Genomic DNA, 144179 nt, shown 5'->3' with positions numbered 1-144179 from the left:
GCAGCTGCTTTGGAGAATCAGATGAGGGATGTCAAAACCTATTTTTGGTGGAAACAAACCAAACTGATATTTCAATCATCTTGTTTGATCATACAATATGGGATATCTGAAGACTAAAGATGCATAAACAGCAGGCTCATCCTTTGACAGTAAATACTAGTGAAGTGTCATAACAACTGTCAGCATTTCATTTCTGGCTGACAAATACCTATCAGTCTTCAGTCCAAGGTTGAGCTGCTGAACAGTTTCATTACACTTTTTTTCAAATCATGTTACAAATACATTCTTTTCTTAATCTCTCATAGTATGAGGGCATCTCTGGAATGGCCAGCATTTGTTGCCATTATAAATGCCCTTGAGAAGGCAGTGGAAAATCACTTCCCTGAACATTTGCAATCCTTGTGGAATAGGGACACCATAGCGCTGTTGAGATGGGAGTTCCAGGATTTTGACCGGACTTCAATAAAATGAATATTGAAATATTTCCATATCAGGATAGTATGTGATTTGGAGTTGAGCCTGCAGTCAGTGGTATTCCCAAATGCCTTGCAATGTTTGTTATTGATTTTGAAAAGTAAGCGCATGCATAGAAAAAGACATAATAGTTTTTCACAACTGAAAACTAAAGATGAATCCCTCTTAAGAAAGATTTGAAAAAGGTGAGGAAAAGAGGCAACATACTCTGATCATCAAGAGGAACTTACTGAGTAGAGCAACTTGCAAAATACGTTTAAAAAGGAAGAAATGACCATTAATATTTTTTAAAGTTCCTTTATTTTTATAAAGCAGCTTCTAGGTAATTCAAAGCATAAACTTCCTTTTGGCCGATGCGAAGTATCCCTAACATGAAAAGTAGATTCTTATGTAGAATTGCTTTGTGCAATTATTGTTAGCTGTTTCTTTTCAAGTTGTAGGTTGAGAGGCAATTTTATATGTGTAATGCAATGACATGTATAAATATTGTAAAAACAAATTCAGCACAAAATTTCATCCAGAGTGCTAGCTGAGGCCAAAAGTGGAAAATCTACTGATCAGAAATCTGCTGACAACTTTTGGCACAGCCCCTTCATTATGGCACATTAGGAAGAGGAAGAACAATGAATGATTAACCCTGCAATAGTTTAGTGGTATTGTTGTTGGACCAATCAACCAAAGACCAGAGTAATGTTCCAGCAACCTGGGTTCAAATCTTACTATCGCAGATATTAAAATTTGAATTCAGGAAAATAAATTTGGAGTTAAGTCTAATGATGGCTATGAAATCAATTTTGTAAAAATCCATTTGGTATACGAATGCCCTTAAGGGAAGTCAAACAATGGTCTTTACCTAGTCAGACATAGAGCTACGTAGTTAACTCTTGAATGTCCTCTTAAATAGTCTAGTAAGTCATTGAGTTATGTGAACTGCTAAAATGTCTCAAATGGACCTGGCACTAACCTGGGCAGTGGAAATGACAATGGCAAAGGCAATCCTGTCAATCCTACAAGGTCCTCATTACAGTTCTGGAGTGTGTTACCAAAATTGGGGGAGTTATCTCACAGATTAGTTAAGCAATAGTCTGACATAATCACACTCATGGAATCATATCTTATGGATAATCACCATATATGATACATCACCATCACTGATTATGTCTTGTACGACTAGTAGGACAGAATGAACAGAGTTGGAATTGCACAGTCAGGAGGGGAATCCTCAACATTGATTCTGGACCCCATGAAGTCTCATGACACTAGGTCAAAATTGGGCAAAGAAGCTTCATACAGATTATCACACAGTGTTTCATTCCAAACCCCGCCTTGGGTGTTGGATCAGTATTCTTCCATATTGAACACCATTCTGAGTAAGCACTCAACATGGAAATGGTGGTAGAATTTACTGTGGGTGGGGAATAAGCTATTTCACAGACAATGAATTAGATCTAAGCTCTGCAGTCCTGCCATATCCAATTATGAATGGTGATAGCCAATTGGATAATGAACTGGAGAAGTCTCCACAAATAGCTCCATCCTTAATATTGAGGGAAGCTAGTACATTAGTGTAAAAGATAAGGGCAAAGAATTTGCAACCATGTTCAGCCAGAAGTAATGAGTGTATAATCCATCTCAGTTTCCTCCGGAGATCTCCAGCATCACAGTTACCATACCATACCAGCATCACAGTATGCCAATCAATTCAAATCACGCCACATGACATCAAGAAGCTGCTCAAGGCACTTATACTATAAAGGCTATGAGCCCTGACCACATTCTAGCAACAGTACTGAAGACTGGTAGTTAAGAACTTGCCACACGCTTAGCCAAACTGTTCAAGTACAGCTATAATGTTGGTATTTACCCAACAATGTTGAAAATGATTCAGGCTTGTCCTGTATACAAAAGAAAACTGAACCGGTCCAACCTAGGTGGCAGTTCTGAAGAGCTGTACAAGTTTTCAAGAATAGGGCCCTTCAGCTCCTGACCTCATTACAAAACTAATTCAAGCACAGATAAAAGACCTGAATTCCATGAATTCCAGACATGAAGTGAGGGCCACATTGGGGCCACATTTAACTGAGTGTGGTATCAATCAACAGGAAGCAGAAGGCAGCACAAAGGAAGGTGGCTCTAGTTGTTGGAAGGCAGTTGTCTCAGCTTCAGGACATCTCTAAAAGAGTTGCTTAGGGTATTGATCTAGATTCAGCCATCTTCAGCTGCTTCAACAATGATCTTTTCCCATCATAAGACCAATTGTACACATACACATATAGGGGTTGAATTAACATCCAAGTATGCTGGAAGTAAAACAGAATGCCTTCCTGAAATTTCAGTTGATGTACAATCATGCACAGATTATTATCTTGGTAGATGTCCACTATCCTAGCAGTGGACAGAATGCTTTCCCCTTGTTCCAGTCAGCTATTTCCATCCTTTAACACAATACTGAACAAAGGCAGTTGGTCAACGAGGGCTACTTGATTTCCTTCTGCTACCTGACCACATGTAGGCAATGAGAATCCTGCAATAAGAACTTCGCTGTTTCTTGGAATATCATGGAGCAGACCATTGGCACCTTCAGATAATGGTTCCACTGTTTGGATCATCCAGAGGAACTTTCAAACACGCAAAGCATTATTCTTAATTTGTTGAGGCTTGTTAAATCCTATTCTAATAATCACTGAAATCACAAGTGTACAGCCTTTTCCACCAAGCCTTGGGAAATCATTTCCAGAGCAGGAGGAAGAGGAGGCAGAGGATGAAGAGAGGAGGTATCCGAGACACTAAAGCACCAACTGCTGAAGACACTGGTCTTCCTGAAAGTATCCCTAGTTCAGTGCTATTCCACAATTCCCCACTTCATCACTGCTCTCTCAGGAAAAGATTTCAAAACACTAATGAACCTCTGGAAGAAGAAATTCCTCTTCCTCTCCATCTTAAATGGGAGATAGCTTATTTTTAAACTGTATCCCTTAGTTCTATATGTCCCATCTGGGGAAACATCCTCTCAGCATCTATTCGGACAAGCAACCTAAGAATCTTCAATAATATCATCTTTAATGTTTAATAAAAGCAAGATTCTAAAGTAAAGGCAGAGAAAAGACTCAAATGTACCTGTAACAGTTGGTCTGGAATTTTATCAATTCATTGGAGATGCAGTAGCAGGCAGAAACGGTGGTAAAAGGGCATTGGGAGAAAAGGTCGATATTCCCATTGTCAGAGGATATTCCTAGCAGTGGGAACAGCAGCAACCGAGCTGCCCACATACAAGAGTTATGTGGCCAATTAATTCCATTCACTGGCCTATGATTGGTCCTTTCACTGACCCTGGGTTTTTACATGCATCTGATTCATGTGGGAAGTTTGTCAGCTACATCAGGATAGCCTCAAAACAGTATGCCAGATTAGTAAATATTTCTTACAAAACATAGAACAATACAGCACAGAACAGGCCCTTCAGCCCACGATGTTGTGCTGAGCATTTTTTCTAGCTTAAGCACCTATCCATGTACCTTTTCAACTGCCGCTTAAAGGTCACCAAAGATTCTGACTCTGCCACTCCCACAGGCAGCGCATTCCATGCCCCCACCACTCTCTGGGTAAAGAACCTACCCCCGACTTCCCCCATATCTTCCACCCTTCACCTTAAATTTATGTCCCCTTGTAGCACTCTGTTGTACCCGGGGAAAATGTCTCTGACAGTCTACTCTATCTATTCCCCTGATCATCTTATAAACCTCTATCAAGTCACCCCTCATCCTTCGCCGTTCCAATGAGAAAAGGCCTAGCACTCTCAACCTATCCTCGTACGACCTATTCTCCATTCAGGCAACATCCTGGTAAATCTCCTCTGCACCCTCTCCAAAGCTTCCACATCTTTCCTAAAATGAGGCGACCAGAACTGCACACAGTACTCCAAATGTGGTCTTACCAAGGTCCTATACAGCTGCAAATTAACCTCACGACTCTTGAATTCAATCCCTCTGCTAATGAACGCTAATACACCATAGGCCTTCTTAGAAGCTCTATCCACCTAAGTGGCAACTTTCAAAGATCTATGAACATAGGCCCCAAAGATCCCTCTGCTCCTCCACCTTACTAAGAACCCTACCATTAACCCTGTATTCCGCATTCTTATTTGTCCTTCCAAAATGGACAACCTCACACTTGACAGGGTTGAACTCCATCTGCCACTCCTCAGCCCAGCTCTGCATCATATCTAAGTCCCTTTACAGCTGACAACAGCCCTCCTCACTATCCACAACTCCACCAATCTTCTTATCATCTGCAAATTTACTGACCCACCCTTCGACTCCCTCTTCCAAGTCATTAATAAAAATTACAAACAGCAGAGGATCCAGAACTGATCCCTGCGGAACTCCACTTGTAACTGGGCTCCAAGCTGAATATTTACCATCTACCACCACTCTCTGACTTCGACCAGTTAGCCAGTTCTCTATCCAACTGGCCAAACTTCCCTCTATCCCATGCCTCCTGATTTTTCACATAAGCCTACCATGGGGAACCTTATCAAATGCCTTACTAAAATCCATGTACACTACATCCACTGCTCTACCTTCATCCACATGCTTGGTCACCTCCTCAAAGAATTCAATAAGACTTGTAAGGCAAGACCTACCCCTCACAAATCCATGCTGGCTGTCCCTAATCAAGCAGTGTCTTTCCAGATACTCATAAATCCTATCCCTCAGTACCCTTTCCATTACTTTGCCTACCACCGAAGTAAGACTAACTGGCCTATAATTCCAGGGGTTATCCCTATTTCCTTTTTCGAACAGGGGCACAACATTCTCCACTCTCCAGTCCCCTCGTACCACCCCCATTGACAGTGAAGACGAAAAGATCATTGCCAACGGTTCTGCAATTTCCTCTCTTGCTTCCCACATAATCCTAGGATATATCCCACCAGGCCTGGGGGACTTGTCGATCCTCAAGTTTTTCAAAATGCCCAACACATCTTCCTTCCTAACAAGTATCTCCTCTAGCTTACCAGTCCGTTTCATACTCTCCTCTTCAACAATACGGTCCCTCTCATTTGTAAATACTGATGAAAAGTACTCATTCAAGACTTTCCTATCTCTTCCGACTCAATACACAGTCTCCCACTAATGTCCTTGACCGGACCTACCCTCGTTCTCGTCATTCTCATGTTTCTCACATACGCATAAAAGGTCTTGGGGTTATCCTTGATCCTACCCACCAAAGATTTTTCATGCCCTCTCTTAGCTCTCCTAATCCCTTTCTTCAGCTCTCTTCTGGCTATCCTGTATCCCTCCAACACTCTGTCTGAACCTTGTTTCCTCAACCTTATGTAAGCCTCCGTCTTCCTCCTTACAAGACATTCAACCTCCTTCGTCAACCAAGGTTCCCTGACACTACCATTTCTTTCCTGCCTGACAGATACATACATATCAAGGACACATCGTATCTGTTCCTTGAAAAAGTTCCACATTTCAACGACATCCTTCCCTGACAGCCTATGCTCCCAATTTATGCTCCTCAGATCCTGTCTTGCAGTATCGTATTTACCGTTCCCCCAATTGTAAAACCTGCCCTCTTGCACGCACCTATCTCTCTCCATAACCAAGGTGAAAGTCACAGAATTGTGGTCACCATCACCAAAATGCTCACCCACTAACAACCCCATCACTTGTCCCAGTTCGTTACCAAGTACCAAATCCAATATGGCCTCCCCTCTGGTCGGACAATCTACATACTGAGTTAGAAAAGCTTCCTGCATACACTGCACAAACACCGCCCCGTCCAATCTACTTGATCTAAAAAGCTTCCAATCGATATTTGGGAAGTTGAAATCGCCCATGACTACTACCCTGTGGCTTCTGCACCTTTCCAAAATCTGTTTCTCAATCTGTTTCTCCACATCTCTGCTGCTATTGGGGGGCCTATAGTAAACACCCAACAAGGTGACTGCTCCTTTCCTATTTCTGACTTCAGTCCATACTACCTCCAAAGGCAGATCCCCCTCGAACTGCCTTTCTGCAGCCGTTATACCATTTCTAATTAGCAACGCCACCCCCCCAATCTTACTGAAACATCTGTAACCAGGAACCTCCAACAACCATTCCTGTCCCTCTTCTATCCACGTTTCTGTGATGACCACAACATCGTAGTCCCAAGTACCGATCCATGCCTTAAGTTCACCCACCTTATTTCTGATACTCCTTGCGTTGAAGTATACACACTTGAACCCATCTCTGTGTCCGCAAGTATTCCCTATCAGTGCTACCTTCTCCACAGCCTCCCTACATTCTTGGACATCCTGAAAAACAGCTAACCTACTTGCTGGACTACAAGTCTGGATCCCATCCCCTGCCAAATTAGTTTAAACCCCCACAAAGAGTGCTAGCAAACCTACCTCCCAGGATATCGGTGCCCTTCTGGTTCAGGTGCAACCCGTCCTGCTTGTACAGGTCCCACCTTCCCCAGAATGCAGTCCAATTGTCCAAATACCTGAAGGCCTCCCTCCTACACCATCCTTGCAGCCACGTGTTCAACTGCACTGTCTCCCTATTCCTTGCCTCACTGTCACGTGGCACCGGCAACAACCCAGAGATGACGACTCTGTCCGTCCGAGCTTTTAGCTTCTTTTTGGACATGTTTTGCAACTTCTCAAGGGCAACTAAGGACAGGCAACAAAATGATAACCAGCCCTTGACGCCATATCCCACAAGACAATTTGGGAAAAAAGTGAACAAATGACTCTCTGTCCCCTTGAGAGGCCTCATGATATCAATGGCTATTGTGCAGGCCTGACATTGCTAGAAAGTCACTGTTTTGATAATTAGGGCCTTCAACCTGGATGGCCCTGGCACATCAACATTTCAATCTGGAGACACCCTCCTTTCCCCGTGTAGTCTTGGCAGTGGTTGCTTCTGGGCTCACTCAATGCTTCAGTAGTGCTGGTTCTCTGATGAGATGGCTCTTCCAAAGGTAAACTCTAGATTTGTTGCCACCAGTAAAATTGGTACCGCAGTTCCTTCATTTGCCTCATGGACTTGAAACACAGTCCCATTGCCGGAGACTATTGTGTACGAATAAATCCCGGCCTGTGTGTGTCCAATGAAAATGTGAAACTAGATTTAGAAAGACACATTAAGCTTGCATGGTAGTGTAATAATCAATGTGATACAATGTCTAGGTAGCTAAGAGTAACTAGTGAGCAGGAGTCTTAATATCTTAAAAACTATCTCCCTATTCTGAATTGATCATTTGGGAAAAAAAGGCAAGAGTTATTTTGCATCTGACCAATATAGTTTCTGACCTGTAGATGTTTTTAATCAACTTGTCACATACGTTATGACACAGCTTGCAGTAGGTGCGACTCGAACCCAGACACTACCAGTGCACCACAAGAGATTCCTCTCCAATCCAATTACTCACCAATATAACATTGATTGTCACCTTGAATCCTAATATTTGCTGGTTCTATTAATTGTTTCCCTTATGGGGGACTTAATTTCAAAATTTAGAGTACTTGACATGAAACGATCATGCTAAGGCCACCAAGTTTAAAAAGGAACATTTTACAACTTTCAGTAAGAGTGCAAAGTTAAAGGGGTACAAAGAGCTTTGGAATCAAATCGATCAAAGGGCAACACAGTGGTTCAATGGTTAGCACTGCTGCCTCACAGTGTCAGGGACCCTGGTTTGATTCTAGCTTTGGGTGATTGTGTGGGGTTTACACATTCTCCCCATGTCCCCCCACAGTCCAAAGATGTGCAGGTTAGATGGATTGGCCATGCTAAATTGGCCATAATGTACAGGAATGTGCAGAACAGATGGGTTGGCCATAGGAAATGTAGAACTACGGGGATTGAGTGGGATGCTCTTTGGAGGATTGATGGACTGAATGGCCTCTTTCCACACTTTTGGGATTCTATGAAAATAGTGAAAGTGCTAAAGAGTGCAAATTATGTCAAGAAAGGTTAAAGCTTTAATTGAATAAGAGTAAAGCTTTGCAATATGTATCACAATTTCTATTCTGGTCGTTAATCCTTCTGAGTAAAGAAAACTAATGGCAACAACAAATAAAAAAAACTTATCTGTGCAAGATTTGTTATCTAAAATGACAAGAAGCCAACTGAAATAATAAGTCTTTGAATGTATTGGGTATCTTGCTCCTGGCATCTCAGTGGTAAAGCTGAGCATTCAAGACGAAGTCAAAATCATCCAACGCTCCACCAGCCAATTTACTAGAAGGACAGAGTTATTTGTTTATGTTCAAATTTCTGAGAGATATTTGAATATTTAAATCCTGGAACTGAACAAAGAATGCTGCAGTGGCCTTCAGATGAGATCTTAACCAAAGGCCTTATCTTCTTGTTTGCTCGTTCTGGTTTATATCTGAAAGTGAGCAGTGTATTGTGGCCAGTATCCCTCCCTCAAAGAGCTACATGAATAATAGATTAACTAGTCATTCATTTCATTGTTATTTTTAAGATCCTGCTGTGGGAAAACAGTCACATATGCCTACATAACTACAAATCTGCTTCTATGTAATTATATTTATGAGATATTTCTGGAAATGTGATCAGCAATTTTCCTGCTACTCAGTGTATGTGCCTGGAAGCTACTGCAAAGGTCTTATTCTGTGTTAGGTGCCATGTTAAATATTGAAAGGGATTTTGCAGTGAGAAACTGGCCACTGACAATGATGAAGTTTTAAAGGCAACGTTGGTAATAAGATGATTTATCAAGTATAAACTTATATTTCTTAGGGGACTGATTTAACAAAAAAGTTTAATTCAACTCATCCCTCAGAAATCATCTGTATTTATTATTTTACACAGTTTTGCTTAAAACAATCTGAAAATTAGTGCATCACAATTACTGTTCTGTTAATTGTTGATGAAAAAGTGTACAGCAAATGAAAAACAAAAGCATTTAACATTACATTTAGGTATTAATCTGGATAACAAATACAAACACACAAGGATGAATCTCATGATATTTTGGCGGTGTATAATTTATGTCAAAGGTTTCATGGAAAATTTCTCTCCATGACGTTTTATGTGTTTTCTCATGCTATCATCCCAGACTCACCTCATTAAGTCATTCCTGATGAAGGGCTTTTCCTCAAAATGTTGATTTTCCTGCTCCTCGGATGCTGCCTGACCTGCTGCGTTCTAACCTTAATTCACCTCATTAAGTACTTACCACACTTTATGGCAGTCCTATCATCTGATGCTAGATAGATTTTGCCTCCCAGCAGAAGCGAATTAACTCACAATGACCAGGATATCCCAGAATAGATTAGCATCCCTCATGCCAATGCTATCTTGGAACCCCTGTTATGAACTGGCCAAAATTTGGCAGTCCGGAGTTGACCTTCACCATCAACATTGTAACCGAGCATTTCTCACAGCAAAGAGGCAGCAAGGCTGATGCTGCAAACACAACAGCACATTTTCACCCCAATTGCTGTTTAAGCACCAGTCCATACATCTACCCATTTTCTAGTCACATGCCATCTTAAAATCTTCTCTTAGTTGCTGGTACCCTGTCCCGAATGCCCATTGGAGCCTAGCATCTCATCTTTGTTCAATGTTAGACCATCACGCACAAGAAAGCCTCCAAACAATGTGTAGCATTAACTTGTTTTTACAGAAACCAAAGGCAAAGAAAAATCAGACAAAACAGAGGCTGCATTGCCCACTGGCATACAAACAGATTACTAACATTGTACAATCAATGAATTATCACTGAACCAAGCTCTCATCTACTAGAAGTGGTTATCAAATAAGTCCTGCCTGATTTGTTGTGCCTGCCATACCCTGCCAGACACGAGGTTATGTTTGTCCTACTCAACGTCTTTTCTTCCTCCTCAGTTCCCCCTTTCCCAATTCCTTAACATTCATTACATTGCATCATGATCTATTCCAGTTATGCAAAGGACAGCAAATGAGAATTATGTGGCACATTCTGTCCAGAGAGGACTGTTGGACGCCACCAGACTGATCAAGATAGAGCGTAGTTCAGTCACAGTGTCTTGGGGTATCTTCAACCTACACTGACACTGCACCTCATCCTGTGGAGGAAAGGTATTGAGGAGGAAGGACTGTGGCCCTCTATCTATAATGCACCTCAAGAAGCCTTTCAACTGCAATGTCTTCATGCGCTGGAGCTCCGTACCTTCTGCAGCAGATTGCTGCTGGTTCAGGGCTGGCTGATATATCCATTTCTCCTCCATCTTGTTCCATGGTGGCAACTATGATAACAGTACCCACTTTGGCTGGGCTTATTGGTCACACTGGCAATGATCATGTGTTGGGAATGTAAGGCACAGAAGAGGATCTTAGCAATGGGAATAGTCAACAGTCACATTCATTATAAATGATGGCTGAATGTTTTCCTCCAAAGAGTGAGACATATTGCATTCTGATAATGAGGGCCATGGAATAAGTCATTTTGCTACCTTGATATTGGACCTTATTTTAGTGAGTGGCCCACCGTTCATGGTGCAGAGTAAGACTAGCAGAGGGTAAGTGCTGCATAAGCACTAGTAACCTTTTACCCAAGTTCCCACATCACCACAAAAGGCATCACTGCACACAAGAAAGGCTTCCACTATTCTTACAGTTCAGTTGGAGAAGTTATCGGTTGTGTGGCCCTCTATACTCGAGGAAGCCTTGAATTAATGGTTTGTGATGTGGCCTGTTGGTGTCTTATTTAAGGTCACCTGTGATTACGTATATGTCACAGAACTTTCTGTCTGTATCTTGCAAGGAGCAATGACATGGACGACATTGCCTCTGATCAGCTTTTGAACCCATGAAGCCCACCCCTGGCACATTGCATTGAAGTGAAACCTGCATTTGTGGCCAAAGAAATGTCATGTACTCTGCCCAAGCATAGTCCGGCAGACTGTGGAAGGCAACACAGATTAAGTACCAGGACACCCTGAGTACCAGGCTTGATCTGGTCGTCAGATTTCCCCTTCCCACCAAACCTCCCCCACGTTCCTTTCTACCTCCTGTTCCCTGGACAGCATATCTTCACAGAACCCTGGACAAAAAAAAACTGTGAGAACTATGGATGCTGGAAATCTGAGATAATACCAGAAATTGCTTGAAAAGAGTCACTGGACATGAAATGTAAACTCAGATTTCTCTCCACAGTTACTGCCAGACTTGCTGAGATTTTCCAACGGTTTCTGATTTGTTTCACAGAACCACACATGTGCTCAGCCATCACATTGAATTGAATCGCCAAACATCCTTCTTACCTCCTGAAGTCTGTTACTACACCTTGGTGATGACACAGCAACCCCCACCCCCCCAGCTCCTCCCTTACATACTGAGGTCCTTTCCATTATTATCCTTGTGCCATTCACATCCCTGGCGAGAGCCTTCAACCTCTCTTACTCCAAAGACTGTGCTGAGATGGATTGCCTGATCATGACTGGCTCATGTGGATGTTTGGCTGAGGCTAAGCCCCTTTTCTGTGAGATTGCAGTTGACCGACTGCACTAGGTCACCTGAATGCTAGCAGCATCCTTTGACTCCACTAAGGACTATTCCCCTTCAAAGTTGAGACATGGTCATTTGGTTGAAGCAGATGCAGGATGTTGCCACACAGGAAGCTGGCACATTCTGCTGATGGGAGTTTGTTTTTGACTTGATTTATTGTTGTCACATGTCATACATATTCTCCCCTTGACTGCTGACAAGGATGACCAACTGCCTGGTTTAGTTTTAGCGATAAAGTACAAAACAAGGTACTGTGTGTCTTTACGTTGTTGTTCAGGGACAACGTGTTGAAAGACAAAGTAAGGTAAGGTGGGAAAGCTGTGAGCATCCAGGTAAGTGAGTTGCGAAGTGAGCGAGTGCTAAGAGATGATGTCAACAGCCTTGAGATGCAGCCTGGTCCAGTTTGTGAGCTGGGTGCCTGTTCCTGTGTGCAGTGTCCTGTCAACGACATTGCAATGACAGCTGCCAGTAAGTCCTAAAGTGAAGCATTACAGCACAGAGGCACACTGGAAGTAGACTGGAGAAAGACAATAGGACATGGAGAGGATGGCTGTCAGCATCTGTCGATGTGGGGTGGGAAAAGTCACTCCTCTGGGGGATGTCTGAGATGTCAATGCTGGGTGTCCAAGTTGGCTGTCTGGAGGAACAAATACAGTCATAATGTTGTACAGCACTGAAACAGACCCTTCGGTCTAACCCGTCCATCCCGACCAGATACCCTAAATTAATCCAGTCCCAATTGCCAGCATTTGGCTCATATCCCACGAAACCCTTCTTATTCACATACCCATCCAGATGCCTTTTAAATGTTGATATTGCACCAGCCTTCACCACTTCCTCTGGTAGCTCATTCCATATACACACCACCCTCTGCATGAAGAAGTTGCCCCTAAGATCCCTTTTAAATAGACAGACAATAGACAATAGACAATAGGTGCAGGAGTAGGCCATTCTGCCCTTCGAGCCTGCACCACCATTCAATATGATCATGGCTGATCATCCTTAATCAGTATCCTGTTCCTGCCTTATCTCCATAACCCTTGATTCCACCATCCTTGAGAGCTCTATCCAACTCTTTCTTAAATGAATCCAGAGAGTGGGCCTCCACTGCCCTCTGGGGCAGAGCATTCCACACAGCCACCACTTTCTGGGTGAAGAAGTTTCTCCTCATCTCTGTCCTAAATGGTCTACTGTGTATTTTTAAGCTGTGTCCTCTGGTTCAGCACTCACCCATCAGCGGAAACATGTTTCCTGCCTCCAGAGTGTCCAATCCTTTCATAATCTTATATGTCTCAATCAGATTCCCTCTCAGTCTTCTAAACTCAAGGGTATACAAGCCCAGTCGCTCCAGTCTTTCAGCGTAAGGTAGTCCCGCCATTCCAGGAATTGACCTCATGAACCTATGCTGCACTCCCTCAATAGCCAGAATGTCTTTCCTCAAATTTGGAGATCAGAACTGCACACAATACTCCAGGTGTGGTCTCACCAGGGCCCTGTACAGCTGCAGAAGAACCTCTTTGCTTCTATACTCAATCCCTCTCGTTATGAAGGCCAGCATGCTATTAGCCTTCTTCACTACCTGCTGTACCTGCATGCTTACCTTCATTGACTGGTGTACAAGAACACCCAGATCTCTCTGTACTGCCCCTTTACCTAAATTGATTCCATTTAGGTAGTAATCTGCCTTCCTGTTCTTGCCTCCAAAGTGGATAACCATTCATTTATCCACATTAAACTGTATCTGCTTGCATTTGACCACTCACCTAACTTGTCCAGGTCATCCTGTAATCTCCTAACATCCTCCTCACATTTCACCCTGCCACCCAGCTTAGTATCATCAGCAAATTTGCTAATGTTATTACTAATACCATCTTCTATATCATTAATATATATTGTAAAAAGCTGCGGTCCCAGCAATGATCCCTGCGGTACCCCACTGGTCACTGCCTGCCATTCCGAAATGGAGCCGTTTATCACTACTCTCTGTTTCCTGTCAGCCAACCAACTTTCAATCCAAGTTAATACTTTGCCCTCAATACCATGTGCCCTAATTTTGCTCACTAACCTCCTATGTGGGACTTTATCAAAAGCTTTCTGAAAGTCCAGGTACACTACATCTACTGGATCTCCCTTGTCCATCTTCAGTTACATCCTCAAAAAATTCCAGAAGGTTAGTCAAGCATGATTTCCCCTTCATAAATCCATGCTGACTCTGACCTATCCTGTTACTACTATCCAGATGTGTCGTAATTTCATCTTTTATAATAGTCTCCAGTATCTTCCCACCACTGAAGTCAGACTAACTGGTCTATAATTTCCTGCTTTCTCTCTCCCACCTTTCTTAAAAAGTGGTACAACATTAGCCACCCTCCAATCCGCAGGAACTGATCCCGAATCTATCGAACTCTGGAAAATAATCATCAATGCATCCACAATTTCTCAAGCCACCTCCTTCAGTACCCTGGGATGTAGACCATCAGGCCCCGGGGACTTATCAACCTTCAGACCTAACAGTCTCTCCAACACCAATTCCTGGCAAATATAAATTCCCTTAAGTTCAGGTCCTTCAGCCACTGTTACCTCAGGGAGATTGCTTGTGTCTTCCCCAGTGAACACAGATCTGAAGTACCAATTCAATTCTTCTGCCATTTCTTTGTTCCCCATTATATATTCCCCTGTTTCTGTCTTCAAGGGCCCAATTTTAGTCTTAACCATTTTTTTGCTTTTCACATACCTAAAAAAGCTTTTACTATCCTCCTTTATATTTTTGGCCAGTTTACCTTCATTCCTTCATTTTTTCTCTGCGTATATCCTTCTTAGTAATCCTCTGTTGTTCTTTAAAAGCTTCCCAGTCTTCCATTTTCCCACTTATCTTTGCTATGTTATACTTTTTCTCTTTTAACCATATATGTTTCTTGACTTCCGTTGTCAGCCACGGTCACCTATGCCTCCTCCTAGGATCTTTCTTCCTTTTTGGAATGAACTGATCCTGCATCTTCTGCATTATACACAGAAATATCTGCCATTGTTCCTCCACAGTCATCCCTGCTAAGGTATTGCACCATTGTACTTTGGCCAGCTCCTCCCTCATAGCTCCATAGTTCCCTTTATTCAACAGAAATATTGTCACTTCCGATTGTACCCTCTCCCTCACAAATTGCAGATTGAAGCTTATTGTATTATGGTCACTACTTCCCAATGGCTCCTTCACTTCGAGGTCTCTGATCAATTCTGGTTCGTTGCACAATACCAGATCCAGAATTGCCTTCTCTCTGGTAGGCTCCAGCACCAGCTGTTCTAAGAATCCATCTCGGAGGCACTCCACAAAGTCACTTTCTTAAGATCCAATACCATCCTGATTCTCCCAGTCTACCTGCATGTTGAAATCCCCCATAACAACTGTAGTAACATCTTTGCGACAGGCCAATTTCAGCTCCTGATTTAACTTACATCCGACATCCAGACTACTGTTTGGGGGCATGTAGATAATTCCTAAGAGGGTCTTTTTACCCTTAGAATTTCTCAGCTCTATCCATACTGACTCTACATCCCTGATTCTAGGTCTCCCCATGCAAGGGACTGAATATCATCCCTTACCAACATGGCCACCCTACCCCCTCTGCCCGTCAGTCTGTCCTTACGACAGCACATGTAGCCTTGAATATTCATTTCCCAGGCCCTGCCCACTTGAAGCCAAGTCTCAGTTATCCCCACAATATCGTATCTGCCAATTTCCAAAAGAGCCTCAAGCTCATCCATCTTATTTCTAATGCTTCGTGCATTCATATATAGTATTTTTAATTTGTTACTGCCCTCACCCTTCCCATCAACTCCTATTTCACTCAATCTTACAGCATGATCCTCTCTCACCTTAAACCTATGCCCTCTAGTTCTGGAGTCCTAAACCCCAGAGAAAAGACCGTGGCTATTCACCCTATCCATTCCCCTCATGATTTTGTAAACCTCCATAAGGTCATCACTCAGCCCCGATGCTCCAGGGAAAATAGCCCCAACCTATTCAACCTCTCCCTACAGCTCAAACCATCCAACCCTGGCAACATCCTTGTAAATCTTTTCTGAACACTTTCAAGTTTCACAACTTCCTTCCAATAGCAGGGAGAGCAGACTTGCACACAAGATTTCAAAAGTGGCCTAACTAATGTACTGTACAGCCGCAACATGACCTCCCAATCCCTAAATTCAATACTCTGACCAACCAAGCACACCAAGCCCCTTCTTCACTATCCTATCTACCTGAGACTCCACTTTCAAGATCTCTTTGTTCAGATACACTCCCAAGGACCTAACCAATAAGTGTATAAGTCCTATCCCGATTTGCTTTTCTAACATGCAGCACTTCACATTGATCTAAAACTCCATCTGCCACTCCTCGGCCTATTGGCCAATCTGATCAAGATCCCGTTGTACTCTGAGGTAACCTTCTTTGCTCTCCATAAAACATACAATTTTGGTGTCATCTGCAAACTTACTTAACCATACCTCCTATGTTCACATCCAAATCATTTATATAAATGACAAAACGCAGTGGACCCAGCACCGATCCTTGTGGTACACCACTGGTCACAGACCTCCAGTCTGAAAAGCAACCCTCCACCACCACCCTCTGTCTTCCACCTTTGAGCCAGAACTGTAATGAAATGGCTGATTCTCCCTGTATTTCATGAAATGGCAAATTGGATTCACAAGGTACACATTCTGACTTCCATTTTGTGAATTCCTGGCATCAAGAATTTCTATTGTATCTATCAGCTGCTTGGTAAAATAGGACTTTGCAAATTTGTGAGGTGAAATTCGGTGTCAATGAAGGTAATACCAAGCAATAAGCCCTATCAATAGATATCCCACTGCTACCTTACAAGAATATTGTCTCAATAGCTCTCTATTGGAACTCTGTTGGAAATGGGACTTGTTGCATCTGATATTGAGAAAGGCCTCATTGGACTTCTGACTTAATTTTCTCAAGTTTCTTGTTATGTCCCAAATTATTCAGAGTCCAATATGCTTCTGCCCACAATAAATGAACAAAATTGAGGCAGAAGCAGTTAATTATAAAAAACTGATATCGTTCATGTAATTTTTGAGATAGTCTTGAGATAGAAAGGAACTTCCCCACATTCATGTTAGTTATAAATACTGCAAATCCAGATCCCCATCAGTTAAACATCAGGAAACAGTTACTCGTACATACTTGACTTGCACTACTGGTGCACCACATTTTCTCATGCCATTCTGTGCCTGTGAAGTGCGTGCAGCTCCTTTGAATTTCTATGTTTCCGTCTTTAAGCATTGCAGAATTTAAACATTCATGTTTTGCTTTAAGGCTTGCTTGTTACATAATTAAGAATGAATTTAAGCAAAATATCTGCCATCCTTACTGGACTTGGCCTACATGTAATTCCAGAAACGTAGGTATGCTTTAATTGCTCTAGAGAGCCTCTTGATTCAAGGACAATTTGGGGTGGACAATCAATGCTAGCTTTGTCAGTGATGCCAATATCCCAAGATAACAAAAATAATTTAAAAAAACAAAAAAGACCAGCTTTCCTGCAAGTGAAAGTAATTTTGAAATTGGCTGAACATAGAAATGAAATTAAGGTTCATCTTATTTGTGCATTAAAGGTCAGTTATTTTCAATGTGTTGTAGTGCACAGTTAATTCTTGTTTATCATGGTTAAAATCTAAGGATGATTATTAGCTGCTTTTACTTATTTCAACATAAATTTATTCAGACTCTGCCAGAGTGACAGCAGTACTATTGTAAATGAATACTGTGTCATGAAAGGAAAAATGCTCTACTGAGAAATGTTCCTTGTATTATGTCAGCTTTATTAAAGCTGTTCAATTTGTGATGCATGCATGCTCTTCTGTTGCACAGTTGTGTGAACATACTCAGTTTTTTTTCTACTGGATGTGTCTATTTTTCTCCTCATTTTCACCCTTTGTTTGTACAACCATTGGCCATTATGGTTAGTAAGGTTTTCAACATTGTTTTGTTATCAAATGACAGAACTTAATGATCTCATATACTGATTCATCCCTCTTAAATCCTTGGTCTAATTCAGCACTTGACAGAAAGTGTTAGTTCAGAACTCTGAGCTTTCCTCACATTGAAGATGTGGACTGCTGTATGAAGGCTTGATATATCATTTGAATCATAGAATGACTACAGTGTGAAGGCCGGCCTTTGGGACCATCGAGTTCACACAACCACCTAGACCCATCCCTCTACCCTACACCTGTAATCCTGCATTTTCCATGGCTAATCAACTTAGCCTGTGCATCCCTGGGCAGTATGGCCAATTTAACACGGTTAATCCATTCAGGCTGCACTTCTTCAGATATGCCCCACAGCTACCTGATGAAGGAGCAGCGCTCCAAAAGCCAGTGCTTCCAAATAAACCTGTTGGAATATAACCTGGTGTTGTGTGATTTTTAACCATCACCAGGTGTGTTATATCACTTCACTGGCACCCAAACATCTGTACGCTTTATTGCTTGAATGGGTTAGTGTCAATATTTGCATGAAATGTGTGAGGTTACAATCCTTATTCACTGTTACTTGATGCTGCAGTTCCTCAACTTCTGGTTCTCCTTCAGTCCCATATTAATTATTTCTGGTACCTGATGTCAGAGAGGAGGTCAACTGCTGCGAAAATCAGTGTGGATTCTTGTGGTATACTAGCAGACCTGACTTCAGATTGCACAGTTTGTGGAAGTGGTCATATGGTTTTCTGCTGCTTTCTGCAGCTTTGACTGTGCTTGGGTGGGGTGTCCCTGGAGAGGAAGCATGATTTCTGCCCAGTGTGCCTATGCAGAACTGGGAATTGCAGGGTATTGTAAATTCAGATGTTGTAGTGTGGGTTTTTCTGAGGTTTTAGTGTCTCTTTTGGGGTGCGATTAATGTTAGAGACAATTTTAAAAATCACACAATACCAGGTTATAGTCCAACAGGTTTATTTGGAAGCACTATCTTTCAGAGCACTGCTCAGTCATCAGGCAGCTGTGGAGCAGTACCGTAAGTCACAGAATTGCTTGCAAAAGATTAATGTCATGCAACTGAAATGATATATTGAACAAACTTAGATTGCTGTTAAGTGTTTCATCTTTTAAAATGGGCTGCAGGTTTCGGTTCGTTAATATGTAAATCCCAGAACTTCTTTTAAGTCTCATTCTCAAGATAACAAGGTTTTATTAAAAAAAAGTGATATTTCAGCTCAGACAATGCATTAAAGTTATGAGGTTAGAGTCTCAAGATTGGGATACAGACTTGTGGTTTTGTGATTTTTAATGTTGTCCACCCCAGTCCAACACCGGCATCTCCACATCAATGTTAGAGATGGCCTCATTAGAGAATTAGAAAAGCAATATGTTTTGCAGTGTTTTCAAAAGCACTTTGTCCAATATTTGGAGAGATAGTAAAATATGCCATTATTAATTTGAGGTACTTTTTATTGCTTGAATGAGTTAGTGTTACTTTTTGCATGAAATGTATGAGGTTACAATCCTTGTCCACTGTTATTTGATGCTGTAGTTCCTCAACTTCTGGTTCTCCTTCAGTCACATATTCATTATTTCTGGTACCTGATGTCAGAGAGGAGGTCAACTGCAGGGAAAAGCAATGTGAATTCTTGTGGTCTGCTAGCAGACCTGACTTCAGATTGCAGTTTGTGGAATTGACCATATGGTTTTCTGCTGCTCCTCTGCAGCTTTGACTGTGCATGGGTGGGGTGTCCCCGGAAAGGAAACATGACTTCTGCCCAGTGTGACCTCTATAGGTATTTCAGGAATAAAAGAATGACTAGAGTAAGATTAGGGCCAATCAAAGATAGTACTGGAAAGTTGTGTGTGGAAACTGAAGATATTGGGGAATGAATACTTTTTGTCAGTATGCACATTGGAAAAGTGCAATGTTAGTGAGAATAAGGAGATACAGGCTACAAGATTAGATGGGATTGAGGTTGTCAAAGAGGAGGTTTTAACAATTTTGGAAGATCTGAAAATAGGTAAGACTCCTGGGCCGGATGGGATTTATTCTTGGATTCTCTGGCAAGCCAGGGAGGAGATTGCAGAGTCTTTGGCTTTGATCTTTATGACATCATTGTCGACAGGAGTACTGCCAAAAGACTGGCGGACAGCAAATGCTGTTCCCTTGTTTAAGAAGGGGAGTCAGGACAACCCTAGCAATGATAGGTCAGTGAGCCTTACTTCGGTTGTGGGTCAGGTGGTTGGGAAAGGTTATAAGAGATAGGATTTATAATCATCTGTAAAGGAATAATTTGATTAGGCAGTCAACACGGTATTGTGAAGTGTCGGTCGTGCCTCACTAACTTTATTGAGCTCTTTGAGAAGGTGACAAAATAGGTGAATGAAGGTAAAGTGGTTGATGTAGTGTGTATGAATTTCAGTAAGGCATTTGATAAGGTTCCACGTGGTAGGCTACTGCACAAAATATGGAGTTTCTGGATTGAAGGTGATTTAGCGGTTTGGATCAGAAATTGCCTAGCTGAAAGAAGATAGAAGGTGGTGGTTGTTGGGAAATGTTCATCCTAAAGCTCAGTTACCAGTGGTATGTTGCAAGGATCTGTTTTGGGGCCACTGCTGTTTGTCATTTTTCTAAATGATCTGGAGTTAGGCGTAGAAGGATGGGTTAGTAAATTTGCAGGTGACACTAAGGTAGGCAGAATTGTGGATAGTGCCAAAGGATGTTGTGGGTTACAAAGTGACATAGAGAAGATGCAGAGCTGGGATGAGAATTGGCAAATGGAGTTTAATGTGGAAAAGTGTGAAGTAGTTCACTTCGGACGAAGTAACAGGAATGCAGAGTGCTGGGCTAATAGTAAAATTCTCGGCAGTGTGGATGACCAGAGAGATCTCGGTGTCCAGGTGCCTAAATCCCTGAAAGTTGCCACCAAGATTGATAGGGTTGTTAAGAAGGCATATGATGTGTTGGCATTTATTGGGAGATGGATTGAGTTTCGGAGCCACGAGGTCATGCTTCAGCCGTACAAGCCACTGGTCAGGCCACACCTGGAGTATTGCTTACAGATCTGGTCACAGCATTATAGGAAGGATGTGGAAGCTTTGGAAAGGGTTCAGAGGAGATTTACTGGGATGTTGCCTGGTACGGAAGGAAGGTCTTATGAAGAAAGGCTGATGGAACTGAGACTATTTTCATTGGAGAGAAGGTTGAGAGGTGACTTAATCAATACGTATAAGATAATCAGAGGGTTAGATAGTGTGAGCCTTTTTCCTCAGACGGTGAAGGCTAACATGATGGGACAAAGCTTTAAATTGAGGGGTGATAGATTTAGAACAGGTATCGGGGTAGCTTCTTTACTCAGACAGTGGTAGGGACCTGGAATGGGCTGCCTACAATGGTAATAGACTCACTGATATTAAGGGCATTTAAATGGTCGTTGGACATACATATGGATAATAATGGAACAGTGTATGTTAGGTGGGCATCAGAGTAATTTCACAGGTTGGCACAACATTGAGGGCTGAAGGGCCTGTACTGCGCTGTAACATTCTATGTTCTATGTACCCATTCTTCTGTGACTAGAGGATGTATTGGGAACTGTACATTCAGATGTTGTAGTGTGGGTTTTGCTGAGGTTTTAGTGTCACTTTTGGGGTACAATTAATGTTAGAGATAGTTAAAAAAACACACACTAGGTTATAGTCCAAGATTCTGGATTAGTGGTGCTGGAAGAGCACCCTAGTTCAGGCAGCATCCAAGGAGCAGCGAAATCAGGATGAAGGGCTTTTGCCCAAAACGTCGATTTCGCTGCTCCTTAGATGCTGCCTGAACTGCTGTGCTCTTCCAGCACCACTAATCCAGAATTTGGTTTCCATCATCTGCAGGTCATTGTTTTTACCTTGTAGTCCAACATGTTTATTTGGAAGCACTTTCTTTCTGATCTTTGCTCTGTCATCAGGTAGCTGTTGAGCAGTACTGTAAGTCACAGAATTTCTTGCAAAAGATTAGTGTCATGCAACTGAACCAATATATTGAACAGGGTCCCAGGTTCAAATCCAGCCTCGAGCGACTGTCTGTATGGAGTTTGCACATTCTCCCTATGTCTGCGTGGGTTTCCTCCGGGTACTCCAGTTTCCTCCCACAGTCCAAAGATGTGCAGGTCAGGTGAATCAGCCATGCTAAATTGCCCACAGTGTTAGGTGCTTTAGTCAGAGGGAAATGGGTCTGGGTGTGTTACTCTTGAGGGTCGGTGTGGACTGGTTGGCCAGAAGGGCCTGTTTCCACACTGTAGGGAATCTAATCTAAAAAAAACCTAGATTGCTGTTAAGTCTTTCATCTTTTAGAATGGGTTGCAGGTTTTGGTTCATTAATGTGTAAATCCCAGAATATCTTTTAAATCATATTGTCAAGATAACTTAGACTCTAACCTCACAACTTTAATGCATTGTCTGAGCTGAAATGTCACTTTTTCTTATAAAACCTTAAGTCATCTCAAGAACGTGACGTAAAATAAGTTCTGGGATTTACATATTAATAAATCGAAACCTGCAACCCATTCTAAAAGATGAAAGACTGAACAGCAATCTAAGTTTGTTCAATATATTATTTCAGTTGCATGACACTGTAATCTTTTGCAATAAATTCTGCGTCTTATGGTCCTGCAATACAGCTACCTGATGAAGACCACGGCTCTGAAAATAAACCCGTTGGACTATAACCTTGTATCGTGTGATTTTTAATGTTCTCCACCCCCAATCCAACACCGGCACCTTCACATCAATGTTCGAGATGCCCTAATTAGAAACAATGTTATGAGAATTAGAAAAGCATTATATTTTGCAGCGTTCTTAAATACACTTTGTCGCTTATTTTGAGACTTAGTAAAACGTGCCATAATTAGACTGATGTGTGCAAACTCTGCTGCACTCCAGGATTGCACCAGCACGTGAAGGAAGGCAGCGCCGCACGCTCGAGGACGGAAGGTGGCGCCGCTCTTGGCCTGCCCAGTGGGAGGATCGAACTCGTTGGCGTTGGCTGACTGAAGCAATGTCGCCGAGGTGAAGGCACCGAGCTGTCGTCGGGAGTGCGCGGCGGCTCCGGGAGCTCCGCTTTGGGAGGCTTTATGGAGAAACCGGCACCGAGAGGACGGGGCAAGCCCGTGATAATATCCTTTCAACTTGGGGCGGATGTGGAGATTGAGATTTAGGGGCGGGCTGTAACACAGGGCCGGGATCCTGGCAACCGAGAAACATGACAGAAACAAGCTGCGGCTCGGGCTCGGGCTCGGGCTCGGGCTCGGGCCGGATCAAAGAGCTGGCCCAGTCCTGGGCCCGGCCAGAATCCTCCGAGCAGCGGCCACACTCCGGCCCAATACACTCCTTCCATCGCTGCGCCCTGCCCGTGATATGTTAGCCCTGTGGTTGCTGATCAGTGAAGCTTTGGTGTGTTTTTCTTTAATTTGTTTTGGAGAATTTATCCTGAACGCTTTGTTAGTTGCTAGAAAAGCTTTACTTGCAGAGTTTGCGGGAAAGGTTTGTTTTGTTGCTGAGTTGGTGCTCTGCAGTCCGCCCTTTATATGGCTTTGCCCCGCAATACTGATGCGTGAGATCATTAGTTTGGGATAAAGATACTTCGTTGTCGTTTGTAAACTTGTATATTAAACAGAATTGGCTAATTCAAAGTTCTCCAGTTTTGTATTGATGTAGTATTGACATATGCATAGATCAGTTAATCGATGTATGGTGTTAGCCCCCCGCAAAGTTTTGGACGAATCCGATGGCAAGCCCCTAAGAGGATCAAGCTGAATGGTGATGGATCATTGTACTGTGAGGCGCATCGCAACTGAACCTCATCCCACCTCCAACTGATGCCAGCGTATTTGGTTGGAATCGTAACATACCAAACGAGAGTAGGATTCCTGTTGTTTCCCTTCTCAGTTGTTTTATTCATTCGCGTTGTGAACGTTGCTGCAGCAATAATTGCCCAGAGGGCAATTAAAATTCCCTCCTGTAGCTGTGGCTCTGGAGGCACATGTAGGCCAGACTATGTAAACATAGAGTTTCCTTCCCTTGTGGACATTAATGAAGCATATAGGTTTTTCCAGCAATCATCAATGGTTTTGTGGTCATCATTAGACTCTTAATTCCAGGTTTTTATTGAATTCCAGGTCCCCAGAACATTACTTGTGTCTCTGGATTAATGCCCTGGCAATAATACCACAAGGCATTCACCTCCCTTAAGTAGAATTGTTTAAAATGTTTGTCAGTTTCAAGGTGTTGAAGTCAGTTGTACTTTTAATTACTACTCAGGTTAGATCATCTAACTAAGCATGCACAGACCTTCTCCTTTATAGCGTAACATAATCTCCCATTGTGCATTTGATCGCTTATTACAAAAATAGGTGGTGATAATGTTCTGATGCAAATACCAAATTGGACTATGAATTTATGCATTTGTTTGCATAAGTTCAGACAGAGTGTTCAAGATTAAAGTTTCCAACATTGTTATTCCAATATTATGATTGCTATATTTACCATATTCAAAGCAGGCCATTTGAAAGAAAGAACTTTGTTTGTGGTTCTCCATATCTCAGGTAAGGCAAGGAATTATGGAAAGCCCTTCATAGTAACCTCAGTTGGTGCAAGAATTGAACCCATGTTTTTAGTGTTCTGTTTTGCAAATCAGTTGTCCAGTCAACTGGGCTAACTAAGTTGAGTAGGTTTTTTAAAAAGACCCCAGTGGTTCAGTTTCTCATCAGGCATAAGTCGTCTTTATGCAACATGATTGATTTAGAAAACCACATCAATAAGCCTTCTGTTTGTACATCATTGATTCTGAAATCTTTCAGATGTTCTCTATTTTGACATGGTGGAAGTATAGTAAAGGCTATCCAAACTGATCTCTTGGATCGGAAGTGTAAACTGCAACAATAGAGCAAGGAAATTGAAGGAAAGAATTTTTGGAATATGTTCCTGAGTTATTCAGATTGCTAAAGGATACATGGCCAGGTAAGGTGGATTGTTAATGATTTTGAAGTCATAAATTTGACTGTTTGGTTCAGTTTTCACTTTGGAAGAGAATTTAGAACAGTTTACATTTAGGTGTGTTTTGTATGATTTGATGAATATCTGGAATGTGTCACCTGTGGAAAATGCAAAGGAACAAGAAATTTAGGATAGTAGATGTGGAGAAAGAGGGTTAGGAACATCTATGTGGTCTTTTGAGCCTTGGTTTACTCAGATGGTCTCCAATTTTTTTTCCCAGATCTTGTTTGTAACAGTTTTATTTTTCTATACAATTCCATATGTCCTTCATAACATGCTGTAATCACTGCCAGGCATCTATTCAATTTCTTTTTAATTTCCATAATGTTTATTCATATTTCTACATAAGTCAAACCATTTTTGATTAAAATTCACTGCACTTAATACTTGGTAAATCTTCTGCTTCTAACAGTAGCGTTAATATTTTGCAAGTAGAGTGGGTGTTAGAGTTGAGGTATCTTCTTTGTAATGTAAATAAACATAGAACTTTACAGTGAAATACAGGCCCTTTGGCCCTTGATGTTGCGCTGCCCTGTGAAACCAATCTCAAGCCCATCTAACCTACACTATTCCATTCTCATCCATATGCCTATCCAACAACCATTTAAATGCCCTTAATACCAGTGGGTCTACTACAGTTGCAGGCAGTGCGTTCCACGCCCCTACTACTCTCTGAGTAAAGAAACCACCTCTGACATCTGTCCTATATCTATCACCCCTCCATTTAAAGCTATGTCCCCTCGTGCTAGCCATCACCATTCAAGGAAAAAGGCTCTCGCTGTTCACCCAATCTAACTTTCTGATTATCTTTTATTTCTCAATTAAGTCACCTCTCAACCTTCTCTCATGTAACAAAAACAGCCTCAAGTCCCTCAATCTTTCCTTGCAAGACCTTCCCTCCATACCAGGCAACCTTCTAGTCTGAACCCTTTCCAACACTTCCACATCCTTCTTATAATGCAGTGACCAGAACTGAATGCAATACTCCAAGTGCAGTCACACCAGCGTTTTGTACAGCTGCAGCATGACCTCATGGTTCTGAAACTTGATCCCTCTACTAATAAAAGCTAACACACTGTATGCCTTCTTAACAGCCTTATCAACCTGGAGAAAGTGAGGACTGCAGATGCTGGAGATCAGAGTCGAGAGTGTGGTGCTGGAAAAGCACAGCCGATCAGGCAGCATCTGAGGAGCAGGAGAATCGACATTTCTGGCATAAGCCCTTCATCAGGAATGAGGCTTGTTAGTTGGAGCAGGGTCCCAATATATCACCACCAGAGATTTATTTCCCTCCCACCCCTTTCAGCATTCTGAAAAGATCATTCCCTCCATGACTCCCTCGTCAGGTCCACACACCCCACCGACCCACACCCCACTCGTGGCACCTTTCCCTGCCTCTGCAGAAAGTACAAAACCTGTGCCCACACCACTCCCCTCAGCTCCCTCCAAGGCCCCAAGGGATCCTTCCACATCCATCAGAAATTCACTTGCACCTCTCCCAATATCATCTACTGCATCCGTTGCACCAGGTGGGTCTCCTCTACATCGGGGAGACAGGACGCCTTCTTGCGGATCGTTTCAGAGAACATCTCTGGGACACCCGCACCCACCAACCCCACCACCCTGTGGCTGAACACTTCAACGCCCCTTCCCCCTCCCACTCCATCATGGGCATGCAGATCCTGGGCCTCCTTCACTGTCAAACCATTACCACCCAACGCCTGGAGGAGGAACGCCTCATATTCAGCCTTGGGACCCTGCAACCACACGGGATAAATGTGGGTTTCAACAGCTCCCCCCCCCCCCCCTTACATTATCCCAGTCCCGAGCCTCCAACTTGGCACCGTCCTCCGAACCCATCCATCACTGCCCCCTCTGACCTATCACCTTCTCCCTCACCTCCATACCTATCACTTTCCAGCTACCTCCCCCTCACCCCAACCCCCTCCCATTTATCTCTCAGCTCTGACACACAAGCCTCATTCCTGATGAAGGGCTTATGCCCAAAATATCAATTCTCCTGCTTCACTGATGCTGCCTGACCGACTGTGCTTTTCCAGCACCACACTCTCGAGCCCTATCAACCTGCGTGACAACTTGAGTGATCTATGTACATGGACACTGAGATCTGACTATCATCTACGCTACCAAGACTCTTACCATTCGCCCAGTACTTTGCATTCCTGTTACTCCTTCCAAAGTGAATCACCTCACACTTTTCTGCATTAAACTCCATTTACCTCCTCTCAGCCCAGCTCTGCAGCTTATCTATGTCCCTCTGTATCCTACAACATTCTTCGTAACTATCCACAACTCTACCGACCTTAGAGTCATCCACAAGTTTACTAACCCATCCTTCTATGCCCTCATCAAGGTCGTTTATAAAAATGACAAATAGCAGTGGACCCAAAACTGATCTTTGCAGTACACCACTAGTAACTGAACTCCAGGATGAACATTTCCCATCAACCACCACCCTCTGTCTTTTCAGCTAACCAATTTCTGATCCAAACTACTATATAGCCCTCAATCCCATGTCTATGTATTCTGTGCAGTAGCCTCCCATGGGGAGCCTTGTCAAACGCCTTACTGAAATCTACATACACCACGCCAACTGTTTTACCCTCATCACCTGATTGGTCACCTTCTCAAAGAACTCAATAAAGTTTGAGAGACACGACCTACCCTTCACAAAACCATGTTGACTATCCCTAATCAACTTATCCTTATCAAGATAATTATAAATCCTATATCTTATAATCTTTTCCAACACTTTACCCACAACTAAAGTAAGGCTCACTAGTCTATAATTACCAGGGTTGTCTCTACTCCCCTTCTTGAACAAGGGAAAAACATTTGCTATCCTCCAGTCTTCTGGTACTATTCCTGTAGACAATGACAACATAAAGATCAAAGCCAAATGCTCAGCAATCTCCTCCCTGGCTTCCCAGAAAATCCTAGGATAAATCCCATCCAGCCAAAGAGATTTATCTATTTTCACACTTCTCATAATTTCTAACACCTCCTCCTTGTGAACCTCAATTCCACCTAGTCTAGTAACCTGTTTCTCAGTATTGTCCTCAACAGCATTGTCTTTTTCCAGTGTGAATACTGACGCAAAATATTCATTTAGTGCTTCCCCTATCTCCTCTGATTCCACACACAACTTTTCACTAATGTCCTTGATTGGTCCTAATCTTACTTTGGTCATTCTTTTATCCCCTATATACCTATAGAAATCTTTAGGGTTTTCCTTGATCCTATCTGGGGAATGTCCCTTCCTGGGCTTGTCTTAGCTCTCTCTTTAGTTCTTTCCTGGTTACCTTGTAACTCTCAATCGCCCCAACTGAGCCTTCACATCTCATCCTAACGTAAGTCACCACCTTTCTCTTGCAGAGTGATTCAACTTCCTTAGTAAACCACGGCTACTGCACTCAACAACTTCTTCCCTGTCTGACAAGTCCATATTTATCAAGGATGCACAGTAACTGTTCCTTGCAAAAACTCCAAATTTCAATTGCACCCATGCTCTGCAGTTTCCTTCCCCATTCTATGCATCCTAAACCTTGTCTAATCACATTGTAATTACCTTTCCCCCAGCTGTAGCTCTTGCCCTCCAGTGTATATCTATCCCTTTCTACCATGAAAGTAACCATAACTGAATTATGATCACTATCACTAAAGTGCTCACCTACCTCCAAATCTAACACCTGGCTGGGTTCATTACCCAGTACCAAATTTAATGTGGCCTTGCCCCTTGTTGGCCTGTCTACATACTGTGTCAGAAAACCCTCCCGCACACAGTGGACAAAAACTGATTCATTTAAAGTACTTGAACTATAGTATTCCCAGTCAATATTTGGGAAGTTGAAGTCCCCCATAACTATCCTGTCACCCTCGCTCCTATCAAGAATCATCTTTGCTATCTATTCCTCTACATCTCTGGAACTATTTGGTACATTTGAACACATACATCATGTTCTGTAATATATTGAGTTAAAATCAGGGAACTCCTTTCCGATCAGCACTGTAGATGTTTCTTTGAGTGGTCCAAGAAGGCAGCTCAGTACTACATTAAGGGCAATAAGGGATAGGCAATAAATGTGAGCCTAGTCAGTGATGTCTGTATCCCACAAATGTATTATAAAAGGCCATTGTGCAATGATATAAATTGTGACCCTGTTTACTGGCCTGTGCAGATGTGGTTCAGTGATTATGCTTTCCCATCTTAAGTGAGAATGACCCACGTTGAAACCTCAATGCTGTGCATACTCTTAAGTTGGCAATACTGTATAATACTCAGCGAATACTGTATTCTTAAGTTTTTGTCTTTCTGGTGCAATATTAAACTGAAGCTCGTTTTGCCTCAATTGAGCAAAACAATCTCTTGGCATAATTCAGAAGAAATTGCTGATGTTGGCCTGAGCATTATTCATCCCCACACTAGTTTCACCAAAAATTGAGTAGTTGATCATTTATTCAATTACTGTTTGTGCAATTGAGAGAGAGGAACAGATTTAAAAGTACAAAAATATCTCATTGGTTGAACTTTTATTCCCTTCAAAATATTCAGTGAAGAAAGATATTACATGCCTTTCATTTGTTTGTCGCAATATTGTAATTTTGTAAAATTAGATTTTGGAATTTTACAGGCAATTTTATAATACTCCATATTCATCATTATGCTTGTGGACAACCTAACTAAATGATACTTGCCACCTGTAACATTCTCGGCTGATAGTTGGGGAATTGTGCTGTGATTATTATATTTACCAGTGGGAGAAGCAACTGGCACAAATTGAAGAAAGCATGGTGAAAAATATTTAAATATGTATTTAAATACATATGTATATGTATTTTGACAAATAGAAATGCATACGTTTTATTCAGTATGAATTGTAATCAGATTGCTTTAAAAATCTTGAATTTGTATTAAAAGCAAATGGTATCTTTGGTTAATAATCTTTTCATTGAAAACAAAATTCATGGCATTACAGTTTGTAAGTTTAATATTGCGTTCTTCAGTACAGTGAAGGACTTGTTAATACTTAATTGTGCATCTTTTCTGAGACATAGTTTTGAGCTTTGCTATCATTACAGAATGAAGGGCAACATCAAGTTATTTCAACATCAAGATAGGTAATAATGCATTTTGCAAATGTTCCGTAAACTGTTTGCATCTAGCTTACACATATCCAGTTGACGCAACCACTAATAGTTTTCTGGAAAAAACAAGTAAAATCCAGGGTTTTAATTCAGGTTGAGGTGGTGAAAATGTTTTAGTCAAGATAATAAAAGACTAATTAATTATGATAGATAAAATTGAGTGACTTTTCTTAGTTATTCATGGAATAATGCATGATGCATTTGATACTATCATACTCCTTACTACATTACCTTAAACAATAACATTAATATATTTTACTACATTAAAAAAAACAGCTCGTATCCTCTAATTCAAAATTTATCAGTGATTCTAAGTGACATTAGATATCAGTTTAAATTTATGCACTCTAGAATTTGTCTTTATAACTAAAACATTAATCATATGCAATGCTTTTGTTTTATTTCAGTTTGTTATATTCAGATTTTCAGTTCAAAAGTGAGAATCAAGTTAGAAACTGGCCTCAATTTTTGCCTTTTATTTAAATTTGTTTCATTTGGAATTTTAGGTGTCACTTTAGATTTTGATTGGTATTAGACTTGTTTTGTCACTATTTTGTATTTTTGAAATTTAAGTGAGCGAAAGGGAATTTTCAATGCAGGACCAATGAAGGCTATAACCAAATTGCTATATCCCTTGATTCAATTGGTGTCTTTAGTTTCCTCACTTTTTTTCTTTCTCTGCTGCATCCAACTTCAAATCTAATTTTTGTACATCTGTATTTGCTGAAAGGTGAAATTTGGATGTAGATATTCCTAAAGAATGACGATAATTACTACTTTGATTACATGTTTACTTGTGTCCTCGTTGAACTGAAATATATGGTTCCTTAATAATTTGAAAAGCTGTCAATGGTTCTGAGCTGAAAGATGGGCTGAAAGTACCTAGAGTTTTGTATCTCATTGAAAACAAAGGTGAATATGAGTAAGTATGTACATGTTTTTATTTGGCTTTGTATTTGTTGTGATTTATTCAAGTTGATCTGCTATTCGATAGAATATGTCAGAAGTTTACCTCTTGTTTAGATATGACTGTCTAAATGCACATACATGAGTCTTTTTGATATGCTTGTGTGATCTATCGATTAGAAGCCTGGATTTGAATCTCTTTACCACCAAACAGTCCTATGTGTAAGAAACATCTGACAGCAAGAGACTGGGTATAAGTGAACGCCATTTCCTTGCTCCTTTTCAGATAAATCAGAGTCTACTTGTTTTGACATTGCCAAGATGTTTGTAAGGTGCTGTGCAAGTGAATGTCCTTGCTTTGCAGTCAATGCACACCAACTTAAGAAAAGATGTTGAAGTTATGGAATTGTCTACCCCCAGAGTACCAGGCATGTTTGATCAATGGATAAATTGCTGAATTGTTAGACAGCAAGGGAATTGAGTTACATGGGTATAGGGTGCAGTAGTGGACATCATTAGCTTAAACAAATACAGCATTGGTTTAAAAATATAAATGGAAATTATTGAATGATAGATCAGACAACAGAGACAATTATGACCTTCTCCTGCTCTAATTTGTGTTATGTTATCAAATTCATGTTTTCTGAGATGTGTATCTCTAGAAATTCCATGTTTTTTTTTGTGTTGCTGCCTCTAAACAACTTTATTCCGTATACTGAACCCTGCTATATGCTGTCTGCAAGCTTATTGTTCCCCTGCACACTCTATAACTCTTCTATCACCTAGTCCCCACCCCAGCACCCCTCCCCAACCTATTGCCACATTCAGAATGCATTTTGGCAGGTTTTTATTTTCCTCCAGACTGAGTCTCTGCCAGTTATGTTGTAATCGGAAACTGAAGGCAGCTTCTGCTTTTGTTTTTTTTAAATGCAAAATGTTGCAAATATTAGGCAAAATACATGAGAGCCACTTCTGACTGTTAGAAATAGTAAAATCCTCTACTGCCAGTCTTTCTTTTATCTCGCCATAATAGAGGATAATAGTTTTTGGATTATTGCAACTTAATTCTCTAATGTTTGTTATAGGTTTGGTGAAGAGAAAGATGATCAGCCAGTGTTGTTAGTTGTGAGATTTGTTATTTTGAGGATCATAGTTTGAAATCTATTTCCATTTATATTTTTAGACCTGTGCTTTTTTAAAAACTCTAAATGAGCTTTGTGATTCCAGGGTATATTTCCCCTTTGATTTTGTGCAATGTTCAACTTTATTAATGTTATTTTTATCCAGAAGCAAAAATCTGTCCCTGCCCATCTAACCTGTATGTAATTCCAGTTCCACCCCATAATAGGTAGTGTTTAAATCTCAAGTCCACAAGTGGTCTAACCACTCAGTTGTATGAGTCAAATACCAGTATGATAATAAGATGACAAATCACCACCTCTTTTGTAACCATGGGCAAGGACTAAATGTCAGATCTGAAAGTGGCACTCAAATCCAAGAAGGAATTAAATGTAATCTTGTGTTAAACTGGTCCTGACTACATCCTTTCTTGATAGTAAAACAATGCATTCGCACGAAATCTACCAACTTGCATGACTAGCATTGCACATTGTATACTGTCTTTTTACTGGCTGTAATGAAATTGTTACTGTTTATCTTTTAAATGATGAAAAGGCAATTGTAGTCAGTTGCAATATTATGTGCATCATTTTTAGATTGCAAACTATTGGAATGATTTTTGTTAATATTGTCAGAGTATTTAGACTACAATTATTCTGTGGACTGAGAATGCCACTCTTCCTGCTGACTGCATCAGACTCTTGTGATATGTGCTGAAATGCGGATAAGGAGGAAGACAAGATTGCTTGCTATATAATAGTGAAAATATGTTTCATTTATTGAATTCCATTAACGGTAATTTATATAGAAACTTTCATGAAACAATATGTTCCAAACCTTGGATAAAGGAGTTCTTGGAAATGTTGAGACAGTGGTAGAGAAGTTAAGGGAGGTGACCGAAGTAAACTTAAAGAATTACATTTTGAAGAATTTGGATGAAGAGGAGAGAGATACGGTGATGAGATCCAAAAAGAGAGTTCTGGAATATAAAGATTTTGCATCTGAAGAATCTTAGACATTGGCCAAAAAAAACACAACAAATGAGGCACGAAAGGATGCATACATGGGGTTGGGAAGCCCATTCCTGACTTTCATCTATTAAAGGCCTGTGATTGTATTTGAGTGATCGGGCTTTAGGTTAGAAATCCATGGGGTCTCACAACAAAGGTTCAAATCCTGCTGACTACACTTCTCACCCACTACAAAGAGGAAGCGGTGGTGTAGTGATAATGTCACTGGGCTAGTAATCCAGAGACCCAGATCAATGGGTTCACATCCCATCACTTTACCCAACTTGAATGTTACATAGTATTGAGAAAGTTGATGAAGTGATCTCTTCATTTTAGATATGAATTGTGTACAGTTAATATTTTTGTGTTCTGTTGATAAGTTCTGATGTGAACACAGTGGTCAGGAGAACACTGGAACAGTAGGCTATTTGGAACTTTGGGCCTGCTCTGCCATTCAGTTAAATCGTATCTTATTTGTACCCGTGCTGTTTAGCGTGCTTTTGTTCTCTGTCCCTTGATTCCCTTGCCCAACAAAAGTCTGTTAATAATCTTAAATCTCAATTGCCCTACATCCATAGTTTTTTTGAAAGAGCAAGTTCAAAATTCCATTGTGCTCTCTATCCCAGTTCCTCCTACCAGAGGGAATAGCTTATCCCAACCATATCGAGTCAAATCATCATTTTAAACACCTCAACATTTCTATCATCTAAACCCCAAGAAATATAAAACATGTTTATGAAACCTGTTCTTTAAATTCTTTACTCTGATTTCTATCTACATTAGAAGTTATTATGCCAAAAACTGAACATATAAACCAGGTGGGGTCTCCTGAAGACTAAACACAACTGAAACATCATTTCTGTACTTCTGAATTAGTGTTTCCCATCCTGAATATGAGTATGATTGGAATACCATGTCTCTGAACTAGTAGCTTAGCAGCCTCAACTAATGATCCAAATATGTGATCCTGTCACAGTAGCTGGGGGATTCAGTCAATTAAGTAAAATCTAAAATAAGAGATTAGATTCAGTAATGTTCACCATGATTGCTGGGATATCTTCGAAATCTATCTGTTCACTAATGTTTGTTAAGAAAGGAACTCTGTCATCTTTGTTAGGTAGGAAAACCAGATGTCCCATTCAGCAACCACCTAGGTTTGGAATACAGGTTGTCCTAGTATATCACGCGTTTCATTAACGCACATTCGCGATGATGCGATTGACAAGTTGGCGACACTGCTTCTAAAGTGCAAATTTTTAAAATGTATATTTGCTGTAATGCGGTTATATTGTCAATACTTAAAACACCGTATTTAAAGCGCGATTTTTCTATGATGCGGGGTTGCACAAGAACACAACCGTCACGTTATAGAAGAATTACTTGTATTAAAAAACCATTTCCAGGTCATTTGTTCCTTATAATTCCAAGAACTTCTAGAGACTTGTACCAAAATTGGAATTGGAGAAAAAGCCTGATACTATCATACCTGTTCCAGTGCCCTCACCAGATGGCCTGGCCTGAAGGTGGTAACGCACTCATATTTATAGTCAGTCATGTAGTGGTCCTGGTATTTAACTTGCAAGTAGTGACTCCAGAAACCAATTGGTTTCATGGCATCAGGTCAAACATAGGTAAAGAAGTCGCCTCCTCATTACAACCTGGTATGCTTCCTTTGCTGGTGAATTAATGCTTCTCTGTATTTAATACCTTTGAAGCAACATATAACAAGGGCTCAGAATGAATTCTGGATAAGGACTTCAAGCTTATCACCAAGAGTAGCTGAATAGCATTACTGATTTAAATATATAAAAGTATATAAATGTTCTGCCATATTCTGTCATGAATGGCGGTGAGCAGTTAAACAACTAATGGAAAGCAGCAATGTAACTAAATAAAAAAATCCTTGATACCACCTATAAGGAAGCGAGTGCAAAAGATTGAAACATATGCAACTAGTTTCTCCTAAAAATGTGGAGGTTATGTGTTACTGCCTCCTCTTGAGCTCCCACAATCACAGAATCTAGTAGTCAAACTATTTTGATTCTCTCCATGCAATATCAGAAACAGCTGGATACATGAAAGGCAAATGGGGTCCTGACAACAGTCTGGCTACAGTGCTGAACACCTGTGCTGCAGAGCTAGCTGCACCTGTAACCAAGCTATTCCAGTACAATTACCAAAGCATCGACCAAAGAAGTGGAAGTTTTTTCCCAGGTATTCCCTGTCTTCTTAAGGCAAGGCAAATAAAATCCAGTCAATTTGCACACCATCAGTTCATTTCAATTGTCAGCGAAATTTAAGGTGTTATTGGTAACAGTACCAAGTATTTGCTCATTAATCTGACAATCAGTGCTTAGTTTGTTCTTACAGCCTTTAAACAAATATGGATTAAAGAGCTGATTTGTGGAAGTAACTGCCCTTGACATCAAGACAGCATGTGACTGACTGTGCCATCAAAGGGCACGTGTAAAATTTAGTTCATTAAGAAAACTATTCTTTAGTTGCCATCATACTTGACTCAAAGAAGGATGGCAGTGGTTTATGGAGGACAATTATTTGCACACCAAGACATTACTGAAGGAATTCCTGCAGGGACTTTCCTCAGTCCAACCATTCTCATCTGCCTCGAGGTTTGAAGTGAGAATGTTCACCATTGAATATAATGTTTTCCTACTTCCCTTTGTGATGAGAATATTGTTGGCTAGGCCAGTATTATTGCCCATCCTTAAATGCACTTGAGCAGATGTCAGTGAGTTGCTTTCTGTAAAGTCTAGAAAAAGAGGCTAGATTCAGTCATGTTGACCACAGTCGCTGGGTTGTCTTAGAAATCTGCCTCATTTTCTATATGCTAGCTATAAGGTTATAGCACGTTCAGCTGACTTTCGTGTAGTTACTTGATTTTCTTGACACTGCAATGTACATCAAAAATATCTGCTTTAAGTGTTGCGTAAAAGATCAAAAAGCTGTGTGAGATTTGGAATTGGTTGAGTGTTTGTTGACTTATTGAGTTACGAAGTACCACATTGTGCATTTGTTGAGGTGGAGAACAGTTTAGGTAAACTGTATAGTCTACATAAATTAGCATATTATTTACTAAATGTTCCAGCTAAGCTGCGACAAGTTGAAATACACCACACATTACGAACAATGTTCAGAACTTCGAGTCTCTGGACTCTATTAATGCTGTTTTCTCTTCACAGATGATTGTCAGACCTATTGAGCTTCTCCAGCAAGTTCTGCTTTTTTTGTTATCTATTTTTGCTTAATCTGTTTCCTGTTAACAAGATAATATTCATTTATACCAACAGATTACTTTCTGTAGCATGAGCTTTTATTTTACACAGTAATGTTTGTTGTGGCATCTTTATCAAATGCCTTCTGGAAATCTAAGCATAGTACATCCAGTGGTTCCCTTTCTCTTTCACAAAAGCATGTTCAGTTTGTCTGCCATTTTCTTATTTTTTCCTTAGAATGAGTGTCTGGGAATTAATATAGGACAGGCAGTCATTTTTAAAATTTTTAGATTTTAATATGAACAGGTGACAAGATTTTCTATGTTTCTAGCATAATAGGAGTGTAGTTTTTCCCCATTTTTATTTTTCTCAATTTTGTTTTTAGTTGTTTATGTTCTGTCCAATCTTTTGACCTGCAGTCTGTGTTTTCACAATTATTTGCAATTTAATTATCAATGGATATTGGGTCTGCTGCTTAAACTTTTCCTTTCTCTTTGAAATGTAATTGTTCTGTGTATTCTGAAATATCCTTTGAAATATCTGCCACTGCATCTCTATTATCTTATTCCTTAACTACATACAATTATATATGAAATAAGAGTAGAAACACATCTTTTAATCCTTCAAGCCTTTTCTATCATTCAGTAAGATCATGGTTGATCTGTTTGTGTTTTCACTTCCACCTTCCTCTCTTCACCCTCCATTTATTTCTCTAAATGTTATATAAAGGAAATCAGGTGAAAGTGGAAAAAGTGTCAAAAACACAAAATTAATGGTGTTTTATTTCAATATGTGCAGCATTCAGAACAACAATGAAGTCATGGCACAAATTGAGGTCTGATCTTGTGTCCAGACACAGTTACAAGGAGATCAAAGCTTAGGGGTATGTGACTGTTGGAAAGAACAGGAAGGATGGTGGGGGTAACTTTTTCATTTAAGGATTGGAATAAGCATGATGGGGCAAAATTACCTTGGATTGTGAGATGTAGAATCAGCATAGATGGAGGTAAGAAATAACGAGGGGAAGAAGATAATGGTTGGAGTCGTCTATTGGGCCTCTAACAGTAGCTACATTGTAGAACAGAGAATAAATCAGGAGATAATGAAGCAAGTAGAAAAGGCAGTTCATTAATCGTGGGTGACTTAGACTTTGTAAATTGGGAAAATCAAATTGCCAGCCGTAGCCACAAGGGAGAATTCATAATATATTCAGGGCAGTTTCCAAGAACGTTTTGTAAATCCTACCAGATACTAGGCTATTTTGGACCTGGTGATGTGCAATGAGGTTTAATAAATTAGCTGAGCAAAATATTCCTTTGATAACAGTGTCCATTATATGGTGGTAGTAAGCATTCAGTTTGGGAGTGAAATACATGCTTCAGGGAAAAAGAACAGTTCGCTTAACATAAGGGTAATTGCAAAGGAATTGGGGCAGAGTTGGCTGAGCTGAGCTGGACTAGGAAAGGGGTCTAGCTGAGCAACAGTGGAGGAACAATGACTATTTAAGAAAATAGTTCATCATGCACAGCAAAAATATAAAAATAACAGTGCCATAATTCTACTGTTTAATGGAGAGAGGTGACTGGTGATGGTTTATCCTGAGAGTCCCATTGTCAAGCGAGGGGATAGGTTGTGAAGAGCGTTCTTCATGGCAACCGTAGCTGGTACAGGAATTGAACCACACTGTTGATGTCACTCTGAATTGTAAACCAGCCATCCAGTCAACTGAACTAATTCACCTCCTGACAAGAATAGATATATTTCAGCGAGGAAGAAGGATTCTAAAAAGAGGATAAACCATGGTTAACCAAGAAAGTTAAGGATACCATCAAATTGATAGAATTAGCCTACCAATGTAACATCCTTATTCAAAAAGGGAGAGAGGCAATGAACATAACCATAAGCTAGTTTTTTAAAACATGTCATTGGGAAAATGTTATAGTCTATTATAAAGATGTCGCAGAAGGGAATTTAGAAAAGACAGTACAGTAATCATGGGAGAAACTTGGGTCAGATACAATTGTACTAAATTTAAATATGGGGATTTACAAAGGAATAAGGGCAGAGTTGACTGAACTGGGAGGGCTTTGCCTGTAATGTCAACTCTCCTGCTCCTTGGATGCTGCCTGACCTGCTGTGCTTATCGCCACACTTATCGAATCTGACTCTACAGCATCTGCAGTCCTCACTTTCTCCTGGACTGGGAAAAAAGTTTAGCAGCCAAGATGGTTGAGGAACAGTAGCAGATATTTAAGGAAATGGTTCATGGCCCACAATGAAAATAGATCCCAATGAGAAAATAAAATGAGGGATAAGCCTACTGAGGTTAACCAGGGAATATAGGGATAACATCATATTGAAAGAAAAATAAACCCAGTGTGCCAAAAGGTGATCTCAAGAAAAAGTAGGAGAATATGAACTTTGAGAGTTAACTTGCAAATAATGTCACGATGGATAGCAAATGATTCTTTAGAAAGGGAGCAAGAGTCTGGATAGAGTTATGTTACAAAGGAAATTTTCAAGATGGAAACCTGTAACCTGTGGAGTACCACAAGTATCTGTGCTGAGTCCACAATTATTTATAATGTGTGTTAATGACTTGCGTGAGGAAAGTGAGTGTACTATAATTTGCAGATGAGACAAAAACAAGTGGTGAGGCTGACACGTTAAGCTAGTGGTCAAAACATGGCAAATGGAATTTAATTTGGGGAAATCTGAGGATGCACTTTGGTAGGAAGAATAGAAGAACTGAATCTTATATAACTGGAGAGGAAGACTGAGAAAGCTACAGCGCAGGGATTTGAGAGTGCAAAATTCTCAAAAAGCTAGCACAAGTTCAGGGAATGGGGAAGGCAAGTGGAATGTTTAATTTCAAAGGGAATGGAATATAAAGATTTAAAGTTGCCAGGGCTGGAGAGTTTGAGCTATAGGGAGAGGCTGAGTAGACTGGGACTATTTTCCCTGGATCATGAGAGACTGAGGGGTGACCTTATAGAGGTCTGTAAAACATGAGGGGCATAGGTAGGATAAATAGACAAGGACTTTTCCCTGGGGTGGAGGAGTCCAAAACAAGAGGGTATAGGTTTAAGGTGAGAAGGGAAAGATTTAAAAGGGGACCTAAGGGACAACATTTTCATGCAGAGGATGGTGCATATATTGAATGAGCTGCCAGAGGAAATGGTGAAGGTTAGTACAATTACAACATTCAAAAGATATTTGGATGGGTATATGAATAGGAAGAGTTTAAAGGGATAGGGACCAAATGCTGTCAAATAGGACTAGATTTATCTAGGATATTTGGTTGGTGTGGACGAGTTGAACCGAAGGATCTGTGCTGTACATCCCTATGACACTATAAAAATAGGAAAGTCTATCTTAAACTGAGTCAGACCACAGCTGGAAATTGTGAAAAGTTTTGGTCCCTTTGTAATGCCAGTATCTTTCTTTGATAGGCAGTCCAAAGAAGATTCATTAGGTTGACCCTGAGAATGGAGGAATTTTCTGATGAGGAAAGGTTAGTTAGGTTGTCTTGTACTCATTTCAGTATAGAAGCATGAGATGCAATCTTATTGAAAGATAAGATTCTTTAGGGGCTTGGCAGTAGAGCCAGAGAGGTTATTTACCCTTTTGAAAGAGTCTGGGACTTGCGGTGTGGGGGGGGGGGGGGGGGGTGAGAGGAGCTGGACATTAATCTGAGTAATAGAGGATGTGTTGGTTGTCATCTTGCAAAATTCTGTAGCTTCTTAAACAGTTCTGGCAGATTGGGGGGTAATACACGTATCCTCACTGTTTCAAATAAGAAGGAAGAAAACCAGGAATTACAGTCTGGTTAGCTAACAGAGCCTAGAGATGTACTCCACTCCTAGCTGGGAGTCTAGGTATTTTCTAATCAAACTATTCAGAGATATTATTACACACCTCTGCAGTGGAACTTGAACCCAGGCCTCCTGGTTCAGAAGTACAGCCATGGAATGTTTAATAAAGAATGTGACATCAGCACACATTGAAACTGCCAATGGCATCGCACACAGCATGGATTAGGTAAAAAAGGAAATTGTTTGACAAACCTGTTGGAGTTTTTTTGAGGAAATAACTAGTAGAATGGATGAAGAAATACCAGTGGATCTGGTGTATTTTGACTTGTGATAAAGTCCCACATTAGACGTTATTGTGTAAAATCAAAGCATATGAGATTGGTGGTAATAAACAAATGGATTAAGAATTTGTTAGCAGACATGAAACAGTAAGAATAATGGGTTATCTTTGAAGTTGGAGCTTAAAAATGTGTTGCTGGAAAAGCGCAGCAGGTCAGGCAGCATCAAAGGAGGAGGAGAATCGACGTTTCGGGCATAAGCCCTTCTTCAGGACTTCTCCTTCTCCTTGGATGCTGCCTGACCTGCTGCGCTTTTCCAGCAACACATTTTTAAGCTCTGATCTCCAGCAGTTCTCACTTTCTCCTACTATCTTTTGAAGTTGAAAGTGTTGACAAGTGGAGTACTGCAGAGATCAGCATTTGTGTCCAGCTATTGAGAATACCTATCAATGAGTTGGATGGTGGAATTGAGTAATATTTCAAAGTTTGCTGACAACACCAAACCTAAGTAGCAATGACAGTCGTGAGGAGGACATAACGACTTCAGGATAATTTTAGACAAGTCAAATGAGTGGGCAAAAAAATTGTAGATGCAATAACGACATGGATAAATATGCATTCTTTACATTGAAGGAAAAAACCAGAATGGCAAAATATTATTTAGATAGTGGGAAATTGGAAAATGTTGATCTACAAATGAATTTTGTTGTCCCTGTGCATCAGTTGTCAGAAGCAAGCATGCAGGTACAGCAACCATGGCATGTTGGCCTTCAGAATTTGTACAGTGCTTTGGTCAGATCACACCTGAAGCAATTACTTGCAGTTTTGGCCACTTTGCCTTGTTAACAATATATTTGCTTATGAATGTTCACAAAATTAATTCCTCCAATTATGGGTTGGTTGTACAATGAGAAAGTGGGTAGGCTAGTCCTGTATTTATTGTATTTTAGAAGCATGAGAGAATCTCTCAAAATTCTGACAGGCTGGTCAGACTGGATGGACGGACGATGTTTCTCTGGCTAGGGGATCTAGAACAAGGGATCGTGGTCTCCGGATTGGATTGAGATAAGGCATTTCTTCATTTAGGATGGTGAACCCGTGGGGTTTTCTTCCAATAAACTTTGGAAGCAAAATCACTGACAATTTTAGATTAGATTCCCTACAGTGTGGAAACAGGCCCTTCGGCCCAACAAGTCCACACCGGCCCTCCAAAGAGTAACCCACCCAGACTCATTTCCCTACATTTACCCCTGACTAATGCACCTAACACTGTGGGCAATTTAGCATGGCCAGTTCTCCTGGCTTGCACATCTTTTGGAATGTGGGAGGAAACCGGATCATCCGGAGGTAACGCACGCAGACACAGGGAGAATGTGCAAACTCCACACATTTACCCAATGGCCAGAATCAAACCTGGATCCCTGGCTCTGTAAAGCAGCAGTGCTAACCACTGAGCCACTGTGCCGCCCGAAAGAAATAGATATCCAGAAGTTAAATGCCTCACTGATAATGAGGAGGGTGCAGGACTATGATGTTAAGTTTGAGAATCAGCCATGACATTGTTGAATGGCAGAGTGGAATCGATGGTCTGAATTGGCGATTCCTGATCCTATTTTCTATGTACAATACAAAGGATAGCAACTCATTAGCCACTTTTTGTGCTGTAACTGCGTACTAATGTTTTGGGATTCCCGTACTAGTATACCTAGATCTTTGTACATGTTCAGATTTCTGCAGTCGTTTTAGAGACATGGAGATGTACAGCATGGAAACAGACCGTTCGGGCCAACCTGCCCATACCGACCAGATATCCCAACCCAATCTACTCCCAGCTGCCAGCACCCGGTCCACATCCCTCCATTTATGACTGAGATGGAAAAGAGTATCTTGTTTCTCAAGATAAATTATTTGCGTTCCTTCCCTGAAACTGATTTATTTGCGTTTTAGAAGTTATTTTGATGTATTACAGCAGATTTTTTGATATTTTGTTGCAAATAGCCTTGTTCTTCCTTGTATACAGCCTTTCTTCTGTCTTAAGTTTAGATAGTAAAGGAATTTTCTAACCTTTCCCACAAAAAAATCCTGAAGAAAATGATTTTAAATGTAGCACTGGCACTACCCCCCACCTTTTCTTCCGCTACGTTGATGACTGTATCGGCGTTGCCTTGTACTCCCACGAGGAGGTTGAACAGTTCATCCACTTTACCAACACTTTCCACCCCAATCTCAAATTTACCTGGACCTTCTCAGACTCCTCCCTCCCCCTCCTAGACCTTTCCATTTCTATCTCGGGCCACCGAATCAACACGAACATTTACTATAAACCGACCGACTCCCACAGCTACCTAGACTACACCTCCTCCCACCCTGCCCCCTGTAAAAACGCCATCCCATATTCCCAATTCCTTTGTCTCCGCTGCATCTGCTCCCAGGAGGACCAGTTCCAATACCGTACAACCCAGATGGCCTCCTTCTTCAAAGACCGCAATTTCCCCCCAGACGTGATCGACGATGCCCTCCACCGCATCTCCTCCACTTCCCGCTCCTCTGCCCTTGAGCCCCGCCCCTCCAATTGCCACCAGGACAGAACCCCACTGGACCTCACCTACCATCCCACCAACCTCCATATACATCGTATCATCTCGTCATTACCGCCACCTCCAAACGGACCCCACCACCGGGGACATATTTTCCTCCCCTCCCCTATCAGCGTTCCGAAAAGACTGCTTCCTCCGTGACTCCCTCATCAGGTCCACACACCCTACCAACCCAACCTCCACTCCCAGCACCTTCCCCTGCAACCGCAAGAATTGCAAAACTTGCGCCCACACCTCCCCCCTTACTTCCCTCCAAGGCCCCAAGGGATCCTTCCATATCCGCCACAAATTCACCTGCACCTCCACACATCATTTACTGCATCCGCTACCTCCTCTATATTGGGGAGACAGGCCGCCTACTTGCGGAAGGTTTCAGAGAACATCTCTGGGACACCCGGACCAACCACCCCGTGGCTCAACACTTCAACTCCCCCTCCCACTCCACCAAGGACATGCAGGTCCTTGGACTCCTCCATCGCCAGACCATAGGAACACGACGGCTGGAGGAAGAGCGCCTCATCTTCTGCCTCGGAACCCTCCAACCACAAGGGATGAACTCAGATTTCTCCAGTTTCCTCATTTCCCCTCCCCCCACCTTGTCTCAGTCCCAACCCTCGAACTTAGCACCGCCTTCCTAACCTGCAATCTTCTTCCTGACCTCTCCGCCCCCACCCCCACTCCGGCCTATCCCCCTCATCTTGACCTCCTTCCACCTATCGCATTTCCAACGCCCCTCCCCCAAGTCCCTCCTCCCTACTTTTTATCTTAGCCTGCTGGACACACTTTCCTTATTCCTGAAGAAGGGCTCATGCCCAAACCGTCGATTCTCCTGCTCCTTGGGTGCTGCCTGACCTGCTGTGCTTTTCCAGCAACACATTTTCAGCTAGCAATATCTTTGGTCAATATAAGCTCTAAAGTCCTCAGTATCCAGAGCACAAAATGACCTCCTTCAGTATGAAAAAATAAAATTCATCTCAAGTAACGTTATTCATTCAATTGTTACTTATTCTATTTTACGTTGACGATAATAATTTTCTTACAATTTTTAATGGCTGATATTTTGTAAACTTTTTTTTTGTAAACTCTACAATGCTTCACATTTATGCTTGAATATTGTAGTTCGGTAGCAGGACCAGGTAAATGACAAATCGTTTCTTTTTCTCTCTCTCTCTGTCTCTCTCTCTCTCTCTCTCTCCCATCGTTTCCTCTCTCTTTTGTATGTTTCTTTCTCCACAGGACCTTGAACTTTATGGTCCCGTAATCTAATGTCATTTGATATGGGTTTCCTGCTGTGCTTGGCACACTATAGTTCCAGAGTAGGAGGGGACAAAACAATTCTCTTGTTATAGCGCACTTCAGTGTATTACCAGATGAAATTTACATTTCGGGCTCCCTTTTGAGGGAGACCTGCTGCAAACATTCCCAACAGTAATCAACTAATGTCCTGTTAGTGTTTTTTTTTCTAGTCACAGATTTTACTTTTGAGTTCTGTATTATAAGTTTAACAAAGTACAAAAATTGAGGAATTTCTTAGTTCTGTCATCTTTGTCCTTTAATGTTCATATTGAAAATGTGTGCACATCTATTTCTGCTTAATTGTTCATCATTAGACATTACTAGTTGAAAAAATTCTCTTTAGAGTTATTCCAACTTAACTTAACCAATTTGTCACTCTGTCAAAGGGCAGACTTACTTGAAAATTACTGATACTGTACACAACTGATCCCTTGAAATTTTAATTTTTTTGGATGCAATGTACCTCGCAAAAATTAGTTGCAAGCCTTTTTATTATGTGGTCAGATTGAAAATGGTGAACAGTTGTTAAAATTCTTAATTGTTCAAATATATTTGTGCAGTATGAAAAGAGGGGTGCACATTGAATGTCAGAGAGATGCAGCATGAATTCCTAACTGTCCGCCTCAGCTTAATAAACTTCAGCCGTACCATGCTGTTTAAATTTGTTTTCTTTTTTGTTGAGTTTGGTTTCTTGCATCCCTTTCCAGATAAATGAAGACATAAACTTTGACTTCAGAGTTCAGGAAGTCAGTGTTATATATAATCAAAGGAATCTTATTTTGGATGGGTGGCAGATTCCAACCGTTAACTGAGATCTGACGTGAAATAAATGTGAGGTTCAAAGTTTGTGCGAAGATTTGTAGCTCGGGTGCTCATTGTTGTGGTTCTGTTCGCCGAGCTGGAAGTTTTTGTTGCAAACGTTTCGTCCCTGGCTAGGCGACATCATCAGTGCTTGGGAGCCTCCTGCGAAGCGCTTCTTTGATGTTTCCTCCCGTGTTTATAGTGGTCTGTCCCTGCCGCTTCTGGTTGTCAGTTTCAGCTGTCCGCTGTAGTGGTTGGTATATTGGGTCCAGGTCGATGTGTTTGTTGATGGAGTTTGTGGATGAATGCCATGCCTCTAGGAATTCCCTGGCTGTTCTTTGTCTGGCTTGCCCTATAATGGTAGTGTTGTCCCAGTTGAATTCATGTTGCTTGTTGTCTGCGTGTGTGGCTACTAAGGATAGCTGGTCGTGTCGTTTCGTGGCTAGTTGATGTTCATGTATGCGGATTGTTAGCTGTCTTCCTGTTTGTCCTATATAGTGTTTAGTGCAGTTCTTGCATGGTATTTTGTACACTACATTTGTCTTGCTCATGTTGGGTATCGGGTCCTTCGTTCTGGTGAGTTGTTGTCTGAGCGTGGCTGTTGGTTTGTGTGCCGTTATGAGTCCTAGGGGTCGCAGTAGTCTGGCAGTCAGTTCCGAGATGCTCCTGATGTATGGTAGTGTGGCTAGTGCTTTTGGTTGTGGTATGTCCTCGTTCCGTGGTCTTTCTCTTAGGCATCTGTTGATGAAGTTGCGCGGGTATCCGTTTTTGGCGAATACCTTGTATAGGTGTTCCTCCTCTTCTTTTGGCAGTCCTGGTGTACTGCAGTGTGTTGTGGCCCTTTTGAATAGTGTCCTGATGCAGCTTCGTTTGTGTGTGTTGGGGTGGTTACTTTCATAGTTTAGGACTTGGTCTGTGTGTGTGGCTTTCCTGTATACCCTTGTAGTGAATTACGTTTGTAATCATTAAAAACACGGAAATAGAAAAAACACACCGGATCATCAACGCCACACTCCCAGGAATCCGATTCACGAGAGAAGAAGAAAAGGATAGCCAACTCCCATTCCTAGACGTGATGGTACAGAGAACACCAGACGGAGAATTCAGGCCTGTAGCAAAGATGGGTCTGTGAGTCATTATTGATTTGATAGACAGCTCTGTAACTTTGTTATGGGTTAACATTTGGCCTGCATTTAACAACTTTTAAGATAAATGTGTGGTTTTAACATTGAATAGATTCATAAGAAATAAAGCAATAATACTGGAGAAACCCAGCAGGTTTGATACCATCATCAGAGAAAGGAGTCATATTGGAAAAACAGTAACTGTTTCTTACTCTCCACAGATGTTGGCAGACTTGTTGAGTTTCTCTAGCCCTTCATTTTCAAACCTCCAGCAAGCACGATATTTTGGTTTTATTATGAACAAGTAAAGGAGCCAGGTTATAAGGAATTGTTTTATGTTTGATGGTGAGGAATACTATTTTTTAGGGTGGCATGATGGCTCAGTGGTGAACACTGACATCTCTCAGTAACAGGGACCCAGGTTTGATTCTAGCATTGGGCGACTGTCAGTGTGGAGTTTGCACGTTCTCTCCATGTCCACGTTTACTGTGGGTGCTCTAATTTCCTCCCACAGTCCAAAGATGTGTAGGTTAGGTGGATTGGCCATGCTAAATTGTCCTGTAGTGTCCAGGGATGTGCAGGCTAGATGGATTAGCCATGGAGAATGCAGGATTAACGGGATAGGGTAGGAGGATGGGTTTTGAGGGTTAATGTAGAATCTGTGCTTCCACATTGTGGGGAATCTGTGAAATCTGTGGAGAGCCAATAACTAATCTAGTTGCATGCTTTTCGCCTGTTGTGATGTATCACATTAGTTTTGTATCCCTTTGTGCCTCTGCCTGTTCAATGATGCTCCATGCACCTCTATTCCACTGCTTCCAGCATTGTCTAATTATCTGTAAATAATAGGTGTCACACTAGAGTCAGTGGTAGCACTTTAACCTCTTATTTCCAGCCATGAACTAGAAACCTGATTGCATAATCTAGATTGGCTCTGCATTTTATTAATGAGAATTGCCTTATTGGAGGTGCTTTCTTTTGAATAATATCTTAAACTGAAAGCCAATGTGCTGTTTCTGGGTAAGTAAAATATTCATTTATTAGTAATGCCAAAGGATTGAACAAAACTTCCAGATCCATTTACAAAACCACCTCTCCATGGTCAGAAAACTTGTCCATGGCTGGGCCATTACTAAAGTTCATTTGAATTCCTTAATTGTACTGAAATTAATTTCATCATTTAAGCTTTTTGTTTGTAAAGTTAGCAATGTGGAGTCCACTGTATAAAATACCATATGACTGATTCTATGATACCAATTTGTTTTTTGATAACCGGATATAGGAAGTAAATACTCATTTAAAACTATATGGTTATTGAAAAGCATAAAATGGCTGGACATTAAGAAACTGCTGGTAATGATAGTTGGCCACTAATGGTAGTTGACTATGGAATCGGTCACCTAAGGCAAATTGTTGAAGGCCTGGAAGGTAAATAATTTCAAATTATACATGTAATGGGTAGAGTCAAAAGATGCCTATGAATGTTTTACAGAAGTTACATCAACGAATGTGTTTCTTGAGTTCCTTCTCATTCATTGTGAGCATTTCAAAATGCTCCATGTGGAATTAATTACTTCACTTTGTAGTCATCAAACCTTTGTAACAAGAATACGTGTGCCAGGTTTCATGATTTTTTTCTCTTCATGTGACTCAGTTTGCTAATCCTGGATCTGCATACCTTTGGCACAGAGGGCAGGAATTGCCCTGAAGAATAAATAAAATTTACAGCCCAGGAACAGGCCCTTTGGCCCTCCAATCCTGAGCTGATCCAAATCTACTGTCTAAACCTGTCGCCCAATTCCTAATCATTTGTATCCCTTTGCTCCCCACCTACTCATGCATCTGCCCAGCCCCCTATGCTTTCTGCTACTCCACCAATCTTCATGTCATCTGAAAACTTACTGATCAAACCAACAATGCCCTCTTCTAGTTGATTTATGTATATGACAAACAACAGTGGCCCCAGCACAGATCCCTGTGGAACACCACTGGTCACTTTTCTCCATTTCGAGAAACTCCCGTCAACTACTACTCTCTGTCTCCTGTTGCTCAACCAGTTCTTTATCCACCTAGCTAGAACACCCTGCACACCATGTGACTTCATTTTCTCCATTAGTTTACCATGGGGAACCTTATCAAACGCCTTACTAAAGTCCATGTATATGGCATCTACAGTCCTTCCTTCATCTATCAACTTGGTCACTTCCTCGAAGAACTCTTATAAAGTTGGTAAGGCACGATCTACCCCGCACAAAACCATGTTGCCTATCACTGATCAGCCCATTCTTTTCCAAATGTAAATAGATTTTATCCCTCAGTACCTTCTCTAGCAATTTTCCCACCACTGATGTCAGGCTCACTAGTCTGTAGTTACCTGGAATATCCCTACTACCATTCTTGTGGAGGGGAACAACATGAGCAATCCTCCAGTCCTTCGGCACCTCACCTGTGTTTAAGGGTGCTACAAAGATATCTGTCAAGGCCCCAGCTCTTTCCTCTCTCGCCTCCCTCAGCAACCTGGGATAGATCCCATCCGATCCTGGGGATTTGTCCACCTTAATAACCTCTAGCCTACCCATCACATCTTCTCTAGTAATGTCAACAAGAAGGTGGTATGATATTTCAAGCTTATCTGCGCTGTCATTCCTTTTGTTTTTATTGCTTCGCTACTGCATTTTTAAAAAATGCGGTCACTTTCTGCCTGCTTTGCAGCTTTTGAGTCTCCACATTATCCTTAAAGTATTTTCTCTGTCCTTGTTGAGATTGAGCTCCACCCTTAAATTGTGAAAACTTGATCTGCTTTGGATTTGCTTTGAGTATTTTAACATGCAAAGTACAATGTCAGTACAGAGAGATAAGCTGTCCACTATTTCAGATAACAAATTAATGATTGCTTAATCAGATTCTTGTGTTCAGCTTGAGTCCACAGATTAAGGGAAATACTAATTGTATAATAGCAAATACATGGTTCACTAGTGGAAGCTAAAGTTTACACACTTTTCAAGAGGTTGCACTACTTGCATGTTTTATTGAAGTCTCTAGTTCCATAAAGCTGTGCCATGGATTCATACCTCACTTCTACCAAAAAAAGCCCAAGGTGCGTTTTGTTAGGGGGACATCTTCCCCTTATATCCCTACAAAAGCAGTCTTCTATGGATTTTGGAGATCAGAAGTAATAACCAATAAAATGTTGGAAATAAACAGCAGGTCTGACAGTATTCCTGCAGAGAGAAACAGAGGATGGAATTTAATGGTCTTGGAACATGTTGCAGGTATTTTAATCCAACTAGCTACCTGAGGTTCTGGTCAGTATTTAAAGCAGCTTTGGTTATACCAGTGGGGAGACTGACTCAACTGAAAAACCTGAAGACATTTCTGACAAAACAAAGTACTTATGTACATTTTAGCCAACTTGAGCCCATTCTGTTGTATGCTAACTACATCACATACACCGGATATTTATTCATTTGCCAATTTAAAATGCGTAGCCATGTTCTTGACCAATCTCAACTTGTGCACGTTTGCATGTCAGTGTCATGTCAGTGGAATGCAGGTAGCATCTGTTATCTCGAGGTTACAGCATGTTTTCTTCTTGAGCTTTGACCTTCCCCAACACCCTTATCTTATGCCAAAGTCCTTTTCAGTCATAATATTCTCATTTTGTCCTTTGTCCTTGTTTAACTGTCTGGTACTTTTCCACTATTTCATTGTTAATCCTTTAACACTACATATATACTGGTCTTATTCCCTCTTCAGAACTGGCTGATCCACTGACTGCAAAGATGGTGGCAACTCTATCACAACCATCCCAGGATTCCCCCAGATCTGATTTTAATGTAATCACACACCTATCTGGTTGGCAATCGGATCTGTGATGTCTTCTGAGCAGATCTAGTCTTTGAGAGCTACAATCTAAATCAGAGTTGGCAGCTCTCCAGTAAAGGCAGCTAAGTGGAGTCCTGTAGGAAAAGTAGGTGAGGTAGGATCACTGGGGTCAAGAAAGGAGATTAAAAAGTGTGCAGATGCTCTTCCCATGTGAGGAAACCCACATTACTGGTGGGGTCTTGATGCCTTTTGGAATTTAACTGCCTGCATTCCCCCTTGACATGAACCATCCCCTACTTCTACTCAAGTACATCAATGATGGGGTGAGGTTCTTTTTTCAGAGTCACTTAAAAGCCTCAATTGGCCTTCAGGCAGGAAGTCCATTCTCAACCCTGTTAATTGGGCTAGTCGGGAAGGCAGCAAGTCCTCCTTGTGAGTCCTGACCCATTATGATGTCCCCACCCTCTACCTATCCTTCTCAGACCACCTTGCAGGAATTTTGCATTATCCCCAGAATTATGTTTTGTTAAGTGAAGCAAATGTCACAGGCCTGAAACATTAGCTTTCTTTGACTCTCCACATGTTGTTTTAAAAAATTCTCAAGGTCAGGTTCGTAGGAGAGTAGTCTGACACAGAACAAACGACCAAGAGGCGAGTCTGCTAGAATATGAGCATTTTATTCCCCGCAGCGTCGCCACAACCAGGTCTCATACTTACAACGGGTCTGGCTTATACTCACTCTACATGTTACCGGAACTGGGAGCCGTCAGTTCTCGTAGAGCGGTTGCCAACAACCCACGCTCGGCGGTTAAACGTAACCCCGGAGCAGACTCACCGAACTGGAGACTTTTCCAGCTGATATACTCTTTTCCAGATATAAACATTCATGTGAACAGCAGAGCAAGGCTAAAAAACACATTCCATTCTGGTTACATACAGATAAGAAGATTCACACGGGGAGGTGTGTAATAAGATTCACACGGGACTAAGCAACACCTCCATTCCGGTTAGATTCACACATGTATTGGGACATAATTTTTAACCGTTTCACCACACATGTGTTGCTAGACCTGCTGAGTTTCTGTATCATAGAATCCCTGCAGTGAGAAAGCAGGCCATTCGGGGGTCCATCAAATCCACACCGACTCTCCAAAGAGCATCTCGCCCAGACCTGCCCTATCCCTGTAACCCTGCATTTCCCATTGCTAACCCACCTAGCTTGGACACTGTATCCTTTGTTGATATTTATAACAGTTTCCTGTTTTGCACTTCAGTATTGAAACTTTGACAAACTTGTTGCAGTTATTCAGCAATAAAGTTGATAGAGGTGGTTTGTTTTCTTATTTCAGATTGTTCATCTCTGCAACTTCAGAAGCTAATGTTGGAACTATCGCATGTCAAACAGTGATCCCCATTAATAACCAGTTTCACATTATACAAGGTACAAGGAGCAGCAGCTCCAACAACTTTGAATCTGGGATAATGCCCGACTTTAATAGTTATAATGGGAAATGGGTGTGCATTTTTAATCACTTTAATCTTAATCTTCTTTCTATAACTATTTTCTTATCCAGTAATACAATTGTTTTCTAATAAAACCAGTTTGAATGTGAGTTAATTAAATAGTTTAATGATTTGATGTTAGTATTGTGATGAGGTGTACTGCAGTATGATGTATTTTAGGATCTGCAGTTCTTGTATGGTTTGAGCTATAGATTGGAACAAATGCTGAGCATAAGTTAATTCTTCAATACAAGAAAAAGGGAGGAAAATACAAAGATAAAACTCTCAGGCTCAATTGCATTTTGAGCATCAATGGCATGATTCTGGCAGTAGCCCAAGTGAAGTTTACTTTTGTGTATGCGGCAGAATTGTGCATGGGTTGATGGAATCCTTACCCAATCTTGGCTAATCATTAAAGGGTTAGTGGTAAGGTACTGGCATGCACAGAGGATTGGCTGACTGGTAGAAGGCAAAGTGTAGGGATAAAGGAGTCTTTTTCAAGATGGTTGCCAGTGGCTACTGAAGTCCTGTTAAGACCAAAACTATTTATGTTATACTTTAACGATCTGGACGAAGTAACTGAGCACCCTCATTGCTAAGATTGCAGATGACATAATGTTGAGGGAGCATAGAGGCTGCAGAATGACTTAAGCTAGGAGAGTGGGCAAAGTGATGATAGACGGAATACAATATGGGAAAGAGTGTGAGGTTATGCAATTTGGGAGGAAAATTAGAAGTGTAGAATGTTTTCTAAACTGGGTGAGGCTTCAGAAATCTCAAGCACAAAAGGGATTTGGAGTCCTAGTTCAGGTTCCTCTTAAGGTTAACATGAGGTTTAGTTGGCAGTTATGAAGGTAAATGCAATGTTAGTAGTCGTTTCAAAATGGCTAGAAGACATGAGCAAAGATTTACTGCTGAGGCTGTATGAGGCACTGGTTAGACTATGTTTAGAATATTTCGGGTCCACTGTCTAAGGACTGCTGGCATTGGAGGAGATTCTGTTTTGGGCCCCGTATCTGAGGAAAGATCTGTTGGTCCAGGCGAGGTTTACACGAATGATCCTGGCGGTGAAGGGGCTGATAGATAAATGGGAGGGGGTGGGCTTGGGGGAAAGGTAGCTGAGAATGTGATAGGTAGATGGAGGTGAGGGAGGAGGATAGAGCGGATAGATGGGAGAGCTGATGGACAGATCAGGAGGGTGGTGCTGAGTTGGAGGCGTGGGACTGGCATAATGTGGGGAGAGGGGAAATGAGGAAACTGTTGAAATCCACTTTTATCCCGTGGGGTCCCAAGTTGAAATATGAGAAGTACTTCCTCCAGGTGTTGGGTGGTAAGGGTTTGGCGATGGAGCCTCATGAGGGAGTCAAGGAGGGAATAGTCTCTCTCTGGAATGTTGATAGGGATGGGGACAAAAATATATCTCTGGTGGTGGGGTGCATTTGTAGGTGGCGGGGGATGATGCAATGTATGTGGGAGGTTGGTGGGGTGGAAAGTGAGGACTGGGGTGAGGGGGGTGGATTCTGTCCTTGTTGCGTTGGGTGGGGGCGGGTTCAAGGACTGTGGTGCGGCAAGTGGAAGAGATGTACTAGAGGGCATCGCCAACCACGTGCGAAGGAAAATTGCGATCTTGTGAGAGGCCATTTACTCTGCCACTCCCTTGTCGGGTCCACGCCTTTCCCCCACCAGCCCACACTTCTCTCCCAGCCATCGCTGGAAGCGCAAAACCTGCGTCCACACCACTCCCCTCAACTCCGTCCAAGGCTCTAAAGGATCCTTCCACGTCCGACTGAAATTTTCCTTTACCTCCAATGTCATCTACTGTATCCGTTGCACCCAATGTGGTCCCCTCTACATCGGGGAGACAGGACGCCACCTTGTAGACTGCTACACCTGCACCAACCAACCCCACCACCCTGTGGCTGAACACTTCAACTCCCCTTCCCGCTCTGTCAAGGACATGCAGGTCCTGGACCTCCTCCATCGCCAAAACCTTACCACCCGACACCTTTTCCAGCACCACACTCTCGACCCTGAATTTTGTTTTCAGGTTGGACTTTACTGAAGGAGATTTTGGATAACTGGCTCATTTCCACTCAACTTGGAGGGGGTGGGGTGGTTTCTAAGGACTGTGGATTTAAGAACTTTACTGGTGAACTTTTTTTTCCACGTGAGAGGATGCTGCAGCTTCTATCTGCTGCATGGACTAGTAATTTTTGTTGTTATAATCATTGTTTGTCATGTATCAATAACTTGCTTAAGTACTGGCTGTATGATTCTTATGAATGAATTGGTAGTGCCTTCCTCATCCCCCATCTAGGTCATTATCGTGGAATGATAAAAGGAGGGAATGTGATTTTTAAAGAATTAATTTGCTCCGCTGACCTGCAAGAAATTGAATGCCCTGGGGTTAGAGCGGTGTGTCTTTGTCTTATAGGTGGAATGTGGGAGGTTTATGTGGCCATTCAGGGATGATTGGCAAGAAATCAATAAGAATGTTACAGTTGGAATTTGACGACTCCCCTATAGTTAGAAAAAAACGATTTGCAAAGATTTGACCATTAAGGGATGATTTGCATTGCATTGTCTCTGGAGGTGCAGTGGTCACTGCAGTGTATCTTGAGTGGCATGTGACTGGGGGGGGAATGGCTGGGGGTTATCTTATAGACATTACTAATTGTGATGTAAAGATTTTATATAAAGAAAGGACTGTTTCCTTTGTTCAGGGAGATTTTTTTGCCCTTACCCCGTAACTCTGTGATGTGTGTGTTATAGGTTGCTCCAAAGAGAGACCCCTGGACACGACTCCCAAGCTTGGTGAAGAGTGTTCAGGGTTTCTCCAAAGCTTGTATTGTACTGTGCTTAATAAAATTTGATGGTTGTTCACAGAAGTTGGCATTTGCAGTTGTATCAAGTGTGTGAGGACCTCGAGGAAAAAAATAATTCAACAGAGGAGGGTCTCATTGAAACTTACAGAATACTGAAAGGCCTAGTTGGAGTGGATGTGGATAAGATGCTTTTATTAGTAAGAGAGATGGAGGTCGGAAAGCACCACCTTGGATTGAAGAGAGAACCTTTTTAGAACTGAGGTGTGGAAGAATTTATTCAGCCACAGGGTGTTTAGTCTGTGGAACTCACTGCCACTGAGACTGTGAAGGCCAAGTTATTGAGTGTGTTTAAGGCATGTTCCAGTTAAAGCCAAGTTTGCTTTAATTGCAAACCTGGAATTCAAAGCAAAGTTTTTGGTACCCAATAGAAAAGTTGAAGCCAGTCATCCATCCAAGCATACAAAGTCATGGCATCCTCTTCATCCCAAAGTTCAAATCTAATGCTATCTACTTTCAGCACCACTGACTTTCACCTGTATTGCTGCTACCTCACCTTTTTTATTATTGGCATCCTTTGCATCGGTTTCTCCAAACAGCATATGAGTAGACCAATGTCTTCTGAATAGAAATCCCTGTCCCACCTTGGCCATGCACACCAATGTACGCCGTCGCCTTCAGGATTTTGAAAGTTTGTTTAACTTCCTCTTAACAATCCACCTATCAACAACAATAGTTATTAACATCTATTGATTTCTAATTCTCCCTCCAACACAATGAAAGCAAGACCTGATTTTAAACTCCACAATCTCTCCATGTGAATCCCTCCCGTACTAATCTTGCCACCTTCTCCAATCTTTCTTTCTTTTCCACACTTCAATCCTGCAATTCTGATCTTTAATGTATCACCCTCACTACACCATGCCACGGTAGTGAAAGCATGATCAGCCTTGGTCCCACTCTCTGGAAATCTCTTCTGAAACACGTTAAGATATTAACATTCTATATTTGAATGATGAGTGAACTTTCGGCCATGTCTTATTCAATTTACTGTCAGATACTTTACAATAATGTAAGAATTGTTTGCTTACTTTCAGAGGCTGAGGAAGCTCTTTTAATTGATGACCCTTTTACACGTGAGTACTTCCATTATTTTAATGTAAAGGTGGAGCAATGAAGTTCTGTTTGTCTGCAATGGCCAATCAGTTTTTTTCTAACAAATATGCTTTCTAAATAGAGCTGTTCATCCTAGTGTACACCAGTTTGTTCAATCTTGATTCTGGCAAATACCATTTTTTTTTTGCAGTCTATCTCTAATCAGGTCAGTTAAACCTTCCCATCCCCAAGAAAGACACTGCATGTGATTTCCTGTTTCTCTTGGGGGGAGAACTACTAAGGACAGCAGTATGCAGAATAGCTTGGTTATTTTGTTTCCACTGCAGGTTTTGTTTTAGGTTTTTAGCATCCTATTTGTTTAAATCTAATCCATCACATTAGAATATTCTCTCCTATTGTTGGACTTTGAAGTATTGATTTTAAATATGAGAAATAGTGCAAAGAAGATGATCTATCATATGTTTCCAGCTCTCACTTTAAATGCTAAATTCTTGTCCAAGTCAAACTTGGCAACCTTGAATTATTAGTGAAAACAAAGTGAAATAAACCACACTGCTGAAATAAATTTAAATTATCAGAACAAGCCTACCATCCTTCTATCTTTCTTGAAACTCTAGTGTTGATTGTTCCTCTTTAATTTTTGGAGAAGGAGTAGAACTTCAGTTTAGGAAAAATTGCTTATTCGTACTCTGTTTAGCTTCTGCTTTAGTCAAGCTTATCTCTTCAGTCAGCTTTGCTCCATTGAAAACGATGAACATAGCATTATTTAGATTTCAGCTTCTGGTGTGATGCTTCTCAACTGCACAGGTGAATTTATCTGCAGTCTTAATAACTTCCTTTTAGACCAGCCAAAGGATGTTCTTCTGAGTTCTTTCTATCCGTCTAGGTAGCAATTTTCAAAAAAAAAGCTCCTCCAAGTAAGCAGATGTCCTAATGATTAATTTAGCTTCCTTGTATTTTAAACTTTTAAGGGACAATACACCACCTACTGCAGTCCTTTCTCTACAAGTGCTGATGGTATCTAATGATACTTATCCCCTGGATATTTTTAATGATAGGCTGTGCTCAACTAAATAATGGAATTTTCTCCCTTAGTCAGCATGGCATTGGGCGGCACGGTGGCACAGGGGTTAGCACTGCTGCCTCACAGCGCCAGAGACCCGGGTTCAATTCCCCCCTCAGGCGACTGACTGTGTGGAGTTTGCATGTTCTCCCCGTGTCTGCGTGGGTTTCCTCCGGGTGCTCCGGTTTCCTCCCACCATCCAAAGATGTGCAGGGTCAGGTGAATTGGCCATACTAAATTGCCCGTAGTGTTAGGTTAGGGTAAATGTAGGGGTATGGGTGGGTTGCGCTTCGGTGGGTCGGTGTGGACTTGTTGGGCCGAAGGGCCTGTTTCCACACTGTAATCTAATCTAATCTAATTTAGTTGATATGGTTGTATCCACTAATCCACTGTTGGGATGTTTTTACTGCCGCCTTGTCTTCGAAAACAATTTTCTGCCCAGCTGGTTGATATATTGCTAGTGTCAGCTTGGCTCACTTTCAAATTTGAATGTTACGAGAAGCTGAGCACCAATCTAAAATGACATTTCAAGTGCTGTGTTGTTAGAAGTGCTATTGTTCAGATGAGTCTTTTCAACCAAGATCTTCATCTACCTATACAGCTAATTCATAGGACAAATTGTAAAGGGAAATTCCTCTGCCTCCCCCACCCTCCTGAATAACATCTTTCCCTCATTAACATTGAAGAGAAAAGATTTACTGATCATTTGCCTTATTACTGCCGGCAAAGTAGGTGGTGTGTTTGTCTACAGCAAAATGTCTGCACTTGGTATTGAGCAATTTGAGAAGCTTTTAGAGGGGCAATGTTGGAAAGGTGGTGGGGAGAGAGATTTAAAAACTGACTCTTTCATCCTGCTTCTAGCCGTCGGAGCCACATTGTGATGTCTTCTCAAAATGGATAATTATCTCTCTGCCCTTTTTGATTGGCCAATTGAATTAAAGCAGGAGATGTTATTACAGCTAAAGAGTACACTAAGGAAATGAACTTTTAATTAATTTAGATAGTAAATATTTTTAATACAATGGGAAAAGCTGGCCAGGTCGTGTGTTGCTACTAATATGTGGGAGTAGATGGATGCAGTTGCAAGCTACAGTGAACAACAATGGTGACTGCTGAAGCAAATTCAGCTCAGAGTTGATGAGCGGGAGTCCAAACTGTGGGCATTGCCACACCTCATGGAGAGGGTGGGGGAAACTAACTGAATATCCTGTTTCAGGAGACAGTCACTCACCTTGAATTAATTTGGCGTATAGTTAGGATCAGGAAAGTGTGTGACTAATTGTGGTAAACATTGGAATCCTGAATTTAGTTTTGGAAGTGCCTCAGCTAGTGCCCTTGTCCAGTAGGTACAAGGTTCTTTCACCTGGTGTGGCGCATGGTAGAATTTCAAATTCGGTTTGAGGGAGAGCAGCTTGGGTTTCAAATGAGTGTCCTCAACTTAAATAAGAGTAGTTCCAGAGGTATGAAAACAAAGTTGCCTAAAGAGGCTAAGGAAATAGACTAAGGGGAAGCTCCATAGATGATTAGTGGCTGACATTTAAGTAATGTTTCATAACATTCAGTAAAAATGTATTCCAATCAAAAGGAAAGACTCATTGAGCAAGATGAGTTACAAAGGTGGTGAAGTAGAATATCCAATCATAAGCTAGCACACAATGGTAAAAGCTAGTGGTAGGCCAGGAAATTGGGACTTATTTCACAAACCAGTGGCAGAAACTGCTTGAAAAGCTAATAAAAAGGGAGAAAATTGATTATGATTGATTGTAAACAAACTGAGGCAAGTGTGAGGCCATTTGAGGATTTGACCTGGAATTGAAAGTGGGAGAAATGACATAGTATCAACCAATATTTTGCATCAGCCTTCATGGTGTAGGAGACTGTAAACCTCCAAAAGACATCGGATAAACAATTTGCAAATTGGAGGTCTTGAAACGCTCTTGTCATGAGGAACAAAGTATTTGACAAATTATCAGACTGAAAGCAGATAATCTGGCAAGACCAGGTGGCCTGCATCCAGACACTTTGACGAAGGTGGCTGCATGATAGTGAAACAACTGTTATTGAAGGAAAAAGTAATAGTCCCATTTAATAAAGAAGAAATGCCAGGGCACATAGGAAATCTAAACACAAAAGGGAAATCATGTTCGACACATTTGCTGGAGTTCTTTTGAGGATATAAGGAGTAAAATTGATAAAGAGAAACAAGTTGGTATTACTTACTTTGATTGCCAAGTGGCAGTAAATAGGGGGGCACATAAAAGGGTGTTGCGCAAGATCTGAGCTTACATTGGGGTTAATGTATTAGCATTGAATGGGGATTGATTAACATCCAGAATCTGGTATAATGGGTCTTTTTCAGGTTGGAAAGACCTAGCAAATGGAGTGCTGTAAGAATCAAGCCTAGATCTTTAATTATTTAACATCTATATTAATGACTTGGCTGAGGAGGCAGAGTGTAATGTATTCACATTTACTAATGATACAAAAATAGATGGGAGAGCATATTGTGCTGCAACACAACTACAAGAAGATTTGGTTGGTTGAGTGCATGAATAAATAAAAACATGATGGATGGAATTTAATGGAGGGAAGAGTGTGGTCATGAGTGTTGGTAGGAAAAATCAAAAGGTAACAGTTATTTAAATGGTGAGACTACAAAAAAAAGTGCATTGCAGCAGAAATGAATGTTCCTGTGCAGATTGCAGCATGTAATTAAAAAGGCAAATGGAATTTTGGCTTTTATTGCTAGGGGGTTGGGGTTCAAAAGCAAGGTGGTCTTACAACTGTTTAGGGTATTGGTGAGGCCCACACCTGTGGGCCCGTGTTTCAGAAAGAATGTCAGGGCATTGGAGGCAGTTCAAAAGAGATTTATTAAGCTGATTCCTAGGATGAAGGGGTTGTCTTATCGAAAATGGCTAAACAGGCTAGATCTATATTCATTCGAGTTCAGAAGAATGAGGAGTGATTATATTTAAACATACACGATATTTAGAGAGTTTGACAGGGATTGAAATTATTTCTACTAGTGGGAGAATCTTGAACTGGGGCCACAGTTATAAAATAAGGGGACATTCATTTAAAACTATGATGCAACGGTTTTTTTTCTCTCTGAGGGCAGTTGAAGTCTGGAATTTTCTACCCAAGAGAGTTGTGGAGGCTGAATCATTGAAAGTATTTAAAGAGAAGGCAATGTCAGAAGTCAGGTGACACCAGGCTATAGTCCAACAGATTTATTTGAAATTGCAAACTTTAGGAGCTTTGCTCCTTGGTGTGGAAGTGGTGAAGGGGCAATGTTCAAAAAGCTTGTGATTTCAAATAAACCTGTTGGACTATAATCTGGTGTCATCTAACTTCTGATCTTGCCTGCCAGAGTCCAGCACAGTCCATGTCATGGCTACTAAAGCTAGATTTGAAATATCTGTCAGTTGAGGGCTATAAGGAGCCAGCATGAAAGGAGTTCAGGCCTGGGGCAGATCATCCATGATCTTAAAGAATGTGGGGCAGGCTTGAAGGGAAAATGCCCAACTCCTCCTGTTTCTTATTTTCTAAGGATTTGGAAGGTGTTAAATAAATGTAAATGCATCTTTTTGGTCTCACTACTGGGGAAAGTCAATTCAACTGCTTTTTTTCAAGCTACATCAGGCGGGATTAAAGTAACCAGCTATATTGTGCTTTGCTATGCCCAAAACCTCTGCTGCTCTTTTACTGCCAGTGCTGTCAAAATATAGTTTGTTACCTTTTGAGCTCAGTTTCTCAGATACTGTCCTTACTGGCCTTTCAAAGTGTTCTCCTTACTAAAGGACTAATAGTCAGTGACAGCACTTCCTGTGATTCATTGTTTGTGTCTTTTTTAGGCTTATGTAGGATCCGTATACAAGGGGGCCAAACAAATTACCTCTTTGAGCTGCCAGATGATGAATACTGTCTCACTTTCCTCACTGAAGTGAAAAGGATCCAACAAGGTAAACAAGCTGCTTGAAATGTAAAATTGAACAGGGGTTGACTCCTGTAGGGCAAACATGAAACCTAACTTGTTTTCTCCATTCAATGAATGACTTGAAAAATGACGTTAGTTGAAGAGATTATTCAAAAATTTGCCATAGATTCAACTTCACAATCATTTGAGCACCTTCGTGATACTTACAACTGATTTTTGTCCAAGTTTTAAGACGGTAACAAAATATACGATGATATCTTTCTGTAATAGTTACATCACAAGATATCGCCAAAGTCATGGTATAATGTACTTAGTTGAGACACTGAATGGGTTTAAATTGATAAAGAGAAAATATGAGGGGGGGTGGTTTAGGCATACGTCAAGTTGATAAATCACCAAAAACCCAGATGAAATGTATTTCAGGTGATTGTGGGGAAGTAAGCAACAAAATTGTTTTGGCTTTGGCCACACTCTTTCAGTTGTCCTCAGATGCATCATGTTTCCATAGGACTGGAGAATTGTAAGTGTTACACCCTTGCTCAAAAAAAAATGCGAAAAACAGCCCTGTAACTACAGGTCATTTATTTTAACTATAGTAATGGGAAAGCTTTCAGTAATGATAATTCAAGACAAATATGAATTAACTAAGGGAAGACTGCACAAATTCGTTGAAAACAAATTGTGCTTACTCAGTTGAATTATTTTATTGATGCAGCAGCAGAATGATTTGATGAGGGTAATGTGATTGATGTGGTGTACCCAGACCTCTGAAAGGCTGTTGATAAAGAGGTCCATAATAGGCTTGCAAGTGAAGTTCATGCTCGTGGAATAAAGGGAAATTTGGCAGCATTGGTTAAAAATTGGCTGAGTGATAAGAAACTGAAAAAAAATGAATGGTTATTTTTCACTCGAGTGGAAGGTACATAGTGGGGTTCCTCAGGAATCCATATTTAGGATTAGTGCTTTTCTTTTTGTATATTAATATCCTGGACTTGAGTCTCCAAAGCACAATTTCAAAATTTGCAGATGAGGCAAAGCATGGTAGTATTGTGAATTGTGAAGATAGTGATAGACATCAAAGGACAGAGGAAAATTTGTTGGAATATGTAGACGTATGGCAGAGGAAAGTTAATGCAGAGAAATGTGGAGTGACTCGTTTTGGTACAAAGGTTGAAGAAAGACCAGAGAAAAGGTAAAATCCTAAGGGGTAGGTAGGAACAGAGCGATCTGGAAGTATATATGCACAAATTTAAGAGACCAGGGCAGATTGAGAAAGTTGTTATCAAGGCATGCCACCACTTTGACTTTATTAATGGAGACACAGAACACAAAAAACAAGAAAATTACTGTTTTTTTAACCAAATATAAGTTTGGCTTCAACTGGAATGTTGTGTCCAGTTCTCGGCACATGCTTTAAGAAGATTGTGAAGGCTTTAGAGAGCATGCATGAAGTATTTACAACAATGATTTCAGGGCTGAAAGACTTCAGCCACATGACTGGATTGAAGAAGCTGGGTGTGATCTCCTTTAGAGAAGATTTAATCAAAGTGTTCAAAACCAAGGTGGGTGCAGTCAGAGTTGGTAGAAAGTATTCACTTTGGCAGAAGAATTGAGAACCAGAGAACTCCAATGTTGGTTGAGGAGAAACTTTTATACAGCAAATGGTTAGGATTTGGAATGTGCTGTCTGAGTGTGTGTTGGAGGAAGATTCAATCATGGAGTTCACAAGGAAATTGAACAAGCTTTCAAAAGTGTTGTGGTTTGCAAGGCTATGGAGAAGGGCAAGAAAGTGGTCCTAGCTTAATTGTTCTTGCCAAGAGTTAGCATTACAGTGATAGGTTGGATGACTGCCTTCTTTGCTGCAACTATTCTGATTCTGAGTTGGTAATTTTCAGGTTTGTAAAACTGTTGCGACTCCTTTAAAATACATTTCTTTTCTCATGACTGAATCTTGATCTCAAAACTCAAATTGTGAAAAATTGTTTGCTGCAGAAAAGCATTATTTAAGCCATACTGTAAATATTTAGAGTTTCTGTAATCTTTGTAAAATCAAATAGCTCACAATTTGCCTATTAAGGTAAAGAATTTTATTTTTAAGTAATATATAGTCTTCATCTCAAGAAATCACACTAGGACGTTTCCTCAGTTGTTTCACAGGATATCAGCAGCTGTTGGTCATGTTATTTCTAATTGTAGAAATTGCATAACTGTTTTTTTCTTCCTTTTCAACAAGCTTTAACTAAAAGCATTGGAGCTGAGAAGGTAATAAAGGATCCATTTGGATTGGAATCAGCAAGTTGGCCCCAAAAGTTGGATCCATTGCATGGCAAACCAAGTGGAGCGGTTAACTCAGGTAATTGGTCGAAGTTATCACTCAGCAAACGTTTTGAGAATTAATTGGCAGAAGTTGGATTTGCTTATGATTGGAGCCTGAATTTATTTACTCAAATAAATAACAATAACTTTAAAAGTTGTAATATTTCTGAATAGTTGTATGATTTTAGTTGACCATGATTTGCTGTAGCTATGCTACAAAGACGAGAATTAACAGAAAACAGAATTTCGTGCTTCAGAGAAATGTGCATGTATGCATTGTTTTTCAACAATTTTTAAAGTATAAGTTTTGAAAACTGAACAATAGTGAATGTGTACAACAAATGCGTGTGTTTCATTCCTGAAGCATGTGATCAATCTGATGGAGTTATACTTGAATAGAGTACATTATAAACAGAGCACTTGTCAGAAGGCAAGGAAAATCATATTTTCATATGACAACATTCACAGGCTCAAAAGGAATGAGTAACCTTGGCTTGAATTGATCAGAGCAATAGTAGGTGAGAAAGAGTTGTTTTTAAAAACGACCATTTAAGAACCATTATGGAAGCCTTAGAATATATCTGACTTTAAACTCAGATTGAAATGGACTCAATTTTAATTCTAAGCTTGAGTGAGTTAAAACTTTGTCTCGTGTTTCTCATCCTGGCCCAAATTGATCCATCATTTTCGCTGATCTTTTACATTAAAGGTGCAGTTTGTCCCACTATCTTGGAATATATTTCTCTAGTCGTCGTCTTTGAGTTCAAACCGTTAAATCCTTAAAAATTCTAGTGAGATGGTTGCATATGACCTGTGTTATGATTGCAACCTATGTTATTACTCAACAAACTGGATTTCTAACTGAAATGTGACTTGGTAGGTTTTTTTTATTTTACAAAATAGTCTTTCACTGAAACATAAACATATATTGCTGCAAGACAGTTTTTAACAATAAAACAATTGGCCTAACAGCAAGGAACAACAAAATATTTTCAAGTCAGGATAGCAGTGATGTTCCCATGTATATCATGCTTTCAGTTCCAGTTTTTGAGAATTTAGTGACCTCTTCCTTGATTAGTCACACAACTGAGCTTAGACTTTCTTAGCTTTAAGCTAAAATACTTGCACTGCTCAGGTAGCCTATTTCCTACTTTTTCTGAACAGATTTTTAAAAAAGACATCCAGCACCAATATTTAATGGAAGCATATAATCTTCCCATAGCATTTACTACAAATTTCTAATTTGACACCACAAACAGATTGGGTCATTGTCACAGTTCTGTTTGTGAAATCTTGTTGTGTACCAATTTGTTGCTACATTTCCTACATTATAACACTGACTACAGTCAAAAATATTTCATCAACTCAGTGCATTGGGATCATTTTTCTTTTGCAAGTATTAGCATAACTTCTTGTTCTAGAAGAAAGTGTTTGACATAAATAACTTCGACCAGGATCCCTATGAACTGAAATACAAAAGCTTTCCAAGCTATGACTTTTGCCCTAAACAATAAAAAATAGATAATTTCTTGTCCTTCTAAACAGAAAGCAAGCTAGTGTGCTGCTCAGTCTTTACGTTGTTGGCTTGTAAAACAAATGCAAATGCAAAGTAAAACAAATGCAAATGAATTCCTGGGACTCTCCTTGTTTTTATCATTTTTTTTTTTGTTTTCTCCTCCATCCTGATTGTAAAAAAGCAGTCATGACTCCAGAAATACTAAATGACACACAGACCAAAACCTGCATGCCACTATTCAAAATAAAACCTGTAAATTATATTAAAATATATACAAATTACATAGCTTACATCAGGCTTGCCTCTCAGTGAAACAGATATTAACTTGAACTTACTGGCTGTTTTTATCACAGTATGCTTCTGATTTAACTTCTACAGTGAAAGAAATGCATCAGATCAACCACACTGAACCAGTCCATCACATTGCCAACTTGTTGCTGATGTGTATCATGAAATTTGGAAAGTAGTACACAAAATATGCAAACAAATAAAGCATGAAGTATTTCAGTATCGAGGAAGAGTTGGAGAGGCTTGTGTGTAGGACATGGTATGAGATAAATCACACTGAGCATGTTCTTATACTATCAAAGGCATTGCTTTCTAATTACAAAATAATTGCTCTTTGTAATTTTTATCCTGAAGTGCATAAAATTATATGGCTAGATATTCGATTTGGGTGTTACAATTAAAGTGAGTTTTATAGAGATTCAAATTAGAATGTGCTGTTTATGTGTAGCCTTTCAAGCTTAATGTACTGTGTATATTTGGAGCACACTTGTGACAGTAATATGTATTTGTGAAATTTGAAGAGATGGAAATAGTCAAAAGAAGGTAGTCAGTGTCATAATGTAGGAAATGTAGCTATAAATTGGTATACAACAAGGTTTCACAAACCGAATTATGACACTGACCCACTCTCTGTTTGTGGTATTCAATCCGAAATATGTACAATAAATGTTATGGGATAAATGATATGCTTCCATCACACATTGGTGCTGGATGTTTTTTTAAATCAATGTACCAAGAACTATGGAGTACATTCCACATTATAATGCAAGTTAATGAAGTTAGCAACTAATATATTTTAAATGTGCACTCCAACCAACTGCAATGCATTCATTTGCTGTATGGTGAGGAATAATTAAGTATTCAAATGACATTCCTGGTCATCAAAAGAATTTATTGTATTTAGTCAGCTTGCTATAGAGCAGTACTAACTTTAATTTTGAGGCAGTATACAAAATTTAAATCAAAGAAAATGGAGAGGAGGGAGGGGGATATTTATGCTATTTGAAAGAGCTAATTACAACATGTAATCCATGCTTGAAAGGCAGGGAAACTGTTAAGATTGCAGTATTTTTAATTAGTCATTGTTTAAATAACATACCCCGGACACCCATCTAATGAGTCTAATTTTTAAAAAAATTTATACAAGATTTCAGAACATCCTGGGAATGATTCTAGGATTATAAAATCCTGGAGAATTACAGGTCAGAAAGACACCCTTTGGTCCATCATGTCTGCACCGGTTGCCATACATCCACCTACTCTAATCTGATTTCCTAGCACTTGGCCTGTGGCTTTGTATGCTATGTCATTTCAGGCAATCATCTAAGTATTATAAAGTGATACAAATAGTTTCTGACTTCTTACAAAGTAAGTTCCAGATATCCACCACTCTTTAAGTCAAAAAAATGTCCTAAATTCCCCCCTCAACCTCCTGCCCCTTTACCTGAATGACAATTGTCATTCACAATTTTGTACATGTAAACCAAGGTCCCCCCTCAGCCTTCTCTATTCTTAAAGAAAACACACTAGATCATCTAGTCCCTCTTCCAAGCTGAAGTGATGACCCCATGCAATCGTGCTACAGTTCAGACCTCACTCAAGTCTTACACAGCTCCACCATAACCTGGCTACTCTTGTATTCAGTGCCTTGACTAATAAAAGCAAGAATCCCATACACTGCCTTCACCACCTTATCTCCTTTCACTGTTCCATTCAGGGATTTATAGGTGTGTAGACCATAATCCCATGGATTCTCAGTACTAGGCACCTACCATTCATTCTTTACTCCCTTGCATTGTTTGTCCTGTGAAGGTGCATCACCTCATGTTTATCGAGATTAAGTTCCATGTGTCAATTTTCTACACATCTTTTCAGCCCGTCTATATCATCCTGTAGTCTAAGGCTGTCCTTGCTACTTACCACACACCAATTTTTGTCCATCCGTGAACTTACTGATCATAATTCTTACATTTATGGCAAGGTCATAAATATACACTACAAACAGTAAATAACCCAGTGCCAAGCCCTGCAGTATGCCACTGGACACAGGCTTCCAGTCACTAAAACAAGTTTCAGTTGGTGCATTCTGCCTCTTGCCACTAATTTATTTTTGGATCCAAGTTGCCCTGGATTCTTTGGGCTTTTAACTTTGTTACCGGTCTCTCATGTGCCACCTTATCAGAAACCTCACTGAATCCATGTAGACTACAAGCACTGCAGTACTTTGATCCACATATCTCATCAGCACCTCAAAAAAAATCTAAGTTTATTCAACATCATCTCCCCTGACAAACCATGCTGACTATCTTTGTTTAATCCTTGTCTCTCCAAGTAGAGATTAATTTCCATTCCTCAGAATTTTTCCAATAGTTTCCCTACCACTGATTTTATGTTCACAGCCTGTAGTACCCTTTATTCTTAACTACCCTTCTTGAAAATGAGTACCATATTAACTGCCTTCCTTACCTCTGATACTACTTCCGTGGCCAAAGGTGATTTGACAATTAATGTCAGAGTCCCCACAATCGCCTCGGAGGTATGGACAGCGTGAGGAAAAGTTGATCTGGAGTATTATGCAGTTTTGATCTACCTAACTTAGAAAGTATATACTTGTTATGAAAGGAATGCAACAATTATTCACCAGCCTGATTCCTGCAATGCTGGGATCGTCTGAGGAGAGATTTAGAAGGATGGGCCTCTATTCTTTAACCATCAGAAGGATGATTGGAAGTTGAGAAATGCAAAATTATTGCAGGGCTTGATGGAGTAGGTGCAAGAAGAATGCTTCCCCTGGCAGAAGATGGAACTTGGAACCAGGAGATAAAGTCTGAGAATAGGGAGGGCTGGGATGTTTGGAATTTGAGATAAAGAGGAATTTCTTCACTTAGAGGTTAGTGAATTATTGGAATCTTCCACCCCAGAGGGCTGAAGAGGCTGTCGTTTTTGTTGATTAAATTTGTAAATATTAAAGCTATCGAGGGATATGAGATAGTACAGGAAGAGGATATAGAGGTAGGTGATCAGCCGTTGCTACTGTATTTGAGTGGCAGGGCTGGTTTGAAGGGCCGAATAGCATACTCATAGAGTCAGAGTCATACAGCATAGAAACAGACACTTCAATCTACCTCGACCATTCCAATCTGACCTAATCCCATTTGATAGCATTTGGCCCATATCCCTCTAAACCCTTCCTTTTCATACATCCACCCAGATGCCTTTTAAATATTGTAATTGTACCTACCTCCACCACTTCATCTGGCAGCTCATTTCATATATGCACTACCTTTGCATGAAAAGGTTTCCCCTCAGATCCTTTTTAAATCTTTCTTCTCTCGCCTTAAACCTATGCCCTCTAGTTTTAGAATGCCCCAACCTAGAAAAAAGACCTTGGTTATTCACCCTGTGCTCCTAGTTCCTATATTCCTATCCAAAAGTGAAAACGTTGGCTTATCACTCATCATTTTTTATTTACCCATGGATTGAGTGTGTAGCTGGCTGGGCCAGCATTTATTGCCCATTCCTAGTTGCCCTTGAAGGTAGCAATGAACTACCGTCATGAACCACTGCAGTCTATATGCTGTAGATGAACCCACAATGACATTCACCAGGGAACTGCAGGATTTTGATCCCATGGCAATGTATTTCCAAGTCAGAGTGATGAGTGTCTTGGAGGGGACTTTACAGGTGATGGTGTAACTACTGCCCTGTCCTTCTAAATGGAAATAGTCATGGATTTGGAAGGTGCTGTCTAAGGAACTTTGGTGAATTTCTGTAATGCATCTTGTTGATGTTATACACTTTGGTATTGAGTGTTGATGGTGAAGGGGGTAGATGCTTGTGGATGTTATACCAGTCAAATGGATGCTTTGTCCTGGATGGTGCTAAGTTTCTAGAGTATTGTTGGGGCTACATCTAGGAAGTAGGGTATAACCCATTATACTCTTGACTGTGTATTGTAGGTAGTGGAGAGGCTTTGAAGCTTCAACGAGTTCAGTTACTTACTGCAGGATTCTTAGTCTCTGACCTCTTGAAGCTACTATATTATAAATGGCTAGTCCAGTTGAGTTTTGGTCAGGATACTGAGGATAACTTGCATGCCCTTCAAAATTATACCATGAGCTCTTTCAAGTCCACTCAGTAGGTCACCAAGGTATCAATATAATAGCCAATTGAAAGATAGCACTGTCTCAGTGCTGCACTGGAGTGTCAGCCTTGATGTTTGTGCTTGATCCTTAGAAGGGCTTTTGAACCCATAGTCTCTTGCCTTGAGAGTACTACCAATGGAACCAGTGCAATCCCAATGTGAGGATTCTTGGTTTCAGGCAAAAGTTAAATCAAAAGCTCAAGGTTGAGTCTGCACCCTCAAGATGATGTCTACCCCTGTACAGTTTTAACAGCTGAATTGAAAGATGTGATGTTTGAGGTGGCTGTGAAGAAAGCATTCCATGGTGCGACCTCCATATGTCAGAATTGTAGCTTTCTGGAAAGATGTTGAGGTATGTTAGAGGTTTTGATACAGTTTGTCATGAGCCTGATACCAGAAAGAGTATAGTCTTTTGCAATACAATGAAAGTATGTTATGCTGCATGCATTCCCTTTGTTTCACTTGGAGTCTATTAACTTTCCTACTCTGTTTTGACCACCACCTTGCATCCACTTCCTGCGAACATCAGACAGGATTAAATTAACAACCTGCATCTGACCGGCCTGTCAATCTGGCTGGCTTCTGTGGAGGAATATAAAGCAAAGCAAAATTATAATGAGGTCCGGCACTGGTTTAGTAGAGCTCTATATTTCCAGATTGCACTGCTTCAGTATTGTTGTATCTGATTGTGCAATTCAGGTTGGATTATATATTTTTAAAAATCTTTAAAGTTGGTTAACTTAGCAGTTTGCTTCTCTGTTAGAATTTAGGTTTGATGATGATTTCAGTGATATTCTAAATCTGGAGAAGAAAAACCAACAGAACCAAACTGGAAGCAATTTTACAGCTGTGGCAGTGCCTCCTCGGATAGAGTGAGTAACAGATTTAACTATACTGATCCACTGTGTTGAGTTAGCTGGGACTACAGCTGGCTACTAAAATTTGCCTCAATGCCCATGGATGAGGGTGGACAAAGAACATGAGCCAGGATTTGTAACATCACATCACTTTTCAGTGTTCCCAGGAATGATGAGAAAACATGTGCAAGTTTAAATGTAAAAATTTATTTTCCTTTGAGTAGGAAAATCAAGCAGGATTTCCTTCCTTCTTTCCTCCCTAATTTGTTGACTACTTGCTGAGGTACAGTTCCACCAGTGCTGATTTCCTGCATGTACCTTGATTTGGTGACTGGTATTCATGTAAGACTTGACAATGAATATCAGCACACCTTTTAGCAGCAAGGATCAAACAACACATTAAGTATGTATGTTTTAGAACATAGAACAATACAGCGCAGAACAGGCCTTTCAGCCGACCTGTGAACTAATCTAAGCCCATCCCCCTACTCTACCCCATCATCATCCATGTGCTTATCCAAGGATTGTTTAAATCTCCCTAATGTGGCTGAGTTAACTACATTGGCAGGCAGTGCATTGTACCTCTTTACCACTCTCTGAGTAAAGAACCTGCCTCTGATATTTGTCTTAAATCTATCACCCCTCAATTTGTAGCTATGCCCCCTTGTACAAGCTGACCTCATCATCCTGGAAAAAGATTTTCACTGTCTACCTATCTAATTCTCTGATCATCTTGTATGTCTCTATCAAATCCCCTCTTCGCCGCCTTCTTTCCAATGAGAACAGACCCAAGTCTCTCAGCCTTTCCTCATAAGACCTTCCCTCCAGACCAGACAACATCCTGGTAAATCTCCTCTGCACCTTTTCCAATGCTTCCACATCCTTCCTGTAATGGGGTAATCAGAACTATACTGAAAATGTGTTGCTGGAAAAGCGCAGCAGGTCAGGCAGCATCAAAGGAGCAGGAGAATCGACATTTCAGGCATGAGCCCTTCTTCAGGAACCTAACCAGAACTGTACACAGTATTCCAAGTGCGGCTGCACTAGTGTTTTGTATTGTTGCAGCATGACATTATGGCTCCAGAACGCTATCCCTCTACCAATAAAACCTAACACACTGTATGCCTTCTTAACAGCACTATCAACCTGGATGGCAACTTTCAGAGATCTATGTACATGGACTCCAAGATCCCTCTGCATATCCACACTACCAAGAATCTTTCCATTAACCCAGTATTCTGCCTTCCTGTTATTCTTCCCAAAGTGAATCACCTCACATTTAGCTGCATTGAACTCCATTTGCCACTTCTCAGCCCAATTCTGCAGTTTATCCAAGTGCCCCTGCAACCTGCAACATTCTTCCGCACTGTCCACTACTCCACTGACTTTAGTGTCATCTGTAAATTTACTAACCCATCCACCTATGCCTGCGTCTAAGTAATTTATAAAAATGACAAACAGCAGTGGTCCCAAAGCTGATCCTTGTGACACACCACTAGTAACCAGACTCCAGGTTGAATATTTTCCATCAACCACCACTCACTGCCTTCTTACAGAAAGCCAGTTTCTAATCCAAACTGCTAAATCACCCTCAAACCCACGCCTCTATTTTCTTCAAAGCCTACCATGTCAAAGGCCTTACTGAAGACCATATACACCACATCAACTGCCATACCCTTATTCACATGCTTGGTCACCTCCTCAAAAAACTCTGAGGTTTGTGAGACATGACCTGCCCTTGATGAAACCATGTTAACTATATGCAATCAAATTATGGCTTGCTCGATGATTATAAATCCTATCTCTCATAATCCTTTCCAAAACTTTCCTGCAAACTTTCACGGGTCTATAATTACCTGAGTCATCTCTATTGCCCTTCTTGAACAAGGGCACAACATTTGCAATCCTCCAGTCCTTGGTACTAAACCTGTAGACATTGATGACTCGAAGATCATTTCTGGAATGGATGTTTCAGGTTCCAGGGTTTAGATTTTTCATTAAGAACAGGAAAGGCAGTAAAAGAGGGGGAGGTGTAGCCTTATTAGTCAAGGACAGTAAAATGGTGGCTGAAAGAATGTTTGACGAGGACTCGTCTACTGAGGTAGTGTGGGCTGAGGTTAGAAACAGGAGAGGAGAGGTCACACTGCTGGGAGTTTTGTAGGCTCCGCAGAGTTCCAGGGATGTGGAGGAAAGCATCGGAAAACTATTCTGGGTAGGAGTGAAAGGAACAGGGTGGTCATTATTGGGGACTTTAACTTCCCCAACCTTGACTGGAGATATTATAACTCTAGTACGTAGTGTGGATCAGTTTTTGCCCAATGTGTGCAGGAGGGCTTCCTGATATAGTATGTCGAAGGGCTGATGAGAGGGGAGGCACACTGGATCTGATGCTTGGGAATGAACTATGCCAGGTGTTTGATTTTGTGGTAGGTGAGCACTTTGGAGAGAGTGACCATTCGGTTACGTTTAATTTAGCGATGGAAAGGGATAGGTAACTTGCCACAGGCTAAAAGTTATCGATGGGGGAAGGGCAATTATAATGCAATTAGGCAAGACTTAGGATGCATAGAATAGAGTAGCGAAATGCAGGGGATGAGCACAGTCGAAATGTGGAGCTGGTTTAAAGAACAGATATTGTGTGTCCTTGATAGGTATGTCCCTGTCAGGCAGGGAGGAAGTGATAAGGTAAGGGAACTGTGGTTTGCTACAGTAATTGCATCTCTTGTTAAGCGGAAGAAGGACGCTTATGTGACGTTGAGATGAGATGGTTCAGATGACGCGATGGAGAGTTACAGATTAGCTAGGAAGTATTTAAAGAGAGAGTTAAGAGGAGCAAAGAGAGGACATGAGCAGTCTTTAGCAGGTAGAATAAAGGAGAACCATAAAGCTTTCTATAAGTGTGTGAGGAATAAAAGGTTGACTAGGATAGGAATAGAGCCAGTCAAAGTCAGAAGTAGGAAGTTGTGTGTGGACCCTGTGGAGATCGGAGAGGTCCTAAATATTTCTCCTCAGTTTTCACTCTGGAAAAGGAGAATATTGTAGAGGAGAAGAATGAAATACGAGATGTTAAACTAGAAAGGATCGAGGTTAGTAATGAAGAGGTGTTATCGATTCTAGAAGGAGTGAAAGCAAACAAGTTCCCTGGGCTGGATGGGATTTATCCGAGAATTCTTTGGAAAGCTAGGGAAGAGGTGTTGGAGACTTTGGCTTTGATCTTTAAGTCCTTTTTCCAGAAGGGATTACCAGATAACCAGGATTGGAAATCTGGATAGTTTTCCTACTTCCTATAACAGGACACCATAGCAAATTGTAGGATGTTCTCTGCCAGCTGGATAGATCTGGTCAAATGCGGATTTGCTTTATTTTGTAAGACTTCACCTTGTATTGTGAACCATTGATGAGCCATAATCTGCCATTTTTGATTGGATAGTGAAAAGTAAGTGATTCCTAAAAGCAATTGGTTATCTTTTATGCATTGCTTCAATCATGAATCTAAAGCAAAGTGCTGCGAACCTGCTCTCATAATTCAAGAATTTAAAAAAATGAGATTTGCAACTTTTGGAGTGACGAGCTTTGATGCAACAATGGCAGTGTGGAGCTAGCATTTGAGTTTTGACCGCTATGAGACCCCTTTTAAATGTTTTGTTTTTTTCCTTTGGTAGGCATAGCTTAATCATCTGCTCTCTGGGACCCAATTGCTGCTACAAGCACAGCCTTTTAAGAGGTGGGTCTTAGCTTTTTTCAGGGTAAACCCAGCAGTGTAAACTATCCTGCTGAGCAGCCCTCTCAACCACCTTGCCACCAGTCTTGATTCTGGAGTCACTCAAAGTCTGAGGTCTTAGCATGGGGGCTTGTTGTGAAAGGTTACGGAAGCACTGTTACAATTAACTGTTTTTCATGTCCAGGTAAAAGCTAAAGACATCGGCAACTGAGAAACTTTTTAATCTGTGTGCACTGGTTTTAAATCTTGAGTAGAATGACCACACAGATTGGTATTCCATTATTGTTTTTGCTGTTTACCTGTACTTGGCACTAGCTGTTCCTCACAGAGCAAGCTCTTTTAAGGGTTTGTATTCCTCTCTTTCTAATTCCTTTTCACATTCACTTTATAGCAACAATTGGAAACTTAATTATGTATGTATGTGCTTTATAGGCCAACTACTGAGAAGGATATACCACGGAATGGGCAACCAAGAGTATCCAATACCATGAGAAAGCTGTTTCAGCCAAGTAATCAGTCTGTTGCCAGAGAAGGCCTGATTAAGCATTACCTTGCACGGCGGGAGAGAGAGTATGTCAACATTCAGAATTTTAGGTCAGTATTTTCTTCCATCTCAATATGTTATAATAATATCTAATATAGATTGATTATTCATTTAATCTTTATAACATTTAGCATAGAGGATTCTTTTTTTCTCTATTTCTGGGGATGTTTTATTCTGAGAGCTTAATCACGCTTGTTTCATAGATGGAGAAGGGCAAAATCATAATCAAGTCTGAAGTTCAACTATCTAACAAATCTGAAGGGCTATCTCCATCCTGACAAGCTTCTCAGAAAGATTTTTTTTGCCTCTTTTCATCCATCTCTTCACAGTTTTCATTTCATAAAGTTACTGTTTGGTTGCAAATGATTCAAACGCCACCTTTTGGTGGCACAAAGAAAATGGCCATGTAAAGAAGGAGCTGATGTCATTCAGAAGTGACAAACCATTTTATAAAAAAGCTGAGAGAATGTTTTTTCAAATCACATTGGAAGCTGACCATTTTTACTGACCCAAGGATATTTTTACCAATTTATATGGGTAGCATTAAGGCAATTAAATCCTGAAAACGCTAGGATGTTTTATAGCACCAAAGTTCAGTAGCAAAGCAACAGACATTTAATAAGGTGATTATTGAATTAGATAATTAAATTTAAACACTCAGCAAAGAAGAAAAATAATCTGACATCAAAAGGGAGCAAAGTAGATGGCTGAGGGACCCCCCTCTCCCTCCACAGTGCTGCCTCCCGTGGTTTGGACTGAATGTGAAGAGCTAGAGGGAGCAGGAAAGAAAGTAGTCAAGCAGCAAGGCGATTGGAAAGGTGTGGTAATAAATGCGCTGACATCACTGTGTGGAATGTGGTGACATAACAGCATATGTGCAGCCACATTTTGAATCCTGCTGTGGCAACTGACATAACCAGTACTCTCTGCAAATAAGAAGGGGGCAGGCAACAGTTTTATCAGCTAGATAGGCATTCGACTATTTAGTCCATTTTCTTTTCAGTTTCCAGACTTTGTCCTTCGAGAATTGTGTGGAGTAATGGAAAATTTCCAGGCCATTTAACACTTTCTAATATTCCTTTTTGAATGTTATAGTTTTAAAAAGTTCATAGATTTTGCGACACGAAAACTTTGTGACTAGATTCCATATTTTAACCAAATATAATCTGTTACTATTGGTGTCATTCCAATAAGTTTTCTGTATCATTTCCCAAAATGGATACTCTGAACTGAATATATTATCTCCAACTACAAACTCATCATACAAAGTAATCCCCTGTGGATATTAGATGTCTGAAATAAAAATAGAAAATGCTGGAATTACTCAGGTTAGGCAGCATCCATAGAAAGAAAAATCTATTTAACATTTGAGGTCAATAACCTTTCATCGGAACTAGAGCAAGTTAGAAATATAATGCGTATTAGCGAGTAAAGGTTGGGTAGATTTAAAGAAAAGAGAAACGGGGAGACCATGGGTAGTGTTGTCACTGGACCAGCAACCCACCGACGTTCTGGGCTTCAGGTTTGAATCCCCTCATGGTGGATGATGGCATTTGGATTAAAAATAAATTTAAAAATCATCTGGAATTACAAACTAACAATGTCCTTTTAGGCAAGGAACACTGCTTGTCATTACTTGGTTTAGCCTACATGTGACTTCTGATCCAAAGCAATAAAGTTGACACTAATTTGTCCTGAGAAATGGCCACAGCAAGCCATTCAGTTTTATCAAACTGACTGAAAGTCTCAAAAGAAGAATGAAACTGTATAGACCATTTAACAGTGACCTACGGATAGGAAATGCCACTGGCAAACACAGCCCTGTTGACCTTGTAAAGTCTTCCTTACTGATTTCTAAAGTCTTGTGCCAAAATTGAGAATATTAGTCAGACTAGTCAAACAGCGTCATGTAATCATACTTAAGATAACATACCTTATAGACAACATTCCAGACAATATCAACACCATCTCTGTGTATGTCCTTTCCTGTCAGTGCTTGACAGTCAGCAGAGAATTGCCTTCGGAGTCCTCACTGTTTTCTATGGATCTCGTGATGTTTCATGGTATCAGATCAAATGTGAAAAATCACACAACACCAGGTTATAGTCCAACAGGTTTAATTGGAAGCACTAGCTTTCGGAGTGCCACTCCTTCATCAGGTGGTTGTGGAGGACACAATTGTTTAAATTGTTAAAAACCCACATGCACACATATACGTTTGTGGGGTGAATTTGTACTTGCAGAGTTACATTGTACTTTGCTCAAAAACTGCATGAATCAATGTAAGACTCTGTTAACACTTTTTAGATTAGAATCAGTCTAAACATTATGGCACGGGCAACACAGGGGGGTGGGGGGGGCGAAGATGGGAGGCAGTTTAAAAGAGATGTACGTGGCAAGTTTTGTGATGGTGAGTGCTTGGAACGCACTGCCAAAGGATGTGGTGGACGCAGATACAATAGCAGCATTCAAGAAACAACTGGATGAATACATGAATAGGAAGGGAATACTGGGATATGGATCTTCCTAAGTGAAGACACATTTTGCCCTTCCATACTAAAGTTATCGGAGCAGATTTGGAGGACCAAAGGGCCTATTCCTTTGCTGTGCTGTTCTTTGTTCTTAACCTCCTTACTAATGCTCAGTTTGGGTTCTGCCAAGGATCCTTTACCTCATCTCAACCTTTGTTCAAGCATGGACACGAACTGAACCTCAGAAGTGAGTGCCCTTCATATGAAAGCCACGTTTGACTGAGTGTAGCATTAAAGATTCCTTACAAAACTGGAGTTAGTTTTTCCCAGCAGGGAGTACCACTGAATAAATGTAATAATGAGCACACAGGGAGATGGTTGTGGTTGTGATCTCTGCTCCGGGACATCTCTGCATGAATTCCTTAGACTAGTCTCACAGGCACAACCATCTTTTACTGGTTCATCGATAAACCTTCCTCCCTCGTAAGGTCAGAACTTGGACAACTTGAATTTGAACATTTTGGATTTTGTGTCAAAATTGGGAAATTTGTCCCACAGACTAGTTAAGGAATAGCTTGTCAGTTGCATTCTTGGAATTATGCCTTAGCAGGCAATGTCACAGACACCACTGTCACCATTTGTTGCTGAGAAATCAGAAGACTGTGTTCATTGGGTATCCATTCTTTTTGAATACATTGTATAGGTGATTTTCTTCTGCACTGTGTAGAGCAGTGTATTCAAAAAGAATGGGTACCCAATGAACATAGTCCGCCGATTTCTCAGCAACAAACCCAAACAAGCAGACAAAACACGTCCAGAAACCCTAGCCACTCTTCCCTACATCAAAGACATCTCGGAAATGACTGCCTGACTACTCAGACCCCTTGGCATCATGATAGCCCACAAACCCACCAACACACTAAAACAGCAGGTAATGAACTTGAAAGACCCTATGCAAACAACAAGTAAAACCAATATCAACTATGAAATACCTTGTAAGAACTGTAACAAACCCTAGATTGGACAGACTGGCAGAAAACTAGCCACCAGGATACATGAACATCAACTAGCCACAAAAAGACATGACCCACTCGCACTAGTATCCTTACATACGGATGAGGAAGGACACCACTTCAACTGGGACAACACATCCATTCTAGGAAAAGCCAAACCGAGACATGCACGAGAATTCCTAGAAGCATGGCATTCTAACTGGAACTCTATCAACAGACACATTGACTTGGATCCCATTTACCACCCCCTGAGAAAAGGAACAGGAAATGACACCACCTGGAAACCCAAGGAAACCCAAACATATAAATAGAAAGCGGGCTACACCACCAGTGCTTCATTCGGGCACTCGCTGAAGATGTTACCTAGTATGGTGACAAAACATCTGAAAACGGACCTTCCAGCTCAGCAAGCAAACCTACATCCAGAACCTCAGCCCTGAGCTACAAATCTTCTCAAAACTCGCTAATGTCTATTTTATCTTCATGGTTACATCATATGATTAGAATTGGTATACTTTTTTAAAATCAAATATTCATTTTGCCTTTGTAAAGGTCAATCTTAAATTACAAATGAGAATTCCATTTATGATTCTGTCTCCAGGTTTTTTATTGGCACCTGGAATGTGAATGGACAATCTCCTGACACTAGTTTGGATCCATGGCTTCGTGCTGACCCTCACCCACCTGATGTGTACTGTCTAGGGTAAGAGGCATTATTAAATTGACATAAATAGTTTGTTTTATTGTTTCATGGGATCTGACCATCTTTGCACATCCTTAATAATTCTGCAGAATGAGCTGCCATCTTAATCTGCTGTGGTCAAGTGGCACTACTAGAAAGGATTTTTGGATTTTGGTGTAGCAAGTGGAGGAAAGGCGATGTAGGTCAAGTCAAGATGGTGTGAGACTTGCAGGTGGTAGTGTATAATTTCTTTTAATTCATTCACAGGTGGGAGCGGACAGTTTTGGGGGTGGACGGGAGGGTTAGGGTGGGAGCGGGCAGGGTTGGCAGGGGGCGGATGGGAGGGCGGGGTGGGAACGGACAGGTTTGGGGGTGAACAGGGGTGAAATGAGAGTGGGCAGGTTTGGGGTTGGACGGGAGGGCAGGGTGGGAGCGGGCAGGGTTGGCAGACGGGAGTGAAATGGGGGAGGGTGGGGTTAAGGGGGATGGGAGGGCGGGGTTGGGGTAGACGGGATTGGGGGCGAACGTGGGGGCAGGGTGGGAGTATATGGGAGTCGGGTTCTCGCATGCAGTGTGCTTTTGCCTAAACAGGGAGCAGACTCTGAGCCCCAGAGGAAATCAATTAACCGAATAATCAATTATTTGAACAAAATAGTGCCCATCCATCTCATTTGGATAATCGAGATTACTCTGGGTATATATATTGCATGCTGCTTCTGCTGTTTTGCATGCATGCAGCAAAGAAAATGGGATTAGAATAGAATGATGCTTGATTACTGGTGTAGATATGATGGACTGAAGGCACCCTTTCATGTTGTAAAGCTTGGAGTCCGATTATGGTGGTAATGCAGGAGAGAGCATCCTAAATGTGAAGTTTAGTCTTGGTCTTCATGAGGCCTGTGCAATGGTCATTCTTCCCAATACTGTTGTGAAAAGATGCAACTACGGAGGATGAGGTCAAGTAGAGCACCAATTTATTTTTATAATTCTTGAGTTACTTGTATATGTTGAAAATCATTTGAGCTGTATGCTACCTTACCTTTCAGGGTTCATTTTGCTCTTAGATGCAATCTTGCTCGAAATGTTAACTTCAATCACGAATTCTTTTACTTGATTTAAGTTTTCAGGAGTTGGATCTGAGTACCGAAGCTTTCTTTTACTTTGAATCTTCCAAGGAACAAGAATGGCTGAGTGCTGTAGAAAGAGGTTTGCACCACAAATCCAAATATTACAAAGTAAGTTAGTGTCTGCAAATTGCACAAAATTAGTTGAGTGTCTAAATAGTTGAGATTGATTCAAACAAACTGTTTCTTTTAAAGGACTTTCTTTTAATATGGCCTACCTTTTCTGTAGTTCTGTTACAAAGATCAGGCTGCGGGGGTGGGGTTGTGGTGGGGGAGATATCACCTTCCCATATTGGTGTCATTTTCCGTTGACAGTTTTTCATTAGCATATTTCTTGATATGCCAAAATTATCTTGGAACACTCGGTGTTGTGGGGAGAGGTCAATGGTATGCACAGGTAAATCTTTTTAACGGAAGAATGTTGTCTGAAGACAGAACTCACAGAAAGCTGAAATATAGAAAATACATGTGTCCAGTTGAGTAGAATGCCATTACTGTATCACAGAGGGAGTGTTAAATCATCTGGTAGATGTGATGCTAAATAAGGCTCTGTTTACATCAGAAATTCACTGAGTGGACGGAGTTAAAGTTCAAAGAAATTTGTTCTTTAATTTTCCAGGCAAGTGCCACCAGGTGCATGAGGTTTGAAAGCAGAGGATTTGCTAATTCTCACAGTTTTGGTGTTAATGACAATGGTGGACATAAGAAAAGGATAATTTTTAAAAAAAATGTGGCTCCAATTTCCCACTTCCAGAACTGAGACTGCAAGATGTACTGTTTCTCCATTTGTGTACATTTCCTGTCATTCATAACATTTTGTATCTCACTTATTTTTCCCCTTTACCATGTTTTAGATTAAATTGATTCGTTTAGTTGGAATGATGATGATCATATTTGTTAAAAAGGAGCATGAAAAGTACATAAGAGATGTGGAAGCAGAGACAGTAGGGACAGGAATCATGGGAAAGATGGTAAGAACAAAATTATTGAGCTCGCTGAAGAATATTATTTTTCATTTTACAGATACTGAATTTACAGTTTTTTGTTTACTACAATTCAGTGGTTGCTGGAAATATTTACCACCTTTCATATTAGTATAAAGCATGAGACAAAATAATTTTACATCATCATTTTAAGGTGTTTAATTATAAAAGAAAACCATATGTTTAAGATTGTTGGGACACTGCCATTAATAAATGATGAATCCAAAGGTTTTCTGACAAATCTAGACCTAGGAAAGAATTATACCTAACTTTGGCTTATGACAAATTGCATCAATTATAATTGATCTAGTGTTTACTGTTGTGCGATCAGAATATTCATAATACTTCAAATTATTTTTGTGCTACCTGTCTGTTTTTAAAAAAAAACTACCAAGTGCTTATGTTAAAATATAACATGAGATCTACCTTCTCGATAAAATATACAGATTTCTGTCAGAAATGAACCAGAATTCCAAAAGACTAAGTAACGTGCATGTGTTCCTGTTCTCAGGGTAATAAAGGTGGAGTGGCAGTGCGGTTTGTCTTTCACAACACAAGTTTCTGCATAGTGAACTCTCACCTAGCTGCTCATGTGGAAGACTTTGAGAGACGAAATCAGGATTACAAAGATATCTGTGCACGCATGATTTTCCAAGTAGCTCAGCAGAATCAACCATCTATAAGCATTAGTAAACATGAGTGAGTATGAAAACGTGCTTAAGAAATAACTGCTCATGGGGTCAGAGTTGAACAACTGATCCTCAGCCCCATGTTTGTGTAAGCACGGTCATTATTTTGAGAGTGTACATATATTGAGCTTAACAAAGTGAGGATGTTTGCACTGGGTAGTAAGATTCTATTGCAGTTAGAGCACCAGTTTCTGAACCTAGTATTCAGAGTCCAGAATAATACAAGAATATGTTTGAATGCAGTACATGGATGACAGGTAAAGTTGTGAGACTAGCGAAGAGGAAAAAGGATGCGTACATAAGGTCGAGGCGACTGAAGTCAGACAAAGCTTTGGAAGAATATTGGGACTGTACGACCAATCTGAAATGAGGAATTAAGAGGTCTAAAAGGAGGAATTTGTTATCCTGAGTGAGCAGGGTTAAGGAAAACCCCAAAGCCTTTTAAATAATGAGCAAGAGGGTAACTAGGGAAAGGGTTGACCCACTCAAACCCAAAGGAGGAAAGATATGCGTGGAGTCAGAAAATGGGTGAGATTCTTAATGAGTACTTTGCATCGATATTCACCGAGGAGAGGGACAAGGTGCATGTTGAGGTTAGGGATAGATGTTTGATTTCTCAAGGTCAATGAGACTGGTACACTTGAGAACAGAAGCGAGTCAAACAGTCAGGGCAAGCAGGGACAAGGTAGGACTAATAAATTAAACTGCATTTATTTCAATGTAAGGTGCCTAACAGGGAAGGCAGATAAACTCAGGGCATGGCCAGGAACATGGGACTAGGATATCATAGCAATTACAGAAACATGGCTCAGGGATGGACAGGACTGGCAGCTTAATGTTCCAGGATACAAATGCTACTGGAAGGATAGAAAGGGAGGCAAGAGAGGAGGGGGAGTGGCATTTTTTATAAGGGATAGCATTACAGCTGTGCTGAGGGTAGATATTCCTGGAAATACATTCAGGGAAGTTATTTGGGTGGAACTGAGAAATAAGAAAGGGATGATAACCTTATTGGGATTGTATTATAAACCCCCCAATAGTCAGAGGGAAATTGAGAAACAAACTTGGAAGGAGATCTCAGCTATCTATAAGAAAAATAGGGTGGTTATGGTCGGGGATTTTAACTTTCCAAACATAGACTGGGACTGTCATAATGTTAAGGGTTTAGATGGAGAGGAATTTGTTAAGTGTGTACAAGACAATTTTCTGGTTCAGTATGTGGATGTACCTACTAGAGAAGGTGCAAAACCTGACCTCCTCTTGGGAAATAAGGCAGGGAAATAAGGCAGGGCAGGTGACTGAGGTGTCAGCAGGGGAGCATTTTGGGGCCTGCGACCATAATTCTATTAGATTTAAAATAATGATGGAAAAGGATAGACCAGATCTAAAAGTTGAAGTTCTAAATTGGAGAAAGGCCAGTTTTGACGGTATTAGGCAAGAACTTTCGAAAGCTGACTGGGGGCAGATGTTCGCAGGTAAAGGGATGGCTGGAAAATGGGAAGCCTTCAGAAATGGGATAACGAGAATCCGGAGAACATATATTCCTGTGAGAGTGAAGGATAGGCTGGTAGGTATAGGGAATGCTTGGTGACTAAAGAAATTGAGGGTTTGGTTAAGAAAAAGAAGGAATCATATGTAAGGTATGGACCGGATAGATCGAGTGAATCTTTAGAAGAGTATACTTAAGAGGGAAATCAGGAGGGCAAAAGGGGACATGAGTTTTTTTGAGGAAGTAACAAAGAGGATTGATGAGGGTAGAGTGGTGGATGTGATCTATATGGACTTCAGTAAGGCGTTCGACAAGGTTCCCCATGGGAGACTGATTAGCAAGGTTAGATCTCATTGAATACAGGGAGAACTAGCCATTTGGATACAGAACTGGCTCAAAGGTAGAAGACAGAGGGTGGTGGTGGAGGGTTGTTTTTCAGACTGGAGGCCTCTGACTAGTGGAGTGCCACAAGGATCAGTGCTGGGTCCGCTCATTTACATAAATGATTTGGATGAGAGCATAAGAGGTACAGTTAGTAAGTTTGCAGATGACGCCAAAATTGGAGGTGTAGTGGGCAGCGAAGAGGGTTACCTCAGATTACAACAGGATCTTGACCAGATGGGCCAATGGGCTGAGAAGTGGCAGATGGAATTTAATTCAGATACATGCAAGATGCTGCATTTTGGGAAAGCGAATCTTAGCAGGAATTATACACTTAATGGAAAGGTCCTCGGGAGTGTTGCTGAACCAAGAGATCTTGGAGTGCAGGTTCATAGCTCATTGAAAGTGGAGTCGCAGGTAGATAGGATAGTGAAGAAGGCGTTTGGTATGCTTTCCTTTATTGGTCAGAGTATTGAGTACAGGAGTTGGGAGGTCATGTTCTGGCTGTACAGGACATTGGTTAGGCCACTGTTGGAATATTGTGTGCAGTTCTGATCTCCTTCCTATCGGAAAGATGCTGTGAAAGTTGAAAGGGTTCAGAAAACATTTACAAGGATGTTGCGAGGGTTGGAAGATTTGAGCTCTAGGGAGAGGCTGAACAGGCTGGGGCTGTTTTCTCTGGAATGTCGGAGCCTGAGGGGTGACCTTTTTGTGGTTTACAAAATTGAGGTGTATGGTTAGGGTAAATACGCAAAGTCTTTTCCCTGGGATCGGGGAGTCCAGAACTACAGGTCATAAGTTTAGGGTGAGAGGGGAAAGATATAAAAGAGATCTACAGGGCAACATTTTCACACAGAGGGTGGTACGTGTGTGGAATGAGCTGCCAGAGGATGTGGTGGAGGCTGGTATAATTGCAACATTTATGAGGCATTTGGATAAGTATATGAATAGGAAAGGTTTGGAGGGATATGGGCCTGGTGCTGACAGGTGGGAGTAGACTGGGTTGGGATATCTGGTCGGCATGGACAGGTTGGACTGAAGGGTCTGTTTCCACGCTGTACATCTCTATGACTATGGGTAAGGTACCAGGGAACTGGAAAATTGCTAATGTCCCCTTTTTTTAAAAAGATAGCAGGTATAATCTATGGTAATTACAGCCCTGTGAGCCTGACGTCATTGCTAGGAAGGCTACTGGAGAAGATACTGAGGGATAGGGCATATACCCATTTGGAAGACAATGGGCATATCTGTGATAGGCAGCATGGTTTTATGCAGGGAAAGTCATGTCTTACAATCTTAATAGAATTCTTTGAAGAGGTGACAAAGTTGATTTATTGAGGGAAGGAATGTAGATGACATATACGTGGAATTCAGTAAGGCAACCTTGGTAGTCTGATGAGGAAGCTGAAGTCGCATGGAGTCCAGGGTGTTCTAGCCAGATGGATAGAGAACTGGTTGGGCAACAGGAGACAGAGTAGTAGTGGAAGGGAGCTTCTCAAAATGGAGATCTATTATCTGTGGTGTTCCACAGGGATCTGTGCTGGGACCACTGTTGTTTGTGATAAATGATTTGGATGCAGGTGTGGGTTGCCTCATTAGCAAGTTTGCAGATAACACTAAGATTGGTGGAGTAGCAGATAGTGAAGGAGACTATCAGAGAATACAGTAGAACATAGATAGATTGGAGAGTTGGGCGAAAAAATAGCAGATGGAGTTCAATCCAGACAAATGCAAGGTGATGTATTTTGGAAGATCCATTTCAAGACCGAACTGTACAGTAGATGGAAAAGTCCTAGGGAACATTGATGTACAGAGAGATCTGGGTGTTCAGGTCCATTGTTCCCTGGAGGTGGCAACGCAGGTCAGTAGTGTGGTCAAGAAAGCATACAGCATGCTTTCCTTCGTCAGATGGGTATTGAGTACAAAAGTTGGCAGGTCATGTTACAGTTGTATAAGACTTTGGTTCAGCCACATTTGGAATACTGTGTACAATTCTGGTCACCACATTACCAAAAGGATGTGGATGCTTTGGAGAGGGTGCAGAGGAGGTTCACCAGGATGTTGCCTGGTGTGGAGGGTGCTCACTATGAGGAGAGGTTGAGTAGATTATTTTCTTTGGAAAGAAGAAGGTTGGGGGGGTAGCTGATTGAGGCCGACAAAATCATGAGAGGTGTAGACCGGGTGGATAGCAAGAACCTTTTTTCCAGAGTGGAGGATTCAATTACTCAGGGTCATGAGTTCAGAGTGAGAGGGGAAACGTTTAAGGGACACGTGTGGAAGGTTCTTCACGCACAGGGTCATGGGTGCCTGGAATGCATTGCCAGCGGAGGTGGTAGGAACAGGAACGATAGTGTCATTTAAGATGTAACTAGACAGATACATGAATGGGCAGGGAGCAAAGGGATACAGATCCTTAGAAAATAGGCGGCAGATTTACATGCAGGCTCTGGATGACCACAGGCTTGGAGGGCCAAAGAGCCTGTTGCTGTGCTCTAATGTTCTTGTTCTTTGTACAGCTCTTCCTTTCTCCCAACATTGTGTGTCATTAAACAAAAAGTTTTCTCTTGGCTCACTGTATGTCTTGCACTAGTCTCTCTGATTTTGCTGAATAGTACAATATTTCCTGCTGTAGTTCATCTTGGTTTACTGGAATAAGAATGTCAAAACAAATTATATTTAGGACTCTTATGAATAGAATACAAGGGATTTTACTTTTATCATTTTAAATTTGAACCCAAACTGCAAAGGTGAAATTCGCTAAAACATCTGTGCCCTCTAATCTTTTATTTGAAACTAGGCAATTTGGCAGGCATTTGGAAAAGTGATACTGCATCACAATTCTGGCAACTTGCAGTATAGTTTTTATTTGCGCTTAATCCAACAAGCCAACTTCCATAAGTAAATTTGGACTTACTGTGAACTTACTGGATTTAACAAATCATCTGGCAAATGAACAATAAACACTTAGTATTTAGGTGTGCACTTCTGATAATATACAATATATAATCAAAAAATATAACTCTGCAATTTCTGTTGTAAAATAGTGCAAATTATTTTTCGTGCATTTTCTAAAATCATGACAGTAGAGGTCGATTGAAAGCAGGTAGTTAGGTCCTCAGCCATTTGGCCAAGTACTTAATGCAGAAAAAATGTGAAGAAATACTCCAAACGTTAGAAATGTAGAACTGTTTGTTGTAATAGTCATTGGCTAGTGTGAACTGCAAATGTAAACCAAGTAATTCGAGTTCCATAGGTCAAGTTGAAAAGCAGCAATATTTTGCTATCTGGAAAAATTGCGCTCTTAGCTATTTCTCATAACTTACTTTGCACTGTATTGTACAGTTTCTATATAACCACTGTTCCTTTGAAGACAGGTATAAAATTACTTTGTGCAGTTAAACAAAAATTTTACATATCCCTCCACTAACATCATTTAGATACCTTCTATCAAAGTGCCCAAAGATTAAGGTCTAACAAGTTTTATATACTCCTCAATTTATTATACTATTCCACTAGTTTAAAAAGAAATTTCAAAGATGTTTTAATTGAATTTAACACGTGCTGTGCAGTAGATGTCAAAAGTTTCAATGTATCCAATTGATTTCTATCCTAATATATGTTTGCTCTTTGCAATTTCATAATTTGCAAGGTTCTCCAGGAATATATCCCCAACAAAAAGCTGGACTTTGCTGTAATGCATTTCCTCCACTTTTTTCAAATTTTCTAACCTTTCTCATTATGTCTGTTTCTTGTCACAGTGTTGTTATTTGGCTCGGGGATCTGAATTACAGACTCTGTCTCCCAGATGCCAGTGAAGTGAAGGCATTGATAGAAAAGCAAGATTTGAAGAAACTTTTGGAATATGACCAAGTAGGGAAAGTTAAAACTTGCTGATTCTATACTATCTTTGCTCAGCTCCTGAGAATTGTGAAAATAGTGCCATAAATAGCTTCTGTATAATCACTAGAACTGTAATTATAAGTATTTTAAAATGTGCCAATTTTGTTTCGTACTGCTAACTTGTTTATATTGTTTTACTTAAATGCCACACATGTTTTGCGACTAATAATTAATATAATAGACTGGCTTGACTATATCCAAGCTATACCTGCAACTTGTTTTTATTTTTAAACTCCACTTGTGGAGTATAGGGATGCGGGTGTCGCTGGCTAGGCCAACTTTACTGACCATCCTTAATTGCCTTTGAGAAGATGGTGGTCAGTAATTAGGGATGGCTAATAAAGGCTGGCCGGTGAGGACCCTTCTTATAAAAGAACAGATATGCAGAATTTTGAAAGATGAACAGCTATTGTTTTGTGTGATCAGCATGGGAAAAATGTGTGAATGTGCCTCGTAACTTATATTGTTTTATGTGAAAAATACCTAATGTTAAATTTTTGTTTATTGTTATGCTACTTGAGTTTTTAGTACATGTGCTTAATTTTATTGTGCATTTAGTTATGAGAACAATTATGAGCTGGTCTATTTTAAGTCAAATTATAGAATGTGATTTAGGAAAAACTTTGAAGTGTTGGGGAGCATTAAGTTTGCCAGTGTACTATCAGTATTTTGTAGAGGACATTGCTTGTTGATATTGACCAATTGTATATTTTTGTAAATTGTGATTTTACTTGTTCCCTTGAATATCTAAAAAGCTATAGCAGTTCTTAAAGTATGTCCTGTTAGTAATATGCATCAGGTTAGTGTATCTTTACTGCTTTGTAGTTTGTAGTACTGTTGATGTGCGTTTGTATGTTTTTACATAAAAATCATTGGCAGTTTGATATCCAATTCCATCAGTGTACCTGCACTTTAACTTGGATTAAGAGCATAATTTGATTAAATTTATTTAATAATTACTTATGACACTTTTTGTATTTTTTAGTTAAATATCCAACGCAAAACTAAGAAAGCATTTGCAGACTTCAATGAGGGAGAAATTCATTTCAGACCAACTTATAAGTATGACACCAAATCTGATCGTTGGGACTCCAGGTAAGTAGTCATGACAGATTTGTTCAAGTTGTTAACAATGGTATCTTAGGAAATATCTTGTGAACAGGTTGTTTAAGTTTTTGTCATCATTTGTAGATTTTATGATGGAACCGATGAAACATTGTAACAAACTGTTTCTATTTTGGGTACAGTTCAGGAAATTGTATACAATATCAGTTTGAATTGTCTTGCTCGAGCCTCCTTTTAATTTTATTTGCGGATTGCAGAAAAAAAAGAAAATCTTCTGGGAAGCAGTATAACCTTGCAGTATTTTAGAGTACCCACTTAAATTTTTAGTTGAACTTTCCTTGAAATACTTCAGTAGTAGTCTAATCCACTGACAGAGTAATCCAATTTTAATTAACTGGAAGATGAAATTAAAATAGTTACAAAGCCTTTTACTGGATGTAGGTTTGCTGGCTGAGCTGGAAGGTTAGTTTTCAGATGTTTAGTCACCATACTACGTAACATCATCAGTGAGCCTCCAGATGAAGCACTGGTGGCATGGCCCATTTTCTATTGATGTGTTTAGGTTTCCTTGGGTTGGTGACATCATTTCCTGTGGTGATGTCATTCCCTGTTATTTTCCTCAGGGGTGGGTGGTAAATGGGATCCAAGTCAGTGTTTGTTGATAGATTTCATTTTATGATCCTGGCTTAGCATCACCTCATTGCTGTTATCTGATTTTATTTTAGCTTTTCTACTTTTCAACCTTGACTGTATTGTGAACCCTGAATGTTTTCCATTCACTTGCCTCAATTGGGGGGGAAAAAAGAACATTTTAAGATAAAAGCAAAAGATTGCAGATACTGAAAATCTGAAATCAAATCCAAAATTGCTGAAAATAATTGATTTTGTAACACCTGTATGGTAAGAGAGAAACAGTTGGGTCAATGGGCTGAGAAGTGGCAGATGGAGTTTAATTTGGATAAATGCAAGGTTTGAATTCTAAGACAAACCAGGACGGGACTTAAACAATTAATGGTAGGGCTCTGGCGCGTATTGATGAACAGAGAGAGGTGTAGGGGTACAGGTACACAGTTCCTTGAAAGTGCTGTCACAGGTGGACAAGGTGGTGAAGAAGGCATTTGGCATGCTTGTCTTCATTGGTCAGAGCTTTGAGTATTGGAGTTGAGACGTCATGTTGAGGTTTCACAGGATGTTGGTGAGGCCACTTTTTGGAGTACTGCTTACAGTTCTGGTCACTCTGCTTTAAGAATTATACTATTAAATTGGAATGGGTGGAGAAAAGGCTTAAAAGAATGTTACCAGGACTGGAGGGTTTGAGTAATAGGGAGAGGTGGGAAAAGCTGTTTTTTTTTCATGGAGCATAGGAGATTGAGAGGTGACCTCCTAAAGGTTTTACAAAGTCGTAAGGGGAATAGCAAACGCCTTTTCCCTAGGGTAGGGAAATTCAAAACTAGAGGGCATAGGTTTAAGGTCAGAGGGAAAGATCCTGAGGCAAAGCTTTTTCACACAGAGGGTGTATATGGAATGAACTACCAGAGGAAGTGGTCAATGCAGATACTTGGACACTTAAAAGGTATTTGGACAGGTACATGAATTGGAAAGAGGGATATGGACCAAACATAGGCAAATGAGACTAGTTTCAGTGTTTGGGAAACCTGATTGGCATAGAGGAGTTGGTCTGGAAGGTCTGTTTCTGTGCTGTATGACTCAATGACTCAAATATGAATTGAAAACCTCACTAGCCTTCAAGTTCAATGGATCATTCTCTGCCATTTCAATAACTTCTCAATTAACCCAACACTTTGTCCTTTGTCAGGGCACGTTATTAGGCAAAGTAGGAGATGTACACATGCACTCTTACGTCCTCTCTCCCCAACATCCACCATACACTCTGCAAGTGGAGCAGTGCTCTACTTACACAGCTTTCAATTTGCGATACTATATTCACTTCTCACAATGCAATCTTTTTAACATTGCTTGGAACAAATCCAGATCAGGTGATCACTTTGGTATGTTGCATTCAGTCAAGCGTGACCCTGAGCTTTTAGCTGCTTGCCATCTTAATTCCCCACTTTACTAATTTGCATTTTTGTCCTTGGCCTGCTGCTGTGTTCCAGTGAAGTTTAGTGCAAGCCTAAGGAGCCGCACCTCATCTTCCTATTTACCATTTTACAACCTTGTTGACTCAATACTGATTTTTAACAATTTGATCTGTGACCTCTGTCCCCCATTTTGATTGTTTTTACCATGTGCTGGTCTGTTTAGTTTATATTTTCAGATCTATACATTAGCTATCATCCACACTCACTCCGGACAAAGGTTTTAATCACTTCAACCATTAATGTTTGCTTTTTATGCCACGACGTCTTCATTACTTAAACTCTTCTGCCTTGTACCCTATTCCAGTCCTTCCAATTTGTTCTCTCTCTACCCTCTTTTACCCATCCTCCACCCCTTTCAAAGGCATGAAACCCATCATATTTCTATCTTGAATTCTAAAGAAGGATCTTAAGTAATTCAAAACACAACTGTTTTGCTCTCCATGATCAAATATATGCTGCCAGCTAATTAATGGCAATTACAGCTATTCCGCTGTTTTGGTATTTCACTTTCACCTCTCTTGAAGAATAAGAAAAATTGGCTAACACGTTTGTCTGAGAATGCAAGTTGTAAGGTTATCCTAATTTCCTTTGTAAGCTATGCTTGCTGGGCACCGCAGGAAAATTGGCACTTTCGTGTTTCCTGCTCTCCTGTAGCCTCCCAATTCTTTTCAGACATTTACCCACTCCCACAGCTTGGCTCCAAATGAGAAGTCTTTGTTTGATGCGAGCAACTCCAGTAAACTGTGAAATAGGCCTGTGTCTGGAATAATTTCTCTAGGTTCGGATACTTTTGCCGACTAGAAATAGTTCCTGTTTGTTTATGCTATGTAATATACCTCAAGGTTTATTGTATTGAAGTAACAAGCTGATTGTTTCTCCATGGCAGTGGCAAGTGCCGTGTCCCAGCATGGTGTGATCGCGTGCTCTGGAGAGGTGAAAGTGTTCATCAGAGAAGTTATCGAAGTCACATGGAGCTTCGAACCAGTGATCACAAGCCTGTCAGTTCACTCTTGGATATTGGGGTGTGTATTGTATGTATTTTTATTTTTCACCAAATGGAGTAAAAATCGCAGTGTCAACCACCGGTGTCAACTCGGCCCAGAACAAAGCTGGTCAAATCTGTGATGCATAGAAACATAGAAAATAGAAGCTGAAGTTGGCTGTTCGGCCTTTTTGAGCCTGCTCTATCAATCAATATGGTCATGCAACTCAGTACCATGTTCCCACTTCCTCCCCATGCTCTTTGATCTCTTTCACCCTAATAAGTATTTCTAATTCGTTATTGAAAATATTCAGTGTTTTGACCTCAGTCCCTTTCTGTGATGGATAATTCCACAAGCTCACCACTCTCTGGGTGAAGAAATGTCTCCTCTCCGTTCTCAATGGTCTATCCCATGTCATTAAATAATGACATCTTGGCTGGACTCCTCGGTCATCAGGAACACCCTTCCTGTGTTTGCTCTGTCTAGAGCTGTTAGAATTTTTAGGTTTTTTAACTTGATCTTTCCTCATTCTTCTAAACTTCAGTGAATATAGTCTTAACCAATTCAGTCTCTTCCTACATTGATTCCTAGGATGACAGGGCCAGTCTGTTAAACCTTTTTTGTATCCCTTCCATAGCCAAAACATCCATCGTCCGTTAAGGAAACCAAAACGGCGCACAATACTCCAGGTGTTGTCTTACCACGGTCCTATACAATTATAACAAGACATCCCTGCTCCTGCTGGAGAAAGTGAGGACTGCAGGTACTGGAGATCAGAGCCAAGAGTGTGGTGCTGCAAAAGCACAGCAAGTCAGGCAGCATACGAGGAGCAGGAGAATCGACTTTTCGGGCATAAGCCTTTCCTGATGAAGGCTTATGCTAAAAACGTCAATTCTCCTGCTCCTCGGATGCTGCCTGACCTGCTGTGCTTTTCCAGCACCACACTGTCAATCCCTGCTCCTGCACTTGTATCCTCTTGCTAAGAAGGGCAACATACCATTTGCCTGCTTCACCACCTGCACTTGCACGCTTACATTAAGTAACTGGTGTACGAGGACATCCAGGTCTTGTTGTACTTCCTTCCTCAGTCTATCACCATTCAGATAATTGCATTCCTGTTTTTGCTACCAAATGCTACCACATTTATCCATATTATATTGCATGTGCTTTGCATTTGTCCACTTATTCAGTTTGTCCAAATCACACTGAAGGATGTCTATATCCTCTGCCAACCAGTTCTTTGTCTGTGTCAGTATACTATCCCCAGTCCAATGTGCTTCAATTTTAAATGCTAATTTTGCCTTGGCAAAAGCCTTCTGAAAGTCCAAGTAAACCATCTCTGCCAGCTCCCCTTATCAACTCTATTAGGTACATTCTCTCAAAATTCCAGTAGAATACGCAAGCATGATTTCCCTTTCGTAAATCCATGCTGATTTTGTCCAGTCCTGCCACTGTTTTCCTTGTTCTCTGCTATTAAATTTTTTACAATGGATTCTAGCATTTTCCCTACCACTGACGCTAGGCTAACCGATCTATAATTTCCTGTTTTCTCTCTACCTTTTCTAAATAGTAGGGTTACACTAGGGTAGGGGATATATCAGTAGAGACACACAGACATCTAAAGAGATGTTTCAGAATAAGTATATTCCTACCACAGTAAAATCCTGGCTATCTAGTGCCCCATTACCCAGTATTCTCTTGCAGACTGCAACTGAGAGGGGAAGGTTTCATTGCTCTAAGAACTAATCATACATTCTGCAGGCCAAGCAGTTATTTACTTATTGTACTTTCAGTTTATGATTCAATTATTCTATCATTTGTTCAAACCCTCACATCCCCCCTCACAGAGAAAGCCAGTGTATTCTCTCTCTCTCCATGAATTCTCCCTGCACGATAATAATTCTGAAGTTTAGAGCCTGATCCAACGAGGAGTCTGCTTAATTCTATCTTACCTGCACTTGCATTTCCCTTGTGGCAATCACAGATGTGACTGAGCTTTTTTTTTAGATTAGACTACTTAGTGTGGAAACAGGCCCTTTGGCCCAACAAGTCCACACCGACCCGCCAAAGCGCACCCACCCAGACCCATTCCCCTATGTTTACCCCTGCATCTAACACTAAGTGGAATTTAGCATGGCCAATTCACCTAACCTGCACATTTTTGGATTGTGGGAGGAAACCGGAGCACCCAGAGGAAACCCACGCAGACACAGGGAGAATGTGCAAACTTCACACAGTCACCTGAGGCAGGAATTGAACCCAGGTCTCTGGCGCTGTGAGGCAGCAGTGCTAACTGGGAGTCCTGAATTTATCTCTCCTACTACATTAGGAAGTGGCTGTTCGGTTCCTGCTACAGTACCCTTTGGGTCTTCATTTGGTTATCACATCTCCAACGCTATCTGGCTGTATATTTGAGATGATGTGGAGGTGCCATTGTTAGACTCGAGTGAACAACGTCAGAAGTCACATGACACCAGGTTATAGTCCCAACAAGTCTATTTGAAATCATAAGCTTTCGAAGCACTGCTCCTTCGTCGGATGCAGTGAAGAGAAGTACACAGACACACAATTTATAAGCAGAGTGATCAAAAGATCATACAAAGAATATCTCTGAGACGGTGCAGAATGTTCTGAAAGGGGAGAGGGACTAGCAGAAGGTCATTGTACGCATTGGACCTAATGATATAGGAAGGGTAAAGGATGAGATTCTGAAGGGAGAAGAGAGAAAGTTAGGCAGGAATTTTAAAAGGAGGTCCTCGAAGGTAATAATATCTGGATTACTTCTGGTGCTACAAGCTAGTGAGGGTAGGAACAGGAGGATAGAGCAGATGAATGCATGGCTGAGGAGCTGGTGCAGGGGAAACGGTTTCACGTTTTTGGATCATTGGAATCGCTTTTGGGCTAGAAATGGCCTGTTCGAGAAGGACTGATTGCACCTGAATTGGAAGGGGACTAATATACTGGAAAAGAGATTTGCTAAAGCTGCTCAGGAGGATTTTAACTAGTTGCGGGGGGGATCCAGAGAAATTGTGAGGACAGAGATCAATCTGAGACTAGTACAGTTGGGAAAAGGAACAAGTCAGACGGGCAGGCAGGAACAAAGCAGAGAACAAGGTAGGACTGATAAATAAAACTGCATTTATTTCAATGCAAGAGGCCTAACAGGGAAGGCAGGTGAACTCAGGGCATGGTTAGGAACATGGGAGTGGGATATCATAGCAATTACAGAAATATGGCTCAGGGATGGGCACGACTGGCAGCGTAATGTTCCAGGATACAAATGCTACAGGAAGGATAGAAATGGGGGCAAGAGAGGAGGGGGAGTAGCATTTTTAATAAGGGATAGTATTACTGCTGTACTTATGGAGGATATTCCTGGGAATACATTCAAGGAAGTTATTTGATGCGAACTGAGAAATAGGAAAGGGATGATCACCTTATTGGGATTGTATTATAGACCACCTAATAGTCAGCAGGAAATTGAGAAACAGATTTGTAAGGAGATCTCCGTTATCTGTAAGAATAGTAGGGTGGTTATGTTAGGGGATTTTAACTTGCCAGACATAGACTGGGACTGCCATAGTGTTAAGGATTTAAATGGAGAAGAATTTAAGTGTGTACAAGAAAATTTTCTGATTCAGTATGTGGATGTACCTACTAGAGAAGATGCAAAACTTGACCTACTATTGGGAAATAAGGCAGGGCAGGTGACTGAGGTGTCAGTGGAGGAGCACTTTGGGGCCAGCAACTATAATTCCATTAGTTTTAAAATAGTGATAGAAAAGGATAGATCAGATCTAAAAGTTCAAATTCTAAATTGGAGGAAGGCCAATTTTGATGGAATTAGGCAAGAACTTTCAACAGTTGATTGGGTTCAGATCTTTGCAGGTAAAGAGACAGTTGGGAAAATGGGAAGCAGTCAAAAATGAGATAACAAGAGTCCAGAGACAGTATATTACTGTTACGGTGAAAGGAAAGGCTGGTAGATGTAGGGAATGCTGGATGATTAGAGAAATGGAGATTTTGGTTAAGGGAAAGAAGGAAACACATCTTGGGTATAAACAGCAGAGATCAAGCAAATCCTTAGAGTATAAAGGCAGTAGGAGTATACGTAAGAGGGAAATCAGGAGAGCAAACAGGGGACATGAGATAGCTTTGGCACATAGAGTTAAGGAGAATCCAAAGGAATTTTATAAATATATTAAGGACAAAAGAGTAACTAAGGAGAGAATATGACCCCTCAAAGATCAGCAAGGCAGCCTATGTGTGGTACCATAGGAGATGGGGGAGATACTAAACAAATATTTTGCATCATTGTTTACTTCGGAGAAGGACATGGAAGACATAGAATGTGGGGAAGTAAATGGTGAAATAATGAAAAATGTCCATATTACAGAGGAGGAGGTGTTGGATATGTTAAAACACACAAAAGTAGATAAATCCTCAGGACCTGATCTGATGTACCATAGGACTGTGTGGGAAGCTAGGGAAGTGATTGCTGGGCCCTTTGCTGAGATATTTGTATCATTGATAGTTACACGTGAGGTGCCGGAAAACTGGAGGTTGGCTGACATGGTTGCCACTATTTAAGAAAGGTGGTAAGGAAAAGCCAGGAAACTGTTGACTGGTGAGCCTGACATTGGTGGTGGGCATGTTTTTGAAGGGAGTGCTGAGGGACAGGAATTACATGTATTTGGAAAGGCAAGGACTGATTAGGGATAGTCAACATGGCTTTGTGCGTGGGAAATCATGTCTCACGAATTTGATTGAGTTTTTTCAAGAAGTAACAAAGCTGATTGATGAGGGCAGAGCGGTAGACATGATTTATATGGACTTCAGTAAGGCGTTTGAGAAGGTTCTTCATGGGACACTGGTTAGCAAGGTTAGATCTCATGGAATACAGGGAGAACTAGCCATTTGGAAACAGAACTGGCTTGAAGGTAGAAGACAGAAGGTGGTGGTGGAGGGTTACCTTTCAGACTGGAGGCCTGTGACCAGTGGCATGTCACAAGGATTGGTGCTGGGTCCACTACTTTTCATTATTTATATAAATGATTTGGATGTGAACATAAGAGGCATAGTTTGCCGATGACACCAAAATCGGAGGTGTAGTGGACAGCGAAGAAGATTACCTCAGATTACAACGAGATTTTGATTAGATGGACCAATGGGCTGAGGAGTGGCAGATGAAGTTTAATTTAGATAAATGGGAGATAGATGCTGCATTTTGGAAAGGTGAATCAGAGCAGGACTTATACATTTAATGGTAAGGTCCTAGGGAGTGTTGCTGAACAAAGAGACCTTGGAGTGCTGGTTCATAGTTCCTTGAAAGTGGTGTTGCAGGTAGATAGGATAGTGAAGAAGTTATTTGATATGCTTTCATTTATTGGTCAAAGCATTGGGTATAAGTTGGTTCAAATATTGTGTGCAGTTCTGGTTTCCCTCCTATGGGAAGGAATTTGTGAAACTTGAAAGGGTTAGAAAAGATTTACAAGGATGTTGTCAGGGTTGGAGTATTTGAGTTACAGGGAGAGGCTGAATAGGCTGGGGCTGTTTTCCCTGGAGTATCAGAGACTGAGCCTTATAGTGGTTGATAAAATCATGAGGGGCATGGATAGGGTAAATAGACAAAGTCTTTTCCCTTGGGTGGAGGAGTCCAGAATGAGTAGGCATAGGTTTAATGTGAGAGGGGGAAAAAATTAAAAGGGACCTAAGGGGCAACTTTTTCATGCAGAGGTAAGTGTATGAAATCTGCTACCAGAGGGAGCAGGGGAGGCTGGTACAATTACAACATTTAAAAGGCATCTGGATGGGTATATAAATAGAAGGGTGTAGAAGGATATGGGCAAAGTGGTGGCAAATGGGACTAGATTATTTTCGGATATCTGGTCGGCTTGGACGAGTTGGACCAAAGGCCTTTTTCCGTTCTGTACATCCCTATGACTTTGTGACTCTAAACGGTGTGAGTGGAAAGTCGACAGGCTAAATAACAAGTCTCTGCAGGTGGTTACTCACACCGTCTGACATTTTTGATCACCTGCAGAGTCTTGTTATTTAGCCTGTCGACACTTCACTCACACAGTTTGTACGATCCTTTGCTCTGTGTGTCTATAAATTCTGTCTGTGTGATTCTCTTCACTTCATCTGGAAGCTTGTGATTTCAAGTAAACGTGTTGAACTATATCCTGGTGTCATGTGACTTCTGACCTTATCTATTTGAGAACTTCCCTGAACCCCCTCTAAAGTTGGCAAGGCAGTTTCTGCTTGCCAAACTTTGGGCTCAACAAACAAAGGTATGCCTGCTTCTCATTTACATTTTCCTGCCTTGTTTTGAGAACTTTGCATCTCAGTTTACCTCTGAGCAAAAAGACTACGCTAGCCACACTTTGACTCTTTCAAACTCTGCTGTTCTTGTTCCGGCACCTTTTCTGGTTCCTGAACCTGGGGTCTATCAGTTTCAGGTACTTGTGGGGTTTCAACACCGTTTCTACTGTCTTTTGGATTGTTACAAGCAGGGCTTTTAGAGTATCAATTTCCCCAGTTTAGTTTCTGTTGGGTTGGACTGAACCCATTCTGTCACCAGTCTTTTTGCGATGCCCTTGCTCATTGGCTGGTGAGTTTTGGCTGCTTTACATCTCTTAACACTACCCTGTAACGGATAGTGGGAGGCTGTTAATGAGCTGTTTGTTTTAATGAAGGAGTTTCCACCTCCCTGGTCAAATCAGTTGAATACATCATAAGAAATGGATACAGAAACCATGCTGGCAATACAGAACTGACATAGGGTCTCTGAGCTCAAAACATTAAATCTGTTTCCTCTCTGCCGATGCTGCCACTCGCTGTGTTCCTCCAACACTCTGCTTTTTGCTCAGATTTCTAGCATCTGCAGTTCTGTGTTTATTCTGGGAAATGAATAATTATCACCTCTGTAGGCGCAATGTATGTCGAAATGTCTCTTCTAGTATTGAGACAGACTTGGAAATGGAGAATCTGCATTCTCTTTGTTTTGATGCTTTTTAACATGTGCACATGATGACAGTTGTGAAATTCCACAATGGTGATCTAGTTAGCTATATCTTTCGACAGTCCAATGCTAAGAAATTTCCTGTGCTTAACCAACTTGTATGTAATAAGAGCTGCAACAAGTATTTTAAAAGTCTCGCATGTCAATTTTTTAAAATATGGGGAGCGTACGACATGGGCATCCCTTTTAATTCTTGAATGAGTTGATATTTCAGAATTTTCCAATGAAAAATATCTGTTCAGTTCATCTACCATTTGTTTATGGTTTGTCACTAATTCCTAATATTAATTACTAATAGTCATTTTTTTAGGACTAATATTTGCTTTAAATTTTTTCCTAAATATCTGAAGGAACATTTTTTCTAGCTGTTTTTAAGCTGATTTTTCTCTCATATTTTAATTTTCCCTCCTTATTAACCTAATAGTCATTCTTGCTGTTTGTATATTCTGTGCAATTTCCTTACCTACTATCTGTCTTTGCACGATTGTATTTTTGAGTTGAAACTATGTTTGACTTTTTTTAGTTAACGAAGGATGCGGGTCCTTCAGAAGTTTTTTACTTGTTGGAATATGTCTATTCAATGCTTTCTGAAATATACCCCCTTAAGTGTTTGACATTGGACCTTGACTGATCCGTCCCTTAACTTAAATTCCTCCTGTTATTATAGACCCATCCTTCTCTCCCTTTAACAAAATGTAAAATCCAAGAAACAATGTTGGCTTTGCCTGATGATTTTGAACATAACTTCTTTAATAATTGCTTCTAGCACCTTCCCTTTGACAGATGTAGTTTCATGCCTGCTGTATTCTTTTTTTGAATTAAAGGAGTTATATTTGCTATGTTTAATTCTAATGGATCCTTGCCCAAATCAAAAGTGTTTAGAAAGTTAAAACCAATACACCAACAGTCTCACGGTCTCCCTAGCAACTTCTTTGAACACCTGAGGAAAAGAGATCTGTTAGGACCAGGGCACATACTAGACTGCAGTGCCAACAATTTGTTATGCCACTTCCCAGGTAATTTTACAGAGGAACATTAACTTTCAATTTCTGATTTACACTTATTTCTGAGAATGCCACTTGTATTCTGCCTCGTGAAGACTGACTCAAAATATCTAATGCAGTACTTCTAAATTCCTCCTACCCTTCCATTTCCTATCATTTAGCTGTTTCTCAGATGTTACTTGTATAGTGAAAACCAATGCAAGATACCTATCCAATCCTTTTCCTCTGTTCCATCGTTAATCCTCCAGTTTCCTTTCTGGCTAGGTTTGTCTTGAACATTTTTTTTATCCTTTATTAATTTTTTGATTGTTCTTCGTTTTTTTCCTTCTGTTCATTCCATGGAAGTGCCACCTGTCTTTGTCTATTTATGTGCCTTTTTTAGAGTCATACAGCATGGAAACAGCCCCTTCAGTTCACCAGGTATTCTAAACAAATCTAGTCCCATTTGCCAGCATTTGGTCAATATCCTTCTAAATACTTCCTATTTATGTATCCATTCAGATGCCTTTTAAATATTGTAATTGTACCAGCCTCCACCACTTCTTGCAGCTTATTCCATACACACACCAGCCTCTGTGTGAAAAAGTTACTCCTTACATCCCTTTTCAATCTTGTCCGTCTCACCCTATACCTATGCCCTCTAGTTCTGGACTCCCCCATCCCAGGAAAAAGAGCTTGCCTATTTACCCTATCCATGCCCCTCACAATTTTATAAACCTGTATAAGGCCACCCCTCAGCCCCTGACTCTCCAGGGAAAACAGCCCCAGCCTGTTCAGCCTCTCCCTATAGCTCAAACCCTGGCAACATCTTTGTGAATCTTTTCTGAACCCTTTCAAGTTTCACAACATTCTTCCTGGAGGAGGGAGACCAGAATTGCAGACAATATCTCATAAGTGGCCTAACCAATGTCCTATACAGCTGCAACATGACTTCCCAACCCTTTCACTCAATGCTCTGACCAATAAAGGAAAGTATTCGAAATGCCTTCTTCACCATCCTGGTAAAAACAATGACTGCAGATACTGGAAACCAGATTTTGGATTAGTGGTGCTGGAAGAGCACAGCAGTTCAGGCAGCATCCAAGGAGCAGCAAAATCAACGTTTCGGACAAAAGCCCTTCATCAGGAATAAAGGCAGAGAGCCGGAAGCGTGGGGAGATAAGCTAGAGGAGGGTGGGGGTGGGGAGAAAGTATTCTGGATTAGTGGTGCTGGAAGAACACAGCAGTTCAGGCAGCATCCAAGGAGCTTCGAAATCGACGTTTCGGGCAAAGCCCTTCATCTGGGGAGAAAGTAGCATAGAATACAATAGGTGAGTGGGGAGGGGATGAAGGTGATTAGGTCAGGGAGGAGAGGGTGGAGTGGATAGATGGAAAAGGAGATAGGCAGGTAGGACAAGTCATGGGGACAGTGCTGAGCTGGAAGTTTGGAACTAGGGTGAGGTGGGGGAAGGGGAAATGAGGAAACTGTTGAAGTCCACATTGATGCCCTGGGGTTGAAGTGTTCCGAGGCAGAAGATGAGGCGTTCTTCCTCCAGGCGTCTGATGGTGAGGGAGCGGCAGTGAAGGAGGCCCAGGACCTCCATGTCCTCGGCAGAGTGGGAGGGGGTGTTGAAATGTTGGGCCATGGGGCGGTGTGGTTGATTGGTGCGGGTGTCCCGGAGATGTTCCCTAAAGCACTCTGGGGAGACTGGGCACCTCCTAGTAATGTAGAGGAGACCGCATCGGGAGCAACGGATACAACAAATGATATCAGTGGATGTGCAGGTAAAACTTTGATGGATGTGGAAGCCTCCTTTAGGGCCTTGGATAGAGGTGAGGGAGGAGGTGTGGGCGCAGGTTTTACAGTTCCTGCAGTGGCAGGGGAAGGTGCCAGGATGGGAGGGTGTGTTGTAGAGGGACGTGGACCTGACCAGGTAGTCACGGAGGGAACAGTCTTTGCGGAAGGTGGAAAGGGGTGGGGAGGGAAATATATCCCTGGGGGTGGGGTCCATTTGGAGGTGGCGGAAATGTCGGTGGATAATTTGGCTTATGCGAAGGTTGGTAGGGTGGAAGGTGATCACCAGGGGCGTTCTGTCCTTGTTACGGTTAGAGGGGTGGGGTCTGAGGGCGGAGGTGCGGGATGTGGACGAGATGCGTTGGAGGGCATCTTTAACTACGTGGGAAGGGAAATTGTGGCCTCTAAAGGAGGCCATCTGGTGTGTTCTGTGGTGGAACTGGTCCTCCTGGGAGCAGATACGGTGGAGGCGGAGGAATTGGGAATAAGGGATGGCATTTTTGCAAGAGGTAGGGTGGGAAGAGGTGTAATCCAAGTAGCTGTGGGAGTCGTTGGGTTTGTAAAAAAAATGTCAGTGTCAAATCTGTCGTCATTAATTGAGATGGAGAGGTCCAGGAAGGGGAGGGAGGTGTCAGAGATGGTCCAGGTAAATTTAAGGTCAGGGTGGAATGTGTTGGTGAAGTTGATGAATTGCTCAACCTCCTCGCGGGAGTACGAGGTGGTACCAATGCAGTCATGAATGTAGCGAAGGAAGAGGGGAGTGGTGCTGGTGTAATTACGGAAGAACTCCTCCTCCCTCACCTCTATCCAAGGCCCTAAAGGAGGCTTCCACATCCATCAAAGTTTTACCTGCACATCCACTAATATCATTTATTGTATCCGTTGCTCCCGATGCGGTCTCTACATTGGGGAGACTGGGCGCCTCCTAGCAGCGTGCTTTAAGGAACATCTCTGGGACACCCGCACCAATCAACCACACCGTCCCATGGCCCAACATTTCAACTCTCCCTCCCACTCTGCCGAGGACATGGAGGTCCTGGGCCTCCTTCACTGCTGCTCCCTCACCATCAGACGCCTGGAGGAAGAACGCCTCATCATCTGCCTCGGAACACTTCAACCCCAGGGCATCAATGTGGACTTCAACAGTTTCCTCATTTCCCCTTCCCCCACCTCACCCTAGTTCCAGCTCAGCACTGTCTCCATGACCTGTCCAGACTTGACTTGTCCTACCTTCCTAACTCCTTTTCCACCTATCCACTCCACCCTCTCCTCCCTAACCTATCACCTTCGTCCCCTCCCCCACTCACCTATTGTACTCTATGCTACTTTCTCCCCACCCCCAACCTTCCCTAGCTTATCTCTCCACGCTTCAGGCTCTCTGCCTTTATTCCTGATGAAGGGCTTTTGCTCGAAACGTCGATTTTGCTGCTCTTTGGATGCTGCCTGAACTGCTGTGCTCTTCCAGCACCACTAATCCAGAATTCTTCACTATCCTACCCACCTGAGACTCCACTTTCAATGAACAGTGAACCTGCACACCAAGGTCTCTTTGTTCAGCAATAGTCTCCAAGACCTTACCACTAATTGTATAAGTCCTGTCCTGATTTGGCTTTCCAAAATGCAGCACCTCACATTGATCTTGATTAAACTGCATCTGCCGCTCCTCTGCCCATTGGCCCATCTGATCAAGATCCCATTGTACTCCGAGGTAACCTCCTTCACTGTCCACTACACCTCCAATTTTGGTGTCATCTGCAAACTTACTAACTATACTTCCAATATTCGCATCCAAATCTTTATATCTTGAATATTTCTTTTAACCACAGTAGGTCGATCTGCCCTTGGAATTTTTCTTATTCCTTGGAATGTATCTATTCTATGTATTATGAAATATCTCTTTGAATGTCTGCTTCAAGGAATGCCCATCCTTTAACCTAATATGCCAATTCATTTTAGCCAGCTCTGCTTTCATTCCCTCATCATCACCCTTATTTAAGTTTTCATAGGACCAGGCTTGAAGCATATTTCTCTTCAAGTTAAATGTAAAAAAGTTATATTATATTTGCTGCTACTTTGGGGTGCCTTTGCTATGGAATCTTTAATCCTATCTTGTTGCACAATACCATGTCTAGTACAGCATTGCTAATTGGAACATGCTATTCTAAGAAACTTGCCCAAAAATATTACCCAGACTACAGTGTCCCACCAACCAGTACCCATTTCCCTACACCTAATTCATTCCTAAAGGGTTTTAGTTATGAGGAGAAGTTGGCTAAACTTGGATTGTTTTTACTGGATGGGCGGAGGTTGACATGCGATCTGATAGAGATCTACAAAATTATGAGAGGCATAGATAGGGTAGATGATGTGGGGAAACGTTTTCACACAAAGGGTGGTGGGTGGTACTGGAATGCACTGCTAGTGAAGCCGAAGGAAGCAGGCACATTAGCAACGTTTAAGACATATCTTGTTAGGCTAATGGATGGGAGACGAACAGAGAGAAATAAACCGCACATGGGCAATAAGTATTGGATCAAAATAACAGTTAGGAATTGGCGAAGGCTTGGTGGCTGAAATGCCTGTGCTGTAATGTATACAAATGTTTTAAAATGTTATAAATACAAAAAGCAAGTAGAATATATCTAGTTTTTTAAAAAAAAATCCACAAGAAGTACCAGGTTAACCTCTTCCATTCTGCTCTAGGTGAAAATTGTAGATGAGCAGAGATACAAGAAGGTGTTTGAAGATATTGTTCGAGTGATGGATCGGATGGAGAATGATTTCTTACCTTCTTTATGCCTTAGCAGAAGAGATGTAAGTGCGTAGCTGCAAATCTTGTAGGAGCATTAGCAGCCCTTTCTACAATGTTGCTAATGTTTGTAGTAAGTTTCTAAATGCATGTGACCCATAAAAACGTCTTCTTTTATTTTATCTATATGGTTTATAAATTGATTTTGCCGGTGTTGCTGTCTGGCATTATCAGACTTGCTCCTGGACTCATTAAAAGCCACTATTTGATTTAAAAATAAAAGGATTCTTGTTATTTTGTCATGCAGAATTCAGAAGTGGTAAAACTAAAGAAACATTTTGAACTACTAACATCAATCAGCATCTGTGGAAAACCAGTTAACAGTTCTGGTCAATAAATTTTCATCAGCTTGGATTGAGGATTGCATTTTTTTGCACTTGCAAGGCAAGGTGCCTTTGAAAATGAAGGTGTTGCTTATTATAGGTCGCTCTGCTATAACGTGACACTTGTGTTCCTGTGCAACCTTGCACTATAGAAAATCTCGCAATGGAAAACAACTATAGAAAATTATGCTGTAGAAGATCACTAATAGAAGATCACTGTAGCCATTCAGTAGAAAGTTTGTGTTATCCAAAAATGTCCACAATTCCTCAATCATGTTTTAGCTAATTCACATTGAACGACTTGTATAATACAGACCTTGTGTTAGGTTATTCTTCCCACACTTGCTCCCTTTCAATTGCCGAAAACCTAATAAGTTTCTGACTTTTCCCAGTTCTGCTTAAGGAAGATCAACCTAAAGTATCTACCCCGTTTTTCATTCCATACGTAATGCCTATCCTGCTAAGTATTTCCAGCCTTTTCTGTTTATTTCATTTTTCCAGCATCCAAAGTATTCTACTTCAGAACAAAGCAATCTCTTTTTTTATAGAATTACTTTATTTCCATTCGTACATTGTACCACCAGTTGTGGTCTGATTACTGATATCACTCAAATTGTCTCACAATATCTGCACATAATATAGAGAACCATGCAAATGAGAGAAGCTGCATGGCATCTATACATTTTAACACCCTTCATAAACTGAGGCTGGAACATTGAATTGGGTTTAGCATTCAAATCGTCCTGTCATTTAGGAAATGAAATTTCTGTTCTTTGGCCAGTGTTTCTGGGATACAAAATTATCCAGAGCTTTGTACTCTGTACATAAATGTTTTGTCTTGAACTCTTAAGTTTTCCTCCTCCTCTTCATTTTTTGATTATTCTTTGGTGTTTTTTATTCTGTCTAATCCTCTGAACTGCCACCTGTCTTTGCATGATTATATGCTTCTTCTTTGTTTGATACTGTCTTGAACATTTTTCATGATGATCATAGATGGTAGATCCATCCTTGGAATTTTTCTTATTCTTTGGAATGTAGTTATCCCATGTATTCTAAAATATCCCTTTGAATGTCTACATTTGTATGAGCTTATCCTTAATGTTCAGCATTTTGAATTGTATCATAGAGAATGTTCTTTAAGAATCAGTGAAATTCTAACACCCATCTCCTACAGGAAGTCACTTTTTATGTAGATTTGAGAATGAGTATAATAGTACAAGCCATATCAGAGCTGTTAAGAAACAGCTTCCCTAAGAGATATTAGCAAACCAGATTGACTTTTACAACAATTATCTTGGTCACTATTTCATTAGTTTTCATTTCAGATTTGTTTCACTATCTGCCATGATAGGTTTTGAACTCATTTCCCCAGAATATTTGAGTTTGGGGTTCTGGATTACTAAGCTAGTGACATTACTACTATGCTGTCACTTCCTCAACAATGTTCAGCATCATTCACGATTGCATGGATGCTGCGGCAGTCCATCATCTCAGTGTTCAGCAAGACCTGGACAACATCAGGCTTAGGCTGTTAAGTAGCAGGTAACATTCACACCACAGAAGTGTCAGATATTGACCATGTCAAACAAGACTGAATCTAATCACCATCTCTTGATGTTCATAAGCATTACCAGGGCTGAATTTCCCCATTATTAGCACCATTGTAGTTACCATTGACCACCTGAATTCAAACCAGCCATATAGATACTGTGGCTACGTGGGAGGTCAGAGGCCAAACATTCTGTAGTGAATGACGCACCTCTTGTCTCGCCAGTGACTATCCATCACCTGCAAGTCCCAAATCAGGAGTATAATGTAATACTTTGCAATTGCCGAGGTAAATGCACCTCCAACACCACTGAAGGCACTCAATGCCATCAATGACGTGGCAGCCGGAGCCAGCTTCTCTACATTCAATTCTAGTTCAGAAATTTTTTCAATAAAGTATGAAGAGTTTGAGGATTGTCGAAGTCAATCAGCTTAGCATCAACAAACTTTACATTGTGAAAGACAGAATCAATCTACATCTCTGTGCTCAATGCAACAATGTTATGTTGCTCCTTACAACTTAATGTGTCAGTCACTAGCATTAGCCAGACTAATTCTTAAATGGTGAATTTGGTATTGTCTTGTGGAATAGATAAATTTTCATATTCCATGTAGGAGATGGCCATGCTTTGCAGGCTGTTAATCTGGTTAAACCTTGAGCTTTATGGAAGTGGCAATGTTAACGCACTAGGTCATTGATGTTAACAGATACAGATTAGTTATTTCAGAATCTTGAGAGGATGAGGCATAATTGTAATGTCACTGGTTAGTATTCTGTAGGCCTAGACTTTGCTTTAGGGATATGGATTCAAATTCTGCTATAGCAGCTGTTGGAATTTAAATTCAGTTAATAAATGTAATGTGAAGCTAGTTTTAATAATTAAAATAATTAACTATTTTAAACAAACGCAATTGTTCACCAGTGATCTCCTTAGGGGTAGAAATAAATCTATCACATTTACCTAGCTTACACGTGACTCTAGACCCACAGCATTGTGGATGATACTTAACTGTCTTCTGAAATGGATTATAAAGCCACTCAATTTGAGAGCAATTAGGAATAGGCAACAAATGTTTGCCTTTCCAGCAATGCCCACATCCTATGAAAGAATAAAGTAGCCTGTAACTCTTTTTAAAATTGCATGAGTAATGTTTGCATTGCTTTTGAAATAAATGGAATAAAAGAATCAATAAGACACTCCTGTTTTCTTCATTATTTTATTTTACTTTCTTAATTCCAGTTTACCTTTGAGGATGTTAAGTTCCGACAGCTGAAAAGGGAAAAGTTTCAGATAACCAATGATGGGCAGGTGCCATGTCATTTCTCCTTCATTCCTAAACTAAATGACAGTCATTACAGCAAACAATGGCTGCGAGCAGAACCTTGTGAAGGCTACCTCGAGCCGAGTAAGTAAAGTAAGAATATTTTTAAAGTGTAGTAGTTCAATAATATGGTACTATCACAGGTTCTGTTAGCCCATGTTTTATTTGAACCTAGAAATAGCTTTACATTTAGTCCTTAAGGCTAAATCATAGGTATCGTTTAGAGTTCAAAAGGAATTTATTCCCAGTTTCACTAAGTCTTAATCATAACATTTGTATCACAGCATAGAAGACTGCAGGACCACCGTGTTTCTGTAGGTTCTTTTGAAAGTGTTCTCTAATTTCAGTCTCACTTCTGTTCTTTTTTTGTAACCCTGCATTTTTTTCTTCTGCTTTAATATTTTAATGTTAACCTTTGGAGAAAAACAGAAATCGCCAAGTTGTGTGTCTTGCCAATTGACAGCTTTTTCACTTCCAGCACCATTAACACCACCATGGTACAGTTGAGAAATAGAAGAGGGCCTTGGAGATGAATAAACCATCAAGTATTATACTTAAATCTCCAATATTTCTTCAGGTTGTGGACTGCTGGTTACGCACTTTAATTCTACAAGTCACTGTCAAATTTTGGTTATAATATGATGAGTTCATGTTCTTTTCAGCCTATGACTTTTCCTCCTTAGTTAATAGTTCTTTAGTCTCCATGAAGACATGAAGGTATGTAAGACCTGACACACGCATTAGTGACAGATTTTGAGTTGATCTTTTGAACTTCTGCACTTTAGTAATGCTACATAAATATAAGTTGTTATGTTAATTAGAAGTAAAATTCATAAGTTAAAATCTAGTTATCCTCTGTGTTTCCTTTTTGTGATCCCTAACAGACCAGGACAGTACTCCAAATTACCTTTTCAGAAAAGATTGCTACCCTGTATCTATAACTCTATTTGTATGTCAACTTTAAGATTAAAAGCTGCTTCACAGTGGCCAGGAACCTGGGAAGACACTCCAAGTTTTTCAAGGATTTTCCATAGTGGTCCTCTACTCAGTATTGAATGCCTTGGTGATAGCTATGAAAGTGATATTCACGCCCTTGCTTTGCTCATGACTCTTCTATTTTTCTATGTAATTATCCCAAATTTTTTCCAGATGTTTCCCCTGCCACAAAAGTTAAGATGGCTGGTCTGTAATTGTTCAACTCAGCCTTACAAACTTCTTTTGAATAAGGGTGTGAAGTCTGCAATTCTCCAGTCCTCTGGCATCACACCTGAGTCTAAGCAAGACTAAACGTCGTGGCCAATGCCTCAATGTCCAGATTCAATTTCTTTGGTATCTTTGGATGCATCTTGTCAGGCCTTGGTACCTTCTCGACTGTGAGCACATGCAGTCTAACCAGGACCCCCTGCTTGTTAATTTTGAGCCCTTCTAGTGACTGACATTCCTTCTATGTCACTACGACCTTTGTTAGCATCTCTGTCCTTTGTAAAGACAGATGCAAAGCATTCATTTTATACATTAGTCAATAATCTGCCCTTTTGCTACTCCACCTCCATTCTAGACTTTCTATAGTCAGCCCGACTGTCAACTGTATTTTCTACCTTTCTTAAGCACACTTTCTTTACCTTCTATATACTATCTCTTTTTAAGTCCAAGGTGTTGTACATTGGTTGTCCATATCTTTTCCCTTTCATGTATCTTGACTTTGCCCAAACTTTTACTCTTTTCTTGCCCCATCAAAATCAGCTCTTACTGGTTAATTGCTGTTATTCTGGATCATTCATTGTTCTTGTCCACCATCATCCTAAATCTATGATACGATTACTGTGACCAAACCATTCCCTTAGTAACTTGATCTACCTGGCCCATCTCATTTCCAAAAAGGTCCATTACTGTCCTGTCTCCTTACCTGGACATATACTGTTGTAGAGAATTCTCTTGAACACACTATAGAAACACTTGCCCCTTTCTGCACTTTGCACTCCCATTATCCCTGTCTACATTCAGATAACTGAAGTTCCTAATTGTAGCTACTCTATAACATTTGCACAACTGATTTCTTTGCAGGTTTGTTCCTCTGCAACCTTCCCACCAGTTAGTGTCCTATAAACCAAACCGAACTATGCACTTTCACCCTTTTGATCTCTACGAGCTAAATTGTTTTTGTACTTGAACCCTCTGGAGTATTCTCTTTCTCCAGTATTGCAATGCTCTAATCAAGTAATGTAATCATCCCTTCTCCTCCTCTTCCTTACAATGTAATTTAGCATGCTTAATTGCTTCCTTATTTCAATTCCACCCAATAACTTATACTTCTATCTACTATCTCTTTTTAAGTCCAAGGTGTTGTACATTGGTTGTCCATATCTTTTCCCTTTCATGTATCTTGACTTTGCCCAAACTTTTACTCTTTTCTTGCCCCATCAAGCTCTAATCTTCAAGTGTCAAAGTGCTAACTGTTTCTCCCAGTATTTTGTGCACCTGGGTGTTCATCTGATATTCTCAACAGTTCCCACAATCCCACCAATTTCGTCTAAACACTTAACAGCAATTGCAAATCTCAAGGAACTTGGTCACGGCTCTGCTCAGGAGCAAGCCATAAGGTGAAAAGGTTTTTGTTTTTAAAATAAATCACCACATTTCCCTCGTTGCCTTATTTTCTCAACTCACCAAATTCCCAGCATTCCTGTGTAAAATCACATTGAGATGTTATGTTAACATGTTTTGAAACTAAAAAATTAGTTGAGCCCCAGTTACAGCAAAACAAACAGTTGAAACTATTTCCTTAATTAACTAACGACAGCTGTTCTGCAGCAAATAGTTTGTGTACCTCTACTTAGGCTCCTTACCTCTAAATTGAAGTAGTAGCTTTCAGTTAAATGTTAATAATTTGCAAAACATATAATTTTGCTTGTATATAAAGTTACCTCAACTCACGAAAGTTCTGGTACTTTGTTTGATCTGTGCTCTGTAACAAAATCGCACTGAGATACTATATTTCTATTTGAAACTAAAGAATTAGCTGAGCCACAGTTGCCAGAATAAATTCATACTAGTTTCCTTATTTAAGTAACTACTGCTGTTTCACAATACAGTTTGTGATTCCTGATTAGGTCTCTGGTTCTCAATTTAAATAGTTACAGATAAATCTTAATTGTTTGCATTAATTATAAAACTTTTTTAGGGAAAGTGAAGATTCCATTAACTCACCAAATTCCCAGCATCTGAGATCTGAAGTCCAAATTTGCTTGTATAATAAAGGATCATTTAGTTTTCTTGTATAGGAGATATATGGCAAACAAAATGTTGAGCACTTCAGATCTAGCAACCTGTGTCATAAGAATTTTTATAAAAAGGTAAGGCCACAAATTAAATGCATCAGAAATGATGATGGAATGAATACACAAAAGCTGCAACAGAATGAAGACACCATCGAACTTTCTGGCAAGAGTTTACCCCAAACTAGCATTTAATTGAAACTAATATTCAAGCAAATACATTTTGTATCTGTGAAGCTCGAGAACCCATGCATTCCCAATGGCTATGGAGGAAACCAGTGAACTGCCATGTGAATGTTGATACCCTAGAATTATTCGGGTGACAATAGAAAGTGCAAACATGGGGCAGTTGTAGGATCAACTGTGTATGACAATATGAAATATTCTGTACTTGTGGTTGCATTGTGTGCAGTAACAGAAGGCCCTCAAGTTTCCTTACCAAATGCAATGCTCACCCAATAGGTGACCTAAACTGTAGCGGTAAGGGAACACTATCAAATATAAAAAGATCCAATTTACAGTGGATCAGTGATAATATGGATTAAATAAAAATCTTAATCTACATGCATGCATTTCTGTTTTTCAAATGAGCTCAATCATCTTTTCTAATTGCTCAGTCCATAGTTTTTCGACTACTTATGTCAATTGTCAAGCCCTTAGCAGCTTTATTTTGAAAGTACTACGTCAATGCAAATTGCTGTGACTTCGTCTAAACATCTCTTTTTTTTAAAGTAACATTTGAGTGCTTCTGAATGCTCTATTTCAGATGAATCTGTGGATATATCACTTGAAGTTTATGTTAGTAAGGATACTGTGACATTATTAAACTCAACTGAGGATAAGATTGAGGACATCTTGGTTTTGCATCTGGATCGGGGCAAAGATTACTTCCTTACTATTGGTGGTAACTACCTGCCAAGCTGCTTTGGTACATCACTTGAATCACTGTGTCGAATGAAGAAGCCAATAAGAGAAGTGCCCATCACCAAGCTTATAGACCTGGTAAGAAATTGAATTCATGTTAAAAGATCTACATGATTAATATTTTATAAAATTTTGGACACTGCCCTTTGCAAGGCCTTTTTTCCCACAATACTCCCACCTCACCCTCCAATTTAAACAGAGAGACAAAAATTAAATTTTGTTTCCAGAGAATCATGCAGCATGGAACAAGGTCTTCTTGCTCATTGTGCCCATTTTCATGCTCTGTTTCTATAGTCCTGCTTTTCTATTTTCCCCTCAATCAACAATAATAACAACTTTTTTTAAAATATCGAGTCTTTGTTATCATAGAGAAATGTTGCTGATGGCAGCGTACTCTCATTGCGTCACTGTGGCTTTATTTATTGAAAAATTTAAATTCTTAAGATGTCATTTTCCTTAAAGTAACGGGATGTTTCCATCAGCAACAGCACCAAATGGTTGGGCTTTTGGTTGTTGTGAACAAATCATGATTGAACTTCAGTTCTGGTTGAGGAAATGGTGTTTTTGTCCATTTGGTTACCTAATAATAAAAATTTGTGTATCTATAGAGATTAGAGAACCACAATGAAAATGCACTTGGAGGATGCTGTAGAAAATGTAAACATTTATTATGTTGGTTGTTCTGAAAATATTTTCAACTTGCAGAGTTACTATCATTTGCGCAAATTATGCTTTATGCTTATGTGTGTTGTGTGCCTAACAACAGCAGGGGGATCAGTAGTGGAGATTACAATTATGGAGAAATGTATTTGAGAGCAAGAAAATGGTGTTTATGTGGAAAAGATGTTTAGTTGGCACTTTTTATTTATATTGTTTATTCTGTGAGTAAAAGGTGATGCATCTCCCATAAACATGTGTACTATGATTGTGCCACTATTGTCCCTCAGCACTTTTTCTTTCTGCTGAGTATACCTGCAGCCATTACAGTAACAGTCATCTCAGTTTGTCAATTGCCAATTGTTGAATTATCTTAGCAATGATTTTTGAACTCTGATTCAAGTCTTTATTTGGTTTAAACGCTGGCTTTTCACGTCTGAATTCAAATCTAGCCAGACGAATAGAATTGAATGTCTTTTGCATCTACTTGTAAAGGCGCTGTATGAGAATCACTTTGGGAAGTATAGGCCTGCAGCACAAAACTTTCTAAAATGGTAAGGCCACTCCCACTGGTGTGAGAAAGTGGGAAATGTTACACTCCTATAATAGGGAATGAACCTCTGAGACTACGGTGAGGGTATATTGTAAAAAGATTTCTGCTGATTTTTGTGTTGTTTACCTGATTTGAATTTACTTTTAACTGAAGGATGTTCCATTTTCTGGTGTTCATTGTTATCATCTAGTAGGCTCTGGCATAGATGTGTGAGACCTAAGTGGAACTAAGGGCCTAGTAATGGTTGTATGTAATTGAGGGCTAATGGGATGAGAGCTGGCAATATAGGTATGGGAGCATGTAAGCAGTGTGTTGGCATTTGTAGTGTTTGAGCTAGAAATAAAACTCATGACTAGAACAGTTTGAGTGAACGGTCTATAACCAACATTTTAAACTTTGCAGTTTAACATTTATTGCCCTCACTATGATTAGTTTTTTTTAAAATAGTCAAAGATATTTTGGACAAATTTAGAGTCATTTAAATCTTGAATGGTGGGAAATGCTACACCAAGGCAATTAGGAGTACTCTTCGAGATTAAAGTTAAATTATGATTTTTGGAACTGAATAAAGAGAGTTTTATCTTGACTCATCTTGTCCTCCACCTGACTTGGCTGACTTGGCTCTTTTATTCACTCCGTTTTCAATTTCAAAATTCTCTCATTTCGTAATTGTTATGTTGTACTTCAGTTCATTACTGAAATAAGGTTTTTTTTTAAAAGTTTTCCATTTTGACAATTGTAAACAACATTCCAAGGGAATGGAGTAATTATTGCTGCATTTATCTCAGTTCTGTAATCTGTGCATATGATCTTTTGGAGAAAGCTTTCTCTGGCTGATACCTTTTTTCTTTCTACTTCTTCTGCCTGTTCAGGATGATGACAGCATTTTACATAAGGTAATGGTACATTTGGAAGTCTTAGACTTTTACTGGTTGACTACATCTAATACCCTTCTAAATATTTCTGAAATTTCTAAAGCCATCAGGTTTGAAGCCAATATTTAACTTTTGGCGTTTTCCAACAAGATAACTTTGTTCAATCAGAAACGCCAATGAAGGAATTACACCTTTTCTGTTGGTTTAACTAAACTCACTGTAACCTTTTTGGACTGTGACACTGCTCTCTCAATAGGAAGAGATTGGTGGTTGTTTAACCTGAGGGGCAGCATATCTAAGGTGAGGACAGCGATTGATTAGGAGGGAACTTTATGATAACCTCAGCCGGTACAGAACTTGTACTGCATTATTGGCATCACCGTGCATCACAAACCAGTTGTCCATCAACTAAGCTAACTGACTGCTTAAGTAACCACTGAATAATCATATCAGTAACATAGGAATAGGCCAATCAATCCCTTGTGCCATTTAATGGCTGATCTCTGACCAAAGTATATATACTTCCCTCTGGTCCATATCCCTTAATGACATGCTGTAAAGAGACTGGAGGTTTTCTCCTGCTGTTTAGTGGCTGCGTGGGTGTTAATATCTCAATGACATAACCATTCATCCCTAAACCTACTGAGTATCTGTTAACAGGCTATTTGATTTTGGAGGACACCTCAGACTGGTCAAGTCGTATTCTTAATCTATATATGCACAGGAATCACTGAGAAGTAACTGATACTTTTCCCCCCACTCCACCATAGCCCATTAGACATTGAGCCAATTGTGGTTTCCCAACTCATGATCTGGCTGAAATCAGCTAACTGACACAAACTTGTAATCTTGGATATTAAAACAGGGAGTTTTTAACCCAGACCATGACTTTAATATAAAATTAAAAGGGGTATGCTAAAACCTGTCAGAATACATTTCTGGAGAATTTCTAGTGAACACACAATCTACCAGTGCTTACTGAATGACCCACAGGTGCGTAATGGGCCAGATAGAACGTAACAATACATTCCATATGATTTTGTAAAATATAGCATTGACATCTTCAGAATTTCAAGGGCGGTTGAGTAAGTTATCAGTTTCAGGAATGCCAGTGTTATCAGCTAACATCTTTATGGTTTGATTTTGCTACCTACACATACTAGAACGAATTCATTGTCTAAAATATCCATATGCGCTTGAACCAAATGATCTGTTAGTGTTCATTGAGGCGTTTTTACTCCTGGGATTCTTTGTGCACAATTGCAAAACTCTGTCAGAAAATATATACATACACTCCACCAAGTGTAGAAATTTGTAGAATTTTACATGAAGCACTGAATAATTTGTTTTAATCATGATAAAAATAAATGGCGTGAAATAGATGACCATTTGACCTATTTAAATCACTGCCTGCTCACTATGGAGCAATGCAATTAGTTCCATTCTCTTGCTGTAACCCATAATCCTCACTCTCCCTTCTGCCAAAAAGCAGCACTTTCAATATTAAATTCTGATTGCCATTTGTCACCTGTTTCTGTTGCATTCGATTTGTACCATCTTCACTGTTTTGCCATTCTTCCAGGCTTGATACCATTGGCAAATTTTGAAATTTTATTCTGCATTCCAATATCCAGTTCATTTATAAATTGCCAACAAAAAAAGGCTGTTTCAGTGCTAAATCTTGTGTATCTTGCCATAATTTAGCTCTATTTGAATTCTGACTTAAAGGCAACACCAGCAGTTGTGTGAAGTAGTAACAGATTGTTATGCTGTAAGGAATATTGAACCGGGGGTTAAAAAACTTGCCTGCGTATCTGTGGCTTTAATGCTATCGAAAATACTGGACAAAAATCAAGTTTCAGTACAAGGAAATGAGATCTATTGGTTCTCTTGGGTAAAAGCAGTAGCATTGGTTTGTTAATAAGCAATATTTTCATTGACTGTTTTGTTTATTTGGCAAAAATATGCTACCTTTCCTACCCTTTTTTCCTGATATTTTCCTTTTGCTATTGCAATTTCTCTTCTTTTAAAATCCCAACTTTTCCATTTATCATTATTCAGATTATTTCTGCCAGTTTCCAAAAAGTACGTGCTTCTTTTCCTGCTCTACATGTCTATTAAGACCCCTACCACAATGCATTTACACACAGGAAATGTATTGATATAAAACCCGGAAGAATGCATACTTTTCAACCATGTAAATGTCTTTTTTTAACTAATTTCCCAACAATACATTGATTTATTTTACATATTTGAGTAAAATCCAAAATAATTCTACTACTTTTCCTAAATTACAAGCTGAAAATTGAATAAGTTTTAATCAATTTTATCTCTTTAAGACATACTGTGCAATTATGCTGTAAAATCTGGAACGTTGTTAATTTCATGATGTCATGCCTGATTTTATGTAATTAGCCAAACGAAAGATAACTGAATCATGCATTCCTGCCACTAACAGTTTGAGCCCGCACCTTTTTTCTAGCAATTCTCCAGTTCTTTCCCTGGGTAGGTTTTGTGACTCTTCTTGTTAGCACTCCTGCATTTATTTCCTTCCTACAACTCCGTTTGAAGCCTTGACCTTTGAGTAGTCACCCAGCTATTCATAATGCAAATCTGTGCATTCTTCATAAAACATTACTGATAGGACCAAAAAGAAAGTTGGTGCAAAGCCATCGTCACTGCAGTATGTTTTCATATGGTGCGAAGGAATGAAATGTTTTTTCCATTCATTCATGTATTTAAAAAAAGTGAGAATTTTTGTCAGTGGTCAGGTCATGGCCCTTTACTGATATTAGAGGACTAACATGATTTCTGAATACAGTATTCAATCACAGAACACTGTTATCACGTAGAATTCTGTGTGAATTTTTCTGGGGAGGAAATTAAATTTATGTGCTTGATTTCTAAAATTAATAATTAGTTGAGCTTCATGATGAACAATATTAGAGTTATAAATAATGATTAAAAATACAGAAAATAACTGTTGTACATTTTAATTATACATAGCTTAGTTCCTGCTTTGGATTTGAATGAACAGAAATTGCACAGTAAGTGATTTGTCTCTTTTACAGCAAGTGACCCTGAATTGTTTAAATATTCTGTTTAATAGGAGAAATCTCGTTTAGAACTTGTCTCAGTGGATAATGCAGGAACTGACAATAGACCTCTGCAGATTCCAAAAGAAATTTGGTTGTTGGTGGATCATCTCTTTAAAAATGCAAGTCGACAGGTACATGCAGTTAATTTTCATTGTCTTCTGCCTATAAGCTATCATTCATGTGACTCATTCATCATTTATCAAAAGAAAGCATTTTGCCGATGAGGCATATGATTACAGACAAAGTCTTATGATCTTGTAGTTGAATATTTGTAATCCAGTAAAACTAGTTAATTACATCCTGATTCTGGTTAATGAAACAAGTTCTGTCTGAGCAATTATAATTTTGCAAAAATAAGGATAATGCTGTAGCATTTTAACATAGTGGAATAAGTTCGTCTACCTACTACAGCTGTGGCACTGAGTTTTCACAATCCATAGTCATTTTCTCTTAAATGTTTTTCATTATCACCCTGCCTTGCCTGAAGATGTTGACCATTGCTGGGGTATGATTCGATATTCTGGCTATTCATAATGTAAGGGTCTAAAGCAGTAGTGCAAAGACCACAAAAATCATCACTATGAAGCCTGACCTTGTTCAATTTGCACACCTTCAGGACTCACGATAAATAAGGAAACAGTAAGGAGCAGCAAGGTGGCTCAGTGGTTAGCACTTCTGCCTCACAGCGCCAGGGACCCATGTTTGATTGCAGCCTCGGGCAACCGTCTGTGTGTGGGGTTTGCATATTCTTGCTGTGTGTCTGCATGGGTTTCCTCTGGGTGATCAGGTTTCCTCCCACAGTCCAAAGATGTGTAGGTTAAGCAAATTGGCCATACTCAATTGCCCATAGTGTCCAGGGATGTGCAGGTCAGGTGGGTTAGCTATGGTAAATGCAAGGTTACTGGGGTGGGTCTGGGTGGGATGCTCTTCAGAGGGTTGCTGTGAACTCGATGGACCAAATGGCTTCCACACTTTAGGGATTTTATGAAACTAAACAGAAATGCAAGCTAATTCTTTTCAACCCCCTCATTCTCCATACAGTTCTCTTCTTTCATAAGAAGTACCTGAAGCCTTCAAACCATATGCTTAATGCCTCAATATGCTCACTGGAGCCTTTTTTAAGCATGGTTTATTTATTATCTGTTGATAATTGTAGGTAGCCTACAGCAATGAGACCTGAAGTCTGGACTTAAAATTTCAATTGCACAGCTCACTTTTTTTGCATTTCTCAAAATAAATTCTCTCACTTATTCACCATTGTATATGAAACAAAGTAGGAGAATTAGAACTGTGAATTTTCATCAGTGCAAAAGATTCAAAAACCTAGAAGGGATTTTATTAACCTTTCGCTGCCTTGACAGGAGGATTTGTTCCAGACACCTGGTACACAGGAAGAACTTCAACAGATTTTTGACTGCTTGGACATGAGCATTCCACAAACTATTCGTATCCTTTACAGTGCAACAAGGAGCAAGTATCAAGTTGTATTTAATTTCATGGGATGTAGGTAATGCAAGCAAGGTAGCATTTGTTTCTCATCCCTAATTTTAGGTGTCATTTTGAAGGTGTCGCTGAGCTGTCTTTTTCAGCTGTTGCTATCCATCGGATGTAGGAATTCCCACGCACCTACTAGGGGAGAGTTTCCAATGACAGTGAAGAAACAACAGTATAATTCTAAGTCACGATGTTGGGTTGGTGGGGAAGTGCAAATGGTACATCTGCTTTTGTTCCAAGATGTTGGAGATTTTGAAGGTATTGTCAAAAGAGACTTCATTAGTTACAGATCGTAGCTGGTATGCATTGCTGCCATTGCGTGTTGTTGGGAGAGGGAGTAAATGTGAAAGGTGATAGATGGCATGTTAGTCAAATTGACTGCTTTGTCCTGGATGATGTTCAGCATTTAAGTGCTTTTGGAACCCCATGCAGGCCAGTGAAGAGTATAAGTAATGCTCCTAACTTTACCTTATAGATGATGGACAGGTTATTGGCAGTCAGGAGGTGAATTGCTCATTTCAGTATTCTTATTCTCAGGTCTACTCTTGAAGACACTGATCAGTGCAATTTGTTGACAGTAGTAGCACAAACTTTGATAATGAAGGATTCAGTTATAGTAATGTTCTTGAATGCAATATGGAGGTGGCTAGATTCTATTATTGGAGATGATCATTTCCTTACACTGTGTAGTTAAACTATTACTTTCTGCTGATCAGCTTGAGCCTGAATGTTGTCCAGTCTTGCTACATATTGTTGACACAAACTGCTTCAGTATGTGAGGTGTCCCAAATAGTGTGTACATTCTGCAATCTTCAGCAAGAATCCCTATTTCTGATGGAAGGAAGGTCATTGCTGCAGGAGCTCCTGAACAGCTTCATCAATGTTCTGACTCTGAGGTGAATAACCACTAACAAATACACCTATATCTTTCATACTTGGTTTGTCTGCAACCAGCGGAGGATTGCCAAATAGAACAGAAATTCAGGTCAGGGAGCATCTGTTGGGAGAAATAGTTTCGAGTCCAATACGAATGTCCCTAAGAAGTGGAGGTTGGCCCAATTCCCATTGAAATTAATTTTATCAGTGCTCCTTAGGGGCACATTTGATTAAAACTGCTTTAATGCTAAGACCAGTCAAACTGTGGAACTATGTTTTTTTTAATGAAATGGCCATGTTGATTTTAGTTTTTTTTCTTGAACATAGCACCAAGAGTAGGCTATTCAGTCCTTTGCCTGTTTCACATTCAGTGAGATCATGGCTGATCTGTAGCCTAATTCCATATACCTGCCTTTGGCCCATATCCCATAATACCTTTGCTGAACAAAAGATTAACAACAAATTTGGCATCCACTAGTGTTTACAGAAGAGAGTTCCAAACTTTTGCCACCCACTGTGCAGAAATACTTTCTAACAGATCTCTTGAACAGTCTGGCCCTAACTCTTGGACATTACCCTTTAGTCCTAAGATCCCAAACCAGTGGAAGTAGTTTATTTTATCTACCCTGTCTTTTCCTGTTAATATTTAAAGACTTCAGTCAGATTGCCCCTTAACCTTATACATTCTGGAGAAAACTGGCCTAATTTGTATAATGTCTCCTCATAAGTTCATTGCTGAAGTCCAGATATCATTTTTGTAAACCTACACTGTACTCCCTCTAAGGTCAGATAATCCTTCCTAAGATGTGATGTCGAGATCTCACTACTCCAAGTGTGGTCTAACTAAAGTTTTTTACAATAACAGCATAATTTTGCAATCTTGTACTCCAGTCCTCTAGCTATAAAAGGTCAGCATTCCCTTAGCTTTCTTGATTTTATTTCTGCATCTGATCATGACATTTTAAAGACCAATGCAGGTAAACTCCACCTCCTCCTCCTTCTCCTCCTCCCCCCATGCAAAATCTCTTCAGACATCCACTGTATTTATCTTCAAACCATCTAGAAAATGGAAGAGACCCTCTAATGTAGTGGATTACAGTACATAATGAGGGAGATGCATGGACCTGAGTGGGCCGAGCGCGGAATCATGTTCCGGGTGAGAAAGGATTTGGGTTACGGGGGGGTGGGGGGGGGGCGGAATTGTGCACTGAGAAGGCAGTCGTAGTCCGGATTCTCAGCTGCTATGTTGGAGGCGAGTTTGGGCCTCCAAGACCTTGCAGCAGCTGCTGCATTGGCGAGGTGGGTGCGAAGTGGACACCTAGCAGCAGTGAAGTGGAGTTTGGGCCAGTGCGGTACCCAGAAGCATTGGTGGCATCAACATTGGCAGGGTCCAGTTAGGACTGTCAGTGGTGAGATGGCGCCGACAAGTGGCGACTTCAATTCCAAACTGTGGCAATGTAGGGACTCTTACCTGACCACCATGCCCATGGCAGAACATTTAATAAGAAGGATAGTTAAGTTGAACGCTTCTTCTTTATGCTTCTGCCTTTATATTCTGTTTTGGTTTATTTTTCTGTGTTTTAAGATGGTGCCGGAGAGTGGATATTTGTGACAATAAATAAATCAATTCAGTCAAACAAATCAAATGATCAATATATATTAATGAGTTTGTTTATATTGCATTCAAGGGAAGCTATCTTTTTAAAATGTTAATGTTTGTTTAAGTGCTTATTAAAATTTATGAAATTGATAATGTAAATGACTACTGCAATTTAATAGCTTCTTTAAAGTTATTGGAAATACTTTGTTTCACTTGCTTGCTCTCTGAAGAACACCTCTCAATCCAGAGTAGCAGCTGCTGCTTTTCAGGCTATCTACCAGTACCCTATGGAGCAATTGATGGGTAATTTGCCACAGATTTGAATAGAGAAAGAACTGCTCCCCCCCCCCCCCACTTGACTTAAGGAATATAACAATGTTATTAGAGAAAGGGCATAAATCGTGCTGTAGGAACTGTTCACTTTCCTCCATAGCGGGAAAATCCTGACAAGTATTCTTTGAATTGGCTACTACTTGCAGCTGAGAAAATTGTACCAGATGCACAGTGTAGTTTACATCTTCTGGAGGAACCTCTGACATTATCTTTGCTGCTGAGTGACTCCAGTGAACCTAACAAGAACAACACATGGAATTCTTTGTTGCATTCATCACATTTTAGTCAGCAAATCACGAGACTGTGTGGAAGAAATCTTATTACGTTCCTGCAACTGCTTCATGATCATTACTGTCTTGACTGGGAAATCTTTCAAAATGCAGGCTGGTTAAGCAAGACTATAATGGCCCCCATACTACTTACAATCTCCCAGATAGTGTTGTTCATCTCCTCAAAGATCAACCACCCTCTTTTGTGAGTATTAAATACCACCCAAATGGAAAACTTCAACCTCAGCCACCTCAGTGGCACAGTTAAACTGACTACTTTAGATCTATTTAATTTGAAATATGTGGGTGACTACAATGTCATTGCTCTACTACACCAGATTTGCACCACACTTGATCTCTTCAGTTCTGACCAAAAGAGACTTAGTCTGACCTTGAATGTATCTAATGTAAAATTTGTATAACACCAGATATAGTTAGTCAAAAATCCCACATACGCTGAAGGATGGACTCTGAAATATGTTGAGCACTTCCCATTTCCTGGCAGCCATTTCTCTCAAAAGGACACCATTTAATGACAAGGTGAGGAATACTGGGTCAACTGAGACAGTTCTGCCTCTGAACATTGACAGAAAGCATTGTCAGCAAAGACTCTACAAATCATCAAATGTTCTGGTACGTAGGAAAGTTGTTATCACCACACTCCTGTCCTGCAGTGAGACCTGGACTGTGTATCATTGACACGTAAGAGCACTGAGGAGACACCATATTCTCTGGAGAATTACCAAAAAAATGCTCTTATCCCTCTTGAAGCCAGCTCTTCAAGCATCTAGGCAAAACTCCTTCAAAATCAACTACAGTGGACTGGGCACTGTTTCCAGATGGCTGAAAAACTTTGCTGTTTTTTTTAACTCTCAAATGTCAGTGCTCTGGTGAAAGACATGGGAAACATTTCAAATCAGATCTGAAATCTAGTAGCGTTGGTATTGATAACTTAGAGGAACTTGCTACACAGATGTTCAAAAGTCAAACTTGTCATCAAGTTGCATCATATTTCAACTTCAAACACCTTTAGCAATGAGAAGAAAAGCAAAGAAAGGAAATCCTGCATTCTAGATCCTACTGCCTCGAAGGTTGTCTTGTTCCATGTGCCCACAGATCTGCAGGTCAAGAATCAGCCTATCAATCACATGAGCCATGGCAGGAATTCAGGAACTTGAGTCGCTAACATCTTGAACCAACAATGATCGTTACCTGCCCTCCCCCCTGCCATTTTAGGCATGAAGAAGAAAAATAATTCAAGAGAATATCTTGTGTAAAGGAAGTAACAAATGAGAGGCTTCGTATATTAACCAGAATTATGCATAGAAAGATCAGGGCTGTTCTTTAGCGTATTGCATATGTACTGAGTCGAAATTGCGTATGTCTGTGGTGTAACCTCAAGTGTTTATAGAAGAGCCAGAAAGCAGAGTTAGATTGGAAAGATTGATCTAAATTTCTAACTATTCTTTGGTATTAAAAGCACATGATTTTTGAGTAGACAAATAATGTGTTCGTAATGCCGATAGAAGACATGGTTTCACTGCTGTAATCTCGTCTATCTTAATTGCATTTTATCTAAACCCATCCAAGTTGCTTTCATGCATTGGCAGTAATTAGCTGTTTGCAGTATTTTAGAGAACAGTATTTCTATCCATATCTTGGTTACAATTAGACTTTGGTGTAGCAAATCAGAGCAGGGTTGTTGGCGAGGGGAGGGCAAGGCTCCAACAGAGGGTGCAACAATGGTTTCAGTAAAATCTGTCATGAAAAGTGCTGACCAAATTTGATGAAAGGTTGCTGGATATTGTGTTCAGTGAAGGAGAATTTTAGGAATTTAATTTTTCATTCTAATCAAACTTTTAATCCCTTCATTAATAACAATGTAAGTTTTGTTGCAATTCCATATATTTCCCTTGAATATTTTATACTAGCCCTAATTTATGTCTGCCATTAAATACTTGACCAATCAATTCTGTTTATTTTTCCTGATTTCACATGCCAGCTGGCAGTAATCATTCAGTAGCTGAAGCTTTGCTCATCTTCCTTGAAGCGCTTCCAGAGCCTGTGATATGTTATGAGCTGCATGTTAGATGCCTAGAAACCTCATTTGATAATCGCAGCTGTAGACAGGTAAAAGTTAAAGTTCCACTACTGTTGTGTGACTATTATGATACTGTATAAAATGGGGCTCACAGCATAAATTAGCATACCTTTTATTCTGTATATATATATAAATAAAAAAACCATAAAAAGGAACAGGAGTAGACCATTGACTCTATTCCGCCAATCAGTAGGATCTGACTACCACTCATCCACTTTCCTCATTTTCTATGTAACTCTTGATTTCCCCTACCCATCATGAACCTATGTATATCAGACTTAAATATATGCAAGGACTCTGACCCCACAGCTGTCTATGGCAAGGACTTCCAAAGATATCCAATCCTTCTAAAAGAAGAAATTCCTCCTTATTTCAGTCTTAAATTGATGCCCCTTTATTCTGAGACTGTGCCCTCTAGCTCTAGACTCTCCCATGAGGGGAAACATTCTCTCTGCATTTACACTGTCAAGCCCTGAAGAATCCTACATGCAATTAACATAGCTACCTTAATTGAAGCCTTTTGCATTTAAATAGATCCTTTACCTCAATTTAGATGGGTCCTTACCTCATTGTAACCCAGGTGATTTGCAACTGCATAGTTTGTAATAAACTTGCATCAGTAGAGATTTTATGCAGAAAGAACATGGAATTAAGTTTATAAAAAGAAAATTTTGATCAATTCAATAGTAAATAACCAGCTCTAACTTGGACCCTAACACCCAATTCAAAAAGTATCTGAAGTGGCAGGTTTCCCTGGCTACAAGATTTTATCTATCCAGATCACTGAACCATCTGAACATAGTTGCCATATCATCAAAGATTTAAGCTTTATCAGCAAGATTGCAATTCTTGTCAGTATTGAGAAATCTCAATTAGAACCAAATCACCAAGACTTTCAGATGGTTCCAGACTAGAGAATATTCCTGCTACCATTAGAGTGACTTGTTCAAGACCATGCAATGTAAAATTCTAATGAACTATTATTTATGGATTTTATATCTCACATAGCATATGGGCCAGCATGCGTCCACAGGATGTGAGCCTTCATTTGTATTCTGTTCCTGGATGTTGAGAATACGTTAAATACATTCCACTTGTAAACTACATCTTGGATGATGGCATGCTCCTCTCTCATAGAGTAAGGCACGCAGATTAAGGGAGATTAGCTCCACATTGTGTAAACTGACAAGCCTGAATTGTATAGCAAATTTTATTGAAGCGAATTCTCAAGTACGTGAAGCATATAAATGAAACCTTGTTTTACAAATATATGAAGATGGCAGGAAAAGCCCAGCTGGTTCAGCCAGCCTGGTCCATATTACAATGGCTAGACAATCATGGCTGAACAGTTTCCCAGCCGTGCAACCATACAATCTCCCAGGAGAGCAAAATGAAAGCAAATAAAGGATCACTACGTGAAAGTAGATAAAGGAAAGGAAACCAGTCCAGGGAAATCATATGAATCCAGTATTACCTGTAAAAAGAACTTCCATATACAGTATTGTGATTTCTGCTCTGTCAGGAATTGATTTAACTTGCTCTTGAAACAATACCAAGAGTCTGTTTCATCATAGCAGTGAAAACGTATTCTGATGGCTCAAAATTCTCTGCAATAAGAAAGAATGCATAACATCCAGCCATTCCAACTTCTACATAGATTAAACTCAGAATCCCCTATCCTACCCATCTGTCAAACAGGAACAAAATAACTATTGGTACTGAATCCAACCATTTAGTTTAGACTTCTCTGTGGATTAAATAATCTGAGATCTTGAACATATCTGCATAATTCAGGATTTTTAAATTAGGAATCGATTTTGTAGCCCAAGTCTAGTCTTTTTAAAAACCACTACATTGCCCATTTAGTGGGAGTGGAATGAAAACAGGGCATAATATGCAAGGTGTGATTTGACCACTGAAACATACAATGTCAAAATAGGCTCCTTTTGATTTCTGCTGAACAGTTCTATTGATATAACCCTATCTTTGTCAGCTTTAGGTACAATTTCTCCACATCCAGGATGTTCCTTCTGCAATCTGTGCACAGTAGCACAATATTTCTTTTTCTTGATTTGTTCAGTATTGACCCCAGCAAATGACACTTCATGTTGTGCTGTCATTACCAACATGCCTGGCACTACATTTATATAAACTTAATCCTTAGTTTTTAATGTAAGATCCAGTCACCCAGCACAAGTAAATCCATTTGGATTTGATTACTTTTCTGGAATCTTAACCCTTTCTCAATGTTGTTCATCTGCAAATTTATCTGCCATACTCTTGACTCTCCCTTGTGTATCTCTAAAGAAGACTGATTCCACTGGTAACATATCTCCAAGCTGAAATACATCTGTTAACTGCAGCTTTTTGATCTTGGGAGTCTGAGCAATTCCTAATCCAGAGTTTTAACTTTCTACTGATGCTACAAAATTTAATCTTGTGAAGTAACCTTGCCAAAAGCTTTCTGCTAGAAAGTGTCAGTGGGATTTCCCTCCTCCACAGTGCCAGGTTTCCTCTCAGAATTTTCTTGTATTAAGGGTGACCTTTGTTTTTTGGATTTCATGTTGTGAACTTCTAATGACACTTTCCTTTCTCAATCATCATTTAGTTTGTGAGCTAAGGAAAGATTATTCCTGATTCGCATTAATGTCATGCAGACATTATGCTTGTATTGCTAAGAGCACCTTGTTGGATTGTAGCTTTTCATGATAAGTAACTAACTGAGCTTGCAGAAATACCAAAAACCCAGATTCCCATTTGACAAAAAGTTTTTTTCAAGAGGAACACATTACTAGCCTGGCTTCTTCAACAGATGTGGAGGAGCTGGTGTTGGACTGGGTGGACAAAGTTAAAAATCACACAACACCACCTTCATCAGATGAAGGAGCAGCACACCAAAAGCTAGTGCTTCCAAATGAACCTGTTGGACTATAACCTGGTGTTGTGAGATTTTTAACTTTGTCCTTCAACAGAATCACTGTAAACACATACACTTAGGCTTCATTATGCACATCTCTTACACTATTTCGTATTCACCTTTCGTCCCCTATTCTTGCCAACTCCTGCTGAATCCTCTTTGGTCATCTCAATAGAACATAAGAACGAGGAGCAGGAGTAGGCCGTCCGACCCTTTGAGCCTACTCCACCACTCAATAAGATCAGGGCTAATCTTTTCTTGGATTCAGCTCCACTTACCTGTGTTTTCACCATATCCCTTAATTCCTTTATTTTTCAAAGAAGTATCTACCTTAGCTTTAAAACCAATTACTGAAGTAGTGTCAACTACTTCCCTGGGCAAGGAATTCCATAGATTAACAACCCTCTGGCTGAAGATGTTCAGTTCTAAACCTGTTTCCTCTAATCTTGAGGCCATGCCCTCTTGTCCTTGTCTCACCTCCCAGTGGGAACAGCCTATCTATTTCTATTTTATCAATTTCCTTCATAAGATCCCACCCCCACAATTCTTCTGAATTCCAATGAATATAATCCCAATCTACTCAGCCTTTCCTCATAAGCCACCCCACCCCACCCCACCCCACCCCCCCCCCCCCTCCCCCCTCCCCCCCCCCCCCCTTAACTCCAAAATAAAGCTAGTGAACTTCCAATAACTTCTAAATCCACACATTTGTCTCCAAAACCTTCCAGTGGTTAAACTGCATCTACCTCACCAAATCTATGCCCCATCCTGCATCTTCTGTGAATTATCCTTTACTATTGGTAACAGAACCTTTTGGCCATCTTGTCCCCAGTCATTTTATTTGTTCTCTTAAATACCCCATCCTCCCCTTCAAAACCTTCCTTATGACACCTTTGTTCACTTACTCTTGCTCACAGAATAATAAAATTGTGTGTAGTAGAACAGCATTCTGACATCAAATTGTTGAGTACTTTAGGACTACTTATCCTATTAAAGATGTCACAGAGTTGGTGATTATCTAAACAGTATGCAAAGGTACATTAATCCTGTACTGATTCACATTTAAATTTATTTATAACCCAGATTCCTATAAATATGATTTATTTGGTAATAATTGGAAAGTACAGTATTATTAAACAGCATTTTATTCACTATGGAATGAAAATGGTATTTCAAGATTATTAGACTCTGTCCCATTATTCTATGTTTTAGTGTTTTGCACTATGCCATGCCACATTGGATATTTAGTATTGTTTTATAGTATTGATGATTTTGAACATATTTACATTATCATAATTATTTGCTCCTTTTCTCCAGTTAATATCTCAGTTGCCCCGCAGTCACAGAAATGTGTTCAAGTACTTGATGGCATTTCTGCGGGAATTGTTGAAGCATAGTGAAGAAAACAAGCTTGATGCTAGGATGTTAGGTAAGAAAAGATGAAACACGTTATCTGCCTGTTAATGGCACAGGTCAAATATCATGCAGCATTACTTAACTGATTTGTTTAAACTCCTTTTTACCTGTAGGTCCCACTAGTATCATTCTCAACAGCAATTTGGTTCTCAGCCTCTGAGTGAGATGGCTGTTACATTGAAATGAGTTGTTTACTTAGATATTGTTATCATTCAATAAGATTTAAACAAGACTGAAAATGTTTATGTTCCAGAAAAAGATTTATGCAACTTCCTTTTGTGCATTTCAGCTATAATTACAATTCATTAATTCAAAACAGCTATTACACCAATTTGAGATAAGACCATAAAACGTAGGAATAGAAATTAAGCCATTCAGCCAATCGAGTCTGATCCGTCATCCGTTTCTCAACCTCAATTTCCTGCTTTCTCCCCAGAACCCTTGAACTCCTTTACAATCAAGAAGCCTATCTCTGTCTTTAGTATACTCAATGATCTGGCCTCCACAGACTTCTGTGGCAGTGAATTCCATAGATTCACTACTCTGTGGCTGAAAAAGTTTCTCCTTATCTCTATTCGAAAAGGTCTTTCCTTTACTCTAAGGCTGTGCACTCAGGTCCTAGTCTCTCCTACCAATGGAAACATCTTCCCAACAAACACTTCATCCAAGCTATTTAATATTCTGTATGTTTCAATGAAATCACCCCTTATTCTTTTAAACTCCATGGAGTATAGACCCAGAGGCCTCAAACGTCCCTCATATGTCAAGCTGTTCATTTCTGGGACCATTTCGAGAATCTCCTCTGAACACGCTCCAGGGCCAGTACCTCCTTCCTGAGATATGCGGCCCAAAATATGGCCTGACCAGAGCCTTATAGAGCCTCAGAAATATCTCCCTGCTTTTATATTCAAATCCATTCAAAATAAATGCTATCATTGCATTTACCTTCCTATCTACTATCTAAACCTGCAAGTTTACCTTGAGAATTCTGGCCTAGAACTCCCAAGCCTCTTTGCACTTCAGACTTCTGAATTTTCTCTCCATTCAGAAAATATAGTCAATGCCTCTACTCTTCCTACCAAGGTGCATGACCTCACACTTTCCCACATTGTACTCTATCTGCCACTTCTTTGCCCACTCTCCTAACATGTTCAAATCCTTCTGCAGCCTCCGCTTCTCCTCAATGCTACCTGTCCCTCAACTTATCTTTGTATCATCTGAAAACTTAGCCAGAATGCCCTCAGTTCCTTCATTTAGATTGTTAATGTATAAAGTGAAAAGTTGTGATCCCAACACTGAGCCTTGCAGACCATCACTTATCACTGACTGCCACCCTGAGAAGGATCCTTTTATCCCCAGTCTCTACTTCCTGCCGGACACCAAGTTTCAATCCATGCTAGCACCTTGCCTCTCACACCATGGGCCCTATCTTACTCAGTAGCCTCCTTTGAGGTATCTTGTCACAGGCCTTTTTGAAATCCAGCTCGAAAATATTCAAGGAGGTAACTCTGGTTTAATCTGCTTGTTACTTCCTTAAAGAATTCTAGCAGATTTGTCAAACATGGCCTCCTCTTGATGAAACCACGCTGACTCTGCCCTATTTTACCATAGACTTCCAAGTATTCAAAAATCTCATCCTTCACAATGCGTTCCAGGATTTTACCCACGACCGAGGTTAGGCTAATCGGTGTATAATTTTCTGTCTTCTGTCTTACTCCCTTTTTTTAAACAGTGATGTTATGTTAGCAATTTTCCAGTCTCTGGGACCCTCTTTGATTCTAGTGATTCCTGAAAGATTACCACTAATCTCTCCACTACCTCTTCAGCTACCTCCCTTATAACTCTGGGGTTTTGTCCATCTGGTCCAGGTGATTCATCCACCTCAGGCCATTCAGTTTTTCTAGCAACTTCTCCTTGGTGATGGTCACTATACTCAGCTGTGCCCACTCACACTCATGAATTTTTGGGAAATTACTCGTGTCTTCCACTGTGAAGACTGACACAAAATAATTATTCAGTTCCTCAGCAATTTCTTTGTTCCCCACTACTATCTCTTCTGGGTCATTTTCCAGTGGCCCAATGTCCACTTTTGCCTCTCTTTGCCCTTTTATATATCGAAATAAACTGTGACAGTCTTCCTTTATAATACTACTTGGTGCTACGAGCTAGTGAGGGCAGGAATAGGAGGATGGAGCAGCTGAATGCATGACTGAGGAGCTGGTGTACGGGAGAAGGATTTACGTTTTTGGTTCGTTGGAAGCTGTTTTGGGGTAGAAGTGACCTGTACAAGAAGGACGGTTTGCATCTAAATTGGAAGGGGACTAATATACTGACAGGGAAATTAGCTAGAGCTCCTCAGGAGGATTTAAACTAGTAAGGTTGGGGGGTACCCAGGGAGGTAGTGAGGAAAAATTTCAATTTGAGACTGGTATAGATGAGAACAAAGACGAGTCAAACAGTCAGGGCAGGCAGGGACAAAGCAGAAAACCAGGTAGGGCTGATAAGTTAAATTGCATTTATTTCAATGCAAGAGGCCTAACAGGGAAGGCAGAGGACCTCAGGGCATGGTTAGGAACATGGGACTCGGATACCATAGCAATTATAGAAATGTGGCTTAGGGAGGACAGGACTGGCAGCTTAATGTTGCAGGATACAAATGCTACAGGAAGGATAGAAAGGGAGGCAAGAGAGGAGGGGATGTGGCATTTTTGATAAGGGATAGCATTACAGCTGTGCTGAGGGAGGATATTCCCGGAAATACATCCAGGGAAGTTATTTGGGTGGAACTGAGAAATAGGTTAGGGATGATCACCTTATTGGGTGTGTATTATCAACTCCCTTAATAGTCAGAGGGAAATGGAGAAAAATAAATTTAAGAAGATCTCTGTTATCTGTAAGAATAATAGGGTGGTTATGGTAGGGGATTTTAACTTTCCAAACATAGACTGGGGCTGCCATAGTGATAAGGGTTTAGGCAGAGAGGAATTTGTTAAGTGTGTACAAGAAAATTTTTTGATTTCAATATGTGGATGTACCTACTAGAGAAGGTGCAAAACTTGACCTATTCTTGGGAAATAAGGCAGGGCAGGTGACTGAGGTGTCAGTGGGGGAGCACTTTGGGGCCAGCGACCATAATTCTATTAGTTTTAAAATAGTGATGGAAAAGGATAGACCAGATCTAAAAGTTGAAGTCTAAGTTGGAGCAAGGCCAATTTTGGCGGTATTAGGCAAGAACTTTCAGAAGCTAATTGGGCGTAGATGTTTGCAGGTAAAGGGACAGCTGGAAAATGGGAAGCCTTCAGAAATGAGATAACGAGAATCCAGAGAACGTATATTCCTGTCAGGGTGAAAGGAAAGGCTGGTAAGTATAGGAAATGCTGGATGACTAAAGAAATTGAGGGTTTTGATTAAGAAAAAGGGAGCCTATGTCAGGTATAGACAGGATAGATCGAGTGAATCCTTAGAAGAGTATAAAGACAGTAGGAGTATACTTGAGAGAAATCAAGAGGGCAAAAAGAAGACATGAGATAGCTGTGGCAAATAGAGTTAAGGAGAATCCAAAGGGTTTTTGCAAATATGTTAAAGACAAAAGGGTAACTAGGGAGAGAATAGGGCCCCTCAAAGATCAGCAAGGCAGCCTTTGTATGGAGCCGCAGGAGATGGGGCAGATACTAAATTAATGTTTTGCATCGGTATTTACTGTGGAAAATGACATGGAAGAAATAGAATGTAGGAAAATAGATGGTGGCATCTTGAAAAATGTCCATATTACAGAGGAGGAAGTGCTGGATGTCTTGAAATGCATAGAAGTGGACAGATCCCCAGGACCTGATCAGGTGTATCCCAGAACTCTGGGAGAAGCTAGGGAAGTGATTGCTGGGCATTTTACTGAGATATTTGTATCATTGATAGTCACAGGTGAGGTGCCGGAAGACTAGAGGTTGGCTAACATGGTGCCACTGTTTTAAGAAAGGTGGTAAGGACAAGCTAGGGAACTATAGACCAGTGAGCCTGACGTCGGTGGTGGGCAAGTTGTTGGAGGGAATCCTGAGGGACAGGATGTACATGTATTTGGAAAGGCAAGGATATGACTTTTTGCATGGGAAATCATGTTTCACAAACTTGATTGAGATTTTTGAAGAAGTAACAAGAAGGAGTGATGAGGGCAGAGCAGTAGATGTTATTTATATGGACTTTAGTAAGGTGTTTGAGAAGGTTCCCCATGGGAGACTGGTTAGCAAGATTAGATGTCATGGAATACAGGGAGAACTCGCCATTTGGAAACAGGACTGGTTTAAAGGTAGAAGACAGAGGGTGGTGGTGGAGGGTTGTTTTTTAGATTGGTGGCCTGTGAGCGGTGGAGTGCCACAAGGATCAGTGCTGAGTCCACTACTTTTCTTCATCTATATAAATTACTTGGATGTGAGCATAAGAGGTATAGTTAGTAAGTTTGCAGATGACACCAAAATTGGAGGTGTAGTGGACAGCAAAGAGGGTTACCTCAGATTACAACAGGATCTTGACCAGATGGGCCAATGGGCTGAGAAGTGGCAGATGGAGTTTAATCTAGATAAATGCGAGGTGCTGCATTTTTGGATATTAAATCTTAACAGGACTTGTACACTTAATGGTAAGGTCCTCGGGAGTGTTGCTGAGCAAAGAGATCTTGGAGTGCAGGTTCATAGCTCCTTGAAAGGGGAGTCACAGGTAGATAGGATAGTGAAGAAGGTGTTTGGTATGCTTTCTTTTATTGTTCAGAGTATTGAGTACAGGAGTTGGGAGGTTGTTGCGGCTGTACAGGACATTGGTTAGGCAGCTGTTGGAATATTGCGTGCAATTCTGGTTTCCTTCCTATCGCAAAGATGTTGTGAAACTTGAAAGGGTTCAGAAAAGATTGACAAGGATGTTGCCAGGGTTGGAAGATTTGAGCTATAGGGAGAGTTAAAACAGCTAGGGCTGTTTTCTCTGGAGTGTTGGAGGCTGAGGGGTGACCTTATAAAATCATGAGGGGCATGGGTAGGATAAAGTCTTTTCCCTGGGGTAGGGGAGTCCAGAACTAGAGGGCATAGGTTTAGGGTGAGAGGGGAAAGATATAAAAGAGACCTAAGGGGCAACTTTTTCACGCAGAGGGTGGTACGTGAATGGAATGAGCTGCCAGAGGATGTGGTGGAGGCTGGTACAATTGCAACATTTAAGAAGCATTTGGATGGGTATATGAATAGGAAGGGTTTGGAGGGATATGGGCCAGGTGCTGGCAGGTGGGACTAGATTGGGTTGGGATATCTGGTCGGCATGAACGGGTTGGACTGAAGGGTCTGTTTCCATGCTGTACATCTCTATGACTCTGCTGGCTAGTTTACCCTCCTGTTTAATCTTGTCCCTCCTTAGTTCTTTTTTGTTGCCCTCTGTTGATTTTTGTAAGCTTCCAAATCCTCTAGTTTCCAACTGTTCTTCACTAGTTTATATGCTTTCTCTTTTGCTTTTGCTTTTATGCTATCCCTAACATCCCTAGTCAGCCATAGTTGCTTCATCCTCCCTGTGCCATGCTTCTTTTTCCTGTGTTTGCTGTGTCTCCTGAATTACTTCCAGAAACTCCTGCCATTGCTGTTCAACTGTCTTTCCTCCTAGGCTCCTCTCCCAGTCAATTCTACCCAGCCTTTCCCTCATGCCTCTGTAGTTGCCTTTATTCAGCTGGAATACCGTTACCTCTGGTTCTATCTTCTCTCTCTCTCTCAAATTGCTGAGTAAACTTGATCATATTATGATCACTGCTTCCTGAAGGTTCTCTTACTTTAAGCTCCTTCATCAAGTTTGTCTCATTGTACAACACTAAATCCAGTATTGCCTGTTCTCTCATGGACTCAGTCAGAAGCTGCTCCATAAAGCCATCTCGCAGACATTCCACAAATTTCTTTTCTTCTGAACCACTACCAACCTGATTTTCTCAGTCCACCAGCACATTGAAATCCCCCATGATCACTGTAACTTTGCCTTTCGTACACATCTTTTCTATCTCCTAGTGTATCTTGCGCCCCAGCTTCTGATTAATCTTTTGGAGGCCTATCCATGACTCCAACTATGGTTTGTTTTTACCTTTGCAATTCCTCAATTTTACGCACACAGATTTTACACCATCTGACCCTACTTCATTTCTTACTATTGATTTAATTTCATTTCTTACTAATAAAGCGATCCCACCCCCTTTGCCCACCTGCCTTTCTTTTCAATAGGATGTATATCCTTGAATATTCAGCTCTCAATCCTGATCCCCTTGCAGCCACATCTGTGATACCCACCACGTTATACCTCACAATTTGACCTCCTCCACAAACCCATTTACTTTATTCCTTATATTGCGTGCACAGAACTTGGAAATGCTTCGTTAGGCTTGTCCTGTAATTAACTTTGGCTTGTTGATTTAAAACAGCTTTGTTAATCTATGTTATGTCATAATATGGAAACTTGAGACATGATTTTAATTTTGACAGTAATTGAAAGCAGGCAAGGTTTTATAATGGGTGACCAGTGTGTTATAGCCTGTTTTCTGACAACACCTGTTAAAATCTGATCTCCAAGTTAGTGCTTTGAACGGAAGGAACTGTTGTACTGTTTTTATTTTAAAAATAAAATTAGTTGCTACTATGATGACACTCTTACCTCCCAGGGCGATGAGGTTTAAGGCTTCAGTTCCCACTCAAGGAATTGTCCACATAATTCTGCTTGCCACTTCACTGTACTGCTGGCAGATGCAATAGTAAAAAGAAGTTCCATTTGTCTGTTGAGGTGGATGCAAAGAGCATAATGTGGAACTTTCTTTTTCGCAGTCAGGAAGTTCTCCTTAAATCTTGGCTTGTTTATTGCTCAACCAACATTATTAAACTGAATTAACTAGTAGTACAAATTTTTCTCTGTTGCAGATCTCTCATAGGTGGACTTGTGTATCTTATGATCACATATAATCTTAAGTATATGTTGAGTTACCGAACCAAATATGTCAGTAAACTGATTTTTATTTTCACTTCCTGCAAACTAATAGTGGACAATCTAACAATTACAATCAGAAATTTAAATTAAGAACATTTAGCATAAGACAGAAAATACTGAATGCTATATTGTGATAATTTGGAGGTGCCGGTGTTGGATTGGGGTGTACAAACATACAATACCAGGTTATAGTCCAACAGGTTTATTTGGAAGCACTAGCTTTCAGAGTGCTGCTCCTTCATCAGATAGTTGTGAAGTATTAGAGGCATTATCCTGGAGACTAGATTTGGCAGAATACAGGCTTTAACACACTGGTCACTCATTATAAGATCGTGCCTGCTTTCTGTTACTGTCAAAGTTAAAATCATGTCTCCAGTTTCCATATTATGACATTACAAAGATTAGCAAAGCTGCTTTAAATCAACAATGCAAAGTTAATTACAGAACTAGCCTAATGAAGCACTTTCAAGCTCTGTACTCTATAGATCTTACACTCCACAACCACCTGATGAAGGAGCAGCGGTCCGAAAACTAGTGCTTCCAAATAAACCTGTTGGCCTATAACCTGGTGTTGTGTGATTTTTGAACTCTATATTGTGATAGTTGACTAAAGGGAATTTTTCTGATCAGCATTTTTCTAAATCTAGTCAGCCATGTACTTGTGAACCAGATTTTCTCTTTCCAAATACTGCTGTTTTACCAGATATCAGATTTTCCATGTTCTCCTAAGATCAAAATTTGATTTCTGACTCTCCTACAAAATTTAACTAGTTGAACTGCCCGACAAACTAGCCACTCGTTTTTGAGTGGATATAACCAGTGAAAATCGTACTGCAAATAAAATCAGTGCCTTTGTAGCAATATAACTGCTAACTAGAAGTATTGTTTTTAAGGAAATTTATTTATGGGATGTGGACATTCCTGGGTAAGCCAGCATTTATTGCTCATCCCTATTTACCATTTAATTGGAGTGGTTTGCTCAGAATATTTAGAGAAATAACTTTGTATTTTGAAAAAATGTTGTGGGATCTATTGCATTCACCTGAGGGAGCAGATGGGGTTTTGATTTAATATCTCATTCAAGCATTAGCACCTTAAACACTGTAGAGATCTCTCAGTATTTTAGCCTGCCAAGCCTGTGCCAATTCTTAATCTTTATTTAGACCGCTATTTATAGTCCACACAGTTTCTATCCCTCTTTTATCTCCCATTAATGTACCTATTAAGATATGCCTTAAATGTTGCTAAAGTGCCTGCTTCCACCATCTCCACTGGCAATGTTCCAGGCACCCACCATACTCTGTGTAAAAAATGTTCTTCGTGCTTCTCCTCTAAACTTGCCCCCTCTCACCTTGAACCTGTGCTTTCTTGTAGATGGCCTATCCACGTTATCTGTGTGTCTCATAATTTTGTAGACTTCTATCAAATGGCGCCACAGCCTCTGTCTTTCCAGTGAAAACAATCCAAGTGTATCCAACCTCTCCTCAGACTTAAAACCCTCCAAACCAGGCAACATCCTGGCAAACCTTCTCTGCACCCTCTCCAAATCATCCATATCCTTCTTGTGGCGATCAGAACTGTGCACAATATTCCAAATGTGGACTAAAAGTTTTTTTACAGCTACTGTCATTCAAGCCCCTTAATGTGTCACTGACTTCAGCTTTTAAACTCTGGTGCACCTTCTTCAAATAATTTTACTTATCTTCAGTCTGGCTTTATATCAAAACTTAAATCAAGCTTAAGTAAAAATTCTCTTTGGAGCAAATGCTCAAATGTTCCAAAAAAAACTGATCGGTCATATTGCCACGTGTACATAGAACACAGTGCTACCTGCCTTGAAGTATAATTTGTTAATTCTGAATGATGTTGGGTATTGTTTATTTACTTTTTAATATGATGAGTTTCACTTGATTAAAAACAAAATGCTGAGAGTTCAGCTGGTCAGGTAGCATTTCTAGAGAGAAGCAGTTAACAGTTTAGGTCACCTTGTATTAATCTTGAAATGTTAACTATTTCCTCACAGTTGTTCCCTGAATTGAATATTTCCAATAATTTCTCTATTTTGAGTATCACATCATTTTGCTTTTGTTGTTAGTGATTTCACTCAATGTTTTTCTGTTTGTATTATGTTGGTAAACTGAATGTAAGGATATATCTATATTTCAATCCTTCTTTCTCAAAGGCACTAGTTCAGATGTGAAGGATGATTGCCAGCAACTCTGAACTGTTACAAAAGAGTTTCCAGATCCTGGATCCATCTTGCAAATATGCCACAGAGATCCATATTACTGAGTACAAATAGCAGTGTGGATGAAACTAAAACAAACTAAACTACATTAGACAATACACTTAAATAAGAGAGTGAAAGCATATGGGCATTAACACATGAAGATAAGATTTGACTAATATATCTAAGATCCGAACCAGGTATATGTGTGATTACCATGTTTCACAATATTTAGCATGATGTCAAAGTGTTAGTTTGATGTCAAAACCTAAAGGCAGATCTTGACTTCAACTCTTTCAGTGGCATCAACCACACAGTAAAAGAGAACCAAACCCCAGCAATGGTTATTGTCCTCTGAAATGAAGGTAAAAAGTTCAGGCCAATTGAAGAAAACCATATTAAAAGATATTATATAATTTATTTTTCTGTAATCAACAGCTACCCTCTTTGCAAGTCTTCTTTTGAGACCACCACCAAATTTAATTGGGAGGCAAACCCAGAATGATCGCCAACGTGCTGTGGATTTCATCTATGGCTTCCTGACCAGTGGAGATGATGACTAAATGCTAGGCAAACATATCAGCACACCTTCACTGCACTGTGACAGTAGCTGCATCTGTTAAAGTTGTGATTGAATGATACAGGTGATGAGACCTATTTTTTTCAGTGCATTTCAGTATTGACCAGAGTGAAATAAGACAGCTGCTTAATCTTTTTCTCATTAAGTAGCTAAGAATGCTTGTCACACTGTGGCCCAGTATAATCATACACGTTTTCAGCAGTTGCATTACTCTTGTCAATCTGAACTTTCATCCAACTATTACATCTTTTTCTAGTAATTTGTTTAAAAATCTATATTTACTGCCAAGTTAGTTCAAGTTAAGAGTGGGCATCTTTTATGTAATTGAAAGTGACTGAAGGGTGTTGTCTCTGGTGAAACAGGGAATATGCCTCAATCACAGTACATGAAACCTGTATATGCTTCCACCATTGAAATGCAGTAATCAGTCATAATTGTAGCAGTACATAGAAAATAGTCTGAAACAGCCTCAAATGAGTACAAACAGTAAATTAATGCATTGAGTAATAATGCTTCGATTCCCACAATTGTGCTGGTTCTTGTGTCTACTTAAAAACAGAATGCTACATTGTGTCTTGAGTAAAAGTACTTTGCATAAGAGATTATTCGAAGCTTTTAGCCTATACACCCAAATAAAGAAGACCACATGGAAGCAGCAGATTATTGGGAAGACAGAAAGAATGCTTTAATTTTCAGGGATCGAATTTCTTTAATATAAATCATAATATTTGTTCTTTGAAATATGACTAATGCATAAAGTTTTTTAAATTTCCAGAATTCTTGATGCCCTTAAGCATAATTAGACCAGCAAATATGCGACTTGTCTGCAGAGTTCATGCAGAGATTCTGTACAAGTTTTGCAAAACTCTATTCAAGAAATGGATGTAGCAATGGTTACTTGTTTTTTTCGTATTGATTGAATATTACATTTGTGATATACAAATTATATATGCTTTACCTGTGAGGTAATAATACAGCTTTGTTTTCTAATTTCTGCATGAAGAAGTCAAAGACTACCCTGTCATGTAAAAGCAAAGGGCAGTCGTGTCATGTAACATTAGATTCCAAACCAATTTTAGACCATCCAATTCCAGATCCAGTGTACAGAGAATTCAAATTTAGATCAGCCTGAGTGAATGGCTGAGTTTTGCCTGTTGTAAGCTGAAGTGGTCCAGCTCATCATCCAGAATCAGATTTCCTGTTTGCCAATCAGTAATATTGCAGTGCCATAAACTATTCCTGCCACTTAAACAGAGAAAAAATGTATGAATGTTAGCTCAATCTTTTTATTCAATTGGAATAATTTTAAGTTGAAACCGTGTATCATTCAATCACTAGTAAAAAGCCATGTGTTAATCAGTTAAACTGATGTATTGTTGCCAGATCCTAGTCATGGGGACGCGAGTGTGTACATATATTTAAAAATCTATGTCATAAAATTTATGTGTTACCCAGAGTACTTTCAATACAATGTATACTCCTAAGTAAGGTGCAAATATATTTTTTTCCAAAATCAACCAACACCTACTTTTGATGAGATGTTTGTAAATGTCTGTAGAGATGCCTTGTTTCAAACTCCACATTCCGTTATGAACACCTTTGCTGAGAATATCAACACTAAGAACCTTTCTGCTCGATTTCAGTTGTTTAATGTTTTTTCTTCTAAATGCATTGCCTAAGTGATATGAAGAATGTAATACTTATGTACAATTAAATTATTTTTTAGTACAAATTGGCTTGAATCTAAGAGTTGAAAGATATCAATTGCACATCAGTTGAAATGAAATATAATCAGGCAGCTCAATTTTTGAAGTCGCTGATAGCTAGAAAAGCAGAGGTGTTAATGTGAAACTTTGGACTGGTATTTTTGCTAACCTAACTAGGGCAAATTGAGATAACTGACATCAATCAAAACCAGAAACTAATTGAAAGCCCATTAAATTCCTCTCCTTCAGTGTACTGAACTACTGAAGTGTCTTCGTCTGTTGTTTAAAGGTTTTATCATCTTTGTTTTTATCACTGTAGTGCCAGGTGTAAGTCAACAGACTTGATAAACTAATTGAGAGGCCTAATTCAAAAGATCAGTTATCAGAAGTATTCAATGTCATTGGTATGGGGGCAGGTATTTAGATGCCAAACTGTGATTTGCAATTGTTGTAATACACTACAATGTATATTTCAATATTTAAATTCTTTCAGTATCTTAGTTAAACTTTCCAATTAAAATCAGTTTAAATCTGTGTCCACATTATTTGTCTTTTATTAATATATAGTTCTGACTTTTCTTGTTTGGACCTTTTGAGTTATCAGGAAGTTTATTTTCATAATTGACATCCTCAATCTCTTAAAGTATCTTAACATTTGAGATAAATGAGGAATGCAACACATCATTTTGATAGCAAACATTTATAAAGTTGTTTTGCTGTGCTATCTTAGAATGCAGCCTGATCATTGTTATTTATTCAAATAATTAATTTAACTAATAACATGGTATAGCTAATTTCGATAATGCATTTTTAAAAATGAAACACAAAGTAGTGTGAAGTAATTGTTACATTCCAGCATATCAAAATACAAGCTGTTAATCTTTTGAGGTGGAGAATTGAATTGTTCATTCTGTGGTATTCCAGGATGACATTACAACTATTGCTTGTTAGTTGTTTGATAAAGACAGTCCTTGTTCACTCTTCTTATGTTTGCTTTGAGTAACAAAAGAAGGCATGTGTTCAGTTCTGATATTCAGTACAAGGAAAATCTTTGAAATTGTGTATAAGATCAGATCTTTGAAACTACTTGTTAAAGTTTAAATTATTTGTCCTTAATACTGACCCTTCTGGAAGTAATGTTTGATATGGTTCTTTAATGTATGTATTTTCCCTTTTATGGTACTATACATTTGCAATGTCAGTGGGTCGCCAATCCATGGTCTTACATGTATTATAGTACTGTTTTTTTGAGCAGTATGTATATTTGTTTTCTGTTATTTAGGCTATAAATATGCAGCTACTTTGAAATCCTTTTTGATTAAAAGTAAAACAGCACTCCATATTGAAAGTACATTTGAGTGTGAAGTTCAGAAATTTGAGAGATCCTATCATAAAGGAAGGTTATCTCGGCTGCACATTCAAACAAACAACCATAACAACTTTCAAGACGCTCTGAATCTTAGAAATTAATCCTGTAAACATATTAGTTTATTTTAACATTATTTTATAAAAATGTAGATAATTTTGTGCTTCGGATTTAGGAAGCAACCTTTTTAAAGAGTTTTCTAACAAGTCATTCTTAAGGTGTCTGAAATGTCTGTAAAGTAGGTGCTGTCTGTCTGCTCGGGTCACAGGTTGGATTAAATAGGGTGGTGTCTTCTGTGGATGGAAGTGATGTATTTTGAATTTGATATCTTTATTTATTGACCAAAAACCTAGTGGCCTCAACCAGTTTTATGTTTAAAATTTATGTCACTTATATATTGTTCATAGTATCTTGCATATTATACTCAGAAGGTTGCTTAAATATATAACACAGATTAGTTGGAGACTAAAATAATCACAATGGCTATGTTTTTGGGTAGCATTTGGTTAACTTTATCTGCTTGCTGCAACATTTGCCTTGCTCATGTTTTTCTCCTCAGTTCTTTCAGTTCATCTAGAACCATACCTATGTGACCAAAAGAGTATGATTGCAGGCCTATACAAAATGTCAGCATTTTGAAACTAAGGTGCTTGTCCTACTGTCAGAGCATTCCCCCCCACCCCCTCATTCTTGCAATAGAGACATTGCTCAGCTTAGAACTTGAACAGGTTAGAGGATTAAATGTACATATCACTTGATGCTGAAATTTACAGTTCGAATGCTGAGCATTGCTGTACTAGTGTTGTTCAGAGTTTTTTTTTGTTCCAAGTTGTACTGTAGGCACTGCTCAATCTACTTTTTATTGTAAATGCAATGTCCTTGTTATTGATCAACTGCATGATGTTTAATAAAATCCACTGTTTCAAATTTGTTTTAAAACTTTACTGAAATATTATGTACAGTCCCATTGCATCTCATTGAACTGCTCCTGTTTTGTCATCACATTCATGCTCTGCATGCTAATATTCTGGAATCCACATCATAGAAGGGACACGATGGCACCAGAGAGGGTGTAGAGGAGATTTTCCAGGATTAGATTACATTACAGTGTGGAAACAGGCCCTTCGACCCAACAAGTCCACACTGACCCGCCGAAGCGCGACCCACCCATACCCCTACATTTACCCCCTACCTAACACTACGGGCAATTTAGCATGGCCAATTCATCTTACCTGCACATCTTTGGACTGTGGGAGGAAACCGGACCACCCGGAGGAAACCCACGCAGACACGGGGAGAACGTACAAACTTCACACAGTCAGCTGCCTGAGGCGGGAATTGAACCCGGGTCTCTGGTGCTGTGAGGCAACAGTGCTAACCACTGCGCCACCGTGCTGCCCACCTGGGCCTGGGCAGGCCCAACTGGGCCTGGGTCTGGGATGGTGCCTGGGCAGGGGAGTTTCAGTTACAAAGGGAAATGCAACAGACTGGTTTGTTTTCTTAGAGAAGAGGAGATTGAGAGGAGGCATGACTGAGATAAATAAACTTATGAGGGCATAGAATAGACTGGACAAAACCTTTTTATTGGCCTTTGATGGAGGTATCAGTGGCTAAGGGTGTAGGTCTCTGGGTCTGTACTGGATAAGTTAGAAGGATGAGGGAGGATCTCCTTGAAACTTGCAGAAAACTGAGACCTGGATAAAATGGACATGGAGAAGATGTTTCCTCTATTAGGAGAGATTAGAACCCAAGGACACTGCCTCAGAATGAAAGGACTACCCTGTTAAAATTGAGGGTAGTGAATATATGGAGAAGCCTTCTGCAGAAGGCTATGAAGGCCAAGTTAGTGAGGGTATTTAAGGCAGGTTCTTTATTAAAAAGGGGATCAAAGAAGAATGGGAAAAGGCAGGAGAATAGGGTTGAGAAATATATATGCCATATGGCAGAACAGACTTGATGAGCCAAATGGCCCAATTCTGCTATATCTTATGGTCTTGTGGATTGCTGTGCCTACTACATTACAACAGTGACTACACTTCAACAAATATTTGTAAAGCTCATTGAGGCATTCAAAAATTGTGACAAGTGTTATAAATGCCTAGTGCCAAAATCAGCTTGCAGTGAATAAACAGTAAAGGTTTTAAAAAAAAACAATTTTGCTCGGATAGGACATTGAAATCGCATTGTTCACATAAACTCACATCAACCACTGAAACTTCCACGAAGATCACAGGTCACACTACCTTACGAACTTGTCAAGAAAGAGAAAAGATGTACAAGAATTTTTCTCACAAATAGAGAAAGAATTGTTACCTCAAAGCCATGAATTCTCTATTGCCAAATTTCCTTCCCTGAAAACAAGATCCAAGGTGGCAGTACGTGGGATAAACTTGAAAAATGGATACAGATGTGTGCTAACTCAAGTGCTTCCATTGTCAAATTGCATATTCCAATCAATGCTCTGACTTAAAACCACCCAACTAAGCATAAAAACTTTGAATAGTCCTGATGGAGTTTATTCACTTATATTCATCAATAATTCAAGCTAGCTCCTGGAATGTTCCTTATGGATGCTAATCCAGTTCAGGTAGCACAGTAGTGAACACTGCTGCCTCACCGCGCCAGGTTTTATTCTAATCCTGGGTAACTGTGTGTGGAGTTTGCACCGTGTCTGCATAGGTTCTCGAGTGTTCAGTTTCCTCCCACAGCCCAAATGATGTACAGGCAAGGTGGATTGACCATGGTACATAACCCTGTCGTGTCTAAAGGATGTGCAGACTTGTGGATCAGCCATGGTAAATGTGTAGCTATGGAGATGTAATGGCTGGGTGTGAGTAGGATGCTTTTTGGAGGATCAGTGCAAACTCAATGGGTAATATGGCCTCTATCTGTATTATAGGAATTTAATGTGTTTGTTTTGGATATTTCCTGTATTTGGCTGAAGTTTGAAATCTTGCACAGAGAGTTGCATCTGGACATGGATAATCTTAGCAAGGTTTCTTCCAGGAATTAAACATCACTAGGGGATAGTATAGAGCCAAGCATAGCAGAACCCAGAAGTAGGAGTGGGGAGAGAGATTCTCTGGTATGAGTCTATATCCTTCGATAGTCTTGAGATACCAATTCACTTTCTTTAACTTCGATAAGGACTAGTGCATGAAATGTCATCATAAAGGGGGTGTTGGCTGGTTTCAGCAAACTTCAGCATCCACCACACTGGGAAAAAAACCACATTGCCTGCAGGTGTCAAGCTAATGAGTTTGCATTTGATTTATTGTTGTCACGTACCACAGTGAAAAATGTTACTTTGCGTGCTATACAGGCAGTTCATACCATGCAAAGTGCATCAGGGTAGTAGAACAGAGTGCAGAAGTCAGTGCTACAGCACAGAGAAGCTTCAGTGCGTGAGATTAATATTTAAGGGGTTAATTGTGGCTCTTGTGCATAGGACTTCTTCCAGTTTATACTGGTAATACTTGGCACACACATTGTATCTTAGTTGCGTTAAAAACTCTTACTTCTGAAACCTGGAGTGATTCAAGCGTATGATTTTCCTTCTAAATGAATTAGTTTGTTAGGTTAATGACTAATGATTCAAAATTGTTACGTCAAAGCCATGAATTCTCTATTGTGCAACTAACAATAAATAATATAACAATCATAATATTTTGGAAGTAAGATTCTTTCTGTAATTATGGAATATTTAGCAGGAGGTGTAGTTTGCAAAACACAAACCATGATTGAATAGCAGAACAAACTCGATGGGCTGAATGGCGTAATTCTGCTATGTCTTATGATCATCCTACCAGCTCTATTGCAGAGGAAAGCATACAATAAATGTTACCGAACAGTGAACATGATCTTTTTAGAAAATCCATGCTTTTCATACCAAATGATAAAAGGAAATTATTGAAAGTTTAAAGAGAGGGTAAAAGAAAAAGATGCACTCAGATCCTAAAAACGTCTATTTTCAATATGTGAAGTACTATTTTCTGCTCAGTTACTTGAAATCTATCAAAACGGCTGCAGATACGCTCAAGAAGTTCATGTATAACTGGAAGAAAGTAACTGATAGCAGCATGCTATCTAATTGATAACTTTTTGTGTTTAAAATTGTTTTTTAAAAAGGCCCTGAAAGATCGTAAATATGTCATAGATAATTCCTTCTTTATGTGCCTCTAGAGTTATATGAAGTCAACCTGGAATTAATTTA

The 144179-nt window shown here is 40.2% G+C and overlaps 1 protein-coding gene across 4 annotated transcripts; it reads left to right on the top strand.

The window, feature by feature from the left end:
• The first annotated feature begins 22997 nt into the window (after positions 1 to 22997).
• On the top strand, positions 22998 to 140897 carry ocrl (OCRL inositol polyphosphate-5-phosphatase). 4 transcript variants are annotated; one of them, XM_043704674.2, is made up of 24 exons: positions 23003 to 23152; positions 31040 to 31119; positions 51551 to 51642; positions 55624 to 55662; positions 60560 to 60667; positions 62876 to 62995; positions 69670 to 69778; positions 73917 to 74078; positions 78114 to 78215; positions 79315 to 79429; positions 80173 to 80289; positions 80813 to 81000; positions 86619 to 86730; positions 87746 to 87855; positions 90814 to 90949; positions 103416 to 103526; positions 106634 to 106799; positions 110757 to 110992; positions 112997 to 113020; positions 116109 to 116228; positions 117459 to 117543; positions 122672 to 122799; positions 127005 to 127116; positions 136753 to 140897. In XM_043704674.2, exons 1-24 carry the CDS (start codon positions 23111 to 23113, stop codon positions 136875 to 136877), a joined length of 2739 nt encoding a protein of 912 aa, XP_043560609.1. In that variant the 5' UTR covers positions 23003 to 23110; the 3' UTR covers positions 136878 to 140897. The 4 variants fall into 4 exon arrangements, with proteins under 4 accessions (XP_087848177.1, XP_043560609.1, XP_043560610.1 ...); XM_087992051.1 differs by lacking the exon at positions 127005 to 127116 and having other exon boundaries at positions 22998 to 23152; XM_043704675.2 differs by lacking the exon at positions 112997 to 113020.
• The last annotated feature ends 3282 nt before the right edge of the window (positions 140898 to 144179 follow it).

Source organism: Chiloscyllium plagiosum, unplaced genomic scaffold, assembly GCF_037043375.1.
Source record: "Chiloscyllium plagiosum isolate Xiang-an unplaced genomic scaffold, Cpla_swu_hap1 HiC_scaffold_11, whole genome shotgun sequence".
Classification (NCBI taxonomy): Eukaryota; Metazoa; Chordata; class Chondrichthyes; order Orectolobiformes; family Hemiscylliidae; genus Chiloscyllium; species Chiloscyllium plagiosum.
Note: the sequence above shows the minus strand (reverse complement) of the source record. Positions and strands in the feature narration are given on the sequence as shown.

What these genes read in the sequence shown, in the direction of transcription:
- ocrl (XM_043704674.2), top strand. Translation starts at nt 23,111, where the DNA reads ATGGAGAAACCGGCACCGAGAGGACGGGGCAAGCCCGTGATA. An exon ending in GACGGGGCAAGCCCGTGATA is followed by an intron (nt 23,153 to 31,039) that starts ATATCCTTTCAA and finishes ATAATTTGAAAA; the next exon opens with GCTGTCAATGGTTCTGAGCT. An exon ending in GAGCATTCCACAAACTATTC is followed by an intron (nt 117,544 to 122,671) that starts GTATCCTTTACA and finishes TTCACATGCCAG; the next exon opens with CTGGCAGTAATCATTCAGTA.